Raw genomic sequence first — 144,179 nt, 5'->3', positions numbered from 1 at the left:
GGGACCAACACAGTATTACTAAGATCTTCCACCCCTAGACCAAGCTGATGACAAGTCTAGAACTGTGCAAAATACTGTTTTAAAACTATTGTCTGCTTGAGCTAGACAATTTAACATGTTTCATCACTGAATAGAGTATACATTTTAGATAATTCTTCAGGGAAGACAATGTAGTTTTGGAACTGCAAGCTGATAACATCTATCATAGGTGCCATGGATCTTGCAAGAGATTTTACTTTGACATATTAAACTATTACTATCAAAGTAATCCATGGTTATTGACCATTTCACTAGGTTAAAAAAAACCTGTTTGTATAATTAACTTGCCTGAGTACTTTGTTTTTCTAGGAATTATCAAAATAAGATAGTTTTGGGAACTTCTGAGATTAACCCAGTAAAAGTTTGTGAATGAATGGCAGCTGTGAGAAAGCTTAATGAAGATAAAAAGACCAATGCAATGGCATGACTTTACCATCTCTCAGATATAATGTCTTTAATGTATTTAACAAGTAAATAAATCTTGACAAAATCATTACTTGATAAACCTGCATTATCTGTGGAATTTCTGTTTATACAGACTGTAACATGAAAAGAGTTTTTGCCAGCTGATGTTAATGCACAGAATTGTGGGAATTACAGTAATTTCACAACTATAAGGCGCACTCTTTTGACTAAAATTTTGGTCTGAACCCGGAAGTACGCCTTATACTCCGGAACACCTTATATATGGTCAAAGTTCAGAAATTCACCAACCCGGAAGCGCGAGCTGCGAGTTGAACCGCAGCCGAAACAAACCCCAAACACTGACAAAGTGTCTTGGGTTGCAATACAGGATGTGATCAAAGTATCTGTTGTGACCAGGAGGGGCAGTGATCTTTATCTCTGTGGGAGATAGTCTGCTAATGGGTCATCCATTGAAACCAGTAGGACATTGTTCTTTATCTTTGTACCCCCCATCCTTCCTCCAGGGAGTTATCTTCTGCTAATGGCCCACTGAGTCTCACTGTGTGACTGATAAAATTACTGCATCCCATTGAGAGTTGCTCCAGCCAGGGAGGAGAGCCAAGCCTTTCTTACCTAGATAAAAACTGAAATTCTAGGACACCGAATAGCCCTTTCTCTATTGGACTCTAGAAAAAAAAAGAGATTTCTCCACATCACTATTAGACCTCTGGAAGGAAACTGCACCTTCGACAAGACCACTGCTTCAACTAAACCACATCTGTCACTGCAAGAAGACTGCAGCCACTATTTAATCAAACTGCTACCAACACCCTGCCTGACAGGGTGTCAGGTTGTACTCTGACTTTGCAGGGTTTGGGGTTTGTTTCTTTGTAGTACTGTATTTCTATTTTAATTTCCCTAGAAAAGAACTGTTATTCCTAATTCCCATATGTTTACCTGAGAGCCCCTTGATTTCAAAATTATAATAATTTGGAGGGAGGGGGTTTACATTCTCCATTTCAAAGAGAGGCTCCTACCTTTCTCAGCTGACACCTGTCCTCCAAACTAAGACACAAAGTCAGAGTACAACCTGACACCCCTTCAGGGTGACACCCGTCAGTCAGGGTGTTGGTAGCAGTCCCATTAAACGGTGGCTACAGTCCTCCTCCAGTGACAGATGTGGTTCAGTTGAAGCAGTGGTCTTGTAGAAGGTGCAGCCTCCCTCCAAAGGTTCGGTGATGATATGGGAAAAAAGTCCGGTTTTCCTCTGGAGTCCAGGGAAGAGAGGGAGACTTGGTGTCCCAGAATTTCAGTTTTTATCTAGGTAGGAAAGGCTGGACTCTCCGCCCTGGCTGGAGCAACTCTCAGTGGGATGAAGTAATTTTATCAGTCACACAATGGGACTCAATGGGCCATTAGCAGAAGATAACTCCCTGGAGGAAGGATGGGGGGTGCAAAGATAAAGAACAATGCCCTACTGGTTTCAATGGATGGCCCATTAGCAGAGTATCTCCCAGGGAGATAAAGATCACTGCCCCACCTGGTCACAAAAGATGGTGATAAAATCGATATTTTGATCACATCCTGTATTGTAACCGAAGACAAGCACGGCTGGAGTGATTGTTACTAATTCATTACTTTGTTGCACGCAGATACTCGCCGCAAAAAAAAGTGCTCCTTATAATCTGGTGCGCCTTATAGTTGTGAAATTACTGTAATTAATATGTTGAACCTTGTGAATGCTGTACTTTTTACATGCAAAATAATTGTTTTAAGTAAATGAATGCTTTTCTCATGCACCTTGCAGAAGAAGGAAATGCTTCTTTCTGGCCTTTATTTTGGCTTTGATATGAAAAGAGATTTCAAACAACCATTCATCTTTTTCTGTAATTTGGCCTATTTACTATGTAATATATTTCTTTAGTGTCAGGATATATTGTTTATTATAATCGGAACTATTTAATACTCTAACCACTTAAAAAACCTCTCTTTCTCTTAGAAGAAACTTGAAAAAATAATTGAGTTTGACAATAATATAGTAATTTCACTATAAGGTGCACCGGACTATAAGGCGCACTTTTTTTTGCAGCAAGGATCCGCGCACCACAAAGTAACGAATTAGTAATGGAATCACGCGATCACGGGCTTTACTGGCAGGTGCTCAATTTGCAAACATTTTTCACAGATTGGTGTAGCCTTTAAATGCAGCCCAGGCACCCTCCTCGTGCCACAGGCCCCGGCACTCCCACCCGCCCCCGGCGCCGGCTAGCACGGCTGGTGCGGCTCCCACAGCTCGGGGTTCCTGAGGCTCCACTGCCCCTTGCGGCTTGGCTCACGGCTCACACTTCCAGGTTGGCAAATTTCCAAACTTTGTCCATATATAAGGCACACCGGATTATAAGGCGCACTTCCAGGTTTCAATCAAAATTTTAGTCAAAAGGATGCGCCTTATAGTAATGAAATTACTGTAATTTGAAATCTACTTTCTCCTGCAAAAGTACTTGCTTGATGTGGAAAAGAAGTTCTAGCTTAACTGCTCCTGCCCAATCACCTTATTGTTTCCTATATAGTAGTATATTTCCATTTTTTATGAGCAGCCAGCACTGGAAGAACACGAGGGCGAACGCACAGTAGAATCAGACAAATCCATTCAAATAGCTGGGAAAGCCAGATTCCTTAGAAAAGCATTATTTCTTTCATCCCTTTTAAGCAAGTCTCGAGCTGTGAGAGGCACAGAAATCATTTAGGCTCCAGCTCCTTTCAAATACCCATCTTCTGACTGTGGAGTTCCTCTTGTAGCAAAGTTGAAAAAAATAATCTGTGAAACTTGCAAGTAAAGGATAAGGACATTGTATTCTTCAAGCAATAAAAACAGGAGCATGAAACATTTACACAAGGAACACATACAACAACAACTGTATTAACAAGAATAAAATATGTAAGGAATTGCAAAGTTTTGCTTTATGACATGGGATAAAGGCAGCAGCAACAATGTGTGAGCTCAGGATTTACCAGCGTAGCAGCCTGAGATGTGTCTCAAACTTGCCCTGCTGTGGCTGGGACTAATACCCTGCTCCTGACTCTGCAGCTGTAAGGATGTGTGTTAGTTAGATGACTTACACATGGAGTGTAGTCTGATCTCGAATGCAGTATGAATTTTCTCTCGGCCTGTTCCATGCTATGTCTTCGAGTCCCCTGGCCCCGCACAAGGAAGTTTTCTTGTTAATAAATGCACACTAATTATTACCTTCAGATAGCCATTATTACCCTGAGTTAATGCTCTGAATGGGAAGGGCTCTGTACACTGAGCTCTAGCCCATCTCCTAAGCCAGTCAATCACTCATATCACTGATGAAGGAAACCTGAAAGAAATTATTGCTTTTTTGGAAGTTAATAGGAGATAGAGCTGCTAGCATGTGACTATATAAGATGAAGAAAGTTAGAGGACTTCTTTTCTGTTAACCCCATGTTGTCTGCAGTTAATTACATGATAACTTACAAAACTCTGGACTACTATCCTAACAGTAGAAAAATCACATCTACCATTTCTGTTGGGCTAATGACAGACATACCAGTTTGTGCTTTTTAAAGAATCCACCACTGTGGTATGTGTTAGCAATATTATTTTAGTGTGTAGTTTTTAACCAGTAATACAAGACATAAACTGACAGCAGAACTGTTACTATGTTTTACTGAGGGTAACAGAAACCTACATAGGAGGGATTCATGCCAGTGGTTTCATAATACTTTTTGTTTCAACTAAAACTGCTCTATGTGGAATACAGAAAATTTTTTTCCTTCTATTCCATAAAAAATAATATTACAAGAAAATCTTCTGCTTGGAGTTTGTAATAGTTACATTTCTTTTCCTGTCTTACTTGATAATTCTTGTAACAATGACATTATGGTGAAATAATATTTTTCACTCTTTTCCTACTAGCAAAGGAATTTGTGAAAAATGTTTTCTAAAAAGTACCACCCTATTTTTAAAAACACTTTTATGTGAAATATTGGTCTTTTGGTTTGGGATCTGTAGCTGATAGGTTCTATATTGAACTGATGGCTTAAACTGATCCTTGCTAGAAATTTCTGGAAAGAAACTGACTTAGGTCAGTGCCTGCAACTAGTATAAAAATGATATGAATTTAGATACACTCTCTGTATTTTTGTTTATATTCACCTTTAAATCATGTTTGAATATGTGATAAAAGAAAGGAAATGAGAGGAGAAAGTGGAAACAAACCATCACTTCTCTAATTCTCTGGGCTCATGAGTCTTAGGTAAAAGTGAAAAGGAAAGATATTCATAACAGAGAATCTGATTAAAAGGTCTGGTTTAGATTGCAGTGTAAGCAGGAAATGATGAATCTTGGCAGAGTCTCAACTGTGAAACAAAGCAGTGAAGAAAGCTGATGCTGATGCTTTGGATAGACAGGAGAAAAAGAGGACTCAGAAAATAGGAAATTACAGACATATTTCATTTTGGCAGAGCCAGAGAAATTGGTTATTATTACCACCATTGTATGAACAGTTACTTATTATCTGTCCTGAAGAAAAACAGGGGCAGGTTAATTCTCTAACCGACAGCCTGAAAATAAAACCAGTGACTTGGGGATTGAGTGTGAGCATAAAATATACCCAGGCTGCTTTTTCTCTTTCTGGAGAATCATAATTTTGAGAGGAAAATCATGGACTTGTAATTAGCAGTAGGAAGCTCAGCATTGGCATTGGGGTCACAGTAGACAAGCTCAGCAGTTGATATGCAGAATCCTAGTCAATCCTCATCCTTAACATCAAAGGGACACTAAGTGAAACATATGCTTTTAAATTTATTAATGGTTAATTAATTTCTTTTGTTCTCTCTGCTTTTAAGAAAAAAAATGAGGTCATATGCAGATTATTCTTCGAATTATTATATAGTATTCCAGTAGAGTAGGGAAATTCTAGACTTTCTCAAAAGACAGGTGACATCAGTGACACCCCATATCTTCAGGCCAGCTCCACTGCTTGCTGAAACCAAAGGAAGAACTGCAAATAGTGGGAAATGACAGAGTTGTTATACTCTAAGAGTATATTTGTTCTTATGTTATCACACATGAAGATTTGAAATTACCTGATAAAAAATGTTGGGAACCTTGCTTTAAAACAGCAAGCTCTTGTCTAATGATAAAAAATGAAGTATGCTTGTAATGTACCTGAAAATATAACTGTAAAATATTTATTCCTCATCTTGTTGTTTCCTACTGATAAAGGCTATCTTTGTTTCTGAATGTGATCTCTGAAGTTCTTATTTTAATATTTACTGAATGAATGTGGCTTAGTATCATTGGTCATTTCACACCCCTTGGGCAACGATTTTAGTGCCTTTTGACATATCTGAACTAAAATTTCCTTGCTTTATACAGGAGAGATTATTTTCAGTGTCCAGCAGCTATGATTTCCTTCCTGCTTGCCAGAGATGACATTTGTTGACATCTGCACTTTGTGGAAACCACAATCTTTCATCTTTCTGTGAAATATGAGGATAAAATGGTCCTACTACATTGTGCAGCAGTACTGAATTGGGGTAAATCTCTGAAATTTATGGAACCGCTATTTTTATTTTCTTGATTAACTGTATTTTTGACTTTATATTAGCAGTGTATCAAATAGTTCCTGCAGTATTGGAAAATGCAGGTACAATAAGCAAGGTTTCAAAGGAATTATAAATGTGACAAAAAGTGGTATTGTTGCTGACTGCCACATAAAAATTTTCCTAGTAATCCATAAACATATTGTGTTTGCGTGCTGGAAAGAAGTTTAAAATATGTGCTGGAAGTTTTAAAGCAGGGGAATTGGGATTTTTGATGCATGATGAAAATTGAATGAATGTTGGTGAAGTCCCATCTTCATCAGTAGTCTCTCAAATATTAAATTCTAATCTGTTACCTTAGATTCAAGGTGCCCTTCAGATCTGCAGAACAGACTGAGCTGCACTTCCTGGAGCACCTTCAGTTGTGTCAGTGTCAAAAATGGCCAAAATATTTTCAGCAACAGTTATCAAATTTTCATTTCTTATACTTCATTAGTAATTTCTTGTTGAAAATAGAGAAACTTCCTGCTTACGTATTCGCCTTTTCTTCCATCTCTGTGCTGACCAGTTGGACTCCCCTACACGGAAAAGTTACCTCTGTCTAGTCCAAAGAGCTCTCCATGGCTGACCCACCACCTTTTTTATCTCTCTCAGTCCCCACCCACACATCATGGATATTTTTTGTAATCACAAAATGAGGCTGGTAAGATTCTTAATGAGGTATTTCAGTTTTTTCTCCTTCTGAAATGTTTCTGCCTGTTTTTGAAAAGTTAATATACAGAAAATTCATTTGCTAGAACTTATGGAGCTTATAATTCTCAGGAAGTTTTCTGTTCTTGTTAGTTGAAATCTTTGTATTAGTGCAATCTTAATAGGAGTTTTAGAGGGCCTACCCTTGAATATGGTGATACTTGGGAGCAATGGATCACTGTATTCTCACTATTGTCTTAATGGCATTGCCTTGAGCTCTGTTAAAACAGTATCCAACTGGCTCTTTAAAAAAAAGGTCTTAAATTCAAATGAAACCATGCCAGCTCTTTATGAGTCTCTCTGAGGGTTTATGGCTTTATGTAGAACCCTTCAACTATGTCTTTGAGAAGCAGCTGCACTTGCCACACTTAGAAATCATTCCTAATAATTTTTCTACTCATGCCAAGCTAAAATAAAACACCTCTGGTGCGCCCTCTGAAACTTTCCACTCCGGATAAGGCCAATGAGTATTTTTGGAAATGTTTCTTAGAAAGATTGGTATAATTAAGCTTGCTTTTTTTTCCCCTTGTCTGTTTATTTATATGGCAAAAGACCCTTTTTCTGCAATGATCTGAAAGGGCAATATTCCATCTGGTCTCAGACTCAGCATTCACCCCTTTCCTCAGTCTGGGCTTGAGAAACTTCTTGTAATGTATGTGAAAAATTAACCTAATTAATCTCTGCTTATAAATAGCTACTTTAAAAGTACTGGTTTGTAGTGCATGTACTTGTGTAGGCAGTTGCCTGCTTAAGAAACAGATTCATTACCAACCCTCCGTTTGCAAACTCCTGTTGTTTGAGACAATGTGATATATTGTAAATGGCTGATAACAGATCTTTCTTTCCCCCAAAACTGGGTGAGAAAATATAAAAATTGATGATCAGACATTGTTTACTTGTAAAGCCCTTGGTCTTCTGCACGCCTGGGAGTATTCTGTACTCTCCACATTTTCACTCAGCATTTGTAATTTGCACTGTTCCACCAAACTCCTTAATTTTCTTATACGAGTCTTGGAATAACTTTTTAATAGAAGTGACTAAATTATTGGAATAGTGAGCAATATAGCATTACAAAAATGTTGCTGAAATGGTAAATTGGAGCTTGATAGAAGTCAGTGCATTTGTCATGTAGCTTTGATTACTCTTGGTAGAAGATGCAAAGGAAATTCAGACATTTGATTTGATGCCTTCATATGAATAGAAGTGTCTAATGTTGCACAAGTTGGAGTAATTTGGATAAAGGATCTAATCTGTGAAATCTGAGATTGAATCCCATATTTTTGGCAGACACTGAAAAATTCTCCAACTAAAAACCTAGATGTATTTGACTTGCCCCAAACAATGCAGAGCCACATCAGACTCTTAATTTTTCTATCCCTTTCTGCTGCTGTAAGAATTTCTCACTGCCATTTTCTCCTCCTTGTTACCTGCACTACTTCCTCCTCTCCACCCTTTCTCTATCTTCTCATTCTTGCACTGCTCATGCTCACCAGAATGCACTGCAGTGTGAGCAGGAGGTGTGAGACTGACCAGTTCAGCAACAGTGGAGAGTAGAAACAGCTGGGAAGACTTGATAGATCTGTTGCCTTCATTTTGCAGAACGAAGCATTACTATAACAAATAGTGTGAGCATTTGGGCTTGTTTTACTGAAATCTCGCTGCCTCTGCTGAGCACTAGGTTCTTAAAAAGCTGAATTCCACTTCTATTATTCCGGGTCTGTCTTTACTTATATGGCAACATATCCTTCTTACACATTAGTCTTATCTGGCTTATGCTGAGAGAGAATTAATAATACCATGACTTACCTGTATTCTTTGAAGTGGCATAACTAAAAATAAAAAAAATTAAACAACCACTGACTGCTTTTGTTAGCATTTAGGGTTGAAGTCATGCTCAAGATCTGTAAATCTTACTGAGCTAAATCTCTTTGACTTATTTACCTTTGTAGTTGTGGCTTTGTTCTCTTCTTTGGTGAACTATTTCCCACATTGTGCACTTCCTAGACTTGGCACATGCATTCATTTCGAGAAGATACTCTCTGTTACAATTACAGCAGCTGCTCTGCAGATACCTGTTTGTCCTGACCAAAGCAAAATCACCAGTCATGAGTGAGCAGCTTCAGGTCTGGTTGTTTTATGGACAACATGAAGATCTTTCACATTCATTGGTCATACAAATGATTGATAGACCTCATTATTTTAAAAGAACTATTGTACCGTAATGTTTCCAGATGTTTTCCAATAGAAGCTGTGTTATTGCTACAGGGAGTATCAATCAGTAAATAACCCATGTCACTCGTTGCCCTTCTACACAATCACAGTGTTCTGATCTTGTGGTTTGGCTCCATTTACAAAGGACTCATCAATTCAAATGGATTATTATTCTGTATGTTACACTGCAGAGGGACAGCCTGAGTGCAGGATATGATCAACCTACTATGAACTAAGTGCAATCAACTGTGATCAATACTCAAGTGTAAAATCAACAAGCAAAGCTGAAATGCTGCAAAAATATTATTTTAAATGAACTGTTAGAGGAATTTGGCCATCTGTTATTCGACCTTTGCTCCGCTGTTGTGCTAGAAAGCACTCTGCTCTTCTTTCATGAAACAACTGTGAGGCTTGTAACTACAGAATGTAAATTTGTTTGCAGCAGTCTGTCTTATTTACTAACACTGCCTTCAAAATTATGATAGTAATTGTAATATAAGAGCCAGACAGTTCTGATGTCAATCAGGAAAAAGCACAGATGCAATGATTTTCAGTGTGAGAACCAGAGGCTTGGAGGGGTTTTACTGTCTGCGGCCCTCTCAAATTAGTATAGACTTCAAGATTGCAATTAACTGAAATAAATTCAAGAACTGAAATTTTGTTCAAGAGCATGTGAAAATCAGTAAAACCAAACCTGTAAATACTATAATATCAAACCTAAATTACTTTGTCCAAACTCATTCAAAGCAAGGATTAGGAACTCTTGCAATTTTGATCCCAAATTCTGAGACATTTAGTAATACTGGTTTTTAACCTCAGTCTTTAGAGCTTTTTTTAAAACAAACCACAAGATATATTGAAGGAAAGTTTCAGTCTCTGGCATAAATGAAAAGTGACATTTGTATTTTCTAGTTATCTTGAGGTTCAAACCTGAAGAATAAGAAGGAGGAAAGAAATTAAATGGGCTATGGTGAAAAAGTCAGATTCATTTTAGCAGTCACACCATTCAGAACAGCCTGGCCCATGAATTCACAGCACTTGGAACATTCTGGTCACAGAACTTGTTTGCAGGAGGGGAATCTGGAAGGTCTCACAAAGGTTACTTATAAAACTGTTTCCAGGTTTCCTCTGTTCTGATGGTTCAGTGCCAGTTCCAATAGCTCCCACCCTCTAGAAGCAGCAATGAGGCCTGAGTAACCTCTGCTGGTAATACCTGAATTATCTGTGGTGGGAGGCTTTGCAGTCTTCATCCACCATTTGTCTGTGCTTGCGATTTGCTCAGGCTTCAGTTACTCTCTCTTAGAAGGAGAGAGGATAGAGGGCAAAACAAGAGTGTCCATTCAGTATCTCTTGAGTCATCAGGTGAGAAGCAAGTAATGATTTGTTTGAGGTGAAGAGCCTCGACAGAAATTTTGGATGTGTTCTGCATCTGGATAGTGGGTTGTACTGCTTTTGCATCAATGCATCACTACTGGAGAAAGACATCCCTCTACAAAAATAGTATTTGATAACTAATAATGCCTGTGTAAAAGAGATTTTTTGAATATATAGATTTTTATGTTGCTACTGAGGTCTCTAACCCAAGGAATCTATTGCTGCAATTGCTGAATTAGTGATGGTACCAGCCGCAGGTTCCTGCATGTGCTAAGTCCTAATGACTGATGTTACCTTGATTCACCCAGTGACAAAATTACTTTTCTGTCTTGTCTGCCCTTGACCAATATTTGTCAGCCTTTCGTTGCACTTGTCTATCAAATTCAGCATTTATTACATGAAGTTTTCACAGAGGTATGTAAAATTTGTTGCACGTGCAGGGGATGGTGAGTTAAAGTGTGAGTACATGTGTATTTGCACTACATAAAGTATTATTGTATGAAATTTGGGATCTTCATTGCTTTTTGCTATTTATCTGAAAGGGGCTCAGCTTCCTGTGTGCACGGAAATGATTGCACAAAAGAATAAGAAACATGAATAATGTGGCTCACAACATACAGAAAGCAAAGCAATGAGGTAAGCTTACCTGTAAGATGCCTGTCTTCATCATAAAAACATCTGGAATGCTTGCTTTTCTGAATGTGACTAACTTTAGGAAAATTGAAAGATGTTAAAAAGGCTGAACTCCACTAGAAGAATTTTCATTAACAATAATCGCTGAACAAATATTTGTAAATGGACACAAACTACTTGAAACTCCATATAAACATTCCTTTTTATTAGATCTTTTCCTTTCCATATTTCCTTTGAAGTTTCTTAATAAGTTTTGAATTTTGTTTCCTCTGAGCCAACTGGGGGCAAATGCTGATTTAATTTACACTGGTTTACTAATATTACCTTAAAAAACCTAGTGCATTACATTTCTTTTGCAATAACCATTTTCCTGTGGTACTTCACTACTTCCAGTGTGGCTGAACACATACACACACACCAGTAGCCCAATTAACTATTCAAACATGCCAGAACTTGACAATGTTTTAACTTGACAAAAAAGTATGGGCAGTTTCTCAGAAATAATAATGATTTACAAAGTGCTTTTATTTTACCTAAGCTGCTTTGTATATCTGTAAGGAATCTCTTTGCTATAGCCTTGCAGTGAGTTACCAGACTTCATTTACCTCTTAGGAAGCTTTTTCTGGTTTTTGAATATGCTCCATGGTTACTTTTTGGAAAGCAAAGAATTTTAACTGTGCTACCGCGAGAAACTTCTATGGTTCTGTCCCTGTTTTTCTATATTAACTTTTGTATTCCCATCTCACAGTCTCTTTGGTCCTTGACAGTGGTGATACCTTTTTTTTCAGGCATGCTGACCTCTCTCGTTTCCTTTGAAGCACTTAAGATCATATCCAAGAGCTGCATTCCAGCTGTGGCGCCTTCGGAGGTACTGAATATATTAAGATAAAAAGAAATAAGCTCAGCTATATTAATAAGAAGCTGAAATGTTTATGCAGGCATGAGCTTTGAGAAATTAGATTCTCAAAAATAGGACTTTAATAGGAAGGATGAAGTAACTAAACTGAAAGTATGAAGAGAGATGCTCCTTTTTCAGCATGTTCTGGTCTAGTCAGTAGTCATATAACATTAATTACTACTGTAACTATTCAATATCTAAGTGAAAAATACTTTTCTTAAAGAACATAACATTCACAAATTCTCTAGAAGTCCTTTGACTTGTTTTTTAAGTTCAGTGAGGCAGTTGTAACTGGTATTTATTCTCATATCTGATGTGTCTTATGCTTCATAAGAATATACAAACCTATGTGAGGATAATTTACATAATCGTAAAACAAGTGCAAGAGGATTTTTTTTCCCCAATTTGAACATTGCAAAGTCTGTACTCTCAGAATCATATCTGGCTTGAAAGTTGATAGGTGTAGGAGATCAAAAATGAGGAGTGGTTAAATAAGATGGAAAATCCAATTTTAGGGTCCCCAGTATAGGCTCAAATATGTCAGTGGTAGGCATTATAACGGATCAAACTGACCCAGAATAGTTCTACTAGTTAAATATGCTTGGAGAGGGTAACTTTGCCCTGGTGGGTTTAATTTCCTGGCAGAATAGGTGAGATCACAAAGACCACAGGTTCTTTGGGCCTGTTATTGCTGACTTATGTGTTCAAAGACAGCTCAAGACTGAAAACAGCCTGTGGCCCCATTTTTTTCTGTGGCATCCTGGATGGCTAACAGGAGGCCCACATACTTCCTCCAGACTATGGTAGCATTCAGAACCCATTTTCTAAAAGCTGCATACAAAGCAGTGATTTCTTTCTTCAGCATAGATAAACTCATCAAACAATGAGGAATGCTTCTGTGCCAGGACTGGCTGCCTTCTTTGGCCAACTCAGAAGGTACCACTCTTTAGCACATATTTCCTGTATGTTATTAAATTGAGGTCAAAGAAGGTGCTTTTCTGACGCTCAACAGAGGAAAGTTATATATACCTAAAGCTCCAGTTTGGGAATTATTTTGTTCTAAACCAATGTGATCAAATCCTGTCTTTAAAGTTATGCACATGTCTAAGTGCTTCAGTGCACTGAAAACGTTCAACATTTCTAGAAACATTTAGTTGGAACAGTTTTTAAATTGCTATGTTTGGTTTCTGTTCTTAAAATTGGAACAGTTGTATTTTCATCATGGCAGGAATGAGCAGAAACTAGAAATAGAGATTCCTCTGAAATGATACAGAGCAGTGGGACTTGCCAAAGTCATATTCTGACTCTATTTTACTTCAGGGGAAGACAGTTTTCACTGTTGATACTCAGGAAAAGAAAAACTCATCTGATATAGATGACTAATTAGATTTTATTTTTCTCAAAACAACTTTTCCGGAAGGTCAAGGAATTAGAGAGTTGTTAAGACTTCCTTCTAGGGGAGGATCATGAATACATATGCAGGTGAAAATCCTATTGTGTACTGGTCAGTAAATACCTATGTGTCATGTCAGCCTCAGGTTCTGAGGATGTGAACGATACAAAGGGCCTGAACATTTATGTGGATTTTCCCACAAATGGAATGTTAGTAAACAGATGAGAAAAGCAAGTAGAGAACAGTAAACTTAATGAGAAATAGGTTTGCATATCACAGAACAAGTTTATAAGGTTTCTGTCTGAGTGATGTATAAGAAACATATATTTTTTTTTAAGTTTTCTTTTGACCACAAAGGATTTTTTATGTGCTATGCAAGAATGAAGACTTTAGACTTCAGATGTTGCCTTCTTTATTTCATTAATGTTAATACAGGAAATCAAAAAAGATCACAAAAACACTATGTCTCATTATCAGGATGTTTCTTTTGATTCTGAACATGCCAGCAAAGCATACTTGATCCAGCAACATCAAAAGATGAAGCCATTTGTGCTTCGTTGGTTTGCCTCAGATATTTTTTCTTCAAGGCAGAAGGTTTAACTTTTTTACCTAAACCCCAAGCCATGAGACTGCAAGTGTACATCTCTTATTGCATCTGTATTTTATGGGAATATCTTACTTGAAGCACAACAGATGGACTCATTTTAGCCAAGACTCAGAACCTTCAAATGTTACAGTATTGATATGTGGATACATAGGGCCATACTTTTATTACTGAGGGGCAGAGATTGTTGATTTTAGTGCTTTTATACCACAGAAAAATAGCCAACAAAGGAAGGCTTGCAGCAATACTTTTATTTTTTAATAACAAAAATGACTGCATGAGGAATAGGTGTTAAATCAATTATTTACTATTTTTATATGGCTACTGTATTACAAACTTCACCTAACTGACGATTCAGATCACTTGAAATTATTTTGGTGACTCTAGCTGTGCAGGAATTGTCAAAAATTCCCTGCTGGGTTTTTGCCAATGCACACTCCACTGCATTAAAACATAGAATAACACTATAACTAACAGAGATATTGAATTTAGAAACATATTCTAACTGGCACATTTTAAATTATAGCAATACCTATATTTTACTTAGGACCATGAGCCAATGGCTGTGTTTCAAGTATTTAGAGAGCAGTCTTGATCATACTACAGATGAAATAATGCAGGATTTTTGCATAGGTGGTATAACAGACCCAAGAACTTCCATTGGGCAGACTTCAGCGAGCTGGTACAATTTGCTAAATTTGACCATCCACACTGTACTAAAAGATGCACTGCAGGCAAAGTGGTAGGCATATACACTGCTAAGATGCATGCTTTATCACACATTGTGATAAAATATATTATCTGCAACTGTAATAATATCAAAATTACTGAAATTTTTGTTGAATGGTTTTGACTCTTGAAAAAGGGTCTGACAGAATCACTGTAGCTAGCTGCAAGTCAGTATAAATGGTGTAGGGAGACACCTGAGAGTTAGTTAAACATGATGAAGTGATGCTTTGCTTACTTTGCCAGTTTGGAAGGTATATATTTCACCTCTTGAAAGTATTCCTATAATATTCCACATTTGATGACAAATCCAAGGTGACAGTTGGAAGGCTCATTCTATTGTTTTGCGCTTACCAGTACACTTGAAGTGGATCAAGGTTGTAATGAATTCCAGAAAGCCAAGAGAGTTTCCATCATGCACAATATCAAAATGTGGATCTCTACTCAACAAGAAATGCAATAATGGAACAGTCCGTGGGACTGGGTAGCACGGGGGATTCGTAATAGGAAATGTACCCTCTTGTTCACCTTTTAAAATCCAGAACAGGTGAGCAGCAGCTAATAGATTTTCCTGTTAGTCAGCTCCTGAGTGGCCTTTGTGAGGAAAGAGTTGCGCTGAGCAAAGATGCAGGTTGAGGGAAGGAGGATCCAGGTGATCTCAGAGACATGCTGACTACTCCTCTGTGCACCAGGAGGGCCAGGAGAGGTTCTGAAGGAACTGGCACTGCTGTACTACACCCACCTTTGCCAGAAACGCTCCATGAGAAGGAGACAACCTTTTAGGCTCTTGCACACCTGCTGCAGGCTCCAGGTGCAGACAAAACAAGTAGAATGGTGATTCCCAGCCACACAAGTGTGTCTTATTTGACAGTAGCATCCCATAGAAATCGTCTTTCTGCCAAATTCCCCTTTCATCTTTACTGCTCCTCCTTTTTTTTTTTTTTTTGCTTTTCTCATGAGTGCTTCTCATACTGACAATCTGCATTACATCTAATTAAATACCACTTCACTGAAGCAAGATGCTTCTCAGGCTCTGAAATATGTAATGTCTCAGAGTTGTTTAAGTTGCCAGCTGAGAAGTGACTGGACTGAAATTTAAATACAACTGTACTACAGAGTTAAATTCAAGTATATTAATTGATTCAAATAGCTGGCAATCTAAAAAAATTGTGCCATCATTTTTATATCTCAGACATGTGTATTAGTTCTCCCAATTCTTTGCTGAAGTAGCTGTAAGATTTTCACCTCAGTACATGGTTTGCATCCCTCAGGATGTGTATTTGCCTTCTTTCTTTTCAGGGAGTAACAAAAGAACAGTTTTCAGGCCATTTTTCTTCCCCTGATTAAAACTCTTTACAGAAACTGTGTGAAATCCTCAAATCAAAGTCTGAAATGCTAATGCTTTAAGATGTACTATAGTCTGAAAACAGGTAAATTTGTCTGCAGTGGAAATTTGAAGCCTGAGGCTGATTCCAGGAGCCCAATATAGACAAATGTTACCAACCAAGTATCTTTCTTAAGGACTTATTAAGGACTTGGAATCCTAAACCAACATGGTCTGTTACAAAACTGTGCTGATATGTTTTAGTTGTTAATAGTTCTTTTTTCAATGATTGTCTTGCTCTGACTTAAATGTACAGTAATTTCACGAATACAAGCCGCAGCAATTTGACAAAAATTTTGGTGGAAACCCGGAAGTGCGGCTAATAGTCGGGGGTGGCTAATATGTGAATAATTTTCTGACATTTACAACCCCAGACGTGCCAGCCAGAGTGCCGAGCCAAGCACCTGCCAGTAAAAGCCGGCATTCTGCGATTGTTACAGTGTTACTGTGTTGCCCTGGCTCCCTGCAGGCAGCACGGGGGGCGGGGAGAGAGGCAGGAGAGCTCTCTTCTTCCCTCCTCTGCCGCAGCCCAGGGGAGGACGGGGTGGGGGGCGCACCACCATTGCTGCGGCCCAGGGAGCCGACAGGGGCCCTGCGTCACCATTGCCGCGGCCCGGGGAGGACGGGGCGGGGGGGGGTGCCGCCATTGCCGCGGCTCGGGGAGCCGACGGGAGCCCCGTGCAGCCATTGCCGCGGCTCGGGGAGGAGGCGGGGTGCTTTGTCCGCGCCTGCCGCCGGCGCCACAGGCGCGGGAAAGCTCCGTCCCCGCCCGCCGCCGCTGCCGTAGGAGCGGGGGAAGCTCCGTCCCTGCCTGCCACCGCGGGGCAGCGCCGACCCGGGGTGACCGAGCCCAGTGGCAGCGGCGGGTGGCCCCGAGCGGCAGCACCGGACTGGGCCACCTGGCCCCGTCAGCAGCCCCTAGCGGGCCGAACCTGCACAGCCTTAGCTCAGCCAGTAAACCCCGCCCTCCCGCGATTCTGTTACTAATTGCACGCGGGTCCTCACTGCGAACGACAGAGCGGCTTATATTCGGGTGCGGCTTATTTATGGACAAAAATCGAAATACAGTAATTTCACGATTATAAGCCGCACTGATTATAAGCCGCACTTCTGGGTTTCAGCAACTTTTTGATTTTTGTCCATACATAAGCCGCACCTGATTATAAGCCGCAGGTTACAATACAGAGTGTGATAAAAGGTATCTGTTCTATCACCATCTGTTGAGGGTGGGGACAGTGATCCTTATCTCAATGGCAGATAATTTGCTAATGGGCCATCCATTGAAACCAGGCAAGGCATTGTTCTTTATCTTTTCACACCCCATCCTTCCTCCAGCCAGTCATTGTCTGCTAATGGCCCATTGAGTCCCACTGCGTGACTGATAAAATTACTGCATCCCATTGAAAGTTGCTCCAGCCAGGGGGAAGAGCCCAACATTTCTTACCAAGATAAAAACAGAGGTTTTGGGACCATAAGGTAGCCCCTTTCTCCACTGGACTCCAGAGGAAAACCGGATTTCTCCACATCACCACTGGACCTCCAGAGGGAAACTGCACCTTCTGCAGGAGCACTGCTCCAACTGAGCCACATCTGTCACTGCAAGGGGACTGCAATCACCATTTAATGGGACTGCTACCAACACCCTGCCTGACGGTGTCAGGTTGTACTCTGACTGTGTCAGGGTTTGGAGTTTGTTTCTTTGTAGTACTGTATTTCTATTTTAATTTCCCTAGTAAAGAACTGTTATTCCTAATTCCCATATCTTTGCCTGAAAGCCCCTTGATTTCAAAATTATAATAATTTGGAGAGAGGGGGTTTACATTCTCCATTTCAAAGAGAAACTCCTGCCTTTCTCAGCAGACACCTGTCCTCCAAACTAAAACAGCAACTTTTCGTTCTTTGTCCATAGATAAGCCGCACCTGATTATAAGCCGCACTTTGGGTTCGGACCAAAATTTTAGTCAAAATGGTGCGGCTTATAATCGTGAAATTACTGTATTTGCCAACACCCAGAGATGCGGCTTATACTCAGTGCGGCTTGTATTCGTGAATTTACTGTACTTTTCTGAAGCCAACTCTGTTACAGGAAACTTCGGAAAATTTGCACAGTGCTTTTGTGGGGACACCCTGAGCTAAACAAACCTTAAACATTTTAGTTGGTGGTTTTTTAAGTGATCGTGGATTACTCTTTGATTCTACATGAAATTATATTAAATTTACAAGATTAGGTGCCTGAGACATTCAACTGCACAAGATCTGATGTCTTGGCATTTTGAATATGTCAGGGTTAAACTGTGAATTAAAACATTTAGGGGGGCTGAGGAAGGTTTGCATGTGTGGGAAGTAATAAAATCACTTCTGCAAAGAAGTGACCAAAGAAAATGTTTGTCTGAGTCCACAGGCTGTCTTGCATAGTTGTGATTGCTAAAAAACTGAGCAGATCTGATGATTTTTATGATACAAACTAAGCAATTAATTTTTTCTGTTTATATATTGTACTTTTTCTACTATTTTTTTCATCTAAAATGTCTTGATAAGAAGCAGTAAATGTAAGTTGGGGTCACAAACTTGTAATATTTTGGCAGTAGATAGCAGTGTGAGAGCAAATTTGAAAGAAAGTGTTAAGCTTTAAAGGTCTGTAGTTTGACAGGCTGTTATCTTTTTATCCTTCCAGCACAAATCTTTATGCTGACTTCTCTTGTATCCCTTCATTCCCTGAGGGAACTCGAGTTCATTCACATGTTGCTGGACAAGAGACAAAGAAGATCTGTTCAACACATGCAGAACAGATGCTCAGGGGAGGAGGGGGAATTTTCCAGTGCAGTTACTGTAATATCCATTGCTGCTGTCTTGCTCCCTGTGTAAGCACTGCTGGCCCCTCCAGAGCTGGTCTTGGGGATTTTCCCATCTTGGAGACAGCCCACCCAAGTGAGCTGCCCCTGAAGACATTTGCATACCAAAAATACTCTCACAGAGTGTCACCTGCTTCCGTATTTCCTTTTCAAGAAGGGACAATAAAATAGATGGAACCACAGAATGACTTGTTTCTCAAAAATGTGGCTTAAGGTATGCAAGATAGAGGGTGAGGAGAGAATATGTGCTTCTGGTGGTAACTCACAGCAGTGGTGCTCAACTTTCTCATCACTTTTTTATGTTCTGTGTTTGAACAACTTGTGGACTTATTCCAGCAGAAGGTGAGGAGGTACTATGACTCCTGTGCTCATCTGAGGCATGTAGGCACATGATACAGAAGGCACATAGTCTAGGCAGATGAAACTAGAACTACAGCTATTTAAGAAATGCAGCAACTTCTTAGGCAAGTACTTGATCCTATGCAGCATGGAAAGACGCTGATGTGAAAAGAGATGAAAAGCAAATGGTCTTTGCAATTTTTCTAGCACCTTTTGCAAAGATCTTTAAAGGAGTTTTCTGCTAGGGTGGTCAAACATAGATTGAATTGGTTGAGGTGACTTCAGTCCTGGGAATAACAGCACTGAAGAAGCTGTTAGCATAGAGAAATTTAAATTAATTGTTAGCATAGAGGTCCTGAAGGCACAGAGAAACTACTCTTAGGAATGAACTCTCAGTCAATTATGGTTAATTTTTATCATACTGTTCCCAACAGCGCATGAAAACACATAAAAATGGATGCAGAAAATAATTTGCTCATTCAAATCAATATCTTTAATGTTGGAGTCCAGCCCAGCCTAGCTAAAACAGCAAATATACATTCTGCTTCACCTCACCAGAGGATCAAAAATTAATTAGAACTGAAAATAGAACCTACTGCTAGACATCACCATTCCCCAGGTTCTGCAATTGCATCTGACCAACAGAATGGAGTCTCACTTAAAATCAGTCATCAACATTGCTGCTACAGAGCTGTATGACTACTGAATGGCTTTATCACGGTGCAATAAGGCTCAATTACCACTTGCACAAACCAAATTTCGGGACCCCTGATTAGAATAGGGATTTAGGGACTTGAAAAGTGCCTTTTCACACAGGACAAATGTTTATGGCAGGGAAATATTTGCACAAAGTTCCTAGGAAAGAGAGGTGTTTCCCCAAACACTGAAAATAAAGGAGAAAAAAAAAAGACATCTGGCCCTGACAGAAAACAGAAATGTCCTTGTGACACACTGAAACCTGGCTAAACTGGGGAGTGTAAAAACTTACCACCCAGCCTGGGAAACGGTCCAGGCTGCTTCCTCTCTCTCTGAGGAAAGCTGTGCAGAGCTGCAATTCCATATGTGTGCAAACAGATACAACAGTTCAATGAGTTTATTTTGTTCTCAAGGAACGATGGAGTGTGTTCTGGCTCCTCTAGACCATTTGGATTCATGAACACTCTGGGGCAATTGAGACAGGCTAAGGCAGATAAAGCATTGTCTCAAATTGAAGAGTTGCAGTATTTAATTTTGTTCAGATGATTAAGACTGGAAAAAACCCAATGTTGAGTACTTTACAGGTAGGCACTGTCTTCCTATTTGGAGAATACCTCAGCTGGCCTGAAAGAATTGCTTGTGTTTTCTCCCTCAGTAGTTCTGCCCTTTTAGAGTAGTTTCCTGTATCATGTTGACTAAGTGGAATAAATGGCATGTATTCAATGTTTGTATTCATTTCTCTCTGAGACATCCCAGAAGGCAGGGCTGGACTGCTGGACTCCTGCTCCTCTTTCCTCTCTTCTTATTTGCTACCTGGTTCTGTATTGTTATAAGCAGCCTGACTACAGTAGGTGATGAACTGTGCAGAGTAGGTGCCATCTGGTCATCCTTTGACTGGAAGGGCTGTTTGTTGAGATATGCTTGTGCTGGATTAATTATTGCAGCTTTCTAACTGATGTACTGGAGCACCAAAGGACTCTCAGTTCAGAATGAAAATTGGAGTGGGATGTTGTCAGATCTCAGGTTCAAATTGTCAGATCTCAGGTTCAAATTGTAGCTGTGCTATGCAGATTTTTACTTTTTTGTTTGTTTTTTGGTGGTTTTTTGTTTTGTTTTGTTTTGTTTTTTTGGTTTTGTTTTGGGTTTTTAATTTTTTTTTTTTTTTTTAATTTTTTCCCCCCTGGAAATAAATATAGCACAACCTGTAAGCAGTGAGGCCGACCACAGACATTTGGTATTATCAACAATATCTTGAAACAAAGTTGCAAGAAGTACAATATATCCTGGTGATTTTTATTTCTTTCTTTTTGTTCAAGTGACTGAGGTCATTAAACGTGTGATGCTGAATGTGACTTCAGAATATTTACTTACTTCATATGTAATGTTTTAAAATTGTTAGGCTCAGGACAATGAGTTGTAGCTTGATACTGTGATGAAACTCATAAATATGAATTCCCTTTACACAAACAGAATGACCAAACAACAAACCAGAATGTGCTTTGAGTGATAAGCTTCTTTAGTGATCTTCAATTTTCATTCCCTTTAGATGGAATTATTTACTTTCTTTATTACTGAACCAGGTAGTAGTTAAATTAAGAGGCTTATGACCTTTCCTAAATAGTTTACAAAAATATTATTGCAAATGGAGTTGATAACAAACAAAAAACCTCAACAACCTGCATCAGGAAAAAAATGACCCACTGTAATGTGACAATTGCCTCGAAGTTTAATAAAATAAAATGGTGGGAAACTCAAATTTTACAGAACATAAAGGGATCTCTATACCATGGAAATGTGTACAGATCCGAGCTGTAGGTTTTCTGGAATACATTTTCATAAAACCAGTAACATGGTCAAGTGGCTTTACTCTTACGGTTTCCTGGGGCTAAACTTCTAGTTTATAGAGATTAGTCCAGGGAATATCCCAAGTTTGTTATTTTTATTATGCACACTTTACACTGTGATTTGGATTAAACTAGTTTTGGAAAGCATTCTCTTTACTTTCTTGCTGCTCCTTAGATTATTATTCTATTAGACACCATGGTGTGTTCAATTTTTGAGAATAATAACCTGCAAATGCAGCATTTTCTTTTTCTTAGTCTACCTCCTGTTTAAATGCACATTCAGTAGCTTTTTTCTTTTTTTTTTAACATAGTAGAATCATAGTGCTTATTAGTACTGTCTTATAGTACTGTCTAATTTCAGAGTAAAAGTTCCTTAGTTACAGAGGCTACCTTTGAATCCTTGAACTGGCAAGCACAGCACTTGCCCAGCTTTAATCACATCAGATGGATTTCAGCCAAATCTCTTCGAGCTTAGAGTTCCTGTGTTTAAGCATTCAGTTGTGATTCCAGGATCAATTTCATATGGTCCAGAATAGTCTTGCATTTAAGTACCATCTAGTTCTGGTTAGAAGGGATCATTTGGACCTTTTGTCACTTCAGCTGGTTTTTGGAGGGTATGAGGCTCCTAGCTCCACTAATGTAATGAAAATAGGCAAGTTGCACAGCTGTGGTTCATATAGAAGGATGCTGCATTGCCAATACTTTTATAGGATGTTTTTTGAACTTCTTGTTAGTCTAAGCTTCTCTCCCTTTTCCTGTGCTCCTGTGGTTGGATATTAATATATATTAAAATTTAGGATTACTCTAAAAGTTATTTTTGAATGCAATATGAATACATATTGCTTAGAGGAGACTTGGTACTCTCATGCCTTTGGTATTACTACTTTATCTATCTTGACTTAAAAAAAAAGAGGGGGGGAAGGAAGAAAGGTTCCTCTGACCCTGAAATTCCAGATGCCTGAGATTAAAAGAAAGAACTGGGTTATCCCATAATCTATACTGGCACTATAGCTGCTAAGTAATTTAATGTGAATGCTGTGGAAATGATGATGTATGCCATCAATTGCTGTGAACACAGCTGTGTTTCATCAATCTCTGTTTTCCATGAGACAGAGAACTATCAATGATTTTTACACACTTGATGTCAGCCTTTGGGTAGGTCTGAGGCTTAATTATTTAATGGAGTTTTGCGTCAGTTGTTTTTTGGCCCCCACATCTCTTAAGATTTTTGTTCAGTAGCAAGTAAGCTATAGTTTTTTAATAGCTCACAAAGAGAAATCTCAAAAAACCCAACTGCTTTCTTCATAGCAACTGAGAAAGTGACAATATCTCACTTTTTGGGTGACTTGGATGGTCTGTCATCCATCAGATGACAGTCAAATCAGTTCCCTTCCTGACAAGGTTTCCGAAGTCTGTGGTGCTCAGCCATTGCACCATTCTAGACTAAATTTTGGCTTGGCTGTGGGCTGCCACTTCTCAATTTTTTTTCCTGTCGCTGCTTCTTTCTTTCTTCTTCTCTTATCCTAAGAGGTGTTTCTTTATTTCCACCTCTTTTTGCCTTGACACCATATTAAAGTAATATCCAGTAATAATTTTCCCCAGAAAAAATTCTCCTAATCCTCACGTCAAACTCTGAGGAGAAGTTCCCTCAAGCTGCAGCTCACTGACAGCCAACAGCCCGTGTGACAAGGTTCTCATGGTTCTGCACTAAATTGACAGAAAAATCCTGAAGGAGATGGTTCTGAGGTTGCTACATCATGTTTTTATTACGGACCCAAAAAGAGAGTTTTGATTTACTGTGACTGAATTCAGTCATTAAGTGGGGCAAAAAGTTTGATTCCAATTGTTGTAAGGCCCTGGACGCAATTGTACCTCACTCCCATGTTTTTGGTTTTATGCAGGAGCTGCTGCCAGGTTGCACTCCACACACAATGTGCTATGGAGTGTTCCAGTGTTACCTAGATCAGGCAGGGATTTATTCTTGCTGGATGATTTAAAGCATTTTATATATTTGTATATATTGCTTTATTGTGCACCAGCTCTGTTTATCATAGACAAAGAAATGAAATTCTCATACATTTCTCATAACACTTTTGCAATGCATATCATGAATATAACATCATTTCAACTCAAGTCAAATGTGGCCTTCCGGAGTTTTATTTAGATCTACCTGTTGGAGCAAAAGTAGATATGTTCATTTACACTTCATCATATTTTGACTTCATATTAGACTGCATAAACAATGTGAGATCTCCATAGGTAAGAGAAAAGGAGAAAACTCTGCACATAAGGGGTTTTTCCTCAGTTTTAGTGCTAAAAATTCTTACCTGGAGATGTTTATTCAGGGAAAAAAAGTTTACTACTTTGTCTATATTTAGACATTTTTAACATTAGTGCAAGTAGGAAAAAAAAAATCTCAGTTCTGCTATCTTGGTAAAATTTTTTAATATTAGTACTCCTGTTTACAGTAGAATGACATTTTTCAGTCCTGTTTTTTTGATCTCTTCTGCCTTAATATCTCTCTCACTCTTAGTCCAGAAGTGCCTAACTTTGCCTACTATATAAGTGAGGAGTGTTTTTGATTTATAAGCGCACTGGATATTGGGGTTGTATTGTTTAGAATGTTCTAGTGCAAACCTGATGTATGGTACTGGTGGGATGATACAAACTGATGGGATGATGTGAGTGAACACAGATAATCCATTACTAGATTCAAAACTGAACTAAGTAAGTGTTACAATGTGGGTGACTTCACAAAGCACATCTTACTTGACAGTTGTGATGCTTTAGCACTTTGGTGAAATGTTTGAGGTTAGAGGTGGATTTTTTAGTTAGAGTATCACATTTTGTAACATGAATTAGACTTGGAAGAAGACAGAAAAGGCAATAAACAATATTTGGGTTTCCTTTTTTAAGTATTGCTGGACTTTGGTCCAAATACTAGGTATAATTTTACCAAGCTCTTTGTAAATATGTCCCTCAAAAATAATTTCTTCTGCTTGTCTTTTGCTTGAGCATGTCTCCCCAAGTAAGCCCAGAAAGAGACATAGAAATCTCTATAATATACTAGGATTTGACTTGCGAGGAGAAGTGAGTTATTAAAAGAAATAAAATAAAAATGTAAGAAAACCTATGCCTTTAATGAACAGAATAAAGGAGAAAAGAGAACGTTGATTTAATCTATTGATTTTCTGTGAAGTTATAGAACAGATGTTTTCTGTTAGGTCCCTGGATAAAATTCAGTAGGCGCCACTAATACTTAGGGACTGGTGACTCCTGATAAGATTGAAAATTGATGTCTGCTCTATTGTTACCAAATGGAGATGGCAGGTTACGCTGCTTTAGGTGACTCATTTCAGAGTACTTGAATACAGAAAAAAAAATCTCATTTTCCTAGACTGAGACACAGACAAGAAATGTTTTGCCAACAGTTTCCAGCTCCAAAGGCGTCAGCCACGAAGAGTTTAATACTTACAGTAGGCAGTAGAGCACATAAAGCTCCTTTGTTGTAGGTCTGAATCCCTTTGGATGCCTAGAAAAAGGGTAGATTATCTTTATTTGCCTGATTTCTGTTTGTCAATCACCTCTTTGAATGTCTAATCCAATAATTATCTACAGAGGTGCTCAGGGAGATGTGATTACACTGTAGAGGTGTTGGAAGCAAGTCCATTTCAACATTGGCCCAGTTTATCTGACTGCCTCTCCTTTGACAGATCCAAACATTAAACAGATCACATTTAATGGAAGTTCAAAGGCCTTCCCAAAAGGTTCAGAGTTCTCTGTGTTCAAGGAAGGAAAAAAAATGTTTCTTGTTTGCCTTCTTGGAAACCACTCAAAGCAATGCAATTCTGGAATTCAAATTGTCCCATAGTGCTTTTTGAGAAATCTGTGCAAAGTTTGCTGAGGTCAGTGCGTAGATGTTACCAGGTGTCTGGTCAGCTTTCAGGCAAGGAGAGTAGAAAATCCATGCAGAACACCCTGTGAATGCAAAAAAAGCACATGTGGTGTGTGTGTTACACATGCACATACAACCACATGTCTATAGATACATACATGTGTGTATATATGTCAGGGAAAGGATTTAAATTCTTGATTTCAATGTGAAATCCACCTCAGAAACTGCAGTACTAGGTAGGATCTTTCTGCAAAGTGATTAAATCTATTCTTCACACTTCTCTTACAAGGAAGACTAGAAGGCCTTGCCCCTCACTCTTCCTGAGATTTTTGGCATGGGGCTTTCACGTACTTAAATACATGCACATGCACACCCCCTCATATTTACTGTCATGCCTTTCTGCTTTTTCTGTGCCTCCTTAAAGGTGCTGTAAGCTGCACAGAGAAGTATTTAAAATAACAGAAATACAGGTTTGAAAATGGTGTCTTCCTGATGAAGTGATTTCTAAGTATGTGCTTGGATTTTTAGTTAAATTGCAGTAGCAGGTGCCCTGAAAGGGCAAATAGTTTGGATTTTGTTATCATACAGAGAAAGTGGCTGTGGCAATTGTGGGACGCCCCCCCTGCAAGATGTGGTGTGTAAAACATGGTACTTGGACTTCAGCCTGGGGCAGATTAGCTCCTACTTGTGGGTGAAATTTGTAGAGAAGACAGAAAACCTACAAAGAGGTCTAAGGCCCTTAATGAGAGACTTATGTAGTATAAAATGACGTAGTCTTTAAAAGACTTGAAAAAAGCGAGAAAGAATTTCAGAAAAAGCATGGCATAGTTTTGATGTGATGTCTTAGGTATGAGCTAGTCAATACTGTTTATAAATCTCTCCTTTTTAATGCATCAGGTCAAAAATTATGTTGACCTCTAAACATTGCTAACTAGTTGAAATGAGTCTCAAATATAATCCAGCTGATGTGTAATAGGCATTACAGGCTTGGAATGAAGTCAGATGAATGGAAACATAATTTAACTTTCCAAGTTTCCAAGTTTTTATTTTTGAAGTATTTTAAATGTCTAATTATAACAGATTCTGTACAGAGTGGTTTACTTTCAGCTGTTAGGCAGACCCACATCTCTAAAAAGGGTTTCCTGAGAGTCATTGAGAACTGGGCAATGTTCCCTATTCTTCTTAAAAAAGCTTTGGGGTTTTTAGCTGCTGTATGATCAACTTTACTTAGAGAAAGACATCTGTAACCTCCTGCAATTCTAACTGTAGTCTTGTGTCAGTGTAACCCATGCTCAAATTTGAGCCATTCACTTGTCCTATTAAACTCAATGAAATTTAGTAAAGAGAAAAGGAATTATCCACATGCTCAGTACTAAAATATGAAGCATTTTTAAATTCCAAAGGACAAAAATATGTTAAAATCATCTAGCCAGGTTCTTTGCACAATTCAGGCTGCAGATCATTCATCTATGTTTTGTATGGTACTTCAGGATCTCTGTGGGACCACAGAAAATGTGTTTTTGAAGAAAATCCAATGCTAAATTGAAGGCTTCGAGTGACAGTCAATGATTGTGTATTGGCTAGTTGAATGGTTTACCTTCACTCAGAACAAAACCACACTTCTGATTTTTAACCTGAATTTTTACAGATTCAGCTGCAGAATCTTGTATTTTATCTGGTTTCAATAGCCTTTATCCTCTTCTGCTCAGACATGCAAGGGCATCAACATATTCCTCTCTAAACTTCCTTTTGAAGAAAGCAGGTTTTCTGAGATGAATTATGAGACCTTGAATAATTGTTGTACTTCTTTTGTTAGCCAGTTCCGATTTTGCTCAGCTTCAAAAGTGTTTGGTAACGCTTTTAAATTGAGAGCAATGTGCCTTGTCTGGAGAGAGAACTTTCTGATGAGCAGCAATGCCTGACGTTCAGAAGAGTGAGCAATTTGGTTCAGATAAGGACATAGAACTGCAGGCTGGTAAACAAGCCTCATTCCAAATTCCTCATGCTATTTCAAATATGTAGTATCCGTCTAGACTCTGCATGAGAAAAGCTGCCTGATATTGCAGCAGAGATGCAGTAGAAGATACGGAAATGGGGAATATACGTGGGAACGACAGCAGTTGTTCCCACAAATGCTGTACCACTTTCTAACAAGAAGAGTTGGCCCTTCTGTGCAAGGCTCAAGCCCTTCTGACGCCTGTGTTCAACATCAGCATTTGAAAGCACATCACATCTCACAAAGCTGGGTGCTCTGCTGACAGGGAGCTGAAAGAGAAACACTTGTTTTAAGTGCTAGCTGGGAATTCATTAAAAAGGCACATGCTAATCTGGGAGCAGTCGCTTACAGCCGAAATCTGTGTCGACAAAATAGCTTTATACTGATGATACAGAGTCAGTCAAATGACTCGGCTTTGGCCCCAGACTAATCTAGGACAAATTGCAGCATTATCGAATTTCTGGCATCCGGTTTCCCACATGCAGGAAACCCTGCCCACCTGTTCTATCTTTAGTTTTTGCCCCCTGGAGTTCAGGTCAACCACCCATATCAGATTTGCTCTGGGAACTTGCTGAACCGACTCAAGTTTCTTGCCAGGAATAAGAAATTTATTATCGTGAGCGTCTTGGAAGGATATCGGTAGAGCTGATGGCTGGAAGCAGAGGCCTGCCCAGCTTGCCGCGGAGTATCCATTCCCGCAGCGCCGCTCCCGCTGAAGCAATCCCGGGGCCGGCGTTCCCGCGGCTGGGAAGCAGCGCTGCCGTTCCCGCGGCCGCCGCCAGGTGGCGCTGCGCACTGCGGCGCCCTTCCGGTCTTGCTCCAGGTCCTCGGTCCCGCTCCAGGTCCCCAGTCCCTGGCCCCGGCCCCTCTCCCGCTCCCCGCTCCCCGCTCCCCGTTCCCGGCCGGGGCCGCAGTCTCTTGGCCGGGCCCGCGGGATCGCCCGGCCTGGCACGGCACAAGGGCCATCCCCCAGGGCGGTGAAAGCAAAACTGGAGAGATACATCCTTGTCAAGTGGAACCGGTGGGAGCTGCCGGTATTGCCAGGATCCTGGCTGCTAGGATGCCCAGGGATCTGGCGTGCTGATTCCCTGGACAGGCCAGAGCAAGGGAATCTCCTCTGTCTGGTGACCCATGACAGAACTCGAGGGAATGGCCTGAAGTGTCAGGGGCAGGTTTGTGCTGGATATCAGAGAAAGATTCTTCTCCCAGAGGTGTTTGGGGACTGGAACAGCCTCCCCAGGGAAGTGGTCACAGCACCAAGGCTGACAGAGCTCAAGAAGTTCAAGGCAACACTGTGAGGCACATGTTGTGATTCTTGGCCATGGTGCTGTGCAGGGCCAGGAGTCGAATTCGGTGATCCTTGTGTGTCCCTCCCAACTCGTCTCATTCCATGATTCTGTAATCCAGACCCAATGAGAGACATGGCAAGAGCTGCAGGAAAGCCTCGCAGCCCTGGAAGTGCCAAAACTCCAAACAAAACGACTGTCCTGTATAATCCATGCCTATTTAAAGAACTAAAACCTAAAAAAAAAAATAAAAAATTCATAGAGTATTGGGAATTTGTTTAGATGTTAGGAAAAGACTCTTCATCCAGAGCTTTGTTGGGCACTGGAACAGTCTCCATAGGGAAATGGTCACAGCACCAAGCCTGACAGAGTTCAAGAAGTATTTGGACAATGCCTTATAGTGTGACTCTTGGGGCGTCCTGTGCTGGCCATTGAGTTGGCCTCAATGATCCTTGTGGATCTCTTCCAGCACAGGTTATTCTATGATTCTATGAATTAATTATTTACATTAATTATTTTTAGCCTGTTCACTTGAAAGTTGTTATGTGTGTACACACTCCATGGGGAGTGTGTGTGCCTGGCTTTGCATGGCTCTCCTGCCTCAAGTCAGTGTGGGAACACAGACATAGAAATTTAATATATCATGTGGAGTTCTCAGGTGAACTTTGGACTTTTACATTTCCTTTATTTCATGGTTGAAAAATTATTTGTATACAGTGTACAAAAAAAATCATAACATTGTTTCAGCAAAATCTTAGTGCTTGTAATCTTTTTATTAGTAAAATGTAATTTATGATAACGTGTATGTCTAATCAACAAAGAGTAACTTAACCATTGAGGTGGTTTGCTTACTATTCGTTTTAGAAAAATGCATTACTATATGATTTCTTTGGGATGTAGCAGAAATCTATTTCTATTGGGAAGAAATGCATTCTACATTTGAATTATAGTATCCTGTGGGCATTTGTATTTCTTTGAGGTTTCATCCATTACTTTAACCCTTGGTCCATTCCCCTATATTTTGGGGGACATTTTTCATTAAAAGTTAGATACAAAATTATACAGCTTCTTTGCAAATAAGCCTTGGGGCTCCAAAATCCTCAAACCAACAAATAAACAAAATCCCCAAAACAAAAGACACCCAAACAACAACCAGTGTCTTCTTGGATATTACTGAAATATATTTGGTTAATGTTACTGGAAATAACACAGATTAAAAAATTAGGATATAGTTGTATTGTTTCAGCATGAAACCAACAAATAAGGGATTTTCTTCTTTATTCTCCCTGTAGGCTAATGGTATGAAGTGTGCAAAGTCCCAGCTCAGGCTAGGTGCCTCTGCAACGCGTTACTCTCATCAGCAGGGTTAAAAAAATAAAAATAAAATGCAGCCACATGGGAGCATTATCAAGCAGGAATTTCACACAGGCGCTCTCCTGACACCCACTGTCCTTCAAAACAAGTGTCCACAGGGTCAAGCTTTCAAAATCAGCTTGAAATTCCTATTCATTGATTTAGAGGTCTGGCTGAAGAGCATATTGAATATTTGTCTTACAGTCTCTTTCTGAGTGCAAAATAGACACAATTTCAAAAGGCATACATACTTTTAAACTTACATATCAACTGTAATTAGCCAAAGAATCTTATGCAAAGAGCATCCTTAGATATGCCGTGCATTTTCTAATATAAGCAAACACAATATTTTTTTAAGATGCTTAACCCATGTGATGAAAACAGTTAGAAAAATGGGAGACCTGACTATTCCGATACATTTTTTGTCATTAATTGTGATGGATTAAAATTGGGAATTACTGACTATCCATGAATATCACCCTCTCAGAAGCCATTTATTTGCACTGGTCTTAGTAAACAAGACAATACATTTCCTTTGAACATGTACTTTAAATTAGTTGCAGCTCCTACATGGAAGAGGAATATTTGTGACTGACATTTTTTGTTTGCTTATTTATTTTACTGATTTGTAAGGCTTTGATTGAAGACTTCCATCTCTTGCTTTTTGCTTTAGCAATAGTAATTCACATTTGTATGTGATTAATTCAGTGGTCACTCCACAGGAGGGTATTAAGTAAAATACTTAAGTGTCTTTCCCAGAGACCAGGTTCTCCTGCAGGAAAAAGCACCACGAGAACAAGAATTAGAATGAATTTTGATCCTGGTGAAGAGATTTGTAAGAGATATCTTCTGCAGGCAGTCTAGCCACTGAGAAGGGTGGAGGCAGTTTCAAGGGTCAGTCTCTGATCCCTGATCTGTGGTTGTTGATGACCACCTTCGTCATCCTGACCTGAAGCTGCTGATCAAAGTTTATGTTTTTATGCTCTTTGGTTGCTACTGCACACAACTTTGAAGTAGCACAACTTGAAACACCACAGAGCTTTTCTCTGCCAGCCTAGATTACTTGTGGGAAAGGGATCAAATAAAACCGATTTAGATACTGCAGTTAGCAATGCTGACATCATCACTAGTCCCCTTTCAATCCCTCTGTCAGCTTTGAATCGCTTTTGCTTTACTATTTGGAGATGGTATTAAATGCTGATGAAGCAGTATATATTTCAAGTTTCCAAAGTCCTATGAGTCATTTTTAGATAATCAAACCTTTTTTGGGGTACAGGTACCTGACATTAACTGTTCGTGATATGGTGCCCGATCACATCCAGGAAGCTATTTCAATGCTGCTGCATTCCTGCTCTGGTTGGACAAAATGCAGTATATCTTTTATTTCCTGCCCATAATTGGATCATAAAATGAGTTTTTAGAGCTGTAGGAGACTTTGTGCATCTGAAAAGAATCTTAATTGTTGGTGTGTTCTTCTTCAATGTGAAAGTTGTCATGGCTTTAAGATTCTGAATCTATTTGGATCCTCTTTCAGGTTCTCACCTGTAGTTTGTTCTTAATCAAAGTTGCATTTCTTGCACAGGGGAGAAATAGCTGATGATAGCAAGTTTAGAAAAACACTGAGGAGGGAGACAAATATCATTCTCAACTCTTTATCCACAGTAAGGGTGCACGTCTGTTACTGCATGCTGTTTGCTAAAGCCATTCCATTTCCTAATCTTGTGCAGCCTGCACAAGTTTGCAATAGGGTTAGTGTGTAGCAACTCTGAGATATTGGCTCAAAAAACATTTATGATCCTGCCTTGAAACATACTTTGAGCTGCACAACCCTTTTTATAAGATCTGAGATGAAAATGGATGAAAACGCATTAGCATGAAACAGATTCTCTAGCTCTTCTGTCAATTTTTTTCATCAGGTATCAGCTATCAAGTTAAGAAATTGTGGGGTTTAAATATAAAATTATGTATTTCTGCCTAATTTTCTGGAACAGTAGCACCATTTCTTGGAAATTACAGTAGGATAAATGACCATTATATTTCTTAGATCATACCACATCTGATTTGCTGCTCTGTGCATATCACTGGAAGACTGCAGGAGAATAAGTTCATTCTGTAGGAGGATAAGGCCACATTCATTCACATCATGTGTTCTATTCAGTTTAGAACTTCAAGGTTTTGTGTAGCTTTTTCCTACTTTTGATTGGTAAGAATATTTTTCTTTACATGTATAAAACTGACATTGGTTGGTGATTTCTCAAAGGACTGTTGCACTACCTCCTATGGCAGTTTCTTAGTAGAAAGAGAATTTCAGTAAAAATAAGCTATTTAAACCCTTTTGTTAAGATAATAAGACAATCTTATTTAAAAATATCTGTCCCAAGGATGATTTTAATAAAGATAACCATAACCAATAGCATGAAGAAAGGAGGATTTTTTGGAATGAAGTGTAAATTTTATCTGCAACTAGTTTTGAATACTTTGGGAATATGTTGCTTCAGAAATCACCTCAGTCCTTTGGTGGAGTGACTGTATTTTTTAGGTATGCCTAAAAAGACTGAAAGCCATTTTGGATGTGGAGAGCAGGAGTGCAGAGATCATCACACCCATCAGCACCAGGTTCTTCTTATTTTATGTTACAGCTATGTAATGTTTAAATAAAAATAAATTAAGTGTTAAGTAGAAAGTCTTCCTGCCCTAGTGTGAATAACAACATACTCCTGGCATGACAATATAGCAGTTGTCAGCTCTGTGCTGGAGATGATCTCATAGTTGGTTTAATCAAAAATCTAATCTATGCTATTGAGAGGGCCATAGCTTTGGAAATTCAATCTTTTATCGTTTTGCCAAGAACTTTTGCTGGTGTCCTTTGGGTCACATTGGAAGGCTCATTTTGTTGTGCTAGGGTTTTCTGAGTGAGAAATCACACAGAGTTTTTGTTGTGAGGCCTCAGAAGACTTTTCTCACACAGGCTGGGATGCATTAGGGAAATGAGTAAACTAGTGTCATGCCATACATGCCTACTCTGTCCACTGCTGTCTGTGTGTTTGGATAGATGAGATGAAAATTGTATTTATTTCCATTGAATAGTATTACTTTTCTTGAAAGAGTTAAGAAGTCCTTGGTAAATTTTTTTTTTAATATTGGGAAACTACTTGGGAATCCACAAAGTCAAAAGCCTGCTTGTAAAAATCTCTAGTTCCTTAACTCAAGTGCTTGTAAGTTGCAAATACTGTTGTTTTTAGAACAACTGCAGTTAATGAGCAGGCTTTTCCAATCAGTTTTGAATGGAATATTGAAACGTGAAAGATAAACTGTAGTTACATCAGTTTTATTTTTTCTTATAATTTTTTATACTGTACTTTTCAAGCATATTTCTATTTCCTGTGTTTTCTAAGAGGCAGATCATATTCTGTTGAGGCTGTTATTGCAGTCTAGAAGAAACCACTTTTAGATGTGAAGGGAAAGATTCCTGAGGTGTTCAATGTGGGAACTTCTGTCATACTGTGTTATCTGGAAATAAGAATGGAAAGTCAATGAGATTCAGCAATTACTACCAAAGAAACTAGAGGCAGAAAAGGAGAATCCTGACCACTGTCAGATGCAGTCTTAGGTGTCATAGACAATCTCATTTGAACTTGAAATTCTATTTGCATTGTGTTTAATAGCAAAATTCCAACATAACAACAGATTTGGAAGGGACGTCATCAGAGCCTTATTTCATAGCCTGTGACAATGAATCCTCTTCCTTAAACCAGTTTTCATGCTTTTCTGTATGACCTATAACCTTCTTATATAACTATGAAACAGCAAAGAGATATTTATTGTGCAAAGGCTAATGTAAGGCAACTGTAAAAGTAATCTGCCTGAAATGTTTTATTTTGCTAGGCTATGCAGTTCAGTTTGGTGTTACAAGAGTCACACAGCAATTCAGCAGATTCATGGCTTCCCTGAGAACTGTGATGACAAACCCTTGCACTGCTCCACTCCCGTTCCAGCGGCTGGGCCTGTGTCCAATACTTGATAACCAAGTTATCCCACAAAGCGATACAAAGCCCCTTTTGGTTTAATGCAAGAGGACATTTCATCAGTAGAAGTTAAAGGTTCACAGGTTCTTGGTCCAAGCAGACCCTTAGGGGTTCTTTTATCTCTGAGCATGCAGCCTGGGCAAGTCACAGACTCTTGCAGCCCCATTGACATCCCTGGGATTCAGCACTGGTGCATATCTCCAAAGTTTATTGGTGCTTTCAGGAGGTGTAAATTAAAACCAGCCATTCAAACCAGGTATTCTCAATTCTAGTTTCATGAACCACACCTCATCTTTATTCCCTGTGAGTGTTTCTTCCTATGTGTTGCCTGTATCTCCTGATAGCGAGGAACTGTAATTCACTTTCAGAGAGTTGGGAGTATAATTTCGTCTCTTGGGCATACCATTTCCCCTGAATGCCATGCTAGGAATGTATTAATATATCTTTTATATGCCAGAGGAATGTGGAATATGTGTACTGGCAGTGTGTTTGGAACCTAAGGGAGTGCAAGTGGAGGAGAGAGGCTGGGCTGATGGAAATGCTGTTCCCTGTGGGAGAAAGGAGTGGTGGAATTTGCTGTGCCACGCTTTCATACCGAGCCTCTTCTCTGTTTTGCTAGTGGCATCCCTACCCAATGTTATGTCAGCTGTTCCCAGCTCTTCACCAATGCCACCCTCTTTCGTGTGGCCTTAGGTCAACCCTGAGCAAAATACAAGGAACTGGATGATGCAGTTTCTTCCTGAGCTTAGAGGACATAATAACACGTATGAAAGCAAGGAGCCAAGGAAAACACAAATATGTTTAATGCCTCTTTCTTTCTTTAATTTTAGTTGTCGTTCATGCATTCACATTTGTGTTGCTCTGGTATTGCTTGAAGCCCCATGGGTTGTTACAAATTCTCATTAATTAAGAAGATGTTATATTTTCTTGGGAATTTTTTTGGTTTCCTTTCTTCATGTGTCTAACTGAGGGTAGATTTTATCAGCTGTATGCTCTTTCATGTGCTTTCTATTTCTACTAAACAAAAAAGCATATTAATATGCCTTTTCCACCCTTTAGTCACAACCCTGGGTGGATGTTGGGGTTTTTTTTAAACAGGAGTATCTCTCGACATTATCAGCATTGTTATGAAAACTAGTTGTTGTCTTCATTGTCCTTGTAGCCCTTTTCCACTCAGAGCATTTATTTAATTCACTGAATAAAGTTATAAATCAAACTGTTGGTGAAAACACTGGAAATACTTAACTAAGGACAGGTTCCTTGGCTGCATATATGTACACACACACACATATATATCTGTGTGCATATATTTCCAATTAGTGAGCCACTAATAAGAACTCCTTGCATACAGTACTTCCTCTAGTCTTTCTCCTCTGATGACTTATGAAAATTTCAAGGAAGACAGTATTAAAATACTTGCTCTGCTAAAAACCGTATGACATCTACTGCTTCTCCACTAGGCATGTATCCCATTACAGGAGAGAAGACTGGTTTATGTGACATGGATTCATGTCTGATTAATCCATATCTGTAAAATACTAGCATTTACATTTAGTAATATTGCACCCTTCCTTTTTCAAGCTTCAGCCTTCTGCTTCAAACTTCCTATCTCATAGCAGTTCTTTTAGCTCTCAGTACTTGCTTTTCATTCCTGTTCAAGTATTATGATGAGGTAATATTCTACCTTTCATGTTTCTGGGTTGTGATGTTTGTTTATTTGTTTGTTTGTGTTGGTAGGAATTGAATTTGTCATGTTAAATTTAAAGCTGTACTTGTGATACTTAGTCTTCCTGAAGAGCATCCCTGCTATTTTTAAAATGTTTTTATCAGTAATGATCAGTAATAATTCAGAGACTGAAGTCCATGCTAACAAAGGCATAATCCCACTGGGGTCCTTGGGAATTTTCTCTTCAAAAATGAACATGCAATTACTGTCAGGATTTCTGTCTTTAGACAGTAGCTGAATGGACATTTGGACAGAGTACTATTCCAGTTGCCAATCCCAATTTTCTCTCTCCACCCAAGTCAGAGAACTGTCTAAAATTACTGCTCCATAAAGCTCTTAGCCAGCTATGGGATGCTGAACGCTCAAAAATCCCATTAATTTGAGAGGGAACTGTTGATCTTGACCTTTCTCTGGATGAGGCTGTATATGTTTCTAGCTAGATTGCTCCAGAGACCTGGAAGTGAGTCTGGAGGGCATTTTCCTAGGCTGTTACTCAAATTCTGCTTGCAAATATGCAGAATATTCCCAAAGGACAAAATGTTGTTGGTAACATGACACACCCTCCCACCACCCCAGAGAATAATGTCTATTAAACCCTTTTTAATTAGTTGTGGTATTATAGATCCTGAACAGTGCATATTCCCAAAACTGTTGTGAAGCCACTGTCCTGTCCCATTTCTCCCTAAGAGGCCTTTGATGCTCTCGGTCCTATTCCGTGGCTCACCAGTGCTATTCAAGTCATTATTTAGGCTTTGCAAAACCTGCCCTCAGGCTCTCAGCTTCTTTGAACATGCCTCAGCTTTTCCAGTCTCTGAGTCCTTTCTTCATATTCTGTACCATGGAAGACTGTTGTGAAACACATTTTCTGCATTCTTACCCCTTCGAGGGCTTCCATATTGAAATGTTCTCCAAACCGCTTTATTTGAGGATAAAGCTCTAAAGTACTGAAAGCTCTGATTTTATAGACTTGAGGGAAAAAACAAGTAGGACCTTAAAGGGGATCATCTCTAGAGGTTTCAAACAGCAGGCTTTTGGAATGGTTTTATAAAAAATAAGGTTTTCAGTTCAGTATTTGTTTTAAATGAAGAGTAGGCCTCTTGCAACAGTTGCAATAACTCAGTGAAAAATAGTTTGCTTCCATTGTCATCTTATTGTGGGCTTTTAGAAAAGTACATTGAAGATATTTTTTCTGGAAAACTGACATTCTGAAGAGCTTCTGCTTACTTGATTAGCCCTAATATTGAGGTGTTCCCAAGAGTCAGAAGAGAAAATGTTGGGTAGCTGAAACTTTTAAAAATAATTTTGGTGGGAAAGGAGTTGAGGCAATTAATGGTTAGGAAGAAGAGCTTGCAATTTGACTTGTTTCAGCCACGGAAGACTGAAATGTGAGGGGGTTGTCTTCAGCTGGAATGCTTGTTAGAAAGACAAGGATTTACTTTAATTGGAACAAAGAATTGAGGACTGAGTTAGCTCTTCAGTAGTAAAATTAAAATACGTTTCATGTTTATACTTAGTGTTTATTTTCTTCTTGACATTTCCCTCCCTTCACAAAACAAAACTAAATACACTGAATGAAAGCAGAATTTACCTAAAAAATTGATTTGATGGATCTTCTGAATGAAAACTATTTAGGTTGCTGCTCCCTTTCTCTACATATGTGACGGTACAGGATGCATGAGTATAAATGTCAGGCAGCTGGGAACTGTTTGTTTTTGGAGAACTGGAAGCTCTTTGAAAACTGCAGGAGTAGATATGTTTCTGAAGTTTTATTTCATTGTTTAGCTTTCTGTCATCCAGAAGTGCAGTGTTTACTTAAACGTTATACAAGCTCAGTGTTGTAAATTAACAAGTACTGTTGTAAATTAGGAGTCTTGGCTTTAAACTGCTGGACTCAATGTTATAATTGAAAACATCTCTACAAACACTCAGCTGTTGAGTCCTAACTTTATAGAAATACCTTGGTTTCAGAATGTGACATTCACAAGCAGGTCTGAAAGGTTATGCTGAACTAAACCTGGGGTGTACATTTGAATTTTTTGATCAAATGAAATCTGCCACACAAATCTGAGAAATCCATGCAATCTAGGGTTTGATGCCCTCTTTTTGTGACAGAGCTCCTATATAGCTCCCATGTGTGTTATTGATAAACGTGTACACAATCCCAAGTATTAGATTTTAATTTATATGGTTTAAAGATTGTCTTTTCTTTCTGAAAAAAAGTTTGTCACATTGGCATCCGTGTTTCATGCCAATTTCTCTATCGTGCTGCACGTAAGCACAGTCACATTAAGAGATGGAAGCTCAGAGCAAGACAGAGGAAAATGCTGGAGGTGAGGTAGCTCTAACCCTAAATAAGAGTTAAGCAATTTCAGAGAGATGTGTTTTGCAGTAGAAATGTGATGGAATAGAAGGAATACAAACATGTCAGGACATTTACACTGTTTCAAAGAGTACAACTGCGGGAGTAGATAAGAAAAGACAAAGCAAAGTTAGGAATGTCTTAATAAGTAGGAAAAACTTCAATATGCACTCTTCATACTGTAATCTCTGTTCTGACTTCCTTTTAAAAAATAATGTAGACATTTTATTGATATGTGATAGAACTATTTATTTAAGAGGGTAGCAGAGCAGGAACAATGGGAGTGGAAATGATTGATCAGTAACAGGATAAACATTTACCATACAGAGATCTTACTTCCAAATAGGCTGTATGTTTTCTATATTAAAAAAAAAAAAAAAGAAAAAAAAAAGAAAAAAAGATTTTACACAATCACAGAATTATTAGGGAAGGGACCTCTGGATATCATCTAGTCTAACCCCTGCCAAGGTAGGGCCACCTAGAACAAGTGACACAGGAACAAGACCAGGTGGGTTTTGAATGTCTCCAGAGATGTACTCCACGACCTCCCTGGGCAGCCTATTCCAGTGCTCTGCCATCCTTAATGTAAAAGAGTTTGTCCTCATGTTGAGGTGAAATTCTTTGCATTTTATTTTATGGCCATTTCTCTTTGTCCTTTCCCTGTGAACCACTGAAAGGAGTCTGGCACGATCCTCTTGGTATCTGCCTTTGAGATATTTATAAGCATTGATGAGATCCCCCCCTCAGTCTTCTCTTTTCCAGATTACAAATCTGGGCCCCAAAAAAGATCTAGCTCCCACAGTCTCTCCTCATGAGAGAGATGCTTCAGACCCCAAATCTCTTTGTGGCCCTCTGCTGGATCTGTTCCAGGATCTCCTTGCCTCACTGGTACTCAGGAGCCCAGAACAGGACTCAGCACCCCAATGTGCCTCACCAGGGCTGAGCAGAGGGGCAGGATCACCTCCCTCAACCAGCTGGCCACAGTCTTCCTGATGCACCCCAGGATACTGTCAGCCCTCCTGGCCACAATGGCACTGCTGGCTCATTTCAAGTAAGAGATAAAAGTGAGAGGTTTCTTTAAATGATGCTGCTTCAGCAATGCTTTTCCTTGTCTCAGGTATTAAACATGAGGCATCACTTGAAACCTAGGATGTTTCCGAGTGAAAACCAATCTTTCTTCTTTTCCTCCCCATGATGCTCGAGTGTGAGACTTTGAGGTTACTGAGTTTTGGGGAGTGATTGTAGGAAGGGAACATGCCATGTGTTGCTTTGGTTAAAATGATGGCTCAGGCATTTTACCTCCAATTCCTCAAGGGATGAGCTCCCACAGTTGTGTACATCCCAACATAAGCTCTGGGCAAAATTGCTGGTATTGCAAGTGTTGCAATTTCTCAAATCATGAGACAAATACTCAGTTTGGGTTGCTTTTCTGATATTTGAAATTACAGAGGCTGCTGCTGTCCTGTTTTTCTGTTTGTATGTTAAAACCCCACCAATTTACCTACATGCAGACTGGGAAATGCCAGGTGGTGTCCCTGCTGGTATTCTTCCTTGCTGTGAGAAAAGAGGGTTTGTTCTCCAGCTGTCTCCTGCTTCCCTCACTACAAGAGCACTCAGCTTCCATCCTATACCTTGGAGCAGGATGTGGCTGAGACCAAAACCACCAAGGGTGATTTTGCAGCTTGGAATTTCCCCATGGCTGTTGTGTCCATCTTCTAAATATAGCAGCAGAAAATTCAGCAATTTCTTTTGTTAAGAGCTGATTTTAAATGCTGAACAATGCTGTTGTGAACTCAGCTTCATGTCATTGAAATGATGTACCATCATTTGGTTGAGCACCAGGCCCATCTGAGCCCACAAAGCATTTGGACAATGCTTTTAGAAACATGTAATGATTTTTGGGGCTGTGCTGTGCAGTGTTGGACTCTGTGATCCTTGTGGGTCTCCTTCATCTCAGGAAATTCTGTGATTCTGTGATAACTGCTCACTTTGTCAGCTTTTGCTGAAAGGTTGTTTTGTGTCACATATATCTTCAGGAAACTAAAATACTCTGTGTGAGCTACCATACACTATTTTTCAATTTTTCCTGGCAAATACAATGTTTGTTAAACCTCAAGTGCTTCTGTTAGGATGAAGTTACAAGTGAAGTTACACGGCAGTATTTACAGGACTTCTTAATGTGAATGAATGTATTGGTAACTTTATTCCAATAATAAATAAAGTCAAGACCTCTGAAGTGTTAGCCATAAGCAAAAAACCAAACTCATTTACATGAGGTTGCAGAGGTGTCAGAGTTAAATTCTTGCAATTCAGAAGGGAAAGAATTTTTAACAATATTAAAGGAAACCTGTACCATTTTTCAAGGCTTGTTTAAGTATGCTTCTTACTAAAAGAGGTTATGTAATTCTTGGCCTCATTAGAAATCTAGTCAAGCAATTTTAATTTAGCAGCCTAGTGAAAAAAAAATAGTGTGCTTTCTGTTGGTAAATTATAGCACTCAGCTTTGGTCAGTTCAGGCAGTTCTAGTCTAACACACCTTAAGAAATGCATGAAGGCATTGAAACCTTTATTTTTTTGCCATTATTTTTCTGTCTGTACATGAGGCTATGGGTGGCAGCTGACATAGCAAAGCATGTAATCAGGTGTAGTCAAAATTGCAAAATTCCTCACCAAGGTGAGGAACCATCATCTCTTAAAGCTAGAGCTACAGATTTTCATCATGAGTTTTTCCTAAGCAGTGCTAAATATCTTCCCAGCTCTGCTTCCAGTGGTATTCATAGGACTTGTTTTATCAATGGTAACAAGCATTAATCTGGCTGAGAGCCTGTGATCACAGACAGCCTTCCCTGTACCACCTATTGCTTGGCCTTTAGACTTCAGTAGTTTCTTCTTCTCCCACGCTGGCCCCAGCTGCTGATGCTGCTGTCAGGTGGCATGGCAAATGAAGAAGTTGGCCAGCCCTGGCCTAAAATAATCCTTTTTCTGCTTTCGTCTGTGTAAGATTATTTTTGTAAACATTCCTAAATGTTCATGTTTGAGTAAAATTATTTTCTTTTCCTGGTTTTTCACATGGTCCTATGGAAAGCTGAACCAGCTCAGATGAAAGATGGCATGGGAAGAAAGGAGTATGAGGAAGGAGTTGCCTAAACTTGCCCTGATGCTAAAAATTGAAAAACTGGGACTGAAGCTTTAGTCTATAGGTCTATAGCATGGTGGCTTAGCTGGCAAAACCTATTTCCTTGTTCCTGCTCTGCCCCACCAGCATTCAGAGACTTGCCCTATCTCACACGCCAACTGAGCTATTTTCCCAAGGTTAGTAACGAACTTGCTACTGTGCTTGTGGACTTTAATACAGGCCATGTAAAACATTAAATTGGTCTGCATTCCTATGAATCTTTATGTGTGAATTCTTTGTCTTAAATGAGAATTTTTTAAGTATTGGTATTGAAGGGGAGAAGTACTAGAGCTTTCTGGATGTTTTGTGTCTAGTGATTATCCTTCTAGGTCAGTTTATTTTACATATCAATGATTTTATGTAAGAAACTGCAAAACAAATGCATGCTTTGTGTGCACTGAGAGCAGCAGACTGGACCTCAGCTATAAATGGTCCAACTATTGCTGCATGGAACCCTCTGGGAATTCATTTACCTGTAATGCAAATTTGTACTCTTTTGCCTGCAGCCTGTGTTTTGCTTGTTACTACAGGACTAAATATTGATCTTCTTAATTTCCTGTCTTTGTCAGACTTTGTTTATGGCTCAGAAGCAGCACATGGAGGGTGGAGAAGAGTGCATTTTTTCCTGCTTGTATTAGCCATTGGGTGAAGATCAAGAAACGTGTGATCAACATTTATTAAATGTGATCAATTGTAGACAAGTAAGTTCATGTCACTTCCACTAACATTTTTCCATTTAAACTCTTAATTCTCTCTGTTGTGACCTCAAAATGGGAATTTATCACAATCTGCTAGCATTTGAACATTTCTGATGTTGTAGACAGAGATTTGTGGGTGTCCAGGGCCTAGAGGATCTCAAGCCAGACCGGCAGATCCTAGATCTGTTAATGTAAACTTTAGGGATTGTTTTTTACAAAAATAAACACTCATTTCAATGAAAGCTGACTCTATTTTCAGGGTTACAGGCTGCCTATGGTGAGCTGTGTAACAAGCAGAGCATGTGGAAACTCCCACTGAATAAGCCAGAGCAAAGGACCAGGGAGGCCTCTGCTCCAGTGCTGTGATTATTTATAAGAACCTGAATCATATTATGCCTGGTGATTTGTTAAATTTGCATTCAAATTTGAGTTCAAAGCTGAAACTGGCCAGCCTAAAGTCACCTGGAGTTTTGCCTTTGACTTCAAAGGGCTGCACTTCTACAGTTACTGAGTGATTTGAAGAAGTTCTTTTTCAGTTCCTCTGCCGAGACAGGTCTATTTGATGTACAGATCTCCACCATGGCAGCAAAATCCTTTCTCTATGAAGTTTCTGTGCTCCTCTCACTTATTCCTTCTCTTGAAGTTATAAATCTGTGCTTAGGGCACCAAAATCCTTCTCTGCAACAGCTGGTACTGATTTCAAGGATGCTTCAGGTAAAGAAAAAACATCAGCAGAGCAATATAATTCCTGTTGGCAGGCATTTTCCCTTAGATATTAAAAAAAGAGAAATTGATCTTTTCTCTCTGTCATTCTTGTTTTTTAGAAGAAAAAGCATGCAAGAAATATCACTTTCATCCCCAAAGCAGTGACTCTTCCCATCATCCTCCATCCTGTCCCTCTGAGAAATGTAGAACAGGTAGGAGAACTGCAGAAAATGGTGGTATGAAGGGATGCAGGACTTCCCTAAGGAGTGATAGGGTAGATCCCTTTTCCTGTGGGTTTTAAAAGTCACCTACAGTAACTCTTAGAACAGTGCTGTCCCACTGCAGTCCTCACAGCCTGTGCAAATAGGCAGGATACTTAACAATTTTCCTTCTTCCTTCCTCCCCTCCCCAGAACTGTTATGGAGGCCCTGGCTGTTCTCTTAGCTCAAATAATGTTTGACAGTTCAGTAACAAGACAAAAGACAACCTTCTTTTTTTAAATCCAGATAATTTAATACAATAAAGAAGCAAAGACATCAAAGCAAAGAAACCATATACATTGTACAAAGAATTGAGAATCTGTTCTCTTTTCAAAATTTTGACATGTGCTATGTACTGTGGTTATAGCTATTAAGAAAATACAGACATCTTTCCATGCAGTCCTCTTGCTATTTAAAACAATAATGTGAAATCTGTTTTGATGCTGCACAGAGACACACACACAGCTTTACTGCTGACTTTAGTGAAGGTGGGTACAATACGTTGGCCTTGTACTTCATTAGAGCAAAATCGTGGCAGTTCAGTCAGAATGAGAGACATACATTAGATTTATGACACAGTGCAAGTTTTTTGTATGCAGACTGCTTTCTTATTCCATCTTCAGAGCTCTGCTTAACTTCTTTTGAAGCACGTTTCATTATCCTTTATTGCCTGGGAGGGTGTTTTCAGAGATTTTCCTGCCCTACTCCATAAGACTTAGTCAGGAATGCTATTGGGACATAACATGGAAATGCACAGGATCTGCTCTTATGATCTCCCATATCTAAAGGGCACCATGTAAGCCTGTGCCAGCATCATCTCTAATCAGCTCAACAGTTTCTGAAACAGTTGGTAGAGGGGACAAATGTTCTAATGTTGCTCACAATTTTTCAGAAAATGTCTCTTTTATGGACCAGGTGATGTCCATAAGACTCACAAGCTCCTATTTACTTTCAAGCAGTTAAATTATTTACAGACTTGAACACAGGGAGTAACATAATTTAGTCCTCTTGGGAGAAGAGGATAAGCTGTAAGTCATGTCTTCTACTGGGATTCCAAATACAACTTCCTGGCTTGTTTAATTTAGAAGTTGAGGCTGAGTTATCTCAGTTATCATGTTGATTATGCTTAATTGGTTCAGGTAGTTTTAATTATAATTCCTGTAAGTGCTTTACAACTGTGTGGAGATGGCTCTAGAAGATAACTAAATGTTGAATTAATGAGAAGGGCTGGGATACAAGGTTTCATATGGGGAGGGATGAATGGTCGTTGCTGGGCTGTATTTTTTAGCAGTTTATAAATGAATTATTTTGCTATATTATGTTGCCTGTCTGCAGGTTTAGGTGAAATTTTAAGTGTGAAGATAACATTTTTACACAAATTTAATAGGCAGACAGTGTCAGATTCCAAAATCCTGCTTCTTGCTTAGGTATGAAGATGAGACAGCAAAACTGATATTAAAAATAAATAGGTACTTATAAAAATGATGTGTGAAAACACCAGGTCAAGGCTCTCTTGAGAAGATTTCCAAGTCCCTGGGTTATCTCAGGATCATGAACTTTCTAGTTTAGTAGGGAGATGTGATAGTTAGGAAAATTTAATAGACCATTTTTAATAAAGGAGAGAAGCTTTTCTTTCCTATCAGCTATAAATGTAGTTGTACTTTCCTCTGAACACATTCTGATCTCTGCTTTGGGTAAAAGCTTTGGAGATAAACATTCATCTCTTACGAAGGCTTCTAATATGAAGAGCAAAACTTTGTGGGTTTTTATCCCTTTGGTTATGAACCATGATGGGCTACACAAAGAAAGGAGACCATATTTGGTAACGATCAGACTTTGTTGCTAGCAAATTTTATTCATATAAATAATGTGTCTTATTGCTATAAAGTATTGGCTAAAGAGACAGGCTAGACCTTGACTAAAGAGATAGGCATCCATCAACAACAAAACTGTCAACCAGACCAAGGGAATATAAGCAAAAGAATGGGGTTGTTTTCATCTTGAAACTTTAGATGGATTCCTGAGATTATTTAGTGCTCTTTTAGTTGCTTAAGTTCCCATTGAACTTGGATTTTTCTTGATCTAGTCCATTCCAGACATTGTTACTTAATCCTTTACATATCCCAAGATGTCACTTGGATTAGTAACCAGACTTTTTTATGCTGTCAGCCATAATTTCCCCTGGAATAACTGCCTTGCTGCATCCAGATAAACATCTTCATATGAAGAACATTTATTGTTGCCCAACATGGAGAAATTCCAGCTCCTACTCCAGCTGGGATGACAAGATTTTCAGACAGCAGTAGTAACTTCTAAGTAAACACTTACCTAAAGGATATAGACTCATATTAAAATAATATTTATAATCTGCAGATATTCCCTATGGAAAGGGGATTTCAGGACTGATGCATCTCTTTGGGTTGGTGAGCCCATAATGTCAGGCTGAAATACATTCAAGCCGCCTGCTAAGTGCACAGCTGAACCTAACACAGCTGAAGGAGGACTTGGGGTAAGTGTATGGGTCACAAGTTAATAGCTGGAAAATATACCAAAGTCTTAACACTTGGAAAAGACATTTGCTATGCTGCTTTTTGGTATGAAGCTGATAAAATGGCAAAGGAGGTAGTGACAGTTACTTGTGTTGCATAACTGAATACAACAGTTCCTAATTTGTCACAAGAAAAAAATAAATTACCATTTCAAAAAGGCATTTTATACTTTTCAGATGGGACTGGAATTCTGAATGTAATATATAATCTGTAAGTCAGAAATTCATTTTTCTGATGTATTATGTCATTTTTGAGTATATCTAGATAAACAGAATTACAGTAATTTCACGACTATAAGGCGCACCCTTTTGACTAAAATTTTCCCTCGAACCCGGAAGTGCGCCTTATAGTCCGGTGCGCCTTATCTGACATACAAAGCGGCGAAATTTGCCAAACTGGAAGTGTGAGCTGAGAGCCGTGGGGGAAGCCGGAAGTGCCACAGCAGCCGGCTGGGGGCGGGCCCAGAGGCCCGTGGAACTGCCCCTGCCGGGTGGAGGCGGGCCAGGGGGCCCGAGGCACCGCCCCTCTCCAGTCCAGGCAGTCCTGGGGCCCCATGGCTGCCGGGTGAATGTGGGCTAGGGGGGCCGCAGCACCCCCCTTCCCGGGTGGAAGCAGTCCCGGGAGCCCACGGCTGCCACGTGAATGCGGGCTAGGGGCCCGGCGGCAGCCCCACTCCTGGGTCCAGGCAGTCCCGGACGCCCATGGCTGCCGGGTCCAGGGTGGCCCGGTGGCTCGCGGCACCGCCCCTACCGGGTGGAGGTGGGCCCAGGGGCCAATGGCTGCCAGGTTGAGGCGGGGCCTCGGCCAGCAACCGCACGGGGTGAGCTGGGGGCGGGGCCTCTCTGCAAAAAAAAAGTGCGCCTTATAGTCCGGTGCGCCTTATCTGATCTACAAAGTTGCAAATTTTGCCGAATCCAGGGGTTGCGCGTTATAGTCCGGTGCGCCTTATAGTCGTGAAATTACTGTAATTTGAAATTCCCTCTATATTTTTATTTGTTGCTGCTTTTGGTATAACTGTACTGCAATTTTTATTAATTATGCAGAATGATAATCATAAAACAGGAATCCTATGTTCCGTGCGTCTCTAATTTGTCTTATGGGAATACGAAACTTCATTATTACCAATGGCAGTAGGAACGGCAATTCTTATTCTTTTCATATGAATCAGGCTTTATTAGCATCAGGCTTAAAGAGTAAGACTCTTTAAGCTTGTGGGTAATGATGCATTACAGGGGCACGAATGAGAAAAAAAGAAACTGCAGTAAACTTTGGGTTTACTTTGTGTTTTAATCCAATCCTGTAAAGTTTCAAGCACATGTTAAACTTTGCTCATGTGAATGGTGCAGCTGCTGGCTAAGAGCTAAATTATCTATCTATTATTATCTATCTAGAACAAGAGCATGGCTTTAAAGGGGAGCTGCCAGTATGTGGCACAGGAGGCACATGTGACCTGTGAAATATCTCCATGTATCTGAGAGCCCCCTGAAGAAGGTGACTGAGTATTCTCCAGTCAAGTTTTAGACTGGGACAAACCTGCTTGCTGCAAGCACAATTTCCTCAACACCAGCAGGGCTCCATTTCCAAATAGCTACTGCCCAAAAGGAGACAGATGAGCCCTCCTAAAAGGACATGATACAGAAGGTCCTTGCCCAGGTCCTCATGCTGGAGGACATTCAGAGACGTACCTCAGTCCACTTCACTCAGCAGTGTGTGAAGAGGGAGTGATTTTTTCCAAAACAGGGTAGAGCACGTCCAAGCCAAGATGGTACTGTGTATTCCTGTACATATCTTACAGCTTCTGTGCATTTCTTTATTGGGTTAGAAATATTTTTTTCCCCAAAGAAATATCAAAACTCTTAGGAAAATGTTCTTGATCCACTGTTCCTTTGATACTTAGCTGAAACAATGGGGCTTCAGTAGTTTCCAAGTCTAGCTTTGCTTTTAATGCTGCTCATTGGACTAAGTATTTCTATTCTCTAATTCAGAACATTTTTTTTCCTGGACTAAAAAAAGGAATTCTCAGAAAACTGTAAGGTGCAGAAGGCTTGGGCATAAAACACTATGAATACCTTTGCGAGGAAAATAGCACATGGTAGTGTGAAGAAGCATCTCTTAAATGAGGTGACCACTCTCCACCTACTGAGATGCAGTTGTTTTGTAGCTCGCTAGAGGGCATGTGGCTGTGCTTTATAATCCTGAAGATAAAAAAATTCTTATTAAATAGGGGATAAGGGTGGAGGAAAAAAAGTATGAACCAGGTATTGCTCCATTGCAAACCCCTCAATTGCACCCCTTATTTCAATTGCTCATTTGAGTACATTGTTTGGAAAAGAAGTTTAAATTAGTGTTTCAGTATGCATATAATGGCTTTTCTTTACCAGGGAACGGAAGCAGAGGTATGTGCTGTAATTTACTTTGAATTCAATTTATCCTATTCTTTTTTCTTACTGCTTTTCCTGCTGTTTCTCTGGGAGAAAAAAATGTAGATACCATAATGATCCCTTCTTATGGAAGATGCCAGAATAAGCAACTCAGATATTTGCCATAAATATTTCAGAATATCTAGCATTTCTATTTGTAACCACTTAATCTTGTACACATGTTAAAGGAAATCAATTTTTTAAAACAATAATTTCAGATTTAAGTTTTCTTTAGGCAATAGAAACTAGAGGACCTGGTTATTTTTAATATGCCCCTACCTTGGAGCTTTAAAATATAGAGACATTTAGGTCAGTTGTTTTCATTTGCTGTATAAACAACCTCTAAATCTCCTGAATTTCCTAAGTATATCCAGTTGTTTTCAATTTTGGGGGTAAAAAAAGGCATAATCCAAATAAGTCTAGCAAAACCAGTTTCCCCCCTCATTTTTCTGTTGTGTCTTGCGTTAAACCCGAGTGCAAAGCTCTTTGTCCTTTACAAGTGTAGCCAGTTTGCATTTGCTGAAGTAAGAGGATACAGGTATAGCACCTAACATTTAAGTATGGATGCAGAATGAAATATGAGAGAGGACATTGCTTTGGGACCCCTGGGCTGACTTCTGGATTACTTCACTTAGCTTTTGTTTAAGCTCAAACTCTTACTAGTACAAACAGAACTTCGTTGAGCAGTGGCCTGTGTTTTTCCCAAAACATTCTTCCTCATCATCTCCTAACTCTTAAGACCTAGATCTAAAAAGGAGCAAACAAAGGAAAAAAAACCAAAATTGTCCAGGAGTTCTATAGGACTAGACAGTGAGGAGCATTGCAGAGGGACTCTAACTGTATTGCTTGCTGAGGTTTTTTGTTGCATCTCCCTTCTATGTCTAAAGAGGCAAGTGGTGAAATGTTTGTGTGGTCCATGAATGGCCACTGGAACCTGTCAGCTCCCCTCTGAAAAGCAGTTCAGTTAAAACACATCTGCTAATTTTTGCTCCCTGACCCATGTCATTATCATGGCACTGCTTGCTGTTTTTCTGTGTGCTCTGGGTACCAGTATCTGGTCAGCATCCAGCCCCACTTAAGCGTTGAAAGTGCTTTAATTTGCCTTCCACCCCTGATGTATGCACTGTTACTTTTCTGAGCTCACTCCTCTGCTCAGCCACTGCATCACCCCAGATCTGCCTTTGCACAGCTCACATGGCTTTTGTCTCCTGCACTGTTAGTAGTATAGCCTTTGTGAAGTGATAGCTCTGAGTTTCATGGGGGAAAACCATAATGCATCTGAACAGAGAATCTTAAAAGCAGAAAGGAGATAAAAAGCTAAAAAATTAGAATACATTACCCTACTTTATAATTTCTCAAGGTTCTCTATTTCAGCAGTGCCTACAGAAAGCTCCTGAAAGATGTCATGGCTGAGTCAGAGGAAAGCAGATCACTGGCTTTAATTGTGGCATTAAAAGATGTAAAGCACAAACATATGAAAACCAAATATCAGTGGCTGTATATTCCTCTCATACCCTTCATATGCCACTTCGAATGGCCTCCTGTTTGTGCCACAACCTGTGGTGACCCCTGGACTGCAGGCTGGCGCCTTTGAAACAGCAAGGGTAAGGGTCACACTGGTGCTGGTAGCAACCGAGGTGGGGCAGCTGTTGGGGCAAACTGCAAAGCCCTTTGGCTAGCAGGGCAGGTTCGCTTGATTTCTGCTGCAGCCAGCACCAGCCAGCCTGCTCACAAATAGCTCTTGTTGGTTGATAAGACATTGCCCTGTGCTTACCTTGTCACATCTACCACGTGAAAAAGTGATGTGAAGCTGGCAGGTGGCTTGGCAACAGCGCTGGCAAATAAAAATCTGCTCTGGGAGATGGGGCAGTGGTGGCAGAGCCTCTGCAGAGTGTATTTGTCATGTAACAAAAACCCCTTTTTGGGTATATGCTCCATCTCATCTGCATTAAGACAGAAAACAGCTGGGGTTAAGCTGAGGCACTTCAAAATTGTTTGTAAAATCAGCTAGTTACGCTAATGAAGGGCTGATACCAATCATCTCCTGACAGTGCCTTACATTCTGACTCTGAGAACACAACAAACCTGATGCTGTTCAGCCATAAGTAAAAAAAAAGAGTTAAAAAAAGTCTCTTTGCTGAAGAAAAGAAATGTGATGTATCAAAGTATAGTAACAAAACTCTTTTTTCCCTATATTGTTTCCTTTACTAAAGAACCCTATTCTCCATCTGCCACGAAGATTTGGATGGTGGGTTGAGATCACACTGAAAGTCAGGGTGGCCTACATCAGAAAAGTTGCATTTCACAGAACATTTGCTATTGATATGTTGGGAAAGTGTCAGACATGTGGGAGGATTGGAGAGTATTTGCATGATACATTAATAAGAAACAGTTTAGTATACTAGATTACTAAAGCATGGTTAATTCTGAAGCCAAAGCCCACACATTCTTAACTTTGTTTCCCAGCTGAAGAGCCAGTGTGCTCTCATGTATCGTACAGAAACCGGAGTGTTATTCTTTGAAAGCAAACCCAGTGTTTAGAAAATCCAAAACTGAGCTAACAGCTCAGCATATAGGCATCACACAGGATGTTATTTTAAGTTGTAATGGAGAAATGTCAGTACAGACAGTATCTGTATTTGCAGCATGTGTTTTGTAAAAGCAGCTTACATACATTCCTGCTTTACATGTCCTGCGAAACTGAGATAGTTTCATTTGTCTAGAGAAGTTCAGTATCTGACAGGCTGATGGGAGGTCTGCTCAACAATTCCTAGAGGCTTTAAAAGATGAAGGGACCTACATGCCAGTTTTGATGGGGAGCTGCTTTTTGAGACTGCGTTCCTCCTCCCAGGAGTATTTTGAAACCAAATTTTCAGAACTTCCGAGTAAAACTGACTTTAACCTAGTTTGCTGTACCACATCCCTAGCTACTGTACTTGTCTTCTGGAAGCAGTACTCATCTTTTCCACCTTAAGAAAAGCACTGGGACTATAGGAATGTATCTTTCTAGAGCTATTTTTAAATGTAGTATTAAAAATGTAGTCCTATTGCCTAAGATCATATGAAGAATAAGAACTACAGTAGATTAACTATCTTCTCATTTTATGCAATGAAATAATAAAAAAAATACAACCTTGAAGTCAAAACCGGGGTGGCATTGTTGCTGGAGAATGAAAAAGCTATTAAAAGCATCTGTGATTAGCTGGTCACCAGTAAATTCAGTGTTTAGGAGCTGAGAGGTAATAATGTTAAAGTCAGAGAGATGTTGCATGTGAGTAAGCTTTTAATCATCTTGATTTTTTTTTTTTTGGGGGGGGGATTTTTCTCTCTTTGATAATGAATGCATGATAACATTGAAGCTTTCCTTGAAGCAGCAGCACCCAGATGCTTTGTGCTGAGCTCTTGCCTTACAGTTAATGTCACTGTTGCTCTTGAGTTGTACATGATGTCCCCTCAGAAGTGCCTTAGATTCTTGCTCATTTGGTTTGTTAGATTTTTTTACATCCCTTTCTGAAAAATACCTAACTCTGGGAGTAAACATCTGGACTGCTTTGATGATTTGTTGCTGACCATGTGGATTGTGTGTGGTAGCAAAGGAAAAGAACAGTCTCTTAGCCACTAACTAATGAACAGTACCATGCAATTTGGAAGGGTGTTATTTCCAAATAGAAGCTCCCTGCTCCTGCCCCAGAGAGAGTGAGTTGATGATCGTCTGTCAACTGGTGGGGACAGAGGTAACAAAAAATTCATGTAATAAAACCATGTGAATGTTATAAAAAATAATAAAACAGATACATCAGAAAACCCAAATTATATTTAAATTTGATTATGCACAGAATCCCTGTGATGAACCTTCTCTGGTTCATTTTTGGATAAAGTATAACGGTTTTATCACAATAGTGTTCTTGTGATATATGGAGGCATAGATAAAAAAGATTTTTTCAGTAAACCTATACAGAATTTAAATATTTATGTCAGAATTGATGCTTTGCTTTAATGAAAACTATAAGTAGAAGTTAGCACTTTAATTTTTTATTCATCATTCCTCTTGTTTCAATATTGTGGGCTACTTACTCTTGTTTTGTGAAAAGTTCCTAACCAAGGAAGACTAAGATTTAGCATATATCAGTACCATATTGTTTTTCACTTGCTATGTAAAATTGGGAAGATTCCGTAGCCTAGACATAAAGTATGGGGTAGAAGTGAGATATTCTTTCTCACTAGCAATCAGAGCCAAGTCTAGGCAGATACATAGAAGTAAAAAATTGGAAAATAAAAGTTAAACATGCAAAATTGATCAGACTGGTGAAGAAAACCAGAGTCAATGTATTCAGCTGCAGGTTTGAAACCCTGGGGACACCACCTGCAGTGCTGTGTCCATCTCTGGAGTCCTCACCACAGGAAGGACATGGACCTGTTGGAGTGAGTCCAAAGGAGGGGCCACCAAGTTCATCAGAGGAATGGAGCACCTCTCCTATGAGGAAAGGATGAGAGAATTGGGATTGTTCAGCCCTAACTAGTGTATGATTCTGTGATTCTATTTTAAATCTTCTCACCCCCCATAAGTCAGACTGGTTTACTTTTCATGTTGACTCTCTTAGTATTTACTCTCTTTCCCTATTAGAAATTGCTCTCTTCCTAATAATTTGAATTCCACCGTTTTAATAATTAAAATAATAATAATACTTTATACAAAATTGAGATGGCTAGTAGCACTTTTTGTTACATTCAGTCTTTTCATGGGTATTCCAAAGCTATTATTATCAAACTGAGCAATATCAGTGATTTTAGTACGTTCTGTGTCAGGACACAAGTTTATATTGTAGACTATGAACTGATGCTTCAAACCTCTAGGGAAGAATAAAGGATCAAGTCTGGGCTGAAAGAATCAGAAACTTGAAATGAGAATAATTCTAAAACCTAACATTTCCATGTTTCCATTAATTCATTATGTTATCCAAAAAAAGGAAAGTAAAATTCAAAGACCAAAGTCCACATACCTTTCTACACACAAACTAGCATTTCATCTAAATTATACATGTAAATAAAGTTGCAGCTTGCTCCTAAGACATAAAAAGCAAAGGTCAGATGATGGAAATAAAGTGAAAAGCATTGTAAGTCTGTTTGTTCTGCATTTCTTGGCAGCTAATACATTCACTATTCTGGTACTTGTTATGAAGAAAAATAGAGCTGCCTATTGTGGATAACAGCAAATAAGGCAAAGGACCAGTTTTGTTCCTCTTGTAACTCCACCAGTGTCAATGCACGTAAACCAGGAATTCAATTAGCAGGGGTCTCTGAGTTATCAGCTGAGGCTCAAGGGCTAACTTCTTCTAAGATCTAGAAAAGTTATACTGAGTAAGGCTGGCAAAAAGGTTCTATTAAGTCTTTCAGCTGGAAAACTCAGGATAGAGCAGGCTCTGGAGCACAGTGATAGAAGGAGCCAAGCCTTGGGAAGGAAGCTAAGGCTGAAGTTTACATAGTCATTGTCTTTGAATTACCAAAGGCTGGAGTGAGGCTGGGTTACCAAAAGCCAGAATGGGAGTAAATTTAGATGCTCCTGGGATTATTTGTGCTTTGAGCAGTGAAGCAAGCTCCTTTCTTGCTAGCAAACTGGGCTGCACACCAAAGAGGAGAGCCTCCCTTTACTTCCTTTTCTCACCTTTATTTGTCATTTTCTTATACCAAGAGAAAAATGGGGATTAGCTGCAGCCACAGAGATGAGTATAAATATACACTGGTAAGAGGAAAACTGCAGCATGTTGTTCTGACCTGTAACCATTGAGCTTCACAGTTGCTCTCCATCACCTGTGCATTAAGCCAGGAATGAAGCCTGCATAGTTCACTAAATGGCTATCCTAGTTTTACCTCTTTCTAAGATTTTGGGGAGAAAAACGTACCATAATCCTGCATTTTGCTCCTACTTTATTCAGCACCTATATAGGCAATGTCTTTAAAACAATATGGACTGAATTCCTTATTTTATTGCTGCCCACTTTCAGTGGAGGATAGATCAAAGAGATGTGCTATCTTTAGTGCTACCTTGAGGTTCTATTTTCTCTGCTGTGCAAGCAGAAAAATCAAATACAGTTGTAGTAACATGTTAGTAGGACAGATTTTGAGTCTATTTAATGAAATAACCATTCAGCATAAATTCTTATATTGTGAACAAGGAATTTTTACCCTGTCATATTATCCCCTGATTCTAAAGCAATATACTTGTGCTACAAAAATTGAGGGGTGGGGTGGGTGTGTGTGGAGAGTGTGTAAAGAAGCTTATTTTAAAATATTTCTATCTTTTAGTTTTTTTAAAAAATAAAGATAGGGTGTAAATCGAACAGTCATACAGAGAAGGAAGCAAGCTCGCTTACAAAGCAGAGGGTCTGCTGTTACCCTGAGAGTTGGATATTTATTATAGCCTCTAGATATACCATCCTAGCTCCAAAATCATTTGTTTAAGGGAGGTTTGGAAGCCAAAGCATATGAATGAAGAAATTTTTACATTTGGTCTTTTATACAGTCTTCAGCTGTGACTGCTGAAGACAACATAAAATCTGTTTATGAGACAACATGAAATAAATGTAATAAGCAACAATCAGTTTCTTCAGTCCCTATTATAGCTAAGGTTGCACAATGGTTTCCATTCTAACCTTTTTCAACCTCATAATTTTCTACTGCTTTCATTCCAGAGAAGGGAATTTTCCTTACAGTTATTTTTCTTTGGAAAGTTTGAGTAACTTGGTTCAATATTGCTAAAAATATTGCAAAGAAAATGGGTGTATGTAGGCTTGCTAATTATAGATATTTTTCTTGTTTTAACAACTCTTCAACATATGCAGCTGGAGGAGGGAGAGAGGCTGAAATTTCAGCTATTTCCATATCAAACCAATTGTCTTTCTGAGCTACCGCGGATTCATGTTTTGGTTTGTGAGTCGTGATCCTCTGGAAAACCATGTGCTGAGCGTTCCCAGTGTAGCTCACACACATCCTCCTCACATACATGGCTCCTTGAAACTGCACCCTATGGGCCTGGCCTGCTCCCCAAATACCTGCAGAGCTGGCCTTGGATGCTGTTTCATGTAAAACAGAAAGATATTAGAGGCTCTATCTCCCAGGGTTGGTATTCTGCTTTATTCTTAGGCTTCCATGTGGTCAGAGCGAGAGATGGGGATAAAGAGAGCGAGTCCACACGTGGGCTCAGGTTTTTCTATGGGTCAGGAAAGGGGAGGGGTCAGCCTTGGCTTCAGGCCAATCCCTTTGCAGGGGTCAATCCATTGGTCTTGTAGGGGTTACAGGGTTATAGGGACATACCATTCTTAAAGCAGTAGGGTATTGGGTTACAACAGCTCCTGATGCTGGGGAAAGCTCTGGTGGGACCAGAGCATTCCTGCTCACACACACAGCAGGAAGACAGGGAAATACTGCCTGGCCATTGCTGCTCCTCTTGCTCTGCACATGTGGCTGGCCCCTGTCAGCTCCAGTCAGGGAGATTGGGGGATTTAGCTTGTAGCTTCCCAGGGGCGAGACCTGTACCTTCATACATTTAGCTAAAACTTTCCTTTGGAAAGAACTTCTTTGCCTGATCAGTGCTAAAATACGTGCAGCTTTGGGAGTGTGATCAAGTGGTGTCAAGTTTACTGACATGGTGAAGGTGTTTTGGAGAAAATAATGAAATAGCTTGAAATAATTTAAGATGACCTATTATTGCATTGGGTTTTGAAGCAATATTTATCAATGGTTATTAGTTTTGATGAACTGGGAGTGCTTTGCTTTGCTTTGTCATCCTTCCAAGAAGTTGGTTATTTGTGCTTCAAAGGGTTAATTGTTAGAGAGGCTGATTGAAATCCTGGACTGTGAGCAACCAAGCTAATCGCAGTACACTGTGTTGTGAATTAACTCTGACACCATCCTGGACTGTTTTAGTCAGGGAAAGGAGTTATTTATGAGGAATAACTGTGACATTCAGTACTCATATTTTTCAAAAAATATCAGCAGGAGAAAAAATATAAATAAGAATTTCAAAACAGTTTTATTGCATCATTTGCCTTCCTGCTCATGAGGAGCATGGTGTTAGGAATTAGACCCAAAAATACAGAAATCAAAGGATGTGATATTTCTCCTGTTTCCGTGCCCGGGGTTGCACGCTGGGAGCCTGCCTCTCTGCAGGCTGCGGTCGTGCCTCCTGCTCGGGCTGCAGCTGGAGCCACCCGTCTCGACTCAGCCGGGTCCGGCGGCAATTACAGCAGCGGCTGTGCTTGCTGACAGTTTTGGGGCGAGGAGAACCTTTGGAGAGGAAGAGGTGAGCTGGGACTGCTTGATGTGGCCAGGCACGACGTCAGCGGGGGATGCTGCGCAGCCGGCGCGCAGCCCCTGCCAGGGGTGCTGCGGTGCCAGCCCAGCGAGCGCTGGCTGGGCAGCTCCGTGCTGGGAAAGCCACCAGCGCCTCCCTGCAGCACCCTGCAGGGTACCCGCAGCGTGCCCACCGCACACAGTCGTCAGGTATGAAGGCAGAGGAGGAGTTTTACTCCTCTGCCCGTATGTCCCAGCATCTGCAGCAGAGTCTCCACGGCACTCTTGGCTCACAGGGTTGTGGCTGAGGCTTTCACACATCAGCTGTCAAGAGGGAAAGAGCAGGGAGACAGCTCCTGGGGCAAGAGTCCCACCTATGGACTTCAGTGCAACATGCCATAAGCTCTAATGAGGGGTTTCCCTGATGGCAATATAGAAATGTTATCTGTGGAGAAGGGGTTTGTGGTGGCCACGGGCTGCATTACTGTGGATTTCTGGACACCCATGTCATGGCTTCAGGCCCCAGCCTGTCCTCCGAGTGCTTTGCTGGGGCCACAGTCCCAGGCCATGAGACATTTGGTGCAAGTGCTGCAGTGAGGGCATCCTGTTGCCCTTGGTCCCCATTCCACCACTAGTGCCTGCACACTCCTGCCCTTCTACTGCAAACCTTTTCTCTGACGAGGTTTGGTTGTGAGCTAAATATAAAAATGATGAAAAAAGGAAAGCAGTGAACCCTAAGGTCATCCTCAATGAGAGAGAGGGGACAGAAGGGAAAGGAGGAGAACCTTAAATGTACTTTAAAAAAAAAAAATTGTTGAGGTGTTGCCTTAGCAAAAACTAAGTTATTGTTTGTTGGTCTTGATTGGATTTTTTAGTCAGAATTAAATAAAACACAGTGTAGGCCCCAGGAACAATGCTAGGAGAGATTTGGTCGTATCCAATTTGTTCGAGTTTATGTGAGGGGCAATGGAAATTCAGTGCAGCTGGTAAATGTAAAAAATAATAACAAAAAACAATACACCTCTGTGTAATAGAATGTCTTTCATATTACAAGTATTCCTAAATGCTTTATATAGAATTAAAAACAGATTTAATTTGAAGAACAGGTAATTTTGTTTGTTTAAGGGAAAGAAAAACATAGGACATGAGACTTAACTAAAGCTGGTGTAAATCAAAAAGGGTTCAACTAAAGTCATATGGCTTAAAATATAGATGCTGTAAAATACACAGGATTGTAATCAGGCCCATAATATTTTACATTTACAGTGTGTAATTTTTCCCCTTTTCAGGTAAAGGATCTCCTCATTACATCCTATTTCCCTTTTCTCTTTAAATTTGGTTTATTAATTTCTTGTGTTCCTTCATTTCTTGCTTTTGTCATGACTTCTTTCCAAATAGTTTGTCTTTTAAAACTTTGAGTCAAAGGAGGAGGAAGCAAGAGGACAAAATGTTGTTTTTCTTTTCCATATCTCTCCTGACACCCTCCCCCCACCAAATCCTATTCTCATCACAAGAAAAATGAAAAAAGGCCTCCAATTAACTTAATGGAACTCCCTGGCAAAGAAAAACAGAGAAACAGTAGAAAAGGAATTAAAATTTTGATACTTTGAATGAAAATACCCCAAATTTAAATAAATTTTATGCTTTTTTTTGTCAAGAATAAGTTGTATAACTGTAAAAATTCTACAAAACCTTTATTTGCTTAAGGCCACTGAGTTCTCTCATTAAATTTATAAACAATTTTAATTAAAAGAAACACCAAAGCATTTGTGAAATAGAAGTATGTGTTTGAACCATTTAAGCCTCCAACATTTGTTCAGGGTATGAATACCTGGTTTAGAAATAAAGGGAATCTCTGTGGTGTGTCTCCTCTCCGTGGGTGCGAGACAAATGAAAAACCCGATGTTTCTCACAGAAAGCATGCTAGTTTAGCTCCAAAGAGACTTCTGTATTGAAATAAATACGGTTTTTATCATGAAAGGAGAACTAACCACTGGTGGCCTGCTGATGTAGTTCTCAGTGTTTGCACTGGAGGTCTCGCTGGCATTTAATGAGTGTGGCCCTCTTGGCTGTCAAGCTTCTGTGCCTGAGTTGTTACCAGCTCAATGTCTGTCTCCTGCGTACTGGAATTCTTCAGGAAGATACAGCAATTAATGTGGAACATATCCTGAGTCAAAGGAAAAGTCCCACCTCTGGAGGATCTCAGGAAGATTTGTTATTATGTATGTACTGGCAAGGAGCAGATTCAGTCCCTGCAGGATGGTGAGAGATTTCTTGTGACTTTCCCACATGTGATGTGGGATTTGCCATTGACTGTTTTTTTGGGGTAGTATTGCTTCCATTATTCTGTATAGTTCTGCAAAATGTCCTTTTGGGCACAAAATACTGAATTGCTCTGGGTGGTTTGACTAACCACACACAAAGTATGGGGGCCTTAGCTTCTCCAGAATAGGCATCCAAATTTCGTGAAGAACTTAGAGGTAAGCTGTGTTTCTGCATGATCTGTAGTGTGACAACCCCTGCTTAGTGCGCTCTATGGACTTGGCCACAGTTTTTCTGGCTAGTTTTCTGGTAGAGGATCCCCATGGACAAACAAATGTCCCATAGCATTTTAATGTTTTAGAAGTTCTTGATGTTTCTCAAAACTTAAGTTGCAGTGGCACAGTCATAAATCTGAAAAGCAGAGATGCTTCTTGATATGTTTGCTTCCATACTGTCTTATGTAAGGGGATATTGTGAAATAAGTCTGTGTACAGACTCTGAGGTACTCTCAGGGCTGCTGCAATGAGGAGCACAGGAAATTTACATGTTGGTTTGGAAGTCTGTATTTGACAGGTTTGAGGTAGAAAACTCATGGGTTGAATACTAGTTAAAGGTGGCGGGGACAAGACAAAACAAAAAAACTCCCCATCAAACTACCAAATAGCTTATTTCTCTACAAGTATACCCATGTATCACACTTTTGTTGAGGGGAGAAAAATGAAAGCTCCTCCCCAATACACACTTGGTGTCCTGTCCATCTACTTTTGCTTTCTGCTGTCTTGAGCATCCTGTTGGTCTGGCAGCAGCTACCCTGCAGTGAAGTGGGTTGTTGCTTCCTCTGGAGGGAAATGTCTGCAATATATCTGCTGTAATAAAGCAAAACCTGTTCCCATTTCCTCAGAGATGCTGCAAAATATCTTCCCTTCAGAGCAGTGAGTCACAAGATAGCTCTTGCCCTGTAGGAAAGTTACCCATTTCTGTTCCCACAAAATTTAAATTAATGCCTGGAAACATAGTTGAATACAACTGACTGATGTACTTAATACTTTACTGAATCTGGACCAATTGACAAAATTAGTTTTGAGCACCTGTTCTGAGATAGCTTAAAAGATTTGATCATTCCTTCCCAATTTTCTTCAAACTTCTAAATGTTATGGATATACAAGGACTTTGTTATTTACATATAAAGACTTGTAATGTGGCTTGCATTTTCCATTTATTAACGTAAGTAAATTTTTTATAAGGTATTAATAGACATATATTTTATTAATTTAAACACAGTCTATTTACTGTCTGATCCATCAGGTCCTCTTTTAATACCACCCATGTCCATTTATTTCAAGAAGAGCTGTATGATATTTGCATGAGGTCATTTTTATTGTGTTATTGTCGTGAATTCTCTTCGCATGTCTCATCAAATTACTTTGTTCTCTTTGTAATCTTCCCTTATTCCAGGAAACTCTGGTGGATAATACTCTTCACCTACTTAAAAAGTTGTGTTCCTTTCTGGGTAAGAGAAACACGGGTGAGATTAGAGTTTTCCATGACATTACCTGTTAGAACTTTTCCTGTGGGCACAGACAGCTGTTTACATTTGGGTTTGGGAGGGCTGAAGCACCATGAGGGCTGGGTGTCAAAAGCCAAGTCAAAAACAATCGAAAAAGACTGGCTTATGTCCCTTTACTGTGAAATAGCGAATTGCTTTCTGATTTTTCAGAAACATTTCCTTACAAATGTCTTTGAGCATTATTAAAGTCAGAAAGGTAGTTTTAGTTTATTTGAAGCTGCACAAAGATAGGGAAAAAAAAAAGGAAATGCTGTGAAGAAGACAAGCTTGGGGTTTTTTTCATTCTTTGCTGTTAGCCAAGCTGAGTACAAAAAAAAAATTAAAAAAAAAAATTTTAATTCTGAACCTAAGTTTTTAAAATCAAGTCAAATAAAATTTATTCCAGTTTCAAACCCAGTAAACATGAACTCATCTGAAGCCTGAGTCAGAGCAACTGCTGTACTCTGTAGAAGAGTTTAAAACTCAGACTTGGCACTAACATGTCATTTCAGTTGTAACTTAAAAAAAAAAAAAAAAGAAAAAGAAAAGGTAGGAATTCCCTAAAGTAAGACATCATTTGATAAGGAAGATAAAAATCTCAGAAACTTCCCTAGGAGATGGATTTAAATTCTCTCAAACAATTCTAAGGTTTGAGCTGTGGATAAAGACACAAATGACTCCATTTTTCACAAGATGCTTTGTTTAATATAATACAACCCATGAGGTTAGGACACGTTGCTAGCATTCACAAGATGCTAGCTAGACAACATTTGAAAAAACCTTATCCAAGGTGTTGTGGTTCCTGGGATATTCCTTCAGAGAGCTCCCAAGTTCCCAGGAGGGCTTCTGCTCGCTGTGAGGAAGCAACAGCACTGGAGGCCAAAACAGTGCCTGGCTCCTTTCTCGTTTTTCTTGCCTTGGCAACTGCTGTTTGCGCTGCAGTTAATATAGAATAAATGAAATTTCAAAGTGCACATTTCTTGTTCCCCTTCTGTGAAGGGCTAGAGTAAAAGGAGCTGATTGATAGATTAGAGGAGGGACCCTCCAGAAGAGGCAAAAAGCATGAAAATTATCTCCACTGTTCCAGAAAAAGTAATGTTCATACAAGAACATGTGGGACAGCAAGAACGCTGTTGCTCTCACCATCTTTTGTTCCCTCCACCCCGCTTTCACATGTCCAGGGGAAGGACAAGGGCTTGTAGCTGCTCCAAGGCAGTAACCGAGTGCCTCATGGCGATGTTTTCTGCTTCGTTCTGGATCTTTTGCAGGGACACGTTAAGAGCTGTACCGTTCTGGTAATTTTATGCTCGGTGTCTCTGTTTTTTCCTGTTTCTGAAACGCATTGTTTTGGTGCTGCAGCGAGGTGATGCACTGGCTGCTGTGGGTGTAGTTCGTAGCACTGCAGGTTTTATTAGAGTCGTATGGCGCTGATGCCAAGGAAGTGGAGAAGGTGAATGCGAAGAAAGTGTCTTGGGTTGAGGGTGGCACGGTGGTACTGAGAAGGGTCAGGTGTGAGAAGTGCAGCGCAGCCTTTTCGGCTGGATGTGCCCTTAACTTGGAAGGCGCTGGCTCGGGAAGCAGGCTCGGCAGGATTCGATTGCCGGTTCCGCGCCTTCCCAGCTCTGCGGGAATGACGGGCTTTGCGCGTCCGAGCGTTTCGGGGAGCTGGAGCACCTCGACACGAGTCCCAGCGCGGCAGCCCGGTGTCGGGAAGGGGGCACGGCGGCCGAACCCCCGAGCGGGGCTGGGCAAGGCACGAGCCGCAGCAGGGAGCGGGCACGGCCAGCCCGGGCTGACCCCGCCGGACAGAGGGGGAGCCCGCCCGGCTGTGGGGAAGGGAGGACGGAGGGGACGGAAGCCGCTGCGTGGCGTGTCCCCCATGGGGACGGGGATTGCGGGCTGCGGAGGGGCCAGCGACAGACTTGGAGACCACCGAGTGCGAGGGGCAGCGCAGAAACCCCGCCGGAGCTGTGCCGCCCCTCCCGGGTCCCGGCGCGAGTGGGGCCGGCCCGGGGCTCCCCCGCCGCCGGATGCCCGGATCCCCTCGCCCAGCACCGGCCGGATTGCAGGAGGAGGAGGAGAAGAGGAGGAGGAGGAGGAGGAAGAGTAGGAGGAGACCGGGCGCTTTCACTCCTGCTGACTGCGGAGGCTGAGGCAAAAGACAGAAAAAGAAGGAGGGGAATAAAAAGTAAAGACGGGGGGAGAGAGAGTGAAAGAAAACTAAGCCCAGCTTTTCCCCGTGCTGCTTGGATTGGATCTGGTTTGAGTTTCTGCTGGCTTGAGCAGCAAGAGAAGGAGGAGTGGAGGGAAGTAACTCGCTCACTCTTCCTCTGAAGCTTTAGCAAACGTGCGGGTGCCTGCGCTGGTGGGGAGCTGCCCGGCTGCAGTTCCGCGCAGCTTACTGCTCTCAGTTTCTAGAGAATTGCCTGGACTTCTCGAGGACCTGGAGGAAAAAGACTTCACAGACCTGACAGTTGCTCACTGCCTATAGACTTGACACATCTTTTGGTTTTTTTTTCCTAGGGGATTCTTTTTAAAAAATATTTTTCTCCCGTGTCTCAGAACAGCAGTTCATTGAGTGGCTTTGAAATCCATTGCTTCCTTAACAACTTCGGGAGATATTTTAAAAACTTTTTCCCCCTCTCTTCTGTTTTCATTGCCAAAAAAAAAAAAAAAAAAAAAAAAAAAAAAAAAAAAAAAAAGTCAATCCATTTGGGGGAGGGGAGATGATCGTGCTGATGTGGAATAAGTGCTCCTGCTGTCTCCTCTTACTAGCCGCGGTCCTGATCGTGGAGAGCTCCCAGCTAGACAGCTCCAGCTCCAAGGTGAACTCCATCAAGTCCACCCTGATGGGGGAGGCTCCAACTCAGGCAACCAACAGATCTGCAGGCATCCACCAGGGACTGATGCTTGCTAGCAGTAAGAAGGGCAAAATACTAGAGCAGATGGGGAAACCTCCCAAGCACTATCACCGGCAAGGAGAGGTAGGACATCGCTTCATTGCTCGAGTGTCTGTCCATCTGTGTGCTGTGTGTAAATAATTGCTAGTCTTCCCCCACACATTGTTTTCAGTGCTTTAATGTGCTAAATTAATTAATTTACTTCATTGGGCTTGCCTGGGACAATATGATCTCATAATAGCTGTTAAGAACTGTGCAAATGGGAGGTTTAAACCATTCATTTTTCTCTGTAGGGTTAATACCTGATGGAAGAAAAAGCAATCTAAAAAAACTATCATCTTCTGCATTTCTTTATTTGACTCCTTCATAAGGCTGCCAGAAGCAAATGAAGAAATTTCTTGTTAATTGTCAAGATAGTAAATGAGTTGAATTTGAATGGGTGAGGAAAATTCGAATGTGAAGTAAAAATTCACAGCAGTGTAACAAACTTGGTTTTAGAAATCACACCTGGTAAGTTGATCTCTGGTATCTTGATCTTTGGTGAGAATAAAAAAGCATGCCATCCCTGTGGCATGGTTTAAGGTAAAGTCATTTGTTTAATATAATAGACAACAAATTCTAAGTTCCTTGTCAGGAATATGCTCTAGTGGTTGTGGAAGTTTTGTAAGGTTATGTGAGTTTGAATGTAAAGAAGATAGAAAAGGTTATTACTAAAAAAAAAAAAAAAAAAAAAAAAAAAAAAAAAAAAAAAGGTTAAGAGGGGAAAAAAGACCATATTCACTTGTGCAGTCTTTTTTCCTCTCTATCCTGCCTGGAAACTTGGAAGTCTGATAGAAAATAATCTTCATTCAACTATCTTTGTGCTAAATCATAAAGGAGCATTTTAAGCCATCAGTCCTGTTCTTCCCTTTCAAGTCTTAACTTGGATGGTATGAATGTTGCGTGTTGTGATGTTGAAAGAGGTAGACTTCTTCAGAAAATTTTTCAGATTTTATTGGGTATTATTAGTATCTCTAAATGCAGCTGCTTTTCATAAGCAACAGTGTAGCAGCAAGAGAGCTGCCAACATCCAGCACCAAAAAGGCAAAATACTCAATGCCTGAAGGGTCTGTACTTGCTTAAATTTTCCTTATAGCAGCAGAGAAGCTGAAAATTCAAGTAATCCACTGAATTTGCTAAAGTGTTTCACATCAGCTTCCTAATAATTAAATGTTTTAATTTGGTTTTGTGTGCAGGCATAGTAACGGTAATGATAGTTTTGGTTTTTGTGTGTGAGAAATTTGTTTTTAAACTCCTCCAAGCTTGCTTTCCCTAGCCACTCAACTGCTTTATAATTTACCCAGAATTTGGTTGCCTCTCCTTACCTCTAAGCAAAGTTTAGCAAGAGATGCTGTGATGAAGTTTCATATTACTAAAGTACTGTGCTCTTTTCTAGTTCATATTTTACTAATTACGATTGCATTACTACTTTGAATTACCTTGAGGAGATAGAGGTGAGGGGCCCAATGCACTTTCTTATATGTTCTCCTTGGATTTTCTCTTGTTTTCAACGTATTCACAAGATGTCAAAATACAGGTCCTATTTTCCCACTGAGTGTTATCAGTCTCATGAGTTTTGTGAGTCTGTGCTGCCCAGCCTTAGCCTTTTGGGGAAGTCTTGCCACCTTGCCCCGTGTACGACATCCTCAACGCTTCACTGTGTATTCAGCGCAATGTTGAGAATAATTGATTATAGTTCACCCAGTTCCTGAAACACAATTTGTGCTGCCCACTGGTTGTATTTGCAAGATTTGCCCCTATCTTGCCAGCCTGGACTGCTCTTTCTGGGCACTTCTAGTTACTGGCATGAGCTCACAAGGCACACTTCAAGTGAGAGACAGCAATCTAAGTATCTGTAGTGGTAGAAGAGACTTCATGCATGTTAAGATTTCATGTTTGTCATATAAGGAAAGACCCCCAGATAATTGGTGGCTGTGACTCTCAGGGAGTGAAGCCTTACCTCCCATCAAGGGCTGTCAGCGCTGAATTTACCCTCTCTCCCTGAGATTCTGTCCAAGATCCTGCATAGCCTCACACAGATGTGTGTGAAAATGACACAGATTTGCTCTCAATAATTCTAGATGCTACTTTTGGCCATCTGCCTGAAGCAATGCAGTTAATGCAGAATTGCAATAAAAAGAAGAAAAGAATGGAAAAGACAAGGAAAACAAAATGAAAGGGTGGAAAAGAAAAGAGGGGAGAGGAAAGAAAAATTAAAGGAAAAAAGAGAAGAAAAGAAAAGAGAAAATGTTTTCTCTTTGGTGATACTTCCAACTGTAGGGCTGGTAAGCTGCTGCGTTTTTTAACAGTGGTGTCATGCATATCAACCAATTTAAGACATGACATTTTCATAATCTTTTTTGAAGTACTCTCTTATTAGGTTAGTGTTTAATTTGTTTAGATTATGGGACTTTGCACTGGAGTTTACCATGCCACTTGCAAAAGAGCAGGCCTATGCTTTTCTTTCTAAAACAATCTGTTGAATTGGTGGAATTTGTAATGTTTCAAAAATAAGAGTATCTTTTATATCTTGGCAACATTAGATGGTGAGTTGAGTGTCTTGTTTACAACTAGGAAATAGTTTTAATAAGGACCAAGGATATGCAAGTTAAAGAAAAATTAATATAATTTTACTGTTGTGGGGGCTCTGTTGTGTGCTTTCAGGTCTGCACATACACATGGTGAAAATCACCATGACTGATGAAAGGACCTACAACCTATTTGCTTTTCAATTATGGTAATTCTCAGGACTAGGAGCAACTTGGGAGTATTTAATCAGCAATAAATCGACTGATACAATAGTTCATGGCTTATCTGGAGTGTTGATGTTTTTCAGCTGGTAGTTACAGTGCTTCTGCCCAGAAAGGGAAGATCCAGCACTCTTTTTTCAGGCAAAGTTCCAGTTTAAATTAATGAAAATACTCACATGAGCAAAGCAAGCTGATCCAGCTTCCAGAGAGACTGGCAGGGCAAATGTAGATTTTAGTAAGACTTAACATTTTTATGTCTTTCTGAGGAATATTATTTATTTTCTGTTCTTATTCCCTTTACTGCCTCAGATCAGCAGAGAATGAGAAGCACTGATGTGCTAAATTGGTGAGATTTCATTCTCTTCACTGTTCTTTACTGTCACTGCTGCTTTTCCTTTTCTGTGAACTGTTAATGTTTCCCCAATTTCACAGAGAATCAGAAAGTATCTACAGCATTTGCACAAGGGAAAATACGCTCAAAATTAGTACTGTACAGTGCATGCTAATCTAGGTTACTTTGTGGGGTGAGGGGGTGGGGAGGGGAGTCAGGATTATATACTGTCAGCTATTTATTTCCTTTCAAATCCTGATTTAGAGAAATGCTTCTAGGGACATCCAACACCTCAATTCTGTGATCTGTCTGTGAAAGTATTCTGGATATATTCCCTCTCTAGATAAATAAGATACAGTGAACAGGGAAGTGTTCAGTAACTGACAGTGAAGATAGATTAATTTTTCTGTGTGTTAGCTATGGCTTCCACTGTGTTTCCATGCGAACGCTCTAGCTCAGCTATAGAGAATGCAACCTGAAAGGAGAAATAGAACAAATTGTATGGTGCTTGAAAAGCATAGCCATTCCACAGATTCCTGGTTGATGATTTTGTAGCCTCATTAATTCACTTCACCATCTTTTAGACTTCTTACCTCTGGGTTTTAGTCCCTTCTCTCCTCTGAGACGTGAATGCTGGGGTTTGCACCCTTTCACACTCAACCACCTTTAATGATCTCATAGGCTGTGACCTACCAAGCTTTATTTCCAGCTATTTTCCTTCTTTAATGTCTGGGTGCTATTATCTTCTCCCCTTCCCACCTCCTGGCCACAAGCTGTTATTTCAGCTAATTTCCCTGCAAGATGTATCTCTCCTTCCCTTTGTCCCTTTGCTGCTGCGTAGCTGTTTGGGTTTGTGCTTCCCATCAAGACTGTCCCTTCCCCATCAACGTGATGGGAGCAGTAGCAACGAAGGGAAGAACTGGGACATAGAGTAGAGGGAACTCGCATATTTGTGGGGCTGACTAAGAGATAATGAGGTCTGGAAAAGGGAGAGAGGAGTGAAAAGCTGGGAAAAGTTTTAGCGCTGCAGAGGCACAACAGACAGCTATCAGATAAACCTTAGTATTCCAAATGCACTCGGTTTAATGTTAAAGATGTGTTTATTCTTTTTTAAATTCTATTGCAGCTTGAGCTAAGGGGTTTGAGACCACAGAAGCCAAACCAAAGAGGCATTTATTCAAATGACTAATTTGATACTGATCCCGTACCTATTAATGCATGGACGTACATGTGTTTCTTGGACAGGACATAGTTACCCACAAGGTCTTGCTAGAAGATGCTTGGATGATGCCTTGTAGAGAGTAAAACAGCATGAGATGTAGTAATTGAATGCAGTGCCCTGACAATATTACAATAAAATGTACCAAAGACGCCAAAAATGTAACCACAATATCTTAAATAGCTAGGAACCAAGACAGTAAAAATTACTTCTTCATGTGATTAAAAATAAATTAATTAAATAATTAGAAATTACATCCAGCAATAGCTAGCTGCCTTTTATTTCTTTTTTTAAATTTAAAAAATACAGAATTGCTAAATCTGCAGAGGCCGCCAGAGAATTAATTCTTTACTCTTGCTGCTTGGTGTTAGAAATCTGGGTGACATACTGGTTTACTGGCAGCAGTCTTGCTAAATAACCTACGGTTTTCTCTCTTAATTGCAAAAAATGGGATGCAGGGTATTATCTCCTTCCTGGGTCATTCTTGGTGTCCCCTTCAAATTGTTATTATGAACTGACATCATAATATAGAGCAAAAGCTCCTATAAAGTAGCTTTACTACAAGTATTTCCTATTAGCTTTGCAACAATGCCTAGAAAATTTCTAGAACTCTGATGTGCTGATGGGTGTGTAAGTACATAGGGAGAGTCAGTTTCTGTATGGAAAGTCTGTCAGAGCTTAATGACAACACAGAAGATGATGAATCATGATTACATTTTCCCCTCAGAAAAGTGAGTCTGATTAACTCATTATGTTTGATTAACTGATGCTTTGCAGATGCAAATATAGCACAAGTTTAATTTTGATCTTAATTATCTCAACACCAGATGTATCTTGCAAGCACTTCGTATCTCATGGCTTGTCAAAAAAACCTTTGGTCCTTTTACACTTGTACTTACAAATGCCTCACCCTGGAAATGTCGTTCAGGAGGAATTTAGCTCTGCAAAGGAGGAGCCCCATGAAGTTTCTGCTTCTGTTTGGTTTTCCATCACGGCTTTCATCTCCAGGTTTTGTATATCTGCTAATTTTTTTAAGTATATCCAAACAAGTTTTATATATATGTAAAGATGTTAATTTGGAGAACACCTTCAAAGCAGAGAGCTTCCCCTACTGTGTGTGCTTGCCAAGGTCCCTACCAAGTTCCTGCGTGCACACACTGCTTGTGGCTGGCAGGAATCAGGGTGTGGTGGGACCCACCTGGAGCCAGCAGCCCCTGCTTGGCGCATCATTGCCATGGGGCTTGTCACCATGTCCTGTCCTGGTACTGTGGCACTTTGTGTTGGTTTTGGCACTGCAGTCATGAAATGTTTGTGATGGATTTGAGGAGCTGAAGTTTGTATGACACCACAGACATGGTGGAGAAAGCTGGAAGCCACCATTTTGTTTTTCCTGGACTGGTAAAATTCTAAGTCTGTTAAGAATTTTATAGTTTTTCTTTTTTTTAGTGAATGGAAGATAATTCTTTTGAAATCTTTGTCTTTTACTGCTGTGTTCTAGGTGGTGTTTCTGGTACTTTTAGGTTGAAACCTATAGGAAGCTTCTATGAGCTTTGTATCCATGGATGTGAAAAGCCAAGAGGCTCAGAAGGTTTGCTTTGCTACTTTTTTTAAATGAATTTTGCCTGCAAAAGTTTTCATTTTCATTAGAGACGGTGAACTTCATCTCGCCTTTTTTCCCCACCGAGTATAGGATGCACACTGGCAGTGTGTATCCCCAAAACATCACTTTACTTCAGTGTAACTTTTTTCCTTTTTAGTTGAAGGTCAGATTTATTCTAATGGAAATTGTAATGAACATCAAGCAATTTTCAATTCTAATGAAATTTGTAAATAGATGATTTATGGTACTTTCAAGCTAATTGCAGAATCCTTTGCTCTAGAATGGGCTACAGAAAGTAGTGTTAGAGAGAGAGCAAGATGGCTTAAAAGGATACATATGTTCATACTAAAGGACAACATAATACTAAATCACAGCAATCTTCAAATAAAAGAATGAGATTTGTTCATATTGGTTACATTTTTTTTGGGATCGGTCTTAAATCCATCTATGAGTTATGCATTTGTGTTCACACAAACAGAACTTGAGTTATGAAAATAAATGGATATAAACACACAGTGGGAACATGGAGTTCACTTATTCAGCAGCTATTTTGTTCTTACTAACGAAAAGACCAGAGCAATGCTACAAAAAAAAACCCAACAACAAAAAAAAAAAAAACCACCAAAAAACCGAACTTAAAAGTTGTTGAATTTTCCTCCCTCAAAGCACATAAGCACACGGTTCAGCCCCTTGGGACTTCCTTAAAGCTAAGCTTTGATATGATTGAATTTTCATATGCATAGTAATGAATCTTTGAGACATGCATGTTGCACATGTGTAGTGCAAATGGCACTGGTTTAGCATTTTTAGCAGTAAGCAAAGGCAGACTGCTCTGCACATGCTTGGGAATGAGGTGTTGCTTCACTCTGCAAGCCCTCTGCCTCATTTTCTGTGCATCATGTAAGTGTGAACCAGGCTGTGCATGCTTTTAAAAGCATATTTATCGGTCCAGTGAATGAGAGGACAGGGTTCAGTTCTACGTGTTTTGGCAGCTTGCCTTGAGTAAAGCAGTGACTTTCTGTCAGCATGATCTCCTCTCTGCAATCTGAAATGACTACAGTGGAGATCTCTTAAAGGAACTGCGAACACAATACATTGATGTTGCAGCAGGAGACTTTTATTCTTGGAATCTCATTCTTAACTGGAACAGCATCAGGGAAAGTAGTGTGTCTGGTGGGGGAAGATCTCCTTTACTTTTCCTTTTGCACAGATCAAGGTAGCTTCTTGAATTGGGTTCTTTTTTGGGTTTTTTTCCTACAGAAAATGGTTCACCTCTTCTTGACAGTAGGATACTAAACTGGACATTCTACTGTGGCCTGACCTGTCAGGATTAGTACATACTGCAGTGTACTTGTCATATTTATTTGTTTATTTTCTTTTCGCTTGAAAATGGGAGTGCAGAGCCCTACCAGCCAGTTTGTTGTGGACTCAGGATGTTGCTTTCTACCTCAAAAAATGAAAGTTTGTGTTTCTCTCTGTCTTCTGAGATTTTAGGTTGCTCACACAGAGACTGAGCTATGATTCTTTTACTCTCCCTTTGGTAGGAGTACTGGTTGGATACTTCCTTTCTTTCTTTCAAACATCATCTCCCTGTCATTCTTCAGGAGGGAGAGAAGGATCAAATGGTCATGCTTTACCAGATCTGCCATTTCTACATTTCAGTTTATTGTCCAGTCGGGTAGCAATAATGACACCATGTGGCTCACGTAACCAACCAGTCTGTGTGAGCTGAACGCTATGAGGTTGCCCAGTGAGACTGAAAGTTGTTCTTTCTGACCTGTTCAGTTGCTGTTACTCCTAACAAAACTAAATTTCCATTTGAATGTTATTCATAATCAATTCTTGGGGTAGGGTGAGAGAGTGGGTATAAGTAAGAATTGGCGAATGGAAATTTTGGGAATCAAGGAAAGACCATGAATATGGGAGGTTGCTATCCTCTCTCCACACTTTCTCCATGTGGAGCCAAATGTTGATGCTGCCTCATGTCATCTTACAGGCAAAGAGGAAAACTGCCTAGGTTTAAAAGTCTACTTTATAGTTTGGTGGTAGTACTAAACTGCTTAGCTGCATGCAATGTTTTTGTAATTGTTTAAGTAAATACAGAGTTTTGTAAATGCTCTTTAGGAATGCTTGTAAACTTCTGTGCTTGGATTTGTCCCCATTGCTATCTTCCAGACATCCCACTCCTCGCCAGGAAAATGGCTTTTTAACAAGAAGAATCCTCTGGAAATTACTTTCTGAGGGGGTCCTGGCCACAGCAGCTGCAACAAATTGCCACTGAACTTCAGTCCCAATTGTTTTTTATTGCTAAAAGGATAAGTGACCAAGTGAATACTTGTATTATAGCTTCACAACAGTTTATTAAGAATCAAATTGTAGTATGTGCTGTTGTCTAACCAGAAGATTAAGGTTTTCTCTGTGGAGAAAAATTTCTCTCAGACTTTGTACCGATGCATAAGCTGCAAGAGGATGGGAAAGTCCTCCCAGTCCCAACTGTTCTGTGGTTAGGCTGGCTTAGGGTTTTCCTCTGCTGGGGCTGGTCAGTGATGTCAGCACAAGCAGAGCTATAATAGCATGAGGCAGCTGAGAAGTCACGGCACTGCAAACCATTGCATGTTGGTCCTCCTCCTGCTGGGAAAACAAGTCCATGGGGGGCATTTCCTGAGCGAGAGGGTTTTGAGTAGCAGCACAGCTTCAGCATAGCTCAGATTATGCTAACTGGGAAGAATTTTTGGCATGATTTTTTAAATAAGCAACACAGAGCCCAGGAAGGTCAATAAAGGATGGATCAATACCTTGAGATGGTACAGGAGGTGTGCTTGTATCTTTGAGCAGGATTTGTTACCTGAAAAGGAGGTGAAGGTCTGCTTGTCCTCCTGCTCTCTGCACTAACTTTGAGGATCTCTCCTTCCCCCAGACATTGTGGCCTCACTGTCACTGTTGTAGGTTTGGGACTTGGGTTTGGTTTTGTCCACTACAGTTACAAGGATGATGCCTTTACTTAAGCACTATTGTCTCAAGTTATCAGTGAAGAATAGATAAGAGAATCTTTATTTCAGGCACACATGTGCACTGCAGGTGTGAAGCGAAGTCTTAAATTGTTTATGAGCACACAAAGCCCCATGAACGAAGAGGGCAGAAAAAAAAGTTGTCATTTTAAGGAAAAATATGTTTTAAGGCCCTGTTAAAAAATAAAGCCAAAACAGAACAGCGAATGGGCTGCAGATTTTCTGTGTAAGAGGGATTAGCACTCTGAAAATCTCTGATTTTTCTGTACAGGCTTGTGCCACAGACAGTCCCAGTTAGCCAAGATGCCATTTGACAATGGAGGGGATATCCACTGTGAGGCTCTTTTCTTGGAGAGTTACCCATAAAATCCTCTTCCAATAGGCACACACAGGCAAGTATGATAGCACTGCCTTAATGCTGTTTTAAAGGTTTTAGATGACTAGAAGTCAATGGAGACTAGGTGTGATAGTGGGATGTGAGTTCCAGATCTGGGGTGCCCTTGACATATTTAAATTTGGTGGGATTGAAGTCTGTTTTACTGTTAAAGGGTCAGAAGTGTCAAGGAGGGCTAAAACGAGAGAGAACACATTACTTTTTTAAACAGCCATGTGAGGATATCTTAATTTGTTTGGAATAACTTTCAAGTACGCTGAGGGTAGCATCCATAATGGTTGTGACAATTCAGTACTCAAACAAAAGTGATGTGACTCGATCCCCTGCAGCATTGTTTTCCAGCAGGTGCACCAAAAAAATTTGGCCATAGACACAAGTTCATGCTGCCCATAAATACTACACTTCAGCTCTTTGCTCGGCAGAATGTGCTGCTTTATTGCTCTTCTTACCCAAAAAGTGCCACACACTTCTGCACACAAAGGTTTTGCCCTGCTTACCAATCGGATGAGTCGGAAATGTATTTATCTTCTTAACTCCCTGAATGTTTTTGGTGGGAATTGGGTTCTGCATGCATTTAGGGAGTGGGGTGATGGCCTTTTGCATGCACAAGAGAAATTCAGAGGAAGTCATCTGTCTGAGTGCAACGCATGCTCAGGGACAAAGGCCTCTCTTCTCTTTCATCACCTATGTAAAGTAGTCTGAGTTTGGTCACCAGAATAATTTGTTATAATTATTATCACAGAAAAGTTAAATCAGAATAATTTATGCTGTTCCTTCAATGATGAAATGATTATATAAAACATCAGTTATAGATCGTATCTAATGTAGCAGACATAGCAGACACGGTTATGCTGGCTTTTCTTTCTGGGTTACAATCTTCATCCAGAGTAACTTTTTTCTTAAACTATCATATTTTTCTTTTTTTAAATTTTATTTTTATTTTCTCCTGTAAAACCGGCCAAGATTGCAGAGATGTTGCAAGGAGAGCTGTAATGCTTGTTTTTAATGAGCCTCTTCCTGACCCACCCTATGTAAAGCAGTTGACACATCATGTGTTGTACAGCTGGGATGGCTACCCTGGCACATCTCTCTGTGAACTGTTGACTGTGGCACTTTGGAAGCACTGGTCCCATGCTGTTCTCCAGAGTCATGTTTAAGTAATTTCCCAGATACTGTGGATATAGGGCTGGTAGGAGCAAAAGCTGAAGTGGAATTCATAAGTTCAGATTTAGCTGATTCTGTGAAAACTGATTGCGCAACACAGATTGACAGTTCCTGGATTTGATTTGCTCTTTCCTTGGTTTCACCTCCAGTGCTCCTTCTGTCAGCTGGTCAATATTTGGTTCTGAAGTTGTAGAGTTTTTGCACTTGTGTGTGTGTGAGAATGGGTTTTTTTGTTTCAGTTTTTTTGTGAGATTGTTGTTTTACTTTTGCAATGTAGCCCTTCAAATTTGAATTTTACCCCATGATCAAAGGGTTTCTGTGAGACAGCAGCTGGAGGGCTTGAAGGATGCTGAGGTGGTGCAGGAATGAAATTCAGGCAGGGTGATCCTCACTGCTTAACAGTCTGAGGAGATAAGAGCAACCATGGACAAAGTACATGCCCTGTCCATGCTACAATTCACGTCTCTGTCCTTGCAGTACGGGGAGCTCAGCTGCTCTTGATGGTCTTGATTTCACTGGAAGTGTTTGTTCTTATATGCTTTGACCATTTTTAGTAAAATGGTCACTGCTTTTACTTTTGATTCCCCTCTGCCCTAAATGACCCTATTGTGAGGAAATAAATTTAAAGAGTAGCTTCTAGAGAACATTTTGTGAACATTTGCTTCTTCTAAAGTTCATTTTAATTGTAACTTTTACCTGTATATTTTTCAGAACAAAAAAATCTCTAATACTCTTCTTTCCTGACATGAGTGAGGCTGAGGCTTCCTTCTTTCTCCCAGCCTACCTCACAAAGCATTTTCTCAATACACAGCCTTAATCACATTTGAGATTACAATATCAAAGTTAATATTTCAAAAGAGCATTTTTTACCAGACTAGTGACAGATCAAAATGAAATTACTCCATCTTTGCTCTTCAAATGCTTGTACCAATGGAGCTATAGCTCAAGTACAAAAACTTTAAAGAAAAGGAATTTACAAGGTATAGCCCATTTTGTAACTGATGAGAATTACTGGTAATTGTTCAAAAATAAGCAGGATTAAACTGCCACATTTCACTATACAGGGAGGCTATGAGCAAAGCTTCATGTAAACCTTTCAACACTGATGCTGTTCAATTTATTGGCAAATGCTCTGGAAAACAGACACAGAAATTTTTGCGAAAATTTATTCACAACAGTAAGAACTTAAGTGGACCACAAAGAGTTGCAGTAAATGCCAGTATACTAACCACCTGAAAGATAAATCCCATGGGTAAAATTCCATTTCTAATAGTGTAAAGCAATATATATGGCATCATATAGCAATTTGACACATACAGTGATTACCTGTAATTTGGAGTCAACTTCCATGGTGAAGCAGGAGCAGAGACCAAAATTAAATACTAAAAACATATAAAAAAGTTAAAATCTAATTGGAATATTAGGAAGTGAAAAAAACAACCAGTGAGCATCCTTAAACTGGTTCTAATATCATGGTACTAGTAACTGTTAAGAGATATAAAACCAGTCAGGATTAAATGGTGAAGGAGGACAGCCAGGATGATCATAACACCAGAACTACTTAAACACAGGAGAAAGTAAATAGAATGCAAAGACCCAGTTTGAAAAAGGGATGCCCATGGGAGAGCAAGACAGAGAGAAATAAAGTAATGAAGGGTCAGAAGAAGGTGAGTGGGGAGCAATTGCTCAGTGTTTACTGTAGAAGAAGAGCCAAGAGCAGAGAGTGTGAAATTATTAGACAACCGGGAACTACTTTTCAAGTTGTGGAGCTCATTGCCACATGACGCTGTGGGAGCCAACGTGTGAGCTGCTCAAATGGAGAGGAGACAGACACAGAGACGATTGCACTGGTAGGTACTGAACTTACAGCCTCAGATGTGTCTAAGTGACTGTTGGCTGAAGCTGGGAGAATGCAACTGGGAAAAGTCCTTTTGTGCTTGCCTATAATCTTATTCCTCTGACTATTTGTATCTAGCTGGATGCTAGCCTGGACACTTTTCTCTGATAGGTTATAGCAACTTTTGTGTTCTTATGCAGTTAATAATTTTCATCAGCATAAAAATCAATTTTCTTTTTTTATCAGTATCATAAGTAGCCCAGCTTGTTGCCTCAATTTATCAGGAAACTTAAGCATATCTGGTTCAATGTAAGCATTTGAGTTTTGTGTACTTCTGTTAGGATGTGCATATACAAATACTGTGCAAAAACTGAACTACTGAGCTGAAGCCAATCCTTGGCTATGACAGTGGGCACTGATTTTCATATCCTCTCCAATATCCATGGATATCAGTGTTAACACTCCCATGAATGCCAGTGTGGCTTTGTTATCTACATTTTTAGTCAAAATGTTAAATAGTCCAAGGAGATTGTTGCAGCAAATGGAAAACCTGATTGCAATGAAAAGGAAATGGAAAAAAGAAAGAGGCAAAGAGGCTTAGAACAGATTTGTGGACTATGAAGAATACACAGGTCAGTGGAGATTTTTCAAATATTTTTGCTAAAATATAATCTTAATTTACAGAAGTGAATACTTTCTAAAAAGAGTGAGATTTTCAAGTCATTCATTACTCTGAATGAAGATTTTTGGGGTTGAGGGTATTTTTGCTTTTCTTTCTAATTTTCTCAGTATTTTTGCTAATGAGTAAATCCTTCCCTTGCAAATTATCATTATACACAGGGCTGAGTATCTTCAAATTTTTGAAAAGTCCAGTGTTTCCAAAGTTGTTGCAGTTTTGATGGAAACTACTGGGGAAGTACATGGTTGGTTGACTCTGTCTACAAATACATACAAAAAGTTGTGGATGAAGAACAACTCAAGATTACAGTCAAACTCCAATATCTCCTGTTTTATCTCTGAAGTCAATTTGATTAGAGATTTTAGGACCCTAAATAGAATTAACAGTGTTATAAATGCTGGTATATGTGTGTTTGTGTGCATCTCTTTCTCTGCTTTCACCAGATCCTTCTCTCCATCAGGCAAAAGTTGGAGTTCACAAAATATTGTGTTCCCTCTGTTGCGGCAGTCTCTGGTCACCATCTCTGACTTGATAGTATTAAAAAAATTTTGTTAAACCCTCATTGGATCTTCCCTTCCATCTGCAAACTCCCAAAAGAGTTAAAGGCCATGTTTAACATGCGTTTAAATAATTTGGCATTCAAACTTGGATTCCAACCATCCAGGTTCAGAAAAAAACTTGGCAGAGCTGCTGCCTCTCCACTGTGCTTGAGAGCAAGGTGGGACGTCTTGTGATGAGTTGATTGATGTGAAGATACTTGATGCATTTATGGCTAATGCAGTACATGAATTTTGGTAGATGTGACCAAGTCCAGTCTGCTTCTCTAAAGCAGACATGGAAATGAACTTGTTATCCTGAACTTGTCTGCTTGCTAAAATCTCTGACACTTTTTTTGTTGGTGAAAAAAAATCCCAGCTAATGGTGTGTATTTGTTCATTCTGCTGTTTTTGTGCATATGGCATATTAGCTATCTGAGCACAGTGTTTTCAATGGCTGTGTGAAGTAGTATTTACAAGGGCCACATATGCTTTGTTGGTTGGACTTCCAAGTATAATATTTGGTTGGCTCATTCATCAGTTATGCTAAATTTCTATGGCATTGATTCCAAAAACCTGTCAGTATATGCCATCTGAATTTCCCCATGATGTAAAATGCTCTTTTTTGAAATAAATATATGATATTTTAAGGAGCTACAACTTTTGGAAGGTGATAACATAGATGACCAACAATGGGAAGTGTTTTTAGAGAGGAGAAACACAGAAGAAATTAAATGTCATAAACTTTAATAGGAAGTGCACAAACTGAATATGATCCTGCCCAAGTCAATATGCCTTTAAACAGGAGTTTTTCTAAACTTGCTTTGGAATATTTTTATTTTTAAAGATGCATACCTAACATAAAAATTCTTGGAATAAAAAGAATCTGCTTTTATCTTTTTAATTGTTCAATGTGAAAAAAAAAAGATACCATTTTCATAACTGGTACACATTCTAGGCAGAACAATATCATAATTTATTGCAGAAAGGAAGAATATTTGTTTTGTGAACCTGCATTTGCTCTTGAATCAGGTTATGCTGCATTAATTTTGTATCCTTCTCAGCTTTCATGCTCGCTCATCCATCTCTTTCTGATATTATATTAAACTTTTGAGTGTATAGAAATTTAGGTTCCCAGGACTTTGAATTAGACTGGAACTTGATTCATCTGACAGACTTTTCAAACTGGGACTGTAATTCCCAGTTCATTTAGATACTTAATGATCATTCAATCTTCTGTCTGTTTCTACTTGCTCACTCACTTTTTACGCAGTAGGAGTCAGTCAATCTTCAGATCAGAAGCATATGGTACTCCTCCAGCAGACAAACATTTTCCACCAACGTTTTGAAGAGAATGAAAATCTAAATAAATAACCCCCAAGGCTGAAAGCAGCCTATTCACCAAACAGTAATTCCACAGGAAAAATAAATGTTCAGCAAAGTGATCTTTCATTTGAAAATTGGATCCAGACTCTACAAACTGAGAAGGGTGAGCAACTGTGTCATATGTGGTGCAATGCAGTTTGTCTGCGAAGTATGCTGCCACAAGGTACTGGTGTTCTGCTTACAGGGAAATGCAATCTGGGCAAAAATTAAAACAGTTTGTTTGTCAGCAAACTGTTGAAATCATGGTACCATAAACGTCCCTCAGGAATTATAAATAGTTAATGTGTATGGACCATCCACCAGCTAGCTCAGAATGATGCAATTCAGGACAGATTTATCTTTCAACACTTTGTTCTGAAAAATGTAGATTTCTGTTCTTTGAAGAAAGATGGTAAAATCATTATGTCTGAAAGGCAAACAAAAATTAGTCTTTTAGGAAGAACCGACACATAGTTCCATGTTTATCTTTTGCTCTAATATTGCGGTTTCTTGGTAAATGAATCATTACTGCCTTGTTTTTTTACAAGGAAAAGAATTCACTTCTTCCGTGGAGCTACCTTTAGTAGAAGTGGTATCTTATTGAAGATGGAGGGAGGAAAAGAAATGTAAAGACTTAAGGGCCAGTTATCCTGTCAAAATGAAGTGTTATAACTCAGTTGCCTCTTCAAGCAGCCATGCAAGTTTGAAATCCAAGGGTTCTTTTCTAAAAAGAAAAATCACTGTAAGCTATTATAACTTGGAAAACATAATTTTTCCTGAGTTGCACTGATTTTTTTCCATCTCTGCAAGTCATCTCAATTGAAAGAAAATTTCAACAATATAGTAATTGTAAGTCTGTGATACTTGTAAGAGCTAAATCCAGTGTCTTTGTGCTTTGTGCTTCAGGCTAGGTGAATTTATGCTTAAATTGATTTAGCAAATGATCAGTCAGAAAAAGATTTTAAGAGATTTCTACCTTTAAAATACTTACAAAATTTTAGTCAAGGACTTAATTTTAGGGGTGGTATAGTAAAGACAATATCTATCATTTTCCTATTGTAATAGCATACGCTAATTTGATATGTTTTTATTATATATGACTTATATATCTGTACATATGTGAATATATACTAAGACCATTTATCATATGTGGATTAAGCAGGAAGTTTATAAATTATTTTCTGCGGGTTTTTTTTGCCAATACTGTGATGTTATTAGAACTGCTTTTGCAACCTCTAGTATCAGGAAAAGGGAAAACACCATAAAAGAAATTAAAGAAGTATTCAGGTTTTTTTTAAGGAAAAAATCCTTAAAAAAATTAGGTCTTTTGAAAACTAAATTATTCATTATTTTAAAATTAATTATTCAGTCCTATTCAATGCTCAAAGCATAGCAAATTTCCTTTTCTAAGTAGTTTTGAAGGTAAGGTTGGAGTTTGGAAATAAAGTAAAATTAATAATAAATTAACAAAATTAATATAACATTGCTTTAAAAATGGCATAAAATGTGCTTTCATGTGTGTTGTTTTCTAAAGTTTAAGTTTAGTCAGTTCACAAATGGGATGAGAATTATTTTATCTCTTGGAGATTAAACCTTTCATGGGATCAGGCTGTGCACACTTTCTGGGTCATTCACTACCAATAGTAATAATTTTGTGATTGCCTTTTGGTCAAGAACTTTACTGTTTATGCACACGTTAGAGAAGATTACTGTCTGGATTCAGGTTAATATGTGTGATAAATATGGGGAAATATTTACTGTGTTAAGGAAATTAAGAAAACAGCTGATTTTAGTTGGATCTGATGGCACAATTTAATGTTATCTCTTATTTCAGCAACCTGATTTCAGGTGGAAAGACTAATTAAGAGATTTGTAACAAAGCTAGTATTTCTTGGGTGAACGAAGCATTGTTGAAGCATAAATCAATTAGAACTTGAAGGGACTGCTTTGACTAAGGTTGTCCCCCCCTAAAAAATAACGACAATAATAATAAATGTAACATTATTTTCATATAGATGTGCAAGAAGTCTGAATTGTTAAGTACAATATGATGTCTTGGTACTACTTGTCATATTCCCATGGAAATTAGTGGGAAATTACAAATTTCCACCAACAGCAAATCTGGCCCTGCACATAACTTTATATTCTTTTAATTCCTATAATTTTAAACAACAATGGCACAAAACAAACCTGCATTAATTCTTTCCTCTTGTAAGGGTGCATCTCCGCATATCTGAAATCTAGCAGTAGTCAGGAATGCCAGCCAGCCTTCAATGTCTGTTTTTATAAAGTTGAATGTCAGTTGAAACAGCCCTACAAATGTGTCTTGTCTTTGTCCTACTCCTCACGTTTTAAAACATGGCTATAATGCTTATTTGCTTGTATGAATTGATCTGTTAGCTGGTGTTTCTGTCCTGTTTTTATCACGAAAACTCTTTGCAAAAACTCGGTTATATCAAATTATTTCTAAACCACTTCCTACTTAGTAAGGTAAGGATGGGATTGATAAAACAAAGAAGTGTTCATTTGATGTGTGGTTTTGTGACTCACTGGGTAAAAGTATTTATGCTGTGTGACTCCAGTAGGTTTTCAAACAACATCAAGGAGATATTTATTGGCACTGCTGGTTTTGAGGCACTGAGAAAAGAATAAGTAAGTGTAAAGGAACAGCTGTTTGAAGTTCTTTTAGGAGAATTTAAATCCCATATTTTCCAATAATGTGAATGAGTCTGCATTTGAATGCTAAACCAGAAAGGTTTATAGTGCATATGGTACCTATTTGAATTTTTTAAATGTCTAATTTCTGCTGTGGAAATGGAGGCCAGCTTGAGTTATTTATTGTGGGATGCAGAAAGAAATCATGACCCTTTGCAGGGACACGTTGGAATCCCTGCACCATTGAGCCAGTTTTCTCCTGTCACACCTACTTAAATTTTCAAAAAGAAGCTTTAATGTATTGAGTGTGCTCTGGATCTTACTAGTTCCAAGCACTTATGACAGCTTTCAGAGATTGCTGGTGGCTCCCAGTAGATTGTAATTCTAGAAACAGGAGCCTGATGCTAAGCATCACCACCTGTTCCCCATTATTTTCCTTCAGAAGAAAACAATGCAACTATAAGATTACATACTAATGGAACCCATTTTCACTAAATAGGTACATTTGGTCACATGTTATTTGGTGGCCCGTAAAAGGAAACGAGGAAAATAGTATGCTGTTTTCAAAAGGGAGAAGCAAATAAAACTTAAATTAAGAGATTCCTAACTAGGATAGCTAAACCAAATTCTTCCACGGCAGATATACCAATATGCAAGTACATACAGATTGCTTGTTGGAATGTCTGTTTTTTCAATTTTATTTGTTGTCATATCCTAAAATGCTTTGGACTTCATTCATCTGTTTGTAAATCCACTATAGAGCTAGATTTGAACCTTTTTGACATTTGCACTGAATTCCTATTTCTCCTTTGCTTAAGGCAATGCAGGTCTCTTCGCTAACCAAGGTTTCTCTACTGCCCCTCAGAGAAAAAATTATAAGCAGATATAGCATGATTATAATGCTACTTGCAAATAAAGTACGTGTTTATATTCTGTTTTCATTTGCCATACTCCAGCAGGGTCCTATGTTATATCTCTACTGTATAGTCATGTGACATATATCTAGATAAGTGAAGGAATGTTTAAAATTAACTCACCACAACTTTTCTTATAGGTGTTAGCATGTGCATGTAGGCAGTACATTTTTCAAGCATGGAAAGCATGTGTATGTCTCTCTCCCTTGAAATCCTGGACACATCAGTAGTCAGATGGAACCTGTGATAGCTTAGCCTGCTCGGGGTACTTACCAGTCCTGGCTTTGGGTGCAGACCAGGCTCTAAATTGTATCTATATATGTGCTTCTTAGCACTTACTGTTGCTGTTTTTCCTTTTGCTACTATCTTATTCCCAAGGCCATTCTAAAAAAAGGAGCTTTTAAAATTATTTTTTTATTATTTTATTTTTTAATTTTAAAGTTTTTTCCTGCTTGTGCTGCTTGATGATTCTTCTCTGAGAGTCCATATCAGATTGTTGGTAGCCTTTCAATAGGCCTGTTTCTTGCAAACTCTTCAGTAAAAAGTGGTGGGCTTTTTGAGATAACATACTTTTTGAAGCATGCTATTTCCTGATTTTTGCAAACAAGGTTCAGCAGCTAGTTGAATGACAGCAAATTAAGGGTGACTTTACTCGCTTCTTGAACCTTTGGGGTGATGAGGTGTTATTAGGAGTGTTTCTGTGCTGTGTTGGTGCTTGGGAGACAAACCAATCAGTAACCCCATCTGAATGAATGGCGTTATGTGTGTGGGACACTGTAGCGGCCTAAAGTCATTTTCTGGAGTAGGTTTGGTGTCTGTATGAGGCAACCTAAATGGATGTACTGTCTCAGCCATAATTACCAATGGAGAAATACTTAGGATCGAGCCTTTGATCTCTTATATTCTCTCAGATGTGTTTGTTCTGTAGTATTGGAATGTATTCTTGACTCTGAAACTGGAACTGAGGTTTTGCACAGAGGAAGCAGAAGTAGATTTATGGAGTGCTCTATAGCTGCTTTTTCTGAATGAAGTACTGCTATAATGACATATATTCAAGGACTAGGTTTGTCTGCAAATCAGATTATTTAAGCTTTTAAGAGTTTCATTTCAGATGTACCAAATGGATTTTGGTGGACATTGTCAGACCATAACATTACTCAGTACATAGATGAGTGGATGTGGTGTTTCAGAAAAATTGACAGACAAGGTCTTAGCTTTTCTGTGATCAAAACAGAACATTTCTATGCCTCTTTTCAAAACTGTGTCCAGGTTGCTTTAAAGTAATTGAAAGTGAATGCTTCCAACCAGCAGAAAATTTACATTTACAGTAAATTCACGAATACAAGCCGCAATGAGTATAAGCCACATCTCCGGGTGTTGGCAAATATTTCGTTTTTTGTCCATAAATAAGCCGCACCTGAATATAAGCTGCTCTGTTGTTCGCAGCAAGGACCCGCATGCAACAAAGTTGCCAAATAGTAACAGAACGGCGGCAGGGCGGGGTTTACTGGCTCAGCTAAGGCTGTGCAGGCTCGGCCCGCTAGGGGCTGCTGATGGGGCCAGGTAGCCCAGCCTGGCGCTGCCGCTCGGCAGGACCACTGGGGGCCAGCCGCCGCTGCCACTGGGCTTGGTCACCACGGCCCGGCGCTGCCCTGTGGTGGCAGGCAGGGACAGAGCCCCCCCTGCTCCCGCGGCGGCGGGCGGGGACGGAGCCCCCCGCCTCCTCCCAGAGCCGCGGCAGTGGCGGCCCGGGTCCCCCGCCGCCTCCCCGAGCCGCAGCAGGGGCGGCCCGGGTCCCCCACCGCCTCCCAGAGCCGCAGCAGGGGCGGCCCGGGTCCCCCACCGCCTCCCAGAGCCGCAGCAGTGGCGGCCCGGGTCCCCCCTCTCCTCCCTGGGCCGCGGCAATGGCGTGGCGGGGCCCCCCTGTCTCTCCCCCAGGCTGTGGTAGGGAGCTCTCCCGCCTCTCTCCCCGCCCCCCGTGCTGCCTGCAGGCAGCCAGGCTCCACCCGTGGTGCAACAGAGTAGCAATTTGTAACAATCGCAAAATGCTGACTTTGCAGCAGCTCAGCTCGGCACTCTGGCTGGCACTTCTGAGGTTGTAAATGTCAGAAAATTATTCACATATTAGCCGCTCCTGATTATTAGCTGCATTACCAGTTTAGGAGCAAAATCTTAGTCAAATTGGTGCGGCTTGTATTCATGAAATTACTGTAATAATTTTTCTTCTGTCATGTATTGATGACCGGGTCCTCAAATCTTTTCTCATGAGTTATGTCTGTAATGAGTAAATCTATTGTGAAGCTCAGTGAAACTATGGAATCACTGTGAAGACTACTTACATTACTTACAAGATCATGGCTTTTTAGCCTTTTAATTTACCAAAATACTCTAAAACTTCCTTTTGATTTTGGCTGAGAAAGCCCCTTTGTTGGAGAGACACTAAATTTCCATTTGTTTACATCAGGTTTTTTCTCTCAGGGCAGATAATAGCTGTGCTGCATTCAACTTCTAAAAACTCTCTGGCAGGATGGGTGCCTGCACCCAGCCTGGTGAGTGCTGTACAAATAGCTTCACTGTTATTAATGTAGCTTGCTATTAAAAACAGTGATCTGGGAAAGTCATGAGCAGTGTTCTGCCTAATGGAGTCTCATTTAAACCACAGCTTGCTCCTTTTCTTTTGAACTTCCCAAAAGTCTTTCTTGAGTAATACTTGATAGGAATGATAAGGGTACTACTGCACGTTCCTCAGCAAATCTGTAAGACACAGGGTGTTTTTCCACTTAGATATGTATTTACATGGAAGTTGGGCCTATGACAGTCTTGTTTCCAGACCAGATATACTTTGACTTGAAGACTCTAAGATCATTAACTTTGATTTTTGGTGTATTGTAAACAACTGTGGCTTAGCTGAGAGTAAAAAGCAGGTGACACTGAAAAGAAATGAGGAAAGAAAGTCAGAAAATATTTGTATAAATAGCTGAAAGACGCGCTGAGGAGAATCCAGGCATTTGTATTTTGCTCTTAGCATGCACTCCCTACTGGTCATCACTCTTCAAATGGCTGGGTCTTAGTGCTGTGACAAAGCATTTCACTGCTGCTAATGCTAATATTTGTCAGTGCCTTCTATCTATCTCCCTTAATGGAGTTTCATAATGAAGGCTTAAAACTAGAGTAGAGGAATAGGTCAATGATTGCAAGGGGGTGTGTGTGTGTAGGCCAGCTTTGTCCTCTGTTTAAAGAAAAATTGACTAACTGCACTGGGATGTGCTTCTTCCTTTTTTTCCCCATGTCTCATGATCAAGCATGCTAAGTCTTGTTAATACAAGATAAGGAATAATGAGATAATGTTTGAAAAAGGATATTTTGGAACAGAATGATTGTTTTCTCTCAGAACATGTTAGAAAAACATCAAAATAGCAATGTGATCATATTTTTTATTCAAGAAATATTCTAAAGTATATGTGGGCCTAACTGATGAACAGTGCACTTATGACATGTTTTACTAAGGGATTTCTCACTACCCATGCTGATACTCTTTCACACAGTCTGCCTGTAGGCTTCAGCCTGATTGCATTGGTTTAACTGAGGAAAAAGAATCTCTTTTATTGAATAAACCTGGATAAATATAATTAGATTAAATCTTTGTGAGTACACTATGAGTTATTTAAAGCTTGAGCTAAGTATTGAGTAATTAATATACCCTATTGTTGCAGCTGAAGATAGCCTGACTCCCTTAAACCAAGGATTTTGACTGATCATTTATTTACACTGACAAAGTTTACCTCTCTAAAATACAGTAGTTTCACGAATACAAGCCGCACGAAGTATAAGCCGCACTTCCGGTGCGTTGACAATGTTGATGTCTTTGTCAATAAATAAGCCGCACCCGAATATTAGCCGCACTTTCATTCGTAGCGAGAATCCTGCGCAGCTTTCACAAATTTGCCAATTAGTAACAGGATCGCGGCATAGCGGGGTTTACTGGCTCGGGGCGGGGCCAGGCAGGCTCGGCCCGCTCATGGTTGCCGACAGGGGTGGATGGCCCAGCTCAGCGCTACAGCTCGGTGGGGCCGGCCGGGCAGTGCTGCTGCCGCCGCCGCCGCCAGGCTCCCTGCTCCCGTCTGCACTGCCGCTGCCGCGTTTGCTCGCTCTGCGGGCGGTGCTGCTACCGCTGCCGCCACCAGGCTCCCTGGCTCCCCGCTCCCGTCTGCACCGCCGCTGCTGCGTTTGCTCGCCCTGGCCGGCACTGCAGGCCCCCACACCGCTGGGCTCCCCCACGCTGCTGGCCCCGGTTCTCCTGGGCTCCAGTGGACTGCCAGCCCCGCTTCTACCGGGCTTCTCCCTGCCGCCGGGCAGCCCTGCTTGCCGGGCTTCCTGCTTCTGCTATCCTCCCCTATGCAGTTTGGCTCCCGTGCACTGCCAGCCCTGCTTCTACCGGGCTTCTCCCCGCCGCTGGGCAGCCCTGCTCGCCGGGCTTCCTGCTTCTGCTATCCTCCCCTATGCAGTTTGGCTCCCGTGCACTGCCAGCCCTGCTTCTACCAGGCTTCTCCCTGCCGCCGGGCAGCCCTGCACCGCCGGGTTTCCTGCTTCTGCTATCCTCCCCCATGCAGTTTGGCTCCCGTGCACTACCAGCCCCGCTTCTTCTGGGCTCCCCCGCCGCCGGGCAGCCCTGCCCACTGGGCTTCCTGCTTCTGCTATCCTCCCCTATGCAGTCTGGCTCCCATGCACTGCCAGCCCTGCTTCTTCCGGGCTCCCCCGCCCTGCTGGCCTGGGCTCTGCCGCCCGCCCCCTGCACTGCTGGCCCCGCCTCTGCCAGGCTTTCCCACCTCTGCCAGGGCTGGCCGGGCTCCAGCTTGGCTTGGGGCTGCCGCGGGCTCTCACTTCCGTGTTGGCAGCTTTTAGAATATTGTTCATATATTAGCCGCCTCGGAATATTGGCCACACTTTGGGGTTTCCACCAAAATTTTTATCAAATTGCTGCGGCTTGTATTCATGAAATTACTGTACATTATCTCCTGGCTATTAACCCTTTAAGATAAGCACTGACTTGCCTTCAGGCTAAGTCCTGAAGTGACATGCTTAAGTGATGTTCTTTGGTTAAAATGAGAACAGTGCACCAAAATGGCCAATTATGGGTTTTCAGGCAGAAATTAGCAGCAAGGCTGTGCCCCAGTGCCTCAGTTTAGAGAGATCCTCTGAGGCAAAGTGCTGGTTATTCATATCTCATATGAGCCTTTGAGCTGGTTTCAAGGAAAATCCACCAAATTTAGAAAACACTCTGACTTTTAAACAGTGGTACTTAGTTACTTTATAGGCTGATTTTCCTTCCTTGGAGAAACTTCTTAAGACAATGGGAATTGTGCCTGTTTTGTTAATGAGTGGTCTATGGAAAAGGGTAATCTTCTGTTTTGTTTTGGATTTTTTTCCCAATGTTTATTCACAAAACATGCAAACACTCAGGTAAATTTAGTCACTTGGGTGTGCAGAGAGCTGCCTAGTGGGTTTTGCGGCTCTTTCAGCAGAGCAGGTGTGTAACCACCACTGATCTAGGAGTTGGTTCAGTGCAGGTGGAGAGAGGTCCTCAGGGCCAAGTGCTCATCAGAGCTAAAGACATGGCTCAAAGGGAAATGTTCTTCAGGAGATTTGGGGAAAGGGAATTGCTTGACTTGGGAAATACCTTTCTGATGACTAAGTAAAACCACCTAGTGTTCATTACAGTAATTTCACGATTATAAGCCACACCTGATTATAAGCCACATGTCTGGGCGTTGGCAACTTTTCGTTCTTCAAATATAAGCTGCACCGGATTATAAGCCGCACTTTCGTTCACAGTGAGGATCCGCATGCAACTTTCACAAAGTTGCCAATTAGTAACAGAATCATGAGATCATGGGGTTTACTGGCTCAGCTCGGGGCCATGTGGGCTCGGCTCAGCATTGCCCCACCGCCGGGGCTGGGGAGTGGCCCTGCTGCCCTGCCGCTGGGGCTGGGCGGGCTCCGGCTCAGCTCAGGGCTGCTGTTGGTTTGCACTTCCAGGTTGGCAAATTTCTGAACTTCATCCATACATTAGCCGCACCTGATCATAAGCTGGACTTTGGGTTCAGACCAAAATTTTAGTCAAAATGGTGCGGTTTATAATCATGAAATTATTTGTACTTTTCTGTGATGAAGTACTTTTAAGTCATGTCAGTCTAGTCTTTTTCTGCCTCATTGTCATGTAGGAAAATAATCTGTTGCCCAATAAATGAGTCACACTTTGTGTACAGTAGACTATTACAATTGTGCTTATGTTATCAGTAGCATAAGCATGTAAATAACATTAAGCATTTAAATAACTTCACTACTACTAGTTGAACTACTCAAGACTTAGTTATAAATATTTTTATCGGTAATTAAAATTCTTTTTTTTTCCCCTGGAGTGCCATGTACAGTATAGGGAAACAATAAGTAATATCTCCATATCTCCCATATCTTCCAGCAAACACTGTAGCAAAAAGTAAGAAAATCTTTAGTTGTAATCACATAACTATAGTCAATGTTTGGTTTCAGCATGAAGTTTAAGGAGAACTCTGCATATAGCCATGCTCTAGAAGATTTTTGCCAGTTAGTAAATAGACTAAATTTGTCTGTAAAATATGCTTTAATAAATCAAGTTATTTCTCTAAAATATGCTTCCTTGGGTATCACTCAAAAGTACGATGTATTTTTTCCTACATGACTGGTAAATGTGGCCATCTTGATTTGTGTTTCTGTCTCTGTAAAGGAGATAATTGTTACAGTCACTGTCACTTATATTTAGCACATCTGAGAAGAAGGGTACAGATTCAAAAAAAAAGAAATAATCTTACAGTTAAATGAATTATTTCTGTAATGTGTACTTCTTATGTGGCTTTGGCACAGCAAGCCATTTATATCCCACTACCTTGGGTCCATCTGCTTTAAAGAAAGAAAAAAGGCAGACAAAACAAATGAAGTAAAACACTTGAAATCTTTTCTGCTCTTGTTGGTTTTGCTGTGTAGGTTATCTAGCAGGTGAAGAACTGATCATATGCAATTTTAAGAAATCATAGGACCTAGACATTGCCTCTGGGCAAGGTCACAGTGCCAACAGGAGGAGTTCAGATATAGGATTACCCTTTGTTTGCAATCCAGGGCATGTAAATGTGAAAAATGCCTGCTAACAAAGCATACAGTACCCTGGGGAACGCAGCTCATGCAGAATAGAAGTTGTCAAGAAGGTGATGCAATATTACCATGGTTCCTACTTCTTTGCCTTTCCTAACAAGAATCAGATATACACAGAAGTTTTCACTACAGTGAAGTTGCAAGAACTAAAAAGTAGTATCAGGTTGCTGCATCTGGCTTAGCTTTAGAAGTGGAAATATAGTAATGGGATAAATGGAAGGGCCACCCACTGTAAAGTGTGGGTGACCAGTGTAAGGAAAAAGTACCCCCCCCTTTAATGCTTATTTATTCCAAAGGCTGTTACAAAGAAATTGCTCTCAGTGTGATGTAGTGCCAAACATAGGGGATTAAACTTTTTAATGACTTTTTGTTGACCAGCATCGAAGACATCTAGGAACAAAAGAGATTCTGTAACTCCACATAAAGAATATTTTCAGACAAGAAGACAGTGCTTGAAAATATAAGCTCAGAAGATAGGATACAAGGTAGCAGAGAAGAGGGTAAATGCATGTCTCAGCATCAGAACATTTTTTTTTGAGGGTGGAGAACAGATTTAAAGCTAATTCCATGTTAAATGCCAGAATTCTAGGTAATTGCTTGCTGACAGTGACTGGAATAGGACAATATCTATTTTGGTTTGATTCAGAAATTGTATAGGATTATTCTCCTCTCCTTCCTCTCCTTCCTCTCCTTCCTCTCCCCTTTCTTTTTTCTTTAATTTCTCTCAGATTAGGTATGGGGGTTTTTTTTCTGAGAAATTAAATAATAAATTAGAAATAAATTAGAAATAATTTAGAAATCCTTTCTTTTGTGTTATGGTCCCTAGCACTGAGGGAAGTCTTGCTTGAAAATGGAAAGGGGCTCATAAGATTGAGAAGAGAGTGTAGTAAGAGCACAGTGTCTGGAATGAAAGATGGTTCCCCAGTGACTATTGAACACTGAAGCTGAGAGCAGTCTCTACTAAGTCAGGGACTGCAGACATAAATGTAGTCTGAAGCCACCCTGTTCTTTCCTCCTGAATTGCATGAGCATGCTCTCTCTTAGGAGAATTGGGGTCTGAGTTTGTTTGAATTAATAGTGAAGTCATTACACTATGTAAATATGTTAGTCTTCATCTGGTTTTACTCACAAGCTATTCTTGCCTTGCTGTGCTGTTCCCATTTTCTTGTTTGTGCAAAACTAACAAGGAGCATTTTAAAAGAAAAGGGGGAGAAGGGATGAATAGTGTTGAAACCTTGATTGCTACGTTATTTGCCACAGGCTGAAGTTTGGTAGGCAGATCCAACTTAATCATGTAATAAGAGTACAATGGCATTTTTAATGAAGCTTTTAGGGATCCTTTCCCTTTGTCATCTCTGGCCGTCTTTGAGTAAACTGTGATAATTTGCCTTAATAGCCTAGTATTACAATTTTTCATTTTACTCTTACAGAGGAGTCAACTGAGCAGCAGTGTGAGTCTAAGCACATCACAGAGGTTGCCTGTGCCCTCAGGGGGCTGTGACCAAGCGTTTCTCCCAGGACAGCTGTTTTTTTGTAGGTAGTCTTCAGTGCATAAGGACTACTGGCTCTTCATCCAAGCACAACTGCTCCTAAAATGAGTCAGGATGAGAAGCTGCACTCTCATACTTTAATTCTTCCTGTTGCTATGAAAAGGAAACCCCCAAGCTGCATTATTGACTTGTCCCATTTCTCGGTCTCACTCATGCAGACACATTGTAAAAACTGAAGAAATACTAACTTCTTTTGTTTCTTTCTTTTTCCTTAAAACTCATGGACTTCTGTGGCAATGCCTCTGAATCATCTGTGGTACAAGAGACTGGAAAGTGGGAGATGGTGCAGGTGCCCCAAAGTTGGTTGTTTGTTCTGATATTAAAGCTGGATTGATGGGTTTTTGGTGTCTGATTTCAATTCTGTGTAGGTGCTTTGGTGTTCTCAGATCCCCTCACGATGAAGCAATCATAGCCAGAGGGTCTCATGTAGAGCAGGAAAAGAAGGAAGGTGTTTGGAATATCAGATGACAATGGTGGTTTCTGACGTATAGAGAAAGAACTGGGGATTGGAAGAGGCGTATGAGTCAGGTGTTCTCACAGAGATGACCATCAGGGAAGGAGGCAATAATGCTGACATTCAGCAATGATGTTAGACTGTGGTCAGCAGTCTGGTAAGGTGGAGACTGCAGTTTATCCATCTCAGACATCTGTCTGTCTCTCCAGCTGCCACAATCTCATGTTTTCAGGGATGTCCTTTTAAATATGAGAAGCAGAGAAAGCAGATTTTGAAAAATGGTGTCTTAAATGTTTTGTATTCTGCAATGCAAAGTGTATTCTGTAAGGAATACCAAAGAGTCGTTTCCAGAGTAAGGATTGCAGATGCTGCACAAATGTTTATAACCTGAAAGCACTCTCTCTCCAGGCAGTGTTGCAGACAAAGGAGAGTTTTTGCACTGACTTCATTAAGACAGGTTTTCCACCTCGTTTTTCTAGAATTTGTGGATGTTTGAAAGCAAAATCAGTTTACTCACTTAGCAGGAGTACTACAGAAGGTAAAGCTGTCATCTCATTTTTCTTGCTCTGTATACATGCTTGCAGAGATGACTCCCAATAAAAGCTCCACCTTGATAGTGTCCCATGATTTGTGGGTGTTCAAACCCAGGTGTTAAACAGTAACTTGGTGCCAGCTCCCAGGAGTGTTATTCCACACCCAACCACATCATCTGAGTATTTCCCTCTGGTTTAATGCCTGGTACTTTAGGAGCCATAGGGTCTGCTAGCTGTTTTCATCTGGATAGTGTTCTTAGTACTCCAACTGCTCATCCATTACAGTAAACATGTTGATCAAAAAGCCAGAAGGGTCTCATGCTGAAATGGATGATAAATAGCCAATTAGAGACAAAACTAAAAAGCAAAACCATCAGAAAAGGGGTGGGGAAAAGGCAGAAATAAAAGGGCAAGAACAGTCTGCTGAAAAGACTGGACATAGAACAAAGCACGTGTTAACAAACCTTCATTCTTTGAACAGCCTTTGGTGATACATTTGAACATGAGGTAAAATCAAGACCTGGAGTCTTCCTGTCACATTGATTTAGAACTACGCTGTTGACTTCAAAGATTACCTAACATTGTTTTGATGAGCATTGTTTTGATGCTCTGTTGTGATGCTGCTGCTGGTAGTTCACCAGAAAATATGAATCAGACACATTGAGACAGAGCCTTTAAGATTTGGGGTCAAACAGAATGTTCCCCAGATTTTTGTACCTTCTTTCATCATGTCTTTTGTAAGGTCCCAGTTCTACAGAGCAGGAAGCTGCCTTCAAAATCAAACAGAGTAGGTAGTTCATGATCTCTCCAAATGCTAAGGACAAAAAATTGCTGTGGAATATCATGGTCCCAGTGTGAGGCAGACAGGGAAAACCACAGCACCTCTGTATGTACCCTGTGCATGGGGCAGGAAACATAGTTTGGTTCCTTTGAGAAGACAGGGCTCAGCAGAGTGATGCCAATATGGACCTAAGGGTAATACAGTAATGTCACGAATACAAGCCGCAGCAATTTGACAAAAATTTTGGTGGAAACCCGGAAGTGCGGCTAATAGTCGGGGGCGGCTAATATGTGAACAATTTTCTGACGTTTACAACCCCAGACGTGCCAGCCAGAGTGCTGAGCCAAGCACCTGCCAGTAAAAGCCGGCATTCCGCGATTGTTACAGTGTTACTGTGTTGCCCTGGCTCCCTGCAGGCAGCACGGGGGGCGGGGAGAGAGGCGGGAGAGCTCTCTTCCCTCCTCTGCCGCAGCCCAGGGGAGGAGGGGGGGGGGCGCCGCCATTGCCGCTGTTCGGGGAGCCGACGGGGGCCCTGCGCCGCCATTGCCGCAGCCCAGGGGAGGAGGGGGGGGAGCGCGCCGCCATTGCCGCTGTTCGGGGAGGACGGGGGGGAGGGGGCGCACCGCCATTGCCGCGGCCCGGGGAGGACGGGGGTGGGGGGGGGCACCACCGTTGCCGCGGCTCCGGGAGCCGAGGGGAGCCCTGCGCAGCCATTGCCGCGGCCCGGGCAGCGGGGGGGAAGTGCGCACCGCCATTGCCGCGGCTCCGGGAGCCGACGGGAGCCCCGCACAGCCATTGCTGTGGTCCGGGGAGGCGGGTGGAAGCCCGCGCCGCCATTACCGTGTCTCGGGGAGTCGACAGGAGCCCCGCGCAGCCATTGCTGTGGCCTGGGGAGGAGGCAGGGTGCTTTGTCCGCGCCCGCCACTGGCGCCACGGGCGCGGGAAAACTCCGTCCCCGCCCGCCGCCGCTGCCGTAGGAGCGGGGGAAGCTCCGTCCCTGCCTGCCACCGCGGGGCAGCGCCAACCCGGGGTGACCGAGCCCAGGGGCAGCGGCGGCCGGCCCCGAGCGGCAGCACCGGGCTGGGCCACCTGGCCCCGTCAGCAGCCCCTAGCGGGCCGAGCTTGCACAGCCTTAGCTCAGCCAGTAAACCCCGCCCTCCCGCGGTTCTGTTACTAATTGCACGCGGGTCCTCACTGCGAACGACAGAGCGGCTTATATTCGGGTGCGGCTTATCTATGGACAAAAACCGAAATATTTGCCAACACCCAGAGATGCGGCTTATACTCAGTGCGGCTTGTATTCGTGAATTTACTGTAATTTGTCTTAAAGGTAGGATAGAATAGGAAGACTTGTAGCTGTGCTGTCTCTGGGACAACAATGTGTATGATGTATTCTGAAGAAAGTTTGATGATGTTCTGTGATAAGCAATGTACAGCTGTGCATATTTTGGGCATACTGTGCAGCTCTTTGAGTTACTTGGAAATGTAACTCATTTCTGGTTTGACCTACATGAGGAATTGAAAGTAAATTAAGTTGAATAAAATTTTAAGGTGGATTATTCTAAGTGTGTTAAACGTTTGCGTTTATACTTTCATGATACATGTAAAATGCACTAAATTAACAAGATAATAGTATCCAGAAATTTTGCTCATCTACTTGCAGTCTTTCCGATTACTTTCCTCCATATATCCTTCTGAAGCCAAGACCAGCTTTAAACAGATGCTACCTTCTCCCAGTAGGACACCAAATGTAAGTAGTTCTGTAAGAGAAGGTGTAGATTTATAAGCTGTAGAATAACAGGTTGGAATTATCAGATAGTCTAGACCTAAAATGTTTGTTGAAGTCCATTATGTGGGCTGAGAGACCCGTAGGGTTACAGTGTGAGTGAGATCTTATTCAGGAATAGTCTTTGAAGTTTTTTTCTATGTGCACTGGGAGAGTCACTGCTCACACTGACTAGTGCTATGTGAAACAGGGCAACACAGCTCCTCTGTTTATTTGGAGGTGTTTGACTCTATTTCCACCAGGTGCAGCTACACACTCCCCCTGAGCACAACTGCCTAGTGCTTGCACATCAGGATGTTGTTTTCCACCGCATTCTTGTTTGGGCAAGGAAAATTTTTGAGAGGACCCCTGTGAATCATGCCTCAGTTGGTTAAGAGAGACCTCAGTGAGGTTTGCTTTCTGGTTGTTAAGATCTGAGTTTTCTTTGGCTCTAGGAAATCATGAGAGCTGGACTACTGCAGATTGTAGAAATGTTCTTTCCCTGGTGGTCTAGCAGTGGATTGAGAATTCCTTTGAAACATGAATATTTATTGTTTAATAATGCAGGCTTCTGGGACCATTATCCACACAGTTTGAAGGAATGATCTTTGGAAGCAGCGGTAGCTCATGATAACAGCAACATTTGTGTTAAATTGAAGACTTTAAAATAAATTATCTTTTGAAGAAAGTGATTGTACTGAATCTAGAAGCTGAACATGGTACAGTAATTTCACGAATACAAGCCGCAGCAATTTGACAAAAATTTTGGTGGAAACCCGGCAGTGCGGCTAATAGTCGGGTGCGGCTAATATATTAATAATTTTCTGACATTTACAACCCCAGACGTGCCAGCCAGAGTGCCGAGCCAAGCACCGGCCAGTAAAAGCCGGCATTTCGCAATTGTTACAGTGTTACCGTGTTGCCCTGGCTCCCTGCAGGCAGCACGGGGGGCGGGGAGAGAGGCGGGAGAGCTCTCTCCTTCCCTCCTCTGCCGCAGCCCAGGGGAGGAGGGGGGGGGCGCCGCCATTGCCGCGGCCCGGGGAGGAGAGGTGGGGGGGGGGGGGGCGGGGGGCGCCGCCATTGCCGTGACCCGGGGAGCCGACGGGGGGGGGGGCGCCGCCATTGCCGCGGCCCGGGGAGCCGACGGGGGGGGGCCGCGCCACCATTGCCGCGGCCCAGGGAGCCGTCGGGGGGGAAACGCCGCCATTGCCACGGCTCGGGGAGGACGCGGGGGGGCCGCGCCGCCATTGCCGCGGCCCGGAGAGCTGACGGGGGGGGGCGCCGCCATTGCCGCGGCTCCGGGAGCCGACGGGAGCCCTGCGCAGCCCTTGCCGCGGCCCGGGGAGGGGGGGGGAAGTGCGCGCCGCCATTGCCGCGGCTCGGGGAGGAGGCGGGGTGCTTTGTCCGCGCCCGCCGCCGGCGCCACGGGCGTGGGAAAGCTCCGTCCCCGCCCGCCGCCGCTGCCGTAGGAGCGGGGGAAACTCCGTCCCTGCCTGCCACCGCGGGGCAGCGCCGACCCGGGGTGACCGAGCCCAGGGGCAGCGGCGGCCGGCCCCGAGCGGCAGCACCGGGCTGGGCCACCTGGCCCCGTCAGCAGCCCCTAGCGGGCCGAGCCTGCACAGCCTTAGCTCAGCCAGTAAACCCCGCCCTGCCGCAGTTCTGTTACTAATTGCACGCGGGTCCTCGCTGCGAACGACAGAGCGGCTTATATTCGTGTGCGGCTTATCTATGGACAAAAACCGAAATATTTGCCAACACCCAGAGATGCGGCTTATACTCAGTGCGGCTTGTATTCGTGAATTTACTGTACTTTCCTCTTTAGGTCTGGCAGAGAAATGGATCAGAGTTGTATTATTTTACAAGAAGGAGGTTTGGTGAGAAAAATTGAATTCTTAAACTTGCAATGGTAACTGAAAGAAGTAAATCTGTTTCTTTTAGGAAAGATCTGTGCCACAGCAGTCACTGAGAGTTGAGAGTTTCTTGTTTCTCAGTCTGAGACAGGATCCATGTCTGGAACTGTCTGAGAGCACAGCATGATTTCCTCTCTGGGATAAATTAACCATGGCTTTGTGCTTGCACACAGTGAGATCCCTTGCTATCATCTATGCCTATGTAGAGCTAAGAATAGAAAAAAGCAACATCAGCAGTGCTGTGGGAAAACTACATCAGTCCAGATGGCTGCTGACAAACTCTTTTCTTGTTTGGGATTAATAATAAAATAGTAAATAATGGTCATTTCTCATCCACATCTTAATCTGTATGTCTGCTTGGCAGCTAGGAGAAACTTAGGCTGAAGCCTGTCAAAGGTGGGTTTTTCTGGATGCACCCAAGAAGCTATCAGTGAGTAGTTTAGTTACCTTGCAGGAAAAAAACCCACAAAGAGCTGGGAGTTTGCTTTGTTTGTTGGTGATTAAACAACTTTGAATTCTCTTCTTACCCCCTTCATTCTCCTTTATCACATTCATGTGGTGCTGAATAAAGAGCTGGTATTTCTATTGTTACTTAAGGTTTGTATCCTGTGAGATCATGTTAGTATTTCTCTCAGACTTCATAGAGAGGATCTTCACTCTGTCTCCAACGAGGCCAGTGGGATGAATCCCATGTGTGATGCATTCATTTAGCTCTACAGGCCACATGTTGCATACAACTGTCCCACCAATGTTGATCTGTTAAAAGCCAAAACAAATTTGAGATCCCAGCTCAGAATCAGGCCCAACTGGGGAGCCAAACAATAACTTGCATTCTTTGTAGTTAGTCTTGACAGCAGGCTGTTTGGTTAAAGCATATGTTTGCATTTCCTAATTTATTGGCATGCTTTTAATTTAGATTACTGATTCTTCAGAGAAAGAGAAAAGTAAAAGAAAACATGGCACCCCTGTGGCTATTTCATATGTTTGCTCCATGGGGATCAAGTCCTTGCTCTGAAAGATAGTTCTGTCCTGTCCAAAGCAGGATAGAAAGGAGAGATTCTCACCATGATTGAGCCAGTTGGTTGCTTCATTGTGCCTAATGGCTTTGGAATATTAAGCAATATGCCCAAGACTAAAGGCAAACAAGCTCTTTTGTTCATCTCTCAAGTGGACGTTGGAAACTGCCCTCTTGCCTATGGTTAGGACAGTTTTGATCTTCTAGCTAGCATATTGGTGATAGAGAGGTCAGCTTCTACCTCCTTCATAATAATTATTTTAAAATTTACAGAAGTATGATTATTTGAAATAGAGAAGAAAACCTTTTTTGCTTAAGTAACACATGAGTAATAAACTGAGTTGCAGTACCAATTCATTTGTGGTAACCTGTCTCACAGACATTGTATGATTGTAAAGGGTTGTTATATGACTGTAAAAGGTATGTGATATAGAAGAGATTTTGGCAGCAGAAGACATCTGTAGTATATGGTAGCACAGCCTGGTAGCACAGCCTAGTAGCACAGGTATTTGAACAGGATATTAATAAATAGGGATAGTATGTACAAGACTGAGTAAGAGCCTAAATTTGTTTTCTAACATATTGGTATCTAGGAAGCAAAACCATTCCTGGGATACTGTATGTGTCCATTTCCTTGAGTTCGTTGTCTCACCTTTGCAGTATAGCTACTGCCTCTTTGCCAAGTGAGAGAGGATGATGAAGGATTCACCTGGTAGCTCTGGAGAGCTCTCACTTTCTGGCTGTACAACTGGTTGTGGCTTTTCTCCTCTTCTTCTGTTCAGTCCCTACTATCATCAGGGGATGATTGTATAGACCAAATCTGGCAGGGTGTGCAGAACAATAAGTGCAGTGGTACTGTCATTTCTGTGGTACATGAAACTTCATCTGTCTTATTGAGTGCTGCTTGGCATCTGCAGTGACGGGTTAATGGACAACCTCCATGCTGTTTCTTCTGCAGGGAGTGGTAGTAGCTGTGATTTTCTGCCAGGACTGACTCTGCACTTAGACTTTATGATGTGTTTTAAAAAAAAAGTTAATTACTTCTGGAGGAATCACTACTGATATCTGTTCCATCAGAACACCTATTTAGGCACAGCTCCTCTCAGTGTTGAGGGTGGGTCTGAAGCCAACAGTGTCTCAACTGCTTGTGCTGGATAAGTGATGACACAGTCTAGGTAAAAATGCCAGTGGCTCTTCCTGCCTTTCACTGACTTTGTTAGCTAGTATGGTGTGGAGTACTTCAGCATAAAAACAAATGAGACATCATAATATGCACAGATGAGAGCCTGGTGACTGAGACACTGGCTGGGAATACTGTCTTCAAATATTTGCTGGAGGCCATGCTGAAATTCAGGACCTTATCTCCCAAAGCTCAATAAAGTATGCTTGCCATCAGTCTCCTCACCCTTCAGCACATTACAGCGTCTGTCTTACTCTCCCCCTGGAGTGCTTCTCCATTATGTTTTATAGTGCCAGAAAGAGAGACTCAAACTGCGTGACTTCTTAGCACAACAGTCTCACCACTTAATATTGCTACAGCTTGCAGTGAAACTCTGTGGTGCCTAGAAAATATGTGTGATAGCAAATGACTCCAGCAAAAATATCAAGAAAATGTCATTGCACTGAGAAAAGAGGCTAAGAGCTCCTCTGTCAAAAGGGGAAGACTTAAGTAAACATAAACCTCACTGCTGCATGGTTCTCAAATCAGTGGAATGACATTGCCCACTTAGACTGTAGACAGACAGTTCTTTAGTCAACCTTCCTGGGAAGTCATTAAAAGAAGGAAGATCTTCAGAACTTGGAAGGACTTGTTTAACTATAAAAGTCCCCAGCTTTTACCTCTATCATCTGCACAATTTTCCTTGAGTATTTCTATCATGCATTAATGGAATTTTGAATATAAAGTCAGGAAGGGAAGGATTATTCTCACATTACCCTGTGACCTCGCTGGTAAAGGTTAGCCTTGGTGGACTGATGCAGGTGATGTTCTGGCACAGCATGAGCAATACTCATTTCAACATCAAGCCTGAATCCTCCAAACATTGCAAAAATCCAACTGCTATATATTTTTGGACAAGAACTCAACAGTATATTTTATACAAGGATACAAAACTAATTGGAATGGCTGAGGAAGAACCATGTTGGTAAACAATGCTCTTAATTAGACAATACATTCTGAAAATGTGACTCATTATCACAGGCAAATGTTGTTCATGTCATGTTACAGGTAACTTGATTGCCTGTAAGTGGGATATAAAAAATAAGATTGTTTAAATGCAGCTTCAGGGAGTGCTACATATTTTACCTCAGTTTCATCTGGTTTCCCATGATATCAAAGCTGTGTTTAGTGGATGGGGATTTACAACCAGAAAATGATACATGTAGCTGAAGAATGTGAATGGATGATGTGCCTTATAATTAGTTATCATTTCTTGGGAAGTAGTGCTGGTTTACAACTTGCTTCTTCCCTTTCCATCTGGGACTGATCTGTGTCTTTGTGTTGTATATAGGAAATGTTCTCTACAATTCTCTGAACGTAAAGACTCTGTTCCAGGCACTGTGGTGTAGGAGATTTCGAAAACCTTGACTTATTCATGGATTGTAGTTAACATGCACATTTTTACAAGTATATTTTCTTTACTCTGTACTTCAAAGAAGACGTATATCTAGATTGACTCAACTGACAACAAAAGAATTCATGGATTCATTTCCCTCCTGCTAGCCAAGGCTCATTACACAATATATTACTTTGTTTTATTTTTCTGTTTCTGTAATGAATGCTACAGAGCAATAGAAATTACTCTGCTGAGAGCAGGAGTTATGCCTATTCTAATGAATGTCTAGTGACTAGAAAACCGATACAAGGCTATATAGGCATTTTTGTTTCAATGTCCCTGTGATAGATAGCCAAGCCATAAATGGGTAGTGATTTTGACAGATTGAAATAGTTGATGGCAGCAGGAATTTGCAAGAGGGTCTTTTGCATGGCTGGCTGGTAACTGGTCTTTTGAGTGGACCTGCTAGTTGTTGTCTAAGCTACATATAACAGACTTACAGTAAATTCACGAATACAAGCCGCATGGAGTATAAGCCGCATATCCGGTGTGTTGGCAACATTGATGTCTTTGTCAATAAATAAGCCGTACCCGGAATATTAGCCGCACTTTAGTTCGCCGCGAACTTTCACAAAGTCGTCATTTAGTAACACAATCGCGGGATCGCCGGGGCTTACTGGCTTACTGCCGACCTCGGAAACATTGTTTCCAAGTGAAAAAAGACACACCCTTTATTTACAAGCCGAAAAAGACAGGAACAATAGTGTGGTCATTTTGCGAGTATTCCCAATGGATCCGCGTTGCCTTTAAACAGCCGCTCAGCCACGCGGGCAGACAACTGAGCTCCGAGCGGAGCCACATCTCCGTGCTGGCACAGGAGCGGCCGCTCTGGCCCTCGCAGCCCCGCGGGGGGAGCGGCCGTTGTAGCCCTCGCGGCCCCGCGGGAGGAGCGGCCGTTGTAGCCCTCGCGGCCCGCAGGGCGAGCGGCCGTTTTAGCCCTCGCAGCCCCGCGGGGGGAGCGGCCGTTGTAGCCCTCGCGGCCCGCGGGGCGAGCGGCCGTTGTTGCCCTCGCGGCCTGCGGGGCAAGTGGCCCCGTTGTAGCCCTCGCAGCCCCGCGGGGCGAGCGGCCATTGTAGCCCTCTCCCTGCGAGCCGAGTGGCCGTTCTACCCCTCTCCCTGCGGGCTGAGCGGCTCCCCCAGCCCTCTCCCTGCGAGCCGATCGCCCACTTCATCCCTCTCCCTGCGGGGAGAGAGGCTCCCCCAGCCCTCTCCCTGCGAACCCAGCCAACCCCGTAGCCGCACAAGACTGAAAACACTTTAAAAAGTACAGAGAAATATCACACACTTTTATTGAACTGCCGAGGTAACTCGCCGAGGTAACTCACCCCGATAACAACCCCCGCCCCTCAGTAACGCCGCCATCCACAGGCAGGCAATGAGCTGTTCTCTGATTGGTTCATCGTCGGAACAACGGGAAACCATGGATTTCAAACTGTTTCGGCTCGGGACTGGACTGGTATGATACTAGGTAAGGGCAGATATCACATTTTTGTTCATAGATTAGCCGCACCCAAATATTAGCCACACTTCCGGGTTTTCACCAAAATTTTTGTCTAGTTACTGCGGCTTGTATTCGTGAAATTACTCTATTTTTTGATGTGCTGCAGTCTTCTACCTTAGGTAGGTAATTTTTGGCTTATTGTAATTCCAAAGTATCATTTTTATTTAGGAATGGGCTCTAAACTGGGACGAAAGACTGGATTCTGTTGATTTCCCTAGAAACTTTTGAAGTTGTCTTTTGTTACTTCTATCATTCACAAGGACGGAGCTTAGAGCTGACAATTAGATGTGTATCTTAAAATGTCTTTTCCATGTCACTCAGCTTAAAATCCAGAAGTAAAACAATCACTAGATATGGTATGTGAGAGCATTCAATAGCACCATTCGGGATCAGGAAACTTTTTTTTAAGAAGCTATTTGAGGAATCAAAATAAAACTTCAAGTAGGCTTCTTGCTGACAAGTTGCAGGTGTATGCCACATGCCCATGTTGAAAAAAAGATGCTGTTATGCAGGTCTTGATGACAGACAAGGGTCTAAAATGCCTTCATCTCCAGGTTTTAGCCAGTCCATCTGTTTTTTATTTGCATTTCCTCCAGCTAGCAGACTTTAGTATTTTCCAAATTCAGTATAACCAGGCACAAGTCTCTATAAAATTGCCTTTTTTTTTTTCCAATGTAAGATCCTTAGGTTAGTAAGGTATCTTTTAAATCAGGGAACTCTTACTTTTATGGTAACTATATGATAAATTTAAGTCAGTTGTTACTTTTGGAAAAATTGAGGGACAGGAGTGATGAGGAAAGAGCACTTTAGCTCCACTTTGCTAGAATAAGTAGAATCTGCTTATGTGTTGAGAGTATCAGAACAAGATTAAAATAAGATTATATTTGTATTATCTTATTGGTACTTCTAGCTTAGAAGGTCTGGCCTTCTATGATTTCATCCTCTTGAGGAAATGTTAAGGCTAAAAGACTTCGGATTACTCTAAACAGCTGCACCCTGGAAAAATTCTCAGAAGCACATATTCAGAGGGCAGAAATAATGAGGTAACAGCACTTGGGAAATATTCAGCCAGCCCTTTTGGTACTGCAACTTAAATTTTGACAAAAAAACAACTCATGAAGTCACATAAGAAATGGCATAGTTTCCCCTCCCTCTACTGACATGAGGGAAATTTGTTTGGTTTTGTTAGAAGACCTCTTGTTTCTGATGTGATTCTCAACAGAATGGCATGAAGATAGATAAACAAGAGTTTCTCCATCTAAAGAAACAACTTTCAAAGTGAATTCTCAAAGACCTTGAAGTTTTTATTTTCTGAGAGAACTGTAAGTCTTGATTTCAAATATGATTACCAAAAAGTAATCATTCTTCACTGGAAATTAGTCAGTTGAGCTTTTTTGGGGGGGTGAGCAATTAATTGCAAAATAATTTTGAAAAGCAATAGTTCTATTTATTTGAAGTACTGGAGAAAATTATTTGAGAAAGTGTAAACACAATTTTTCAGAAAGTGCACAAAATTTATTGTCATCTTTTTTTTATATAAACAAATTCCTCAAGAATAATTTTGAGGAATGGGAAAAAATCTGTAATTAATTTAATAGGCTGTAAAATTAGATTCATTAGATAGCATAGTTGTAGCTGTATGGGAGGCAGCAGAAAGCATAATGGAATGTGTCAGTGTGTGTTATTATGTCTCAAGAACCATCTCTTTACCTTTCGTAGGAACAAAGTTTATCTTTATGGAGAATGCAGTGCTTTTGCTTTTTTTTATTTTTTAAGTCTGTTTTCTTGGTCTTCATGAACATAGAAGAATTGTATACCCATGTATCTGTTTGCAAGGCATTATACGTGCAAGATATTTTGTGCTCTACAATATATTCCATGCTGCTTACCACAGGGTGTTATTTAGCAGATGCCAGGTTTAGTGAGTATACTAAGACCATAAAGTCCACTTTGATAAGTGGATGAAAGGTTATCGAAGTGAAATACTGACCAGTTGATGTCTGTTCACTTTCGTGGAGTTCCACTGGTACGGAGCAGAGATGAGTGGTGCAGTTACAGACATTTGAATGAGTGTGATGCAGATACTCACTGTGACAACACCGGGCTTGTTTGACAATTGTCAAAGGGAAAATACCTTCTTAGAGTTTAAAATGAAATTTTACCTATTGGAGGGTGTGTTTCAGTATTTTTACTAGTTTTTGTGGCTGTGCTGATTGTTCAATGTGTAGTTTTAACCTCTAGACTATGAATCAGATCCCTGAAGCCACAAAAATGTGAAATCTCTTGTACCCACATATGTTTGAGGTAAGGAAAGATTAAGCCATGGGCAAGCAGGTTCTATCTCTTATTCTTTAAGCGATGACCTGCAGTTGTGTGATCTTAAAGATTGCTGTGTGGCTACAGTGGAGCATCCCTAGTTGCATCTCCTAGCCCCATGAATTATTACCTCAGCTATTGTTTTATTTTGGAGGTTTCAGTGGTAGTTGATTGTCTTGTCTTTTGTTTGTTTGCTTGTTTTGGTTTTTTGGCTTTTTTTTAATGGGGTGCATCCATTCCTTGTTCAAAGGAGTGCCTCACTGTAAACCTTTCTCTTGCCCACCAGGCCTACCCTTGCACTAATGACAAGGAATGCGAAGTTGGACGGTACTGCCATAGCCCTCACCAAGCCACGTCTGCGTGCACGATGTGCCGGAGAAAGAAGAAGCGCTGCCACCGGGACGGGATGTGCTGCCCTGGGAACCGCTGCAACAACGGTATGGCTACCAGCTCTGGGCTTTTCTGCAGAAAAGCTGCCTTTTGACATCATCTGTATCTATGAGTGTGCCCAGCAACAGTAATTTTTCCTGGATGATAGCTCTTCTTTTTTAAAAAGAACCAAGAAAACTTAATTGTCTACTTTGTTCCACTCTGCCTAATTTTCTTTAATAGTATTTCTGTGTTTAGGGCTCCGCTACTATCAGTCTTTTCTTATATTTTGTGGTGGAGAAACACAAAAATACTGCTGCCTAAAATCACAACTCTACATTCGGTGTGCTTTCATTTGCTGGAAGACTGCACAGAAGTAATATTTTAAGGAAGGAAAGGAGACTTAATGAATCCTGAATCCATTCTCCCTGGGGAGGGTTATAACCACACTGTTTGCATTCCCACGGAGAGTGAAGAGATGTCTGTAAGGAGCTCTCCAGGGGCTCAGACCATAAAGCCAAAGTGACAGGGAGATTGAAGCGGGGTCCAGCCTGCGCCAACCCCCGGATGGTGTTGGCAAAGTGGTTAAATAAGTAATAAAGGGAAGGGAATGACTAAAGGGCTAGAAACTGAAAGCTTTAATACAAGGAGAAATAAAAAGGGGTGCACAAGGGCACAACATAAAATATAACCCAAAACGCCTGCTCACAGCTCTAAGAAATAAAGTCCTTGCTCCCTAGAAGTCTGATGTTTGCAGGTAACTCCTTTAAAAGACCCTGAAATGGGGTTGAGCACGCACTTATAAAGTCTTATATAGAAAGGTTCCAGCCAATCACAGACTGTTGTGTAGTCTTTATTTGCATGGTCACTCCCAGTCATTCCCATAGTCCTTTTATTCTCTTTTACTTCTCACCATAGCTTGACTGTATTTTATCTGTCTTGGCTTCTCAGTGTCCAGTGTGCAGTGTTGTTATTTCCTGTGTGGCTGGTTCACAGCCTGTCCCTTCCAGGATGGATAGCTATAACTGTCTGACAGTGAATGAAGCATTGCTGTGGTGAGGCTAAGTGCCAGCAACCAGAAGTGAATGTGTTACTAGAGATGAGCATCACTGGGGCCAAACTCCAGTGCTTTTATCATCCTGACCTGGTCAGTGCATGTCTCTCAGCTGCTTTTCCTCTTATTCTGATATTTGAGTGTCTGTCTTTTCCTTGCAGGTATTTGCATACCGGTAACTGAAAGCATCCTTACTCCTCACATCCCGGCTCTAGAAGGGCCACGCAACAAGAACAGTCATTATGCAAGTAAGGATTTGGGCTGGCACAACCTTGGGAGGCCCCGATCCAAACTGTCACACATAAAAGGTAAGGTCATGTTTGGACTGGACTGCTCTGTTTCTTCATGTCATGACTCATATTATTGCTGTTAAGATACAACAGTGGAAATCAGAAATAGGCAGTAATTTCACATGGAGTTAATGTCTATTGTGAGAATTCACAGCATGACTCAGAAAGTGATGTAATGTCAACCAACAGTTCCTGTGATTGAAACAGCATCTGCTTTCTTCTCTGTATCAGATGTGGACCGACAATCATTTTATCAGTTGTGCAAGACTGCAGACATCCTCTTCTTGTAACAGCCATGTAATTGAACACTTGTAATTCTGCTTACAGTCCTGTAGCAGAATTTCTCCTTACTAAGTCTTACGGCAGGTCTCATGCATTACCTCCTTGAACCTAATTAATATCTTTTCTTGTGTTTGCATCCTTCAAATAGCCACAGGTGGAAATATCACCTCTCTTTTTTCCCGGTTTCATTTGCATAAGTCTGCCCTGAATCTTTCTGCACTTTCATATTTTCCCATCAGATAAAATAATTTGGTTGCTCTTTTTAGGACATGAAGGTGATCCCTGCCTACGGTCATCAGACTGTATCGAGGGACACTGCTGTGCTCGCCATTTCTGGACCAAAATCTGCAAGCCTGTGTTGCATCAGGGGGAGGTGTGCACCAAACAGCGCAAGAAGGGGTCCCATGGACTGGAGATTTTCCAACGATGTGACTGTGCCAAGGGTTTGTCTTGTAAAGTATGGAAAGATGCGACCTCCTCTTCTAAATCAAGACTTCATGTGTGCCAGAAGATCTGAATGAGGATTGGGAAGATAGTATTAAATGACTGTGGCTTTATGTGTTTAATGCATTATGGCATGGTGGAAAAAGGGGACTGCAAATGAAAGTGGAATGACTAAAGTAACAGTTAGAGTATGAGTAGAAATCACACCAAATGCATTTCTTTTTGAGCTAGTGGTAAACACAAGTGTAGCTGGAGTTCACCTACTGCACAGTTCTCCTGTAAATAATTCTACAGTTTGTGGGAAATGCTAGTACGCAAATAAGTAGAGTGGAAATGAATGCCACTTACCTTGCTGTGTTGTCCCATGATGTTTCAGGGGTTCAGTGTTAGAGCTACAGTGAGTCTCCAGTGTGGTAAGGATTTTCTATGGAAATTGTATACGTTGTACTCCTATAGGAAGCAGTGCATGCCAGGAAGACTCATCTGTCAACATATTATTGGCCACATTGCAGGTGTGAGAAATGGAAATAAAGTTACTGTGAATGTTCACATGCGCTGGTTATTCAGGGCTGACACTTCAGCAAGGAAGCACTCCTGCAGGACAAGAGTGCTGTGTTTTGCAGGCCCTTATGAAGAAGGTAAAAACTGACCGTCTCAAAATCTCAAGAGAACAGCAGTTTATCTAAGAGGAGGCATTTAGGCAGGGTTTTGTTTCATATACATGGGTAAATTGAAATGCTTTATGTAGTTCAATGTCATAGTAAGGCACTTAATCACTTGTATTTCCCTCAGTTTACTGCTAATATACATTGGGTTGAACAGATGAAGCAAATAAGTGTGCATGCTGAATCCATTAGTTCTAAATATACTTTCATTGCCTAAGCATTCTTGCATTATAGACATTTCCAAAAGAAGTATCAGTGTTGAAGTGCTTAACATGAAGAGCTTCAAAGTTGTTTCTCTGTTGCTGTTATAATACAATATATATAACACCTCAACATTTGTTAAGCATACTGCTACACACTCAGATTTTTACATTTTATGGCACTCTGCAGCAAGATAACAGATTTGTTCTCAAGACAGCAAAGAAAGAGGAGTTGCAGAATAGGATGTAAGAAGATGGCATGACCACAAATGACTTGTTAAACATCATGTGATGTCACAGCATACCAGCCTCCAGCATGCATTCATCCTGAAACTGATGTCCTCTCCCTCTGGAATGTTCTGCCAGGAATGACAGAAATATACAGACTGTGGAAACAGCTGCCAACCCTACACTGTTTGTGTACTGGTTAGAAAAAGGACAACCTCTGTCCCTTGACTTGTCTCCCAGGTCTTTACAAATTTTTAAAATTTTACTTATTGCAAATATTCCTTTGTATAAACTTTGGTAAAGAGACTGATATTACTTTAAAGAAGTCTGATTCTATAATTGACCTACTGCTAAGTTGTAATTGCCCATTTATAATTACCCATTTTCATGCTCTGTAATACAATAGACTTTTCTGTTTATTCAGTTCTGCACAACATGGGTAGGCCACTATGTATTTTACCACATCACCATTACCTTTTTCCACCAGTGGGATGCTTTAAAGCTTTAATACTTGACTCAGCCTGCCTAATTAGAACACAGACCTCAGCTTCATTGCCCTTACTTTCATAAGAGTCTGATGCAGAAGAGAATTTCACACACCTCTTTCCCTACTGGAAAACAGCTCTTCTTACTACAGCATTTTCCAATGTCTCTGGAACAGGAGTAAGGCTCAGAAATTTCAATATTATAATATTAAATATTATAAAAGTCGAGGAACCAATTTTGCAAGTTTTATTTACTCAGAAGAAGAACTCAATTGCTCTCATTGTCACTACATATAAAAGAAAATGATAACCTAGCATGAGCAGAGGGGTTGCAGAAATGGGGTCCCAGCATTTTTTAGCTCTTCTTATTGGCCTACCTGCCATTTTGCTCTTGCAAAACACAGTTATTTGGGATAATTTATTTACAGGAAATGTTTAATGAGATGTATTTTCTTATAGAGATATTTCTTACACAAAGCTTTGTAGCAAAATATATTTGCAGCCAGTTGACTTTAATGTAGAAAATGTATAATAAGATTATATACATTAAACTTCCTTTCACATTCCTCCCCAAATATTTTACCCATATTCTTTTTCTTACCTGCTGCTTAAGAAGATTAGTTCTTTACAGAAAGACATGCAAACCTATTGGAAAAAAATCTTTTATCTGTGCAAGTAAAAACATCTGATTGTATTTGTGCCTGTGTGTAGGTTGAATTTTGGTAAAAAACATGAAGGTCATCTTAAAATCTCCATACATAGTTTCTACAAAACTTGTTTAGGTGACAACTACCTGTATGCTTCTCCTGGGTTGGTTTACACCTAAACACTCAAGAATACATTTTGAAAATAATGCACCTGGTTGTGTAATGTAAAATCAACCAGGTTAAGTAGGAAAGGTATCCAGACGCATTTCCTGGATAGTGATACATACCAGAGGGACTCATGATGGATAAAGCTGGTATTCAAATTACACAGTATTTTTTTAGAGGCTACAGCATACAAATGCACTCCTGCAAAATCTATAACTAGGAATTCTGAAATGGCAACTTACAGCATTCAGCTCTAATAACATAAAACAATTCATGCGACACAAATGAGAATAGTGTAAGTAAAACCAGCCAAGTTTTGAGCCCAGGAAAACTCCTGCAGAGCACAAGAAATATTGCAAAATAATGGCTGTGGTTATTGAGCAATGGTCTTGATACCCCTGTTAGTTTTTTCTGGTAACCCTTTGCTCCAACAGATGTACATTTGGGGGATGGAGTGGGCTGCAAATCACATAAGTGATTGTATAAAATGAAAAAGGTTTAGCTATTGTCATTTGCAGTATTGGGTTGGTAGGCCCTTTGAAAATTCAAACACTTTTAACATCAACATAATGAATTTGTGAGCATTTTCAGAGCCCAATGACTTCAACAGAGACTGCCAAAGCCTTCAGAGATTTAATCTGGGAACAAAAACAATAGGCACAGGCAGTTCCTTGCACACCACAAATACTGAACCACATAGCTGAACGGAGTAGCATGCAAATAGTTTCGTAAGACTGAACTTTGGTTGCTTAGAAGACAGTCAGTCAATGTTTTGCGGAAATATACATCAGTTTGGGAATAAAAGCTAAATTTGGGGATAATTGCTCTCACTCACTGTGTCACTCATCACGGGAATTAAGAATGAGTTTGGTTCTCTAATGTTTCAGAAATCGGCTGTCATGACACAAGTACACAAGATGTTATTGCTGAACAATTCAAATAATTTTCCTATTAACCTAGAATAGCCTCAGCAATGCAACATCTCTTTGGAAATACTTATTAACTTTCCTAAAAATAATGGATTTTTACTTTATAACTACATATATCTGATTTACAGTATAAATGTGGGTGTGTATCTATTACTGTACTATTTGCTTTGTCTCATGTTGTTTGTAACCTATAGTATTTATGATTTTAAACACTTTTTAAAATGAAAACAATTCCAATAGATTTGCCTGCTTCTATATCAACACTTCGAACAGCATACATCCAGCATCTGACACCTAAACCAGAATTCGCTGAAATTTAAGCCATCTTCTGCGTATTCTGACTTTCCAGCTCATTGTTTCAGCAAAAAAGCCCTCCCCAAAAACCATAAACATCTTGGGCAGAAGCTGAGAATAGACATTCCTAAACTATTCCTTGTCACCAGCCCTCTCTGCTTTCACTTTTGAGCTCTGCATCATCACCCCCACTAGCAAAAGTAAGTGCTGTCAAAGAAAATTTGTATTTTTCATCCCTTCCAGTTTGCTTTCGTTCTAGGAAAGCCATGTAAGAAAGAGATTCTGAAGGTGAAAACCAGCAGAAACTCGTATATATAACAGTGGCTCTAAACTCGGGGTATTAGGAGTTTTGAGATCTATACTCTAGCTTTCAAAAATTTACTTGCTAGGAGAATTATATAATACCAAGACCACGTTTATAAAAAATAAAGAAACCTTGTTCTTTGGATTTCTGTCACATGTTCTGAAAATAACTGCCTACACTGGGGGAGAAAAACCAAACACTTCCTCCTCACCCAGGCAACCTTACCTGCAGTCCCTGACAAAGGGAAAGCAGTTGTTTTAGATTTCTTTTGCTATGGGCGCACTGTACACAAAGGAATCATTAATTTTGTTTTTAAATCACTCTAATAATAAAGTTATGGTTTCTTACCTTGCTCACTTGTCTGAAGTATGACATTTTTATTGCATTAGACAGGAGTGAAGAAACAGAGTTAGCTTCAAGATCTATGCTCCCTCATTTAAATCATAGTGTTTCACTGAGATAAACAGACCTTCAGCTCAAGTGCCTTATCAGCTAATACAGTTTTTCACAATGTTTGGTTGTTGTTTTTAAAAACATACTCACCGCTACCAAAGAATGCTTACAGTACACACATACACAGACCCTGTATCCATTCTTACTATTTGTTCAAGTTCAACTTTACATGACTTCTACGAGTTATTGAGAAGCCTCAGATTTCTGCTGCAGGCCCCTCTCACTGCCAGCTTTACACAGCCCTGCTTGTGGCAAAAATGCAGGAGGTAAGGGGAAAAAGCTGGAAGTGGAAAGGGTGGGAACCAGCCCAAGGCTTGAAACGGTGGGTACAGGGGACAAGCTACCTCAAAATGTAGTTAGATGCTATTGCAAACACTGTGAACATTACTGGTATCCCATACAATAATTAAGAGCAGGGGAAGGGTAAATGCCCTGTCTTTGTTCCTGAGCCACGACCCCACAGTATTGACCCCAAGAGAGGAGGTGTGTTTTAGTGACTCAGGTGCCTCAAAAGCTAAAGCGTTGAGCCTATTTCCCCTGGAAGTAGTATGCATCTTACCTCTCTGTATCCAAATCCCTGTAATTCCAGAGGCTTTGGATTCAGGCACGTTGTTTGGATAACATTGTTGTAGCTCGGAGCCTGTCTATGCCTAGGGTTCCCAGTGAAAGTCTGCGCAGAGGAATAGGCAAAAGCAGGAGACAACTGCTCTTTACAGAGCTCCAGCTGGTCCTGGAGCTGTTATTTTGACTACCACTGATGGGACTGACCCTGATGGATATATAGCATTGGATAGGGCTCGTTGCAAATTTGTTTGTTCTGGCAGCTCCCTGGGTTTTTTTTGGAATTGCTTATTGTTATAGCATGAGTGTCAATTACTTGTTTACAAATGTCTGGTACCAATAAACTCTGCTTTTTGCAGTACCAGCTTGCAGCTTGATTTAGAAGTGGTTTGCTGCCTGCCAACTTCCCGAAGCAGAGGAAATAATCTTTTAGAGTAAACTAAGGTTTTAATAAGCACAGGGGTAGGTTTTGTTTAATTTTTTTTCTTGCCTTTTTAGGAAAAAATATTTAGAAAAAAGAAGAAAATCATAGTTTCAAGGTCTTTGGCAATGTTTGTACTGTAATTCTCCACTGCTGTTAATAAAGTTGGCCGAAGAGTAGTTAACAAATCAGAAATGTATACCAGTGTGGTTGCTATAGTATGGTTGTTCCAATTTTCTATTCCTCATAAGCTAATTATTTCTGAGAGTATCTTATTCAGCAATATTCACTCAAACTTGCAAAATTTTTTTAAAAAATCAACTATTAAACATTCAATCATTCAGTACAATTTTAATTGTAGGGCTCACAAGTATTGTTTCTTTCCTTAGTGACAGTAATTTTTAATGGAGCCATCAAAGTATAGAGATACATTGAAAGTATTGAATGGCACAATGAGTTTTGGAAGAAATTTGTGGGAAATTTTGGAATGAAGCCCACTAATTAACCCAATGACCACCCAAAGCTTTAGAAAAATCCACCTCAGAATTATTTGGGCAATGTCTTTTCCTCAATAACTGAGCAGTTTCCGATATTGCAACAGTGCTTAAAAGAAAATCCTAATGTATGTGTTCTGAAAGGACAGTTAACGCTTCTGTTTCAAAAAACATATACAGTAATTTCACGATTACAAGCCGCACCATTTTAACTAAAATTTTGCTCCCACCCCAGAAATGCAGCTTACACTCAGGGGCAGCTAATATGTGAATAGTTTTCTGACATTTCTAACCCCAGAAGTGCCAGCCAGAGTGCCGAGCCGAGCACCTGCCAGTAAAACCAGGCTTTATGGGATTGTTACAAATTGGTTACTCTGTTTCACAGCGGATGGAGCCGAGCTCAGTGCCGGCAGCATGGGGTGGGGGAAGGCAGCGGACTCCCTCCTTCAGGCAGCGCAACCCGGGGGGATGCAGGGGCTCTCTCCTGTTGGCCCCGTGGCCCGGGTGGAGGCAGGGGGCTCCGTGCTGCCATCCCCGCGGCCCGGGAGGAAGGCAGGGGGCTCCTGTCCTCGCCTGCCACCGCAGGAGCAGGCAGGCTCCCGTCCCCGCCTTCCACAGGAGCGGGGGTGCTCCTTCGCCTCCTGCTGCTGCCGCTGTGGGTGCCAGCGGGCTCTGTGCCCCCCTGCCATCGCGGGGCAGCGCCGGGCGGCAGCCGGCCCCGAGTGGCCATGCCGAGGGGCAGCGCCGAGCTGGGCCATCTGGCCCCGTCGGCAGCCCCGAGAAGGCCAAGCCCTCACAGCCCGAGCCAAGTCAGTAAATACCCCGATCCCGCGATTCTGTTACTATTTGGCAACTTTGTTGCACGTGGGTCCTCGCTGCGAAAGACAGAGCGGCTTATAATTGGGTGCGGCTTGTGTATGAACAAAGAACAAAATGTTGCTGACACCCGGAGATGGGGCTTATAGTCAGTGCGGCTTGTAATTGTGAAATTACTGTAATTCTTCTGTGAAGTTCAGAAGAGGATGATAACTCTCCTTGCCAATGCATCATACTGCTAGCTGGTAATACTGTAAATTTGGAGACCTATGGGATCAAGTTGTGAAAACTTTAATTACTTGAAAACCAGTGCTCTTTATCTTGGAGCTTCCTTCCAATCTGTGGAGATCAATGGTTATGGAGGGAACATTCTCAGGTCAAGGATTAGAAATTCATCAGCATGGCTGTAAATAACTCTGAAGCAAGAGGTCTTCCCTCTGCTACCACATCTTCCAGGGAGAACTCAAAATATATCAAAACCTATGAATGCATCAGATAAATTTTGATTTCTCTGCCTCTCTGGGTTTTTCATTTTGGCAGAGTCAGATGTGAAAATGTCAAAATTAAATTCTCATACTGTCTCCTGACAACAACTGGAATCGCACAATATTAAGTACCATTGCAGTACTTGTTTCCCTGAGATTTGCAGCTCAAAACATAGATCCAAAATGTTCAGAAGCTTTGAAGCAGAATACAGAATTCCTTATGTTTATTCAATTTCAACTCTGAAACATGTTGAGATTCCCATGTTAAAAGCTCTTGTAGAAATGTGTCCTTATGTGATTACAATTGAATACCATATTGTGCAATGCACAAAGTACATACTCAAAAAGCAGAAAAGATCAAATTAAGAAATTTTCTTTCTAAATTTGATGCTGAAAACTAAAAGTCATGCATGACAGTGCAATTATTTAGCACTCAGTTTGTATTGCACAAGGACTATACTAATGATTCAAACCAAAAATAGAGAAGTGTGTTAGTACAACTCACCTGAATGCTAGAGCAACACCAAAACTGTAATACTATATGTAATATAATATAAATATATAAACATATAAATATAGACATGTAGAAATATATATGTAATAACTGATCATCATGCCCCCATCACTAACTAACCATCGTACTGCTGTATACCTGTCAGCATTACAACAACAGGATTTGCCCCATGTAATAATTACTTATTGAAAACACTGGGTTATAAACAGGCAATTCTCATAATGGTGCCATAAACCTGTCCATACAGTTTGTGTGTTGAGTCACTATCATTATTAGTGACAATCTGTCTAAATAGGCAGAGGAAGACACTCTTATGGAGAAATGTTGCTTTGCATGTATTCATTTTAACAAAAGATGAAATTACTTTCCTATAATAAGGGTCAACTTTCCTGGCATTGCCTTTCACATCTGGACAAATAAAAGTTAGAATTCCTGTTTATTCCAGTATATTCTAAGTGCTTCCTTAAATACATCTCTGATATACAAACACTTAGCGTATACAGACACTGATGTAGCAATGATCCAATCGGCAGAAAATCCTACTAGTTGCAGCAGCTGAAGTGCAGCACTTCAGTAGTGTTATCAAGTGTCACAGGTCACCTTTCCTGAAAAATAAAAGCAAACACAAAAAAACCTCAATGCAGAACTGAAAAGACTTCAGTGATCAGAATTAACAACATAACAGGAACAGAAAATAGTTACAGGAAAAGATTAATGGAGGGGAATAAAGAGGTTTGGTTCAAGGGTTAAGCGTTTATTGACTTTTCAGAAAGAAAATTACTGTAAAGATGATGATGATGAAGTGTTATTACCTGATGCAATAATTAAAAATTCTTCATGTTAGAAACAGTAGGTCTTAACACTCATATGCATTATGAGCTACAGTATTTCACCTACTTAGCTTATTTAAACAGTCAAGAATACTCTTCTAAAGCACAGTTCAGACATGATATCAAATAATATTTCCCTCAAAGTCATTTCACTTTGAAATCACTAAGACAGAAGGTGGTTGTCCTAGTTTGGAGGACAGGTGTCTGCTAAGAAAGGCAGGAGCCTCTCTCTGAAAATGGAGAATGTAAACCCCCTCCCTCCAAATTATTATAATTTTGAAATAAAACGGCTCTTAGGCAAAGATATGGGAATTAGGAATAACAGTTCTTTATTAGGGAAATTAAAATAGAAATACAATACTACAAAGAAACAGACCCCAAGCCCTGACAAAGTCAGAGTACAACCTGACACCCGATCAGGCAGGGTATTGATAGCAGTTTGATCAAATGGTGGCTGTAGTCCTTTTGCAGTGACAGATATGATTCAGTTGAAGCAGTGCTCCTGTAGAAGGTGCAGTTTTCCTTCCGGAGGTCCAGTGATGATGTGGAGAAATCCGGTTTTCCTCAGGAGTCCAGTGGAGAAAGGGCTCCCTTAGTGCCCCCCACACCTCTGTTTCATCTTGGTAAGAAATGTTTGGCCCTTCCCCCTGGCTGGAGCAACTTCCAATGGGATGCAGTAATTTAATCAGTCACACAGTGGACCTCAATGGGCCATTAGCAGAAGATGCCTCCCTGGAGGAAGGGTGAGTTGTGAAAAGACAAAGAACAATGCCCTGCCTGGTTTCAGTGGATGGGCCATTAGCAGAACATCTCCCACGGAGATAAGCATCACTGCCCCCACCCTCAACAGATGGTGATAGAATAGACCTTTTATCACACCCTGTATTGTAACCCAAGACAGTGGCTTGTTTCATATTTAAATACGTTTGTCTTGTATCCATTCATTTTTAACTGGATTTTTTTTTTCTGTCTGTATGAAGAAGACACATTAGCCACTCACATTTCATTGCATCTAGGGAAATTGTTGAGGCTGTTTGAAACATTACCAGAAGCTGCCAAAGTGATCAAATCATCTTAATTGACACTTAAATTAGTAACTGTGGAGACACTCAAATACTGTAGTTTAAAGCTCCTCAGAACTAGAACTGGTGGCAAGATCTATGAAAAAGATTTTTTTTACTGCTTGAATTTGAGGCTAAAAAGCAGGTTTTTAATCGGTGATTTTTATTTTTGGACAGCTCTAGATAAAAATTCCTTTTGAGTACTCCATCTAGCTCTGAGGCCTCAGCACAAGGAGCCCATGGACCTGTTGGAGTGAGTCCAGAGGAGGCCATGAAGATGGTCAGAGGGCTGGAGCACTTCTCCTGTTCAGACAGGCTGGGAGAGCTGGAACTGTTTAGCCTGATGAAGAGAAGGCTCTGGAGAGACCTCACAGCACCTTCCAGTACCTAAAGGGGACCTGCAAGAAAGTTGGGGAGGGACTTCTTACAAGGGCATGTAGTAATAGGGCAAGGGGGAATGGCTTTAAGCTGAAAGCGGCAGGTTTATCTTAGATATTAGGAAGAAAGCCCTTCTCATGAGGGTGGTGAAACACTGGAACAGGTTGTCCAGGGAAATTGTGGATGCCCCATCCCTGAAGGTGTTCGAGACCAGGTTGGATGGGGCTTTGAGCAAGCAGGATTCATGGAAGTGTCCCTGCCTGAGGCAGGGGAGTTGGAACTGGATGATCTTTAAAGCCCCTTCCAAGCCAAACAATTTTTTTATTTTATCCTTAAGCAAGTGTTCAATATTGGTGGGGTTTTTTTTGTTTGGGATTTTTTTTTTTTTTGCGAAAACAAACAGATAATCAAACAGAAAATAACCCAAACACAACACTGATATTTCAAAAATTTCCTTACATGATAGGAAGAAATGTGGACTCCATGCCTTCCTGTCTAACTCACAGGAATTGTTTCCAGTTATTAGCAGGGAAATACTAGCAATGAGAAATGGATTGTAACTTCCCTTCTGTTTGATATAAGGATTGGGAAACACATTTTCTGTAGAAAAAGTAGTTTGGACTATCCCTGGGAATTTTACTGGAAAGATTTACCAGAAAACTTCTGTATTATGTATTAACAACAACAATAGCAACAAAAATAACAAAATCAACATAATAGTAACAGTAATAATAATATTTTTCTAGTTTGCTAGATTTTACTACATTTTTAAATTTGTTGTTTTTAAGGCTTAAAAATGTACAGGACTTAATAAAGGTTTAGTCAAAGAGAAGGCCTGGCACAGGAATCCCTTCAGTAAATTTTAGCTGTCTAAAGGTCAAGTGTCATGACAAGATTATACAGACAAGAGACACTGAAAAAATAATTCACCTGCCCCATGTCAGAGCCTGCTTCTGTAGATGAATGCCTGATGCTTGCCTCTGTTTCTCCACAGAGTAAAGGGAGAGCTTCAACAGGGAGTTCATACCATACCTATAGATTCAGATGAATAAGGAACAGAGAATATGGATTGTACCCTTTGTGGAAGGACGGAAAGGTTTATGCAGTATATCCACAGCAGGAAGAGTGGGTTAAATACTGCCTAAGATCAATATTAGAAGATCTATCACTATTTATATTTTAACCTTCCCATATCTCATGCTAGCATGGTGCAGTTTTTGCACCCAGATGATGAATATTTTTCATCATTGCATCTGGTTCTTGATCTGTCTTCAAACTTCTAACAGAGTAGAGTGCTACCCTGACCCTTGAGGGACATCTATCATGCCCTCCTGAACATCCCTCCCTCCTTCTGACTCTAGTGGCTCCCCTCACTAATCATTAAATTTTCAGCCAGAGTTTTGATTCTCATTAACCATTTGTTTCTGGAAGAGACTCCCTGCAGACAACCAGGACACCCCAAGCATCTTTGACATCAGCTGAACCACCAGCATGGCCCTGTTGTTTTGTTTTCACTTATTCCCCCACCAGTCTGCAGCTACCTTTCTGAAGTCTAAACCCTTTGGTGCTGGGACTGAATTTTTATCCTGTATTTGTACAGCACTTAGCACAAGAGCATACAAATTCCAGATAAAGATCTATGAGGATCTCTTCTACCATATATGACTGGAAACACAAATTTCAGATGGGATTATTCTGTTAACAATTCCTAGAGCCACGTGAATACATGGCATTGTCCTGCCTCACACTACAATAATTTTCAAGCTGTGGTCCATGAAATTCCCATGCTGAGAGACATTAAACTAGGAGTATGCCTAGTGTCAGAAAGTTGAAAAAGAATTAGGAATTTTCAAACCAAAAAAGGCATGAAAAGTATTGTAGACAAAAAAAAAAAAAAAAAAAAAAAAAGAAAGGAAATCCTCATACTCTGGATAAATCTGATCTTGTTACAGGCTCTGGGAAGCTGTTCCACCTTTTCAGTGAGAATGTGTATCAAGCTGTGGATATCCTGGAAGACATGTTGCAAACACAAGCAAGCTGATGGCAGTTACTCAGTGTCTTCTCCTGGGGAGGTAGAACTGCTGGTTCTGCATCAGAACATTTCCACGTACAAGAAAAATACTTTAAAGTATCTTGCCATCACACTTGGTATCATGCTAACTGCAGAAACTCTTATTATCTGCTGTTCCCATCCCATGAAAAACATGACTTCACTATATTGGGATTACAAACTGTTCCTAAAGCAATGTGGTAATTTAAATTCCATTTCCCATATGGACAAGGCAAACAATCTGTAGATGGACCTTCCAGCTATTCTTTCTTTTTAATAACTGATGCATGATGGTCATATGCTAAACTCATTTGTCAATCTTATTTTTTTATCTATTGCCTGGAAAATACAGCAACTTAACCCTGGACAGATGGAAGAGAGACTTCAGGGCTGTGAATTAAAAACAGCCTGCTTGGAGAAGTGAGGACAGGTGCTGGCTCTGGCCAGCTAAGCAGGTGGAGGAGTTGATTGTGAGAAGGAAGGGTCCAGACAGATCCACTAATTAGGAGGGTGATAAGAGAAGGGCACCTTGTGTAGCCGGTTTCAAACCCCATATCCTTTCACCTGAAGTACCCTGGTCTGAGTCCAGCCATGACCAAGGCACTCCACCTTGTCCTGATGATGTGCTGGTAAAGGGCTCTGCACACCCGGTGGTCACTGGTCTTGGACCTATTCCCAGAGAAGTCGAGTTCTCAGCTTCGGTCCAACTGGCAGTCTTAGTTTTGCTATAACGAGACCCAAGGTGGAAATAAGCCAGAGAGGTGCATTCCTTCTTTCCTCCTGACAAGAGCCTCTCAAAGGAGCTGCTTGCATGCTGGTGTGGCCATGTGAGCTGAGCTATCAGCTTGAGCCACCCTGGGATGAGAAAATTGACACAACCCAACCATCACACAGCATGTGGGGAGGGGTCTCCTCAGGAAAGGAAGAAGTCATGTACACTTGTGGTTTTATTAGAAAAAAAAAGCCTTAAGGCCCCCGTTTCTATATAATTTTTAAAATATTCAACCTCTTTTAAATGTTTTCAAACACTGACAACATGTTTCTAACAAAAATTGTATCGTTCTACTTGTATTAGTTTAATCCCTCAGAGACCTTTTTGTTGTATTTCAAACACATCTGAGCTAGGAAAACCAAGGACAAATTTTAAAAGTCTGTATTTAGAGACACAAATTGGGAAACAATATTTTGGAAATGGTTTTGATTGGTGAAAGGAAAGGCAGCCACTTCAACAAAATACATAAAAATGGTTTTGGAATATACTAGAAAATAAACAGGGTGAAGAAAGATATTTTTACTACTTAGCTGATCTAAAGCAAGGCATGTTCTTAGCCAGAGTTTAAAAACGCAGATCCAACAATCTAATATACATATTTTGCATTTAATAAAAAAGCCTTAAGCTTTTAAATTACTTTAATCTTATATTTATATATATTATCTTCCATAAAACAATTTCAAGGGATAGATTTCTACTGTGTTTTTTTCTTGTATATGCAGTAAATTGAAATAATATTGTCTTTGAGTGAGATGAGATTTAAAATTATTATAATAATTTAATCAAATTTACAATTCTAGCAAAACAAACTAACTTTCCAGTACTTGTTTCTACAAGGTGAGTGTCTAGCAGAGACAAAACACTTAATTTAGTATTCATAAGTCCTAAAATACCAGTCCTGAAACGGGGGGAATTTTTGATTTGTCTACAGTATCTTCTGATGTTGAATTAAGTGAGACATTCAGAAACATTAACCTTTTAGTAATACTCCTGGCTTTTGAATTTTTAATTAATTTACATTTAATATTTTTTCTTCTGACTGCAGTAATTGTTATACTGCTGTTACAACTCTTGTACCTGTCGTATCTTTAGCAGACATACCTTCAGAATTGCAACTTGAACTTAAATCCTATTGATAAACTTCTAATAACCTGGATATAAAAAGAGTCCATTTACTTTTGTAACACTTATAAATCCTATATATCATGCCACACTTCTTACTCAAGTGCAAGATGCACTCTGCATGCTTTAGAACCTGACCTAGTTTGGGAGAGAAGTTTCTCAAGGGCTCAGTCTGGAGGAAAGGGGGGGGGAATTCCTGGTGCCACAGCCCATTCTCCACCTGTAGCACAATGTGCCAGGGGCTTGGACATCCTCTGTCAAGGGCAATGTGCTCCCCTCAGGCAGGATTTCCTCTGACTCAAGCCACAGAAGCTTTGCAAAAGAAACTGCATGGAGTCAACAACAAGGCACCAGCAGAGAAGCTGCAGAAAAAGCTAAAGTAGGAACTGAAAATATCCTCTCTATTGAGACTAGGCTTAAGCCATTCTTGATGTTTGATCCAAACTTGCTCCAATCTCATCTCAGTCCCTCCAGCTCTGCAGCACTCTCCACTGCTCCACAGCCCTTCTTATCTTCTTCTCTTTCCCTATTGTTTACTACAAATTTCCCCTATTCCTTGTCTTTCTAACCCCTAAACAATATTCTTCTACCAAAGGGAGAATTAACATACCATTTATCATCACAACATAAATAGGTATGTACTTTCACTCTCCCTTCTCCTTTTGTCTGTTCCTATACTACTCTTAAAGGCAGGAAGATTGCCTCTCACCCTTTGTATAGAGTCCAGCAAACTGTGCCTGGTTTTGGTTGGTCCCTCATAAATAACACAATCAGTAAAATCTCTGCAAGAAGAAAAGCAAGAAAACTTCCTCACTAGGTTTTGGATGGTGATGGGATATTTTTTCAAGCTGTACTCTGACAGAAAGTACCATGGTCTCACGAAGTACAAAATTATATTTTTAGTCATTTGACTTAAATGGGAGAGTTGTTTATATTCACAGCACAGGCTATAATTCTTCACTCATGGCCTAATAAAATGCTTCAATTTCCAGAGTTTACCACCTTTTCTCTCTGAATTTCTCTTCACTACTCAGATAGTACAGCTACAATACTTTGTTCCTTGAAAACCTAAAAACTGAAACAACCCAGACTTCATTTGTCCCAAATACCTGCATGTCATTTTTCTACGACATTTTTAAACAGAATAGTTACACCAAGATCCAGATAATCTATGTAACATACTGAGAAATCAGACAGTATGAGAAGAGTGCAGCACTCTGGAAACCTCTGAAACTTGTTTCAACAAAGCTACAAAAATAAACTGACAGCAGTGTTTGCCAGGTTTCCTAATGCTCTTACCCATCAGCTTTCTCAAGAGGCACTTGCGGCTCTTCAGAGCTTCCATTTGCCCCGACCATCGCTGCTGTGCACGGTCCTGCGCCGCAGGAACTGAGACACCCCTTGGGCATGTTCCACTGCAGATCCACTGCTCAGCCACTGTGCCTTGCCTAAGCCAGGACTGAAATGTGCAGCAGAGACCATCTGACTCCTCAGCCTTCTGCCTTCTTGGCTTGCCCTTCCCTGAACCATCCCTCTTGCCCTCCTATGGACACTGTCCCTTTGTTATTACCTGCTATAGCCACAAGCCCTGTGGGTTTTATGCTCTTGGCCGGGCTTCAAGTTCCAGCGCTTCCCTTGCTTCTCACCCTCCACACACTAATCAGAGACTCCCTAGTGGGATCTGGGATGTAGATGTCTGTTTAACTTCTGTCCTCAGCATTTCAAAACCATTAGTCAGGGCCTGGACTGTGGCCATCAGAATACGAGTACTCTAAGGTAAACAGTAACTCCCATATTTTCCTCACCTCCTGCATCTGGAAGACAAATAATGAGTCCCACAGTGTATTGTTTATTCTCATCCCATATTAATTTTAATTATAATGGTGAGCTAATAGCCATTTCCTGGATATTAGGTGGAGCACAGCAAGGTACCACAAAGCATGGAGATGGGTACCTTGAGATGGGAGGATCACTGACTTGTGCCTTCACACACTTCATAATATTCTGAACTTTGTCTCCAATTAGCAATGTTGGTCATTGTCACTCTAACGAGTTACCTGTGACAGTCTGTATGACCTGCAAAACAAAGGCTTGATCCAGACCAACCTGTGGCCAGAGCAAGATTCTCTGAGCTAAACCCCATGAAATCCCCAGGTGATCATGGCTCTACCTGCATTGCTATAAATTCCATCCATGCTGTGAAGTTGCCCAACTGTTAAACTCATCTGCAAGCACCATGCCTTCAGCTCATCACTGTTAATTCATTCAAGCTTCCCTCTTCTTCATTTTAGATAATGTCAGGTTGCTTCTCCCTTGGGTGAGATAACACTGCGCTTACTAATTCCCAGCTTATGGGAAGGACAAAAGACAGTGGGAGCTTGTAGAAGACAGAGAAAACTTGAAAACAATCTACAGTTCTCCTGTCATTCTCAGGCTTGAGACTATTGGGGTCTATGGGTTTGCTTAATTTTTTTGGCCCTTTCCTAAAATGTCCTTAATTTCTCTGATAATTTTCCAAATAATTTCACTTTTATATGTGCAAGTTACAATCCTTTTTCTTCATTTTAACTGTCCCTTTGCTTACCAGTATAAATTGTTATTGAAGATCAGCTTTTAAAATATGCTTACATTTACATTACATAACTTGCATAAAAAAAACCTATAGATTAACAAATTATATTAAAATATAGACTGGTCAAATTACATAAATATCCAAACCAAAGTTTTAGGGTCTCTTATACTCGCATCTGTTCACCTAACAGGCTCACTCACTGTCTTTATCATAATAACAAATCCCGGTCCTTGACAAGTGCCAGTGAGGCTCATGTGCTTTCAAATTGATTTGTTTTCATCAAATGCAACACCTAATCAAATTCTGGTACACATAAATGGTACCCTTCATCATAAAAAATGAAACAAAACAAAAATAAATAAAACAAACAACAAAAAAAGAATACAAAAAAACCCCCCAAAACCCTCCAAACAAAACAGTTAACATGTGGAAATGGAAACAGATGTTTTCCTAACTAGCACAATCAAGAAGACCAATTTACAGAGTAGAAATAGTTATTTGCATGGTCAACAATGATAAAACAGATCATGTATCTTCTGCTACATGTTATAACAAATACCTCATTTTTTGCCTTAGGATAAAGGATAAGGCTCTTACCCAAACAGGCTGGGAAAAGACCAGTGAAGGAATTGTACAAAAGCATTTTTATTTGTTTTATGCCTACATTGTTTTCAATATTGCAATTTTTGTCATTTACTAGTAAAGGCAAAAAAATCCAAAAATTACAAAGGATGAAACCGTATTTTTGACACAATCTATTGCTATTAAAATGGTTATAAATCATAAAAGCACTAGATCTTGATTTGTGTCCATACTACATGCAAAATATTGGCTGTGAATGCAATGGAAATTAATCCTTTCTTGGAATAATATTTTTAATAGACTATGTGTTTATTTGAATCATGATTTGATACTTGAGGGCATCAAATTTTTATGGAAAATCAAAGAAACAAGAAGTAAAAGGAGCAGAGAACTGTAAGTGTATCTAATATTTCAACAAGAGTCAAGATAAAGACTTATGCCTTAAGACTCTATGGTCTAAACTACTGTCACATCTCACTCACTAGATAAAATATTCAATCTCTCCCTGTTCCCAAAGAAGTAGGAACATAAAACCACAGACAAAAACAGTTTTAGTAGGAGAGGTTTGCACAGAGAAAAGTTGTTCCAAAGAGAGGCTTGAATGACAGAAAGAGAGATCCTCGGTGCTTGAGAAATGGAAAGTGGGACACCATCATAAAGATGCCAAGCTATGACAGAGAGAAAATAATAAAATCTGAAAGAAGTTATGGTGGTCAGCAGGGAAGAGTGAGTAAGTGCTCTTTGGAGATGTGCACCCCAAGCCCCTAGAAGTTAACAGGAGATTAAATTCATCTTCGTGTAACTGGAATATCGACCGAAGCCAAATAATTTTGCCCTTAGCTTCAGCGCTGTCAAGATTTCCGCTTACTTCAATGTGTCATAAGCATAGCAATACATTTAGCCTTGGTGCTAAACTGCAGTCCACATGAGAAATGTCATCCAGAATCAAACTTAATACTGAGCTACACTGATTTATGACATGAGTAGATCCAAAATTTTCAGAATCAAACCTTCAGGTCAGAAACAGTGGAGGAATGTGTAATTACTGTAAAGGATCTAAATCACCACTTACGCTAGGAAGCTGGGCTCCTGACAGCACTGGGGGGAGGCTAATCCTTAATTGAAGTCCCCTCCACTCTGCAGGAAGCACCAGCACTGAGGCTTGGCAGCCCCTCTGCCATGTCCTTGGAATACCCTTTGTCCAGGTAAAAGACGTGTAGCAGAGCACTGCACAGATCCTCAGGTTTTACTGAATGCTTTGCTTTTCCTCTTAAGATTACTTTCTCACTCTCTCACAATAAAGTATGAGCATATTAATGAAGAGACCTACGTAAGTTCGTATGAAGAGAACTGCAGTCAGCTCTCAATTACACAGCTTGAGTGTTACATAGTTTGTACATGCAGCACAGAACAGCTCTGGCACAAGTGTTTCATTGAATTTGCTTCCCTAAGGAGCAGATTCACTTTCCCTCTCTACTCCTCACAAACGGATGTAGTAATGAAATAAGCTATCATAGGCCAGAAAATGCAGATGTGCTGCTCTGCGTGCTGTTGACACCCAACGCCGCGTCCAGCGAGGGTGAAGCCAGAAATGTCCACCACACCCAAAATGCCTCTGAAGAATCAGACATGCATGCCCTTCCTTTTTTAGATAAAAAACCCTAAGAATTATAGGTTTTATTAACTGCTTTCTCCATTTTTTCCCTTCTTGCTAGTCAGCCCATTTACCTGAATGAAGGCCCCACTGAGTACTACTTCTAATGAAAAACTTCTGAGAGACACTTCACATTTTTTCCAAGAATCATACTTGGACTACTGCATGGTCCATCTTCTGTGTCACACACTGCTCATCTTAGAGTACAGCAAAAAGCAATAACAGTTGTGTGGAAAGGAATGCTAGAAGAATAATAAGAGAAGAAGTGATTTTCAATAAGTAAAATAAACAATTTCTCGAAGTCCTGCCACTCCTCTTTGCTCCCTCTCCCTCCCTACCTGCTTCTATCTCATGCACAAACACTGTACTTTGGATAAGTTACAAAGTTTTGCACAGAATGAAGAGCAGTTATTTTTACTGACAGTGCTATATGAAGCCAGTAACTAGGAGTAACTGGGGCCAGGTCCTTTGGGAAAAAGGTCAGCAGAATTCTGAGGTATTTTTTCTGTCAGCACTAAGCAATCCACAGGGAGTCAAAATTTATCATTATACTGGACTCATGCTTGAACCTATCAACTTTTTCTTCCAGGAACTTTGCTCCATATAAAAATATAGGCTAAATATATTCTTACATGCTGAAATGTTTGGCTTTTGTTTTTGCCACAGGCATTCAAATATAGTTATAAAACAATGAACACAAGGAAGTATATATGGACAAACCAGAAAGAGTGCTTAAGGCATAAATCTATGGTCTAACGAGAAAAGTTTTCTTTAACCATGTGTAACAGATTATAAACCTTATTTTACTGAGAAATTGTATTTACTTATTTGATGTTTGCATGCAATATTATAAAATTAATCTAATTAATCTAGATTAATCTAATTAATCTACTTTCTTTATAAAAGAAATGTAATTTTCAATCATATGATTCTGTGAAAACATTTTATGGAGACACATGGAACAAAAAACCAAAAAAACCCAAAACTTTGTGCATAATTGCACATAGTCAAAAACCTACAAATTGCATGTGGGACTTCATTGCTAATAAAATAATGTGACAATAATGCTAGTCTGTGCTTCCCTTCCCACAGAAGAGCTGCAGAAAATGCAAAATCTGACCTTTTCCCAAAACACTCAGAAAACCACCTCAACAACTCTGTGCTGGGCTAGAATTAATTTTCTTCACAGTGGCTGGTAAGGAACCGTGTTCTGGATTTGTGCTGAACATGGAGTTGATAACATGAAGATGTTTTTGTCATTGCTGGGCAGGGCTTCCACAGAGCCAAGGCCTTTTAGCACTGCCACGCTGGCAAGGGGACTGGGAGTGCTTGGGAGGCTGGGAGGAGACACAACCAGGACACGTGTCCCAAACTGACCAGAGGGATATTCCAGACCATGTGAGATCATGCTCAGTATATGATGTGGGAGGAAGAAATAGAAAGGGAGGTGCGTTTAGAATGATGGCGTTTGTCTTCCCAACTAAGTGCTGCATGGAATGGGGCCCTGCTCTCCTGGAGATGGTGGAACACCTGCCTGCCCATGGGAAGCACTGAATTAATTCCTTATTTTGCTTTGCCTGTGTGTGCCTTTTGCTTTCCCTGTTAAACTGTTTTTATCTCAACCCACAAGGTTATGACCTTTTACCTTTCCAGTTGTCTCCCTGATCCCACTGGTGGGAGAGTGAGCTAGCGGCTGTGTGGGGTAAAACCACCAGAAATCCATGCATTCCCATGGCATAAGGCAACCAGTTCCCCTGTGTACATCTTACCCTCAAATTCACTCTGTAATTCTTTTTTTTTCCCAAAAATGATAAAAACTTCAGACTAGAGAAGAGGAGACTAAGGGAGACCTCATTTTGGTTTTTACTGTCCTCAAAAGGGTAGACAGGCGCTGATACCTTTACTCTTGTGACCAGTGACAAGACTTGAGGGAATGGCATGAAGCTGAACCACGAGAGCTTTAGGCTGGATAACAGGAAAAGATTCTCCACACAGAGGGTGGTTGGGCACTGGAACAGGCTCCTCAGGGAAGTGGTCACAGCACCAGCCTGACAGAGCACAAGAAGCATTTGGACAATGCTCTCAGGCTCATGGTGTGACTCATGGGGTGTCCCATGCAGGGCCAGGAGCTGGACTCCATAAGCCTCATGGGTCCCTTCTAACTCAACTTATTCTTTGATTCATTGACTGAGTAGCTAGAAACACACAAACTCAAGGATAGCTAATACATCCTCTTCCATTTTAAAACCAAATCAATAGCCACAAACCTTCTCAGGTTCTCAAGCACTTGCTCTAAGCCACGGGCCAGTCATGTACTTTTAGTTCGGCATCAGTCCAGCAAAGCACTTACACATGCACTTAACTTTGAGCATATGAGCAGTCCCATGGATTTCAGTGGGACTTCTCCCAAGCTTGATGTTAAGTGAGGGCAAAAGTGACTTACCTGGACCAGTGCCATAAACTGGAAAGCCCATATTGCTGACACTGAATATTTTCATGCATGAAATGCCTGTCCCGTTTTGTGGGAATGGATACTTAGATAATGTTAATAATCACAAGAACCTCTGTTATTTCAGGTACAGGAGGGAATGGAAGATTTTTTGGATAGAAAAGAAAACAAACATCCATCCAAACTGGTACAACCACTATTGGGTGTTGCATCTGTGTTTCCTAGGACAACAAAAATAATATTATTGTGTTTCCACAGCAACAGAAACATGCATGCCATGATGCAAAATACATTCACAATACGCAAAGGAAAAAAATGTCTTATAACAGATGAAAGATCTCTATCCAGCTCAAGGGCAGTTTTTCCTCCCAGTATCCTGCAAAAAATAAAATCAATATAGAATTTACAATTTTCTGTTTCTGTGCTGTGCACTGACACAGATCTACTGTGCATTCATGTAGCAACACAGATTTTTTGGGTGCTGACCCCAACAGGTGCTTTAATTTGTATGGTTAATCAAGGACATCAGCCAGAAACTCTCTTCTTCTTCTGTTTCCAGATGTAGATTGGAAATGCTTTTCTGACTCATTCGTTATTTTTAATTTTATAAGAGTGGAACCCCATAGAATGGAAAAATAAATAGCACTATGAGCAAAAAATGAAGTTTGAAACTGTAGGCGCAGTGATGACTGACTGGGTCTTGGCTGTCAGACTTAGCCCTAGAGGATTCAGCACTGCTCAGGTACAGACCAGCACTGTGATACACGCACACACAACCAGCAAGGGGCAAGGGGTGCAGCACGCACCAGGTTTTCCAAGAATCAATCCCCTGTGGTGTGCAATAGACTCAGTCCTGAGCTAGATTTGTTGGTCTCATTAGAACAACCTTACAGGGAAGATTTACCTGCACAAAGGCTATGCCGTGCATATGCAATAACTCCTAAACACATCATATACACAAAGGCTGCTGTTCATATCCCATGTTCCACAGAAACCCACACTTCTCTTCAGAATGACTCTGGCAGACATACAAAATCTTTATCCATCACCCATGAAAAACCACAACCAAAACTGTCACTCAATCCTTAGCAGAAGTGCCTGTAACTGAAAGGTATGGGGATGAAGTAAGTGATTTTCCCTACAAAACCATCTTTCTGATCATGCATGATGACTCACTGTTACTCTAAAATCTGTGAAGAAAAGGAGACATTATTTTCATTACTACAAGGCTACCCACAGTTGAACCCATGCACCTAAAGGATATTATCAAGTGTGAATGGGATATAACTGAACCAAACTTATTTTTACTTTCAAAAAGCCATAACCAGTATCTTCTAGAAGTAAATTCCTCATAGCTCTGTTCCTGATTTTACTATGAAATGTCAGCCTCAGGTTACAGCAAAACTGAAACAGAACTGTGGGACAACGTAGCAAAGGTTGGCTGGCTGAACTATATAATTATTTCATTTTTGATGAGAAAAGAGTGATCAGGGTCACACATACAAGTATTTACAAGTGCAAACCATTATCCTAAGAACTCCAGGATTTAGCTAGGGAAAAATACATATACTGGAATGAACACTGACAAGTAAAATATTTAATCCCTAAAGTTTTATTTCCCCTTAACATAAAATAATATTACTTTGAATGGTCCATAAATAACATTAATGGAGAGATTTTGAATGGTAAATCTCTAATGATATACGAGAGAGGACTTAAATAGTCTTAACTGGGCTCTTTCTCAAACTTGGCAACTGCATTACTAATGGTTTTAGGTTTTTTTAAGCAGCATTATAATCTGTTATCTTTTTGGATCAAATCCTAGAAAAGTTTTCCGTTCCAAATTTGCAAACACCACCAATGCAGAAGCAACTAGAGGAAAAGGATTTTTTAGGGTCTCTACCATGAGAAAACCTCAGTTGAGTGCTCTGAGGTGTGATGGGAGCTCTCTACAGATGCCAATGAATGGTTGTGCAAAGCCTCAACTGGGCTTCAGCATAGAGTATGAAAAGAGAACTTTGTAGCAAAGTTCTGTCAACAGAACTGCCACGTGAGCCCGCATCTAGAACCCAAATGGGTTAAATGCTGCTTTTTTTAAAATTAGGGTTCCAATACAGCATTAGTCGAAAATAGTGTGAGGTAGTCAAGGGTTGTTGATCACATTTTTGTAAGTTAAATAAGAGAAGCAGAAAGATGGAGAAGAGTTTGTCCAAATTAGCATAGGAATGCTTTCCTTCCCACCCTCAACTGAGGCCCTTCTAGACCTCAACTCTGAGTCTCAAGCAAAAACTAGTAACACTGGGACATAAACTACAGGTCAGAATTTAAGGTCATGTGAATTGACAATATTCCCCCCACATGATAATTTTAAGCAAAATAAAAATTCCATCAATAGTGAGTCATCAACAGAGGTTCAGTCTAAGATCAGAAACAGGACTAAAACTGTGGCTGGAGTAGGAAACAGCCCAAAGCACTGTCTTAGAATGCGTGCGATGAATTTGTGTGGAAAAGACTTCAGCTGCACACATTCGCAGTGAAATCATGCATTAAACTATATCCTTGTCTGGTTCACATGCTGAACAATCTTTAATGTAATAAAATAAGAGTCAAATTTACTGAACTGATGATACATGTATGCCACAGCTTATCCCTCTGAAAATACAAAACTGTATCTGATTTAGACAAACAATTCCGAAAAAGCATGTTGCATATAAATAACAAACCAAAATCCCTTTAACTAGAAGCCATTTCAGCATATACAAGAAAGGAATTGTTCAGTAGTACAATTATAGAGGGAAGTTTCTTTTTAAATTTTGTTTTGATACTTATTTTTATTGTGGTTATGTGTCACAAAAAATATGAAAATTATTTAAATTTGCCTTGGTTAAAATACCATAGAGAGGATTTTACTTAGCCAGCATTAAATTATCTTAATTTCAGCATTAGTAAGAAACACTATTTAAAAATACAATGAGATTTTTACTCTGCTTTAAAATTTCTGAGCTATCTAGATGTTATGCCTTACAAATATTTCTACATCATGAATACAAATTAAGAAAAAATATCCACATGCAGAAATTCCACCTCTCCCCCTTCCTAGAACATATATTTCCAGAGTAACTTTCTTCATCTTTATCAGCTTTTGTACCTAAATACTTTTTTCTGAAAGACTTCCACAGTATGACTTCCTAAATTGCGCATTAATCTCCTACAGATCACATTCTCACTGATATACTGAAATAAAAGCATTTTTGACTACTTAAAATTATAGTCAACTGAAGTCCATGGTTTTAGTGCAAATAAGGGTGAGTATTAAATTAAGCAAAACTTATGCCTTTCAAAACTCAAGGAAAGAGGTATATATTCAGAATTTAAATTGCACAGTTACACAATCAGGATTTCTATACAAATCGAACTCCCAGTCAAGGTATTCTAAAACAACAACAATAGTAGTCAGCTCAAATGAGATTAACTTGTACTTTTACTTTCTATACCTCAATCAACAGCATTTATTCCTTTTTTATTTCTGTGTAATTAATCATCTAGATAAACTAAACTCTGTCATCCAAGAAATCAGCTCTTGCAAAGTCAAAATATTACCCAGTGGGAATTTTTTCTCCAGTTTTCCTGTACAAAAATTAAGTATTCCTCCACTGAATAGACTTACCTGGGTACATAGTCAGCAAGGAAAAGGAATTCAAAGTCAGTGGCTGAACAGACCTTTTGCAAACAGGCGATCACTGCTGTTTATTTTTTCACATAATGAAATGAAATTTGCAGGGCTTGTTTTTCTCTAATGGCCATCATAGAACAGAATACCTTCAACATCACATTTTTGTCCTTATATTTAGGTGCAGTATGGAAGAAAAACAATACTGAGGCTGAATTACATCTGTTAGTGATCATATAATTCCATATTCCTGTATAATCTTCACTACACAAGATTTCACCAGTGGCTATGCTTCTTATAAGGACAGCAGTTAGTAAAAGAGTTTTAACACCCTCCCAAAATCAAAAACTCCTTTCAAAAGCCAAATTAGATATATTGGAAATAATGTGTGCTCCAAATCTTTTCTTTACATAAAAGTTTTCTTTTAACTACTCGATCTACTTTTCACTTTTGTATTTTCTGTGCTTTCACTAAAATTCTCCCATTGATCTTGCATCACAGAATGATTGCTTTGCTTTCAGATAAGGAAAATACAGTAAATTCACGGATACAAGCCGCACGGAGTATAAGCCGCATATCCGGTGTGTTGGCAACATTGATGTCTTTGTCAATAAATAAGCCGCACCCGGAATATTAGCCGCACTTTAGTTTGCCGCGAACTTTCACAAAATCGTCATTTAGTAACACAATCGCGGGATCGCCGGGGCTTAATGGCTTACTGCCGACCTCGGAAACATTGTTTCCAAGTGAAAAAAGACACACCCTTTATTTACAAGCCGAAAAAGACAGGAACAATAGCATGGTCATTTTGCGAGCATTCCCAATGGATCCGCGTTGCCTTTAAACAGTCGCTCAGCCGCACGGGCAGGCAGCTGAGCTCCAAGCGGAGCCACATCTCCGTGCTGGCACAGGAGCGGCCGTTGTAGCCCTCGCGGCCCGCGGGGCGAGCGGTCGTTGTAGCCCTCGCAGCCCCGCGGGGCGAGCGGCCGTTGTAGCCCTCGCGGCCCGCGGGGCGAGCGGCCCTTGTAGCCCTCGCAGCCCCGCGGGGAGAGCGGCCGTTGTAGCCCTCGCGGCCCGCGGGGGGTGCGGCCGTTGTAGCCCTCGCAGCCCCGTGGGGGGAGTGGCCGTTGTAGCCCTCGCGGCCCCACGGGGCGAGCGGCCATTGTAGCCCTCTCCCTGCGGGCTGAGCGGCTCCCCCAGCCCTCTCCCTGCGAGCCGATTGCCCACTTCATCCCTCTCCCTGCGGGAAGAGAGGCTCCCCCAGCCCTCTCCCTGCGAGCCCAGCCAGCCCCGTAGCCGCACAAGACTGAAAACACTTTAAAAAGTACAGAGAAATATCACACACTTTTATCAAACTGCCGAGGTAACTCACCCCGATAACAACCCCCGCCCCTCAGTAACGCCGCCATCCACAGGCAGGCAATAAGCTGTTCTCTGATTGGTTCATCGTCAGAACAACGGGAAACCATGGATTTCAGACTGTTTTGGCTCGGGACTGGACCAGCATGATACTAGGTAAGGGCAGATATCACATTTTTGTCCATAGATTAACCGCACCGGAATATTGGCCGCATTTCCGGGTTTCCACCAAAATTTTAGTCTTCTTGCTGCGGCTTGTATTCGTGAAATTACTGTAATTCAATATTTTACCAGTTTAGTGTCTAAACCAAAAATTCAGGAACTTGTCCAATCACTCAAAGAAAAAAATATATCTGCAAAGCCAGTCAGGTGAAAGAGAGGGAGTCATGTATGGTAACACTGAATGGATTATTTGTGAACGAATTAAAGCAAATGTACATATTTCAGACGGTATGAAGAAAGCAGACAGGAAAAGACAGCAGGCAGCACACTATGTTGAATGAAAGACTCATAGAACTACTTAAAAAAAAAAGTCCCCTGCCATATTTCTCCTTCAATTGAGGAAATTATGCATCCTATATTTAAGGTCATCAATTTTGTTTCAAAGGTCAATCTACTAAGCAAATATTCTCTTTTTCACTAACTCAAAAGACATGAAGTTTCTAAAATAATGTGTCCTAATACAGACGCTTATCTTCTGACATTTTCATCTTCAGTCTCTTTGGTGGCAAATGTGGACACTTTGTTTGACTATTCAAGGCAGTGACCTTAAAGCTGAGTACAATATACTTATTTTTTGTTACCATTTCAATTAAAGTACTTCAGCAGAAATAAAGTATGAAAATATATATATATCCAAATGCTACCATTTAAGCCTTTTTGAACCAGACTAAGTTATTACCTCAGAAGTCCCCTGAATTACATTTGCAAGACTCCCTGAAATAATAATTGGTGTGATTCAAACAATTCCAAGCAATTTAGTAGAACAATTAATGTCTTGGATTTAATGCTGAGAAAAAACAAAGAAAAAAAACCCAACAAAACCAAAAACAATCAAAACCCAACCAAAATCAAACAAATAAACCCATTTTTTCATGTGTAATTTTTGATCAAATTAATAAGCCATTGCCATAATCCTGATGATAATACCTCTCTCTATTGAAAGTCCCAATGAAGTAACTTGTCGTGGAATAGAGAAAATAGTTCTGCCAGAGGAAAAATATCAGAATTTAGTTTTTTTTCTCCCAGTTCGAAGTCACAGTTCAGTGTTTGCTGAAGGTTCAATTTTGCAACACCTTGAGCCTGATTCCATTGGTGCCAAATTCCACAGAACTGTACCTCTTCCTTCAGTGAACTATTGTATCCTATCCCATCACAAGGCAAATTGTTCCCTATGATTAACACTTGGGAAACACAGCACTCTCAGTGTCACAAAGCATTTGTAGAAATGCTTTCAAGATGTGAGAAGTAAAATTAAAAAATGAAGCTTCAAACAGGACAAAGTTACTTTTAATCAAATACATCATGCAGATAAAACCTTATTTTTATGTATTTGTTTAATCAGAAATACTGATCTGATATTCCAGAAGGTTAAAGTTTCCTTACATCTAACTACAGCAATAAATCATCTGTATTTTTAACACATTTAAAAGTGTTGAGTTCCCTGTGCCTCGGTCACACAAGTTCAGAATTTTCCAACATTTAAATTAAGATCTTTGTCATTTCCAGATCCTTCAGGAACCTTTTCTCACAGGTCAGATTAAGAGGTTTCTAGTGTGCCAGAATCATAATCTTTTTCTGTTTATTTGTTTAAATGAGGATTCCTGTAGGAATTCTGTGAAATGTCAGTATAAAAATACCTTTATTTCTGTCTTTGACTGGAGTAGGGCACCTTGAAAATTCCTAAATTCAACTGCCACTAGCACTTCTCGTCCTGCAGGAATTCCTACAGTTCCTGTATTCATGCTTTCACTTCATTTTTAAGCTGTTACAGATACCTTTTTATGAACTGATGTATCTTAACAACTACTTTACAGGCATTTTGTGCTTCAGAATATTTTGCAGACTGAATCTTCATCATTCACTCTAGTAAGAAATTTATCACATTTCCTCTCATATCTCTTTGTTTAGTTTCCCAAATATATATTTGAACTATTTAACTGGAAAAAAAACCAACCACCCCACACCTCACACAGAATGTGACCTAACTCATACCATATAGATCACTGATAGTGATATCAAAAATCCCAATATAAGTTCAATTAGATAAAAATGGACTCTCTTTATATACTTAGATGTAGTAATTCTGTTTTTATAAGGCTTGCCTGTTAGCTGATGCTTCAAATCATACTCTGCTGCTGCCTTGTCTTTCAAGAAATCCTCATTTACTTGCTCCCCATCTTCCTTTGCTTTCACTCCTCTGCCAGCCTATGAAGCACACTGAAATTAGTGGTATCTTCTGAGTGTGCTGATGAAGCAAAGCCTGGAGTCCACACTGTATGGGAGAAGCAGGGGTGATAATCCCAAACTGAGGGAGCCACATTCAATGGAAGTGGCCCGCTTGACCTGCTGATTTTTTTATTGGTCCCAAATATCAAATATTACAGCATAAGTGGTGTACTTTACTCCAAATAAGAACTTTTTCTCCTGGTTCAGATCTGAGGACTTCACGTCTGGTCTGAAACAGTGATAAAAAGAGAAAAGAAAGAAGAAAGGGAAAAAGAAAAGAGAAGAAATGTAGAAGCTGAGGAAAGAAAGAAGGAAAGAGGAAAACAAAAAGAAATGAGAAAAGGAAAAAAAGAGAAAAAATAAAAGAAAAATGGAAAGAAAGGAAAAAAGGAAAACAATAGAAAACAATGCAGAGGAGGGTATTAGGAGAAGGAGACGTTCACTGCCCTGTTTCCCAGTCTGAAGCAACTCTGGGTTTGGACTCAGAGTCACAGATGCTCCAGGAGCATTTTTCTCCCTGTTTAATCACCATTTCTCCCTGTTTAATCCCTTTCATTTAAGGGAATGAATCACCCTTTGCAAAGCTATAAGAATATTTCCAATTACACCAACAGGATCCCAGTCAGCACCTTTATGAGGATAACTAACAGAACTGCTAAAACCATCCTAAATTCTATCTCTAAATGAAAGTACTCTAAATGAAAGTACTCTAAATTAAGGTACTTTTGCTGCCTTGCAAAAGACTTGCTCAAACTTGTGTAAATCAGCACAGTCCTTGGCTCACACAATTTTAACAAGACCCATGTGCATTAAACCAGATTATATGACACATGTTAAGGTTCACGTTTGATATCAAATTAAGTATATGGATGATTTATGGAAAAGAGTTCACCTCCCTTTTCCCCACGTGAGGTTTAAAGACTAATCTTCAACCAGATCTTCCAACACTTTCTGCATTTAGGCATTTCCAACTTGAAACCTTCAATGTTATTTTTATTATCATAAGAGACTGATACCCAGCCTAGCATCTGTTATTATTCCCTTACCTTCTCTCCCTGGGAGAATGCATGAACCTAACATATATCACTGTGATTACTGGATGCTGCTAAATTCCTGGAAAAAGAGCAGCATTGCTTTCCTTGTAGAAGGATTTGATTGCACTGTTACTCTATGCACTAATGTGCTGCTTGGCTATAAAGGGAATTGTTGAGTAGTTTCTTTTTAAAAAATACAACATACCAATAAAACAAGTCCCATAAAATAAATGAACACCTACCATTAGCTCTTACTCATAAGGATCAGCATGACAGATGTATTGATAATGACAGACATTTGGCCGGAATAACTTTGGGAGGCAAAAATATGAGTTAACACCTCTGTCTCCAACAAGATGCTGTGCTTTAGCATCTGCTATCAAAAGCAGACAGGTGATGTTATAGGTCATTTACCCCTCTTGTCATTTCCACTGACAGAGAAGCTTCACAGGTCACCAGGGACATTAACAAAAATTATCTCCTCAGACTGAAACATGAATTCACTGCTTCACGAGACAACCACTGGGCTTTCACTTCTCCTCTTTCTAGGCAATCAGTGCCATGCTTTGAAGTGCACTTGGTTGTTGTGACCCTAAAAACTCATTTCCCTTTGTTCTTTTTTTTGAATACAAGAGGAATCTAATTCCCGGTGCCTATAACTGGCGCTTCCTACTCACAGCCCTGGCCCCTTTCCCACCCACTTACTTCATATTTTTGCAATGTTTTCCGAAGTGTTCTTTTTTTAAAAAAAACCAAAAACATGCCTGTAGGTATTTAGTCAATACTCTAAAGATATCTGATTTTGTTTTTATAACATATGTATATTTTTTTCCTACTGCTTACCATCTTTCTTCAGAAGGGAAACTAACCTGGTGAGAACCATGATGCAAAAATTTCCTTCTTCTTTAGAACATGGTGTAAATAGGTACTGTCAGGTATGTTATTGTTGTCCTATAGGTAATGAGGCTATTCAGAGAAAAAGTTTCAAAACAGCAAGTACTTCTGAATATAATACAGATGTATTCATGTTTGTATATGATCTCGCGTGATTAATTTGAATCAATGCATAGACCTGGAATTAATTGACTCTGTCCTCAGCAACAGACAGCGATCTCTAGTTCTACTCGTGGTCTGAGTTATTACAGGCCAAAAAAGATGTCCCTGTAAGATTTACTGCCTGAATAGCCAGACTGCACTGAAACCTTGGTATTTACAGAGGATTTCAGTATATACATATCACAAGGCTCATATCCCTCTTTTACAGATGGCTCTTGCAAAATAATCTGACAAGGGTTAAGTTCCTTGCATGCTGAGACCACTTGCTGTCCTGTAAGCAAATATACTTTTATTACTCTCCTCTACTGTGTACATAGGATTTCTCTGCAAAGATGATATATTCATAGGGTCACAGATTACCTCTCTGTGCTACATTTTGCTGTACTTCAAGCGATGGGAACACACTGAACAACAAGGGTGAACAGACTAACCAAATTATTAATAAATAGCAAATTCAAATTACTTGACAAAAAACACATAGAAAAACCTATTGAAAATACTGTGACAGCAAAAGACCTTTATCTGTGTGTATAGACATAAACTGCTTCTTTCCACCATGTGCCTCAGAGATTTGTGTCCTCTGTTCATTATCTTAGGATGAATTGGTCACAGACTGATTATATAGAAATTGTTTACTCCATAAGATAGCAGTAGTGTTTCAACCTGTGGGATCACTTAAGTGGAATCCTGAACCTTTAGGTTTATCTACTCTACAATGTGTATAAATTCATTGGCTTAATAAAAGTTAGGAGCAGCCCAACAACATTTTAGGAACATTCATTATGTGAGTTTTGCTCACGTATCTCCATTAAAAGTAGATGCATGGTTAAATACCTTTTCTGGTCCTGACTTTCATTTGACAGACAAAGCCATTAAATAACAATGCTCTCTTAGTGATAGCAATATTATTCTAAATGCTTTACTGATAAGACCCTAAACAGAGTATGACAGTGCACATAACAGGCAATATATCCAAAGAATCACAGATGACATTTTATCTGTTCACAGAATGCTGTGCACATTTCTTCAAACTATCTCTGAGAATCTAGTCGTCATCATCCAAGCATTTTTCAAAATCTTTTTTTAATGAAACACATTTAGAATTTTGTTTTAATGAAACACATTTTACCTTCTCATACACTGAAATGAAGTAAGAGTTTGCTGTACTGCCTGCTCCCCTTTAAGGAATCAAAGGCACAAGACAGTTTCATTACAAAACCAGTAGAACCACCTGCAATTCCAGTTGTCTGTCTCATCCCTCTTTCATTTCCTCTGCCTGCCAGCAGGCCACCTGATATGCCCCCAGATGAAAAATAAAGGTAAACTGTATTCTTTCTTAGAGGTCAAGACTTGATTTTGCCCTCACTGCTATGAACTGAGTTTTCAAAGCCTGGTCAGCTAGCTGAAGTTTGTCTTTTGCACTGATGCCCTTCTAGCAAGCGGGGTAACTGTAGGAGTTTGAAAATTTTAAATCATAGTTCCAGCTATGATGAAGCCATCTGTCTCCTTCTGTCATGGTTTAGGAGTGGTATTCTCCAATTCATTGTTGCCATTGAGACACTCCAAGCCATGTGCCACTCGCTCATTTCCTTCCTCATTGGGCTGGAAAGGAGAATTGGAGGCACAAAAGGTAAAGAGGACAGGTTGAGAAAAGACTGATTTACTGGAAACAGCAATGAAATCAGAAAGTGATCAGTGACAGCAACAGCGTTAATAATAAAGTGTACAAGAGAGGGAAGTGATCCACACACGTTTGCTCACCACACTGAGCCCTACAACACCAAGTGACTGGAAGGGCACCCTTTCCCCACCCCTAGAAAATAACTTTAGGTGCTATGGAATAACCCCCATGTCCTAACCATGTCCCCTCCCGACTACTGCAAAAATTAACGCTGTTCTGGCCAGAGCCAGGACATCTTCTGAGCCCCAGAAGAGCTGTTGACCACATCTCCTCCATGAAAGCTGTGATGGGGAGGACGGAGGCTGTCCTTGTCATTTAGGGACCTCACACTTAAACTCTCAACCCACACACTAATGCAAGAAAGACAAGCATGACAGCAGTCTCTAACTCTGCAAACACTTTAGCACTTGTCTAACTAAGCAAAGGCAACTCAAGTTTTTGCAGAGCATTGCAGGTTACAGTAAAAATATGATCACAATCGTACTTTTGTATGATCACAGTCATACAAGTAGTGTGCAGAGGACCAAGTCTACCACAGTGTGGACAACATGCAGCCTCTTAATTTCTCCCAGCTCATATCCAAAATACAGATACAACTTGGAGGACACACATTGTCTCGCTCTTTATAGAGCCCGATTAATCTGAAATGAAGTAGCTATAACATATTTGAAACTTTCTTGTTCCTAAGTAAAAGGAGTAAATCTCCTTCCTGTTCAATTTGCAATTTAGTGCACTTGAAGGGGAGAAAATTAAGCAAAAGTAGCAAGAGGATTTAAAAGATAAAAATAATGAAAATATTTCCAAAAAAGCCCAGTATCAGACATAAATTTTTTTGTAAACACTCTTCTAAAAAGCTGTTTACAAACACTTTGTTAAATCCCCACTGCCGTGGGGACATCATTCAATTCCCACAAGAAATAAATCTACTAAAATAGAAAGTTTAATTATAAAATTAAAATTTAAAAATATACAGGAATGAAAAATAGGAATTTTACAGAATGCAATAGGATATATTTTACATTGGTCAGACAAGACTTGAAAGAAGAGCACACAACATTATAATCAATTTAAATGAAAATAAGTTCAGACACACATGCAGCATTTTTACAGATCCCACCCGTTGCAGAAATTTCCCAGAAAATTTTTTCCTTCCAAGGCAGAAAACAGTCTTTGGAAAACTGTATACAGCATGTGTCAGTTTGGGACAGTTCTCTGGTATAATCTTTGTCTCCAGGCTCTAAATATAAAAGACGGATAGATCTAATTTATAAAGGTCCCTCCATTCATTATACCCATGCTTTAAAATATGAACATTTAATTTTTACAGCAAGAATATTACAGCTCCGCTCAACCTTCACTGAAAGTCTTCAGTTTCCCTTATTGCAGGTCCAGAGGACCTAATCAAACTCCAGGAAAGAAAGTTATCAAATGAGTCCTGCAAAGAATTAAAAAAAACAAACCCCAAACATCCAAAAGCTGCTGAACTGCTGAACGCACCAACAGAACTAAATAATGGGAAACACATTCACAATGTCCTTTAATGGTAAGCCTATCCAATTTGTGATTTAAGAGGTCAAACTATTGGTTATTTTTGCATTCCTGGTAATTTAAGAAGAAACAGGCTGGGAAATGTGTACTCGCAGGCCTTATAAAACTGCCGGCCTTATTTTGAATAATGGACATCCATTGTAAAAAGCTTACTGGTGGAAAAGCCCCCCTCCACGTTTCCACGCTTTAACTGGAGAGCCCGCTACCCATGAGGCTCACAAGGAAGATGGAGTGTTTCAAGAGACAAAAGAAATCAGCCACAAAAAATCCTGCCACCCATGTGTCCGGAAAATATGAATTGCTCCAAGAGCTGGGACAACAAGAACTGCTGACACCAGATGGTAACACTCCCTGCAAGAGTACTGCACCACGATCTTGTGCTGGGAATGAGGGTTTTTCTCAAGGGCCCGAGGCTAAGGCTTATAATTGGACAAGAAGGAGGAAGGAAAGGATGAGATGGAAAGACATCTACAGCTCTCAGCTGGGGCAGCCCCAAAGAGTCCCCCTGGCTTGCACCAGCACAGGCTCCAGCCAGCCCACCCACAGAAATCATAAACCTGGTTTTACCTGGGATTATGAGCATTTTATAACAATTGAGGGCTGTTACATTGATGTTAGTGGAATAATCCCTTCTATGTGAACAAAAAAATAACCAAATTGAACCAAATTACATCACATCTACATAATATATTAAAATTTTAAAGTGCATCAAAAACTTGATTTTTTCCCTACTCAAGGTGGACAACAAAAATACAGTAATTTCATGATTATAAGCCGCACCATTTTGACTAAAATTTTGGTCCGAACCCAAAGTGCGGCTTATAATCAGGTGCGGCTTATATATGGACAAAGAACAAAAAGTTGCTGTTTTAGTTTGGAGGATAAGTGTCTGCTGAGAAAAGCAGGAACTTCTCTTTGAAATGGAGAATGTAAACCCCCTCCCTCCAAATTATTATAATTTTGAAATCAAGGGGCTTTCAGGCAAAAATATGGGAATTAGGAATAACAGTTCTTTTCTAGGGAAATTAAAATAGAAATACAGTACTACAAAGAAACAAACTCTAAACCCTGACAAAGTCAGGGTACAACCTGACACCCCATCAGGCAGGGTGTTGGTATCAGTCCCATTAAATGGTGGTTGCAGTCCTTTTGCAGTGACAGATGTAATTCGGTTGAAGCAGTGCCCCTGTAGAAGGTGCAGTTTCCCTCCGGAGGTCCAGTGGTGATGTGGAGAAATCTGGTTTTCCTCTGGAGTCCAGTGGAGAAAGGGGCTCCCTTAGTGTCCCAAAACCTCTGTTTTTATCTTGGTAAGAAATGTTGGGCTCTTCCCCCTGGCTGGAGCAACTTCCAGTGGGATGAAGTAATTTTATCAGTCACACAGTGGGACTAAATGGCCATTAGCAGAAAATGACTCTCTGGAGGAAGGATGGGTTGTGAAATGATAAAGAACAATGTCCTGCCTGGTTTCAATGGATGGCCCATTAGCAGAATATCTCCCGCGGAGATAAGGATCACTGCCCCCACCCTCAACAGATGGTGATAGAATAGATACCTTTTATCACACTCTGTATTGTAACGTGGGGTATATAATCAGGTGCAGCTTATATATGGACAAAGAACGAAAAGTTGTTGGCACCAGGAAGTGTGGCTTATAATTGGTGTGGCTTATAATCATGAAATTACTGTAACTGAGACAAGAGACAAGTCTGCATGCTACATTCTAAAGGGTAGTTGCCAATCTAAAAAAATCTTGCACAAACCACTGTGGAGTTCTTAGGAAATGGAAGTGGACTGGGGAAACCAAGGAAAAATTAACAGGTTTTACTTACCTTTCCACTGTCAGGTTAGTGCTGATTTTATATATCACTGCCAACAAGCCTTTAATATTTTCACAATTTGGTTATACAGCATTTCTGCTTAATGATTAGTGCTAGCTGGAACATTTCTAATTAAATTTCATTTACTCACAGCCAAATTGGGCATTGCTCATTTGTGGTTTTTTAATCCAGCATGAGTAGAATATAAAAGGGTGATGGTTAGGACACTAACCTGAGGTGTGGAAGAGTGAATTTCAGTTTCATTCACTGCCTGTGTTCATCAAGCTCCAGAGGAAATAATCTGCCTGAAGGTAGCCAGAAACAAGAGCAGGAGACGGAGCTGTGCTCATCCTCTATCTACACGGTTATACATTTTTAGTCAGTCATGTTCTTCAAAAAATCATGCCAATGGATTTTTGTCTCTTTTTAAGTCATTTGCAGACCAAGCATCAGGACCATTTTTCTGTGATTCTAAAGGAAAAGGAGACTTAATTTTTTTCTTCCACACAGTGCTAACCTGGCTTTGTTAAGCATCAGTGGGAAATAAACTGAGATCCACCAATTATTTCCAATTGCAAGCACAGTGAGCAGGAAGCTGAGATCCACACTTAATATCCAGCGGTAAGCAGTGCTCAGTGTCAATGTATCAGCTGCTCCAGGACAGGCAGAAAGAGAAAAATATTCCATACCTGCTCAGTGGAGAGCTGGCCATCATTTTGTGCTCTCAGTACCCCTGTTCTGCTCTACTTCCTCTGACCCCACAAAAATTTACAGTCAAAGCAAACATGACTTTAGGTATGATAGCCTTCTGCAAGCTGTGTCTCCAGAAATTAAATTAGCAGCAATATATCCTTTGCCTCAAAGGACTGCTTGGAGTCTTTGTTAGTCAAGTTTGTAGAAGTTTAGAGATCACTGGATAGAGTTCTGCACAAGTGTAAGGCGTTACAGCATTACACACTGCAAAACTTTGTAGAGCTACAATTTTTGTGGTAGCCTGGGGATTGTCATGGTCAGAATCAACTATGTCACTGCAGTTTTGGTTACTAAGTAGAATAAATAGATTAAGCTATTTGGTTTTAGCAAGGTACATATGTTTCACTAGGTCATTTAGTTCACCCTTTACTTGCTGTCTCTCTTCTGCTGTCCTCACTCAGGGTCAGTCTTTCAGGCTGGAAGGGACTTGGGGAGGGCATCCACCCAATCCATCTTGACACACAAAGCAGGCCCAGGACTGGATTCATACCACATTGCCCAAGGCTTCCTCTAACTTGGTCTCATCCAAGACTGGAGACCGTATGGCATCTCTGGTCCAATGCTTGGCTGTCATAGTAAAACTCATTTTTATGTGTCAAATAGAAATCAGTTCTCTCTCAGTTTATGCCCTCTGTCTCTCCTCCTCTTGCCTTCTGTGTCCTTAGGGCAGCTGGTGGCATTTCCTCATAGCTTCCCAGTAGGCAGTGGCTGCTCTGGGGTGCTTTGGGCTGCCTGTCTCCCAGGTTCCTTTGCTGCCACTCTCAGGGCTCCTGCCTCACTGCCCCAACCACCCTGGTGGCCCTCAGCTGAACTTGCTCTAATCTATTAACACCCTCTGTCCAGAAGCCCAAAGCAGGACACAGTACTCCAGATGTGGTCTAATGAGCACTAAGTAAAGTTTTCTCTTTCAATCTTCATCTCAAAAGCAATCTAACATTTCCAGCATCGATGGTCCCTAGATTCAAAAAGAAAATTACAGAGATTAGCTGCAAAAATTCCCGCTGAAACAGTTTAAACTACTCCAGCCTTTTAATGAACTTAACCCTGGAGAATTGTTTTAAACTCAGTAGGCTGAATTTCTGAAGATCACTTGGAGTTAACAATTTATATGCACCATGATAGCTGTGCCATGAGTAGCAAAGCCACTTTTACAGTGTGCTTAGTGCACTTTTAACCATCTTTGCCAATTTTACCAGCTAGAAGTGCCTCTGCCTCTCCTGATCCTTGAGTAGTGTTAATCAGTCACCATTTCTCATATCCTGTCTGATTTATGGTTTTCCTCCAGGGCAAAGACTTCAACAATTAAGTTCAGGTTTGGACCTACAATCTGACATATGTTAAACATTACCAAATTTTCAGGTGTTGTGAGGTATAGGAACTATGCAACTAATTACTTTTTTGGAAACATGACTGAAGTTATTTTTAATAAGACTTTGTTCGATTTCTCAGCATTTTGGACTATTTGCTTTCATTACACTTGTAATACATTTCTGGCAACTGCACTCACCTTCCTGTGTATGACAGGAAAGCTATGAATGGCTTGATCATACAGAATGATTTATAAATCTGTTAATTAGCACCATGAATCACTTACGATAATCCTAAGGCTTAGCTGAGCTGTATATTGGCACAGTGAACAAAGGGAAAAAACATATCTGAAAATAGTGGTTATGTTATTTATTTCAATTTAATATAAGCTGAAATTAAACCCTTGTCTGCTCCTTTGTCACAATTTTTGGACTAATCAGGATGTGGCACAGTTGAGAATTCAAGAAAATGTACATACCTAGCTGTGATTGATTTCAAATGGTGTTAGGTACCTTTTAAGGTTCAACCTGAGCCTTATTTCTCAATACCTCAGAGAATCTTTTTAATTACATAGTTCCATTTATAATAGTCATTTAAAATGGCAAGGACAGAAAGGATTTGCAATAACATGTCACACTGATACCTCCACACAGCAG

The 144,179-nt window shown here is 40.4% G+C and overlaps 1 protein-coding gene across 2 annotated transcripts; it reads left to right on the top strand.

Moving 5' to 3' along the window:
• Nucleotides 1–45,643: 45,643 nt before the first annotated feature.
• On the top strand, nucleotides 45,644–109,991 carry DKK2 (dickkopf WNT signaling pathway inhibitor 2). Of its 2 annotated transcripts, XM_033061314.1 has the most exons (5): nucleotides 45,644–45,706; nucleotides 63,039–63,247; nucleotides 103,566–103,716; nucleotides 104,864–105,010; nucleotides 105,541–109,991. In XM_033061314.1, exons 2-5 carry the CDS (start codon nucleotides 63,113–63,115, stop codon nucleotides 105,789–105,791), a joined length of 684 nt encoding a protein of 227 aa, XP_032917205.1. In that variant the 5' UTR covers nucleotides 45,644–45,706; nucleotides 63,039–63,112; the 3' UTR covers nucleotides 105,792–109,991. The 2 variants fall into 2 exon arrangements, with proteins under 2 accessions (XP_032917205.1, XP_032917204.1); XM_033061313.1 differs by lacking the exon at nucleotides 45,644–45,706 and having other exon boundaries at nucleotides 62,963–63,247.
• The last annotated feature ends 34,188 nt before the right edge of the window (nucleotides 109,992–144,179 follow it).

This window comes from Catharus ustulatus, chromosome 5 (genome assembly GCF_009819885.2).
Source record: "Catharus ustulatus isolate bCatUst1 chromosome 5, bCatUst1.pri.v2, whole genome shotgun sequence".
Classification (NCBI taxonomy): domain Eukaryota; kingdom Metazoa; phylum Chordata; class Aves; order Passeriformes; family Turdidae; genus Catharus; species Catharus ustulatus.
This window is presented reverse-complemented; position numbering and strand designations above follow the sequence as displayed.

Bases quoted from the DNA above. Each gene is read 5' to 3' on its own strand.
- DKK2 (XM_033061313.1), top strand. From the start codon at position 62,990: ATGATCGTGCTGATGTGGAATAAGTGCTCCTGCTGTCTCCTCTTACTA. The intron at 63,248-103,565 runs GTAGGACATCGC...CTTGCCCACCAG, and splicing joins ACTATCACCGGCAAGGAGAG to GCCTACCCTTGCACTAATGA. The intron at 105,011-105,540 runs GTAAGGTCATGT...TGCTCTTTTTAG, and splicing joins CAAACTGTCACACATAAAAG to GACATGAAGGTGATCCCTGC.